Source organism: Chiloscyllium punctatum, chromosome 3 (genome assembly GCF_047496795.1).
Source record: "Chiloscyllium punctatum isolate Juve2018m chromosome 3, sChiPun1.3, whole genome shotgun sequence".
Taxonomy (NCBI): domain Eukaryota; kingdom Metazoa; phylum Chordata; class Chondrichthyes; order Orectolobiformes; family Hemiscylliidae; genus Chiloscyllium; species Chiloscyllium punctatum.
This window is the reverse complement of record NC_092741.1, coordinates 64,284,543-64,428,721: the sequence shown is the minus strand read 5'-3', so window position 1 is coordinate 64,428,721 and position 144,179 is coordinate 64,284,543. Positions and strand designations below refer to the sequence as shown.

Below are 144,179 nucleotides of genomic sequence, written 5' to 3'. Positions count from 1 at the left end.
CCAGGACTGGTACATTGAATGCTTTGGCCAAAAGTGCGATCTGTGATGTCCCCACACGTGACATTACATAGCCATTCGCCAGGAGGGCATGTGCACCCAGGAACACTTTAGAAACCTATGTGAAAAATGATGTTGGATAGTTAATACAGACCTTGGGGTAGGCCAAATGTCATTCCAAAAAATAAAATATTTCCAAGCAGCTAAATTAATTACATGGGAGGACAGGAAATGTTGATTAATGTTTTCAACCACCAAATACTATACAAAATTTGAATCATACCACTTTTTTTTCTGTAATTTCAGATGTCACATACATTTTGAAGACAGGCGAAAACTGTGATAGGTGAGACAGCATTTTAAAACTTACTCCACTTAACTTGCTGTGACATTACACAGAACTTGTATTTGAAAGATAAGTCCCATCTTTGCTGATCTCACATTCTGATTCTGTCATTCTTTCCTAGTCTTCCACTGAGTGTGCTGCTTCCCTCCAACAATTTCAGCTATATTCTCTCCTGTTATATTTTATTCACACAATGACCTCATTTACACACTTGCTGCCACACCCCAGCCCAAGAGTTCTATTCTGTGTTTGTTTGTTTTCTTATTTTCGTTGAATGCACGAGATATTTATAATTCAAGGTCATGACTTGAAACATTAACTGTTTCCTGCACCACAAATGTTTCCAGAGCCAAGGTATTTCCAGCACTTCCAGCTTTTATTTAAGATTTCCAACATTTGAAATGTCTTGTTTTTAGATATATTTTTATGTACACCCCTCCTTCTGCATGTTTCACAGAATAACTTGTGTGCACTTTGTCACTGTTTCTCTCTGTACCTTTCACAATGATCAGAGTGTCAAAGCCAATCACAAAGTTCGAAACATCACACTGACACAGAAACAAAGATGCTTTTCTTTGGCTATAAAGTCCTGACCAACTGGGGCATTAGCTTAATTTTTAATACACTCTTACATAGAACTCAATCAGCAAAGCATTACTTTTGGCCCCAAAGGATATTCGTGAGCATCTAGTGATGGTAAGGAGGTAGTGCAACAGTGTTGTCTGGCAGGTGTCAATAATAATCTTTCACTGTCACTATCAGCAACCTTTCTAGTCAAAACCCAAACAATGTTATGAGCACTCAAAAGATCTAAAATGGATAGAATAAAAAGAAGTATTTTCTAGTCATACAGTTCCCCAAGACCTTGTGTCTCAATGAACAGAAAAAAGTTTGTTTTTCAAAAAAGGCAGGACATCCTAAGCAGAAAAAGTGATAACTTTTTAAAGTGATAAACAGAAAGACATTTAAGGATATTTACAAACACACCTCAGGTAGAATATAAGACACAGCACTAATCAGAATGTAAGTGCAGTGAATCCCGTTCCGCACTAATCTCCGGAGTGCCTCTCTTCCTTCCAGTTTAGGCCGGCTGTCTACGACTATCACCTTGAACTTCTTTGCCTTGTGTGCATCACAAAGGATAGAGGTCACTAAAGAAGAACTGAAAAAAGGTAATAAAATCAGAATACAATTTGAGGCATAAAGCTATGATTTACAATTCAGAGATAGCACAGAGCATGATGCACCAACACAATCCCTGTGATTTATCATTCGACAATCATTGTTTTCAAGAAAGTTTAACTAACTTTTAAGTCAAGGAATCTTATTTGATATTTCCAATTTGCAAATAACAACTTCCCTTCATGTCATTATGCTCACAGAATGACAGTTCATCTTCAAAAAAGTGCTAACGTATTCTCGAATAAACAGTGATATAGAATAAGATACACATCTAATTGGTGCACTGCACAGAAATGTGTGCAAATATCGAAAGACACGTGGGGTCTCCAATTTAAAATAAACAGAAACATTTAAATTTAGACATGTTCTTGCATGCAAACACTATCATTTCAGACAACAATTTTACTTTGTAGCTACTGCACCATAGTCCAAGATAATCTCACGGCACGGTGGCTCAGTGGTTAGCACTGCTGCCTCACAGCACCAGGGTCCCAGGTTTGATTCCAGCCTCGGGCTGTGTGGAGTTTGCACATTCTCCCTGTGGCTGCGTGGGTTTCCTCCAGGTGCTCTGGTTTCCTCCCACAGTCCAAGGATGTGCTGGTCAGGTGAACTGGCCATGCTAAATTGCCCAGTGTTAGGTGCATCATTCAGAAGGAAATGGGTCTGGGTGGGTTACTCTTCGGAGGGTCGGTGTGGACTGGTTGGACCAAAGGGCCTGTTTCCACACTGTAGGAAATCTATCTAATACTAACAAGGGACTAATGATTTAAACAACTCAACATTTCCAATATTACTTACCATCCATATACCAGAATTACATCATCATCATTAATTTTCTCCGATGCTGATCTTGATATGGCTTCAGCAGCCAGGTGAATCTTCTCATTTACATATTTATCTATACAATTTAATAGCATTTCTTTTGCCTGGAAGTAAAGCAAAAGATAAGATTACAGATATTTGTTTCTTCTTATTTTTAGATAGAGTAAGAAACAAAAGATCATGCACAAAGAAAGTCATTTGGGACTACATTAAAAGTTGGTCCCCTACTGTCGACAAAAAACATAAAGCAGGACATGTGCAGCACATCCAGAATGGATTTCAAAAATTCAGCAAAGCCAAAAAGATTTGAAGATTTTAAGCAATCCATCAATATATAAAGTAAAAGGAACAGGGCATCAAACCACCTCAGCAGGAAAAAAATGTCATACCACCAGGGAGTACAGAATGGAATCAAAATGGGGTCTGAACAATTGTTCCAAACTCAAGACTCGCCTCACATGAAAAGGGTTTTATAGCCAAAGAATAAATTATTAATCTTGGTTCAACCAGTTACAACAGGTTGGAACAATAATACGGAAATAGATGAATCTTTCGGAAATTTTTGCTGACTTAAATGTAGAAAATATATTTACTCGGAGTACAGGTCAGAGGCATGTCACCTAACTGAGTAATCTGGTGTCAGCAGGCCACAACACATCTTGTGGGGCAGTCAACCAAAGACATCAGTCATAAGCTGGACAAGGTAGTGATGAAGGCTTTCAGCATGCTCGCTTTCATCAGTCAGAACACTGAGTATAATAGTTGGGATGCCTTGATGCAGCTTACAAGATGTTGGTTAGGCCACATTTTGAAAACCTGCGCCCACACCTCCCCCCTCATCTCCATCCAAGGCCCCAAAAGAGCCTTCCACATCCAAAGTTTCACCTGCACATCCACCAATATCATTTATTGTATCCGTTGCTCCCAATGCGGTCTCCTCTACATTGGGGAGACTGGATGCCTCCTAGCAGAATGCTTTAGGGAACATCAACCCCACCGCACCGTGGTCAAACATTTCAACTCCCCCTCCCACTGTGCTGAGGACATGGAGGTCCTGGGCCGCCTCCACCACCGCTCCCCCACCACACTACACATGGAGGAAGAACGCCTCATCTTCCGCCTCGGAACACTTCAACCCCAGGGCATCAATGTGAACTTCGCCAGTTTCCTCATTTCCCCTCCCCCCCACCTTACCTCAGTTCCAACCTGCCAGCTCAGCACCATCCTCATGACCTGTCCTATCTGCCAATCTTCCTTCCCACCTACCTAATTTAATTGTGAAAACTGAGCAGCATGGACAAATCGGGTCAAAAGGGCCTGTTTCCATGCTGCAAACCTCTATACCTCAAAGTTAAAATCACTGATAAACTTAACACGCTGCATGGCTATCTCAGTCATTTGTTCTTTGTGACAGAAATTTCCCTGAACCTGCCAATGATTAAAGAGCTTAAATCTTATGTGACCATCTTAGGAAAATTAAGAATCAAATCTATTTTTCTCCATGATGTAACAGGCCACGAAACGGGAACTATTTTTTATCATAGATTGTGCTGTCAGGGTTTATTGATGTTGCAATATTATATCAGAACAGAACACTATAGATGTTATTACAATATATACAGCTCTAATACTCGAACAGGAAGAGAAGGCTAATTATAAACTTAAATTACACCTTTGCTGCTAAATTAATCGAAATATAATGATGGCATTTCTATAATCATAACATTTTTATTTGCTCCTTGACTAATTACTTTACTGATGAAGGGCTTTTGCTCGAAACGTTGATCTTCCTGCTCCTTGGATGCTGCCTGACCTACTGTGTTTTTTGAGCTCTAATCTTATCTGTAATCTCCAGCAACTGCAGTACCTACTTTCGCCGAATTACTTTAAACACTTATTGAACATAACACTTAGATTCCAAGGGCAAGTTACATTAACAATCAGTAAAACTTGCATGTGTTGGAGGGAATCCAGAACTCAAGCCTGTTGGGTAATAGAGATAGAAACCCTCATAACATTTAAGAAGCATTTAAAGTACACTTGCAATGCCAAGTCATACAAAACTATAGGACAAGTGCTAGAAAATAGAATTGGAACAGTCAGGTGGTTGGTTTTGAAGGCCTTTTTTCTGTGCTTTAGATCTCCGTGACTCTATAACTATAAATTGAAGTGCTGGAATAGGGTCATCCAATTATGCTAAAGCAAGCCCATGACCCAAACCATGGTTCTAAATTAAGTAAGTTTAAGTAAATTCAGCATCAGTATAAACCATTATTTTTCTGAAAGGTTTTAGCTTTTGTAGACTGCAGAGTTGAGTAAGATGTGGAACTGCTTTGACAATGATTATTTTCTTTCCTTGTCAGACTCCTTTCGTTCACAAGGGAGGCTGAGCCAAGTATGTTATAAATCTCCTTCCAAACAGTGAAACATTTTGGATCAGGTTATGATAAGGTATCCTCAGTACCCAAACAGTTTTAGCAAGGCCATTGAAAAGGAACATGATATCAGTGATGATTCAAGAGCAGGGTTGTAACTGAGCCTATATCTTTGCTTGATTGAATCAGCATTTAACAAAATGGATATAAAGTACATTCCTATTGAATTAAATTTTTCTTTTTCTTCCCCTTCTGAAATTAATCAGTCATTTTTATGACTTACACACAAAACAACATCTGTGGTAAATTTAGGGTTTCTTGAAAAGTAACTTTCGAAGAAGAAAAGTATCAAATTAAATTATAAGAACTGTTCTTACCTCATCCTCCTTTACGCTTGCAGAAATATTTGAGATTTCCTTCTTAACGAATTTGATAGCATTGCCCATACTCGTTGAGAGTGATCGGCACTGGTTCAGGAAACTGGAAGGCAGAAACAATACATCAACAAAATAAATCCTTCAAAGAACAGAACACATAGAATACTGTCCATTAACTGGAGTATCATTTTCAACCAAGATCACTGGAAGTGATAGTTGTGATGGTGCAGCCACTGGGAAGATACACTACTATCCAAAAATTATTGGGATAAGCATGGAAAGGCATTAAATGTTCATCATTATAAAGAATTGTTAAATTCCCAAAGGACCTGTGGACAAAGAAACACAAACTTGTTGAAGGCAAATTGTGTCACTTGCTGCAGCCCAAGTAACTCCCCCAAGGGCATGCTCCTGTCATAACAGCTCTTGCTATTTTATCACCCACACTGCATGGTGGGGAGGAATTACAAATATGAATTTTTTTGTTTTAAAATGAGGAGACGTGGGTGAATTACCCATTCCTAATTGCTCTTGAGGTGGTGTTGATCAGGTACCCTCTTGAATCATTTCAGCTTAGTTGATGAAGGTTTTATCCCAGGGCTTTTAGATAACAAAATCAGGATAATTCTCACAACACACAAAGAACATAAAATCTACTTTGTCAGCAATGACCAGGCGTTATGACACTCGCCTCCAGCCTTCATATTGTGTCACCATATTGGCTCTTCCTTCTTTGATTCATTACTGCTGGGTACATTCGAGCCTGAATTCTTCTGACTCATTGGACTTGGCTTTGGAGGTGAGTGAATGTGGAAATTTGAAATCCTCCAGGTCTGCGTTTAATAGAGATCTACAGTACAGCAAAAAGCCCTTCAGCCCATCAAGTCTGCGCTGATCGGAAACAACCACCCAACTATCCTAGACCCATTTTACAACACTTGGTCCATAGTCCTGTATGCCTGTGTATTGCAAGTGGGTTTCTGCCTCCACCACCCTTTCAGGCAGTCAGTTCACAATTCTTACCACCCTCTGGGTGAAACAAAACTTTCTCACATCCCTTCTAAACTTTCAGTCCCTTGTGTGAAATCTATGCACTCTGGTAATTGATCAGACCAGCAAAGGGAAATGTTCCCTCCTGTCTACTCTATGCCCCTCATAACTTTATACATCTCAATCGTGCCCCATCCTCAGTCTCCTCTGCTCCAAGAGAAACAACTCCAGTCTATCCAATTTCTTTTCATAACTAAAACTGTCCTGCCCAGGCAATCTCCTCTGCACCCTCTCCAGAGCAATTACATCCACATCTTTTATATGGCTTCCAAACTGAACACAATACTCTAGTCATGGCCCAATCAAGGTTTGGCACAGTTCCAGTATATCTTCCCGGTTCTTAAAACTCCATACCTCGGATAATAAAACATCCCACGTGCCTTCTTAGTCACTTTAGCTAACTTAAGGGACCTTATATACCACAAACAGCTAAACTGATCCAACACTGATCCCAATGGAACACCTCCAATCACAGGCTTTCACTCACAAAAATACCTCTCAACCATCACCCGCTGCTTCCTGCCACTTAGCCAATTCTGGATCCAATTAGCCAAATTTCCTGAGGTCCCATGGGCTCTTACCTTTGCAATCAATCTCCCATGTGGACCTTTTTAAAAGTATTACTGTAAGTCCACATAGACTCACATGGCCACATCTTCAAAAAGTTCAGTCAAGTTGGTTTGACATGACCTTGCTATCCAAAACAATGCTGACTGTTCTTGATTAATGTTGAAAATGTGTTGCTGGAAAAGCGCAGCAGGTCAGGCAGCATCCAAGGAGCAGGAGAATCGATGTTTCGGGCATGAGCCCTTCTTCAGGGCTCATGCCCGAAACGTCGATTCTCCTGCTCCTTGGATGCTGCCTGACCTGCTGCGCTTTTCCAGCAACACATTTTCAGCTCTGATCTCCAGCATCTGCAGTCCTCACTTTCTCCTTTGTTCTTGATTAATCCCTGCTTCTGCAAATGTTGATTAACTTTGTCCTTCAGAATTGTTTCCAGTAGTTTCTCCACCTCAAGGTTAGACTGACTGGATTGTAGATTCCTGGTTTATTCGTTGGTCCCTTCATGAATACTGGTACCACATTGCTGTCTTCCGGTTTGCAGGCACCTCTCCTGCGACCAGAGAGGAATTGAAAATCTCTGACGTGTTCCCACTCAATGGGCTATTCTCAAAAGCAGAGACCAAGTAGCAGTGCTGGGAGCCAATTAAGATATTTAAAAGACAATGATCTACTATTCTGATAACCTAATGAAATTTTAGTGATAGCACACAGCACCCCTGACATTACCCCTTGCTGAGCTGGAGACGGACAACATATCAATAAGGATCTCGTAGTTGAAGACTAGAGTATCAACCTATGAGTTTTTAAGATTCAAGTACATAGTATAATTAAGCAATGCACTCACAGGGAGACCCCTGCACACTGATGCAAAAAGCTCTGTTCACTATTCAAATAATTCCATCTGAACCTTCAAACGAGTGAATCTAACTTGTAGCGCCATTTCATTCCGCAGAGGGACTGACAGCTGTCCGTCCCTTAAGCTCTTGCAAATGTCCCCCATAACTATCTGTCAACTGCTGTCCCCAGATGGACAGCCATAATGGAAGTAGTCTGTTTACTTGTTGCCTCCCATGAGATCACATTGTAAGGTATACCTATGACACAAGGTGTGGGAGTGAGTGGGGTCAGGATCTCAAGATTATCCCAGCTCCATAAAATTTTAATTCTGTCTTTCAACTTCTCTCTTATTCTTAGTGTAGGCAAGCGAATGATAATAAAGCTTCGAAACCTTTTTTGAGTGCTTTAGGAGCTTTTGTACATGCAACACTTAATCTTAAGTGACTGTGTCCTTTTAGGTTTCTCCAGCATAACAATTTTGCAGTGTCCCCTATTAAGGCACTTCCTGAACAAATCAAAAACAGCATTGGTGACTGTATATACTTATGGAAGGGGCTGTCACAAGAAAATTATGCAGGCAGAACACTATACTCTATAGTCAGCTTTACTTAAAACATTTACAATGTAGAAGAAGAATATCTACTATTAATTACTGTTTCCATACTATAAAATATGGAAACATATATTTTTTATGCCTTCATAAATACACACTCATATGGACGGACACACACACACACACACACAAACAAACAAACAAAATGGATATCAAACCAGTTACATTTTAGGGTCAGGTCATAAATGAAAAACTTTAAACTAAGTAGAAACACCAAAATTAAAACCATGTCATAGAGAAAACATTTGTTCTTGCTATATCTAGCACTAAGTTACTGAAAGCCTTCTGACTGAAAATTGAGAAATACCTGATGTCTGGTTTCAGTTTGTTGACCAAGTCTCTTGACAACTCTTCATTAGGCGGAGTTGAGTAGTCACGAATGACCTGAAGCAGAGCAGGAACTAACAGTTACATTTGCTTTAAGAGAGTGGCATTCGAAATAAATATGAGATTATCCATATTTGGCATCACACATTCTAAGATCTGTCACATTTTAATAGCTATAACAGATAAAAACCTTTTCAAGTGATACCTGTTGTTGTCAGATATTGTGGTAGAAACAAGGGTATGTAAAAGCGATCTGGACATTTTTCCAGTATTGACACTTATTGTCCCTAATGGCACCAAAGACAAAGTGATACTTTTCACTTTGTTTGTGCAAATAGTTGAAAAACCTGATTATAACTTCACTTAAGAGGGTGACCGCAGTTTGCCATTAACAAGAATTGACAGGATATTACAGGACAGTCCCACCTCACCTCAAAGAAGCTGCCAATTTTTTAATGTTACATGTTTATAGATTTTTGCCTGCAGATCAAATTTCAAGAGCAAATGATTCACCAGAACAGTTCCAGTACTAACATTAAGCACAGAAATAATATACTGCTTTGGCAAGGGTCAAGTTTTTTTCTAATTGTATCCCAATTAAACATTGGCCAAATCCAAAGGCATTTTATTTAATGATTTTTGTTTAAGCTGTGCACACCTTTCATACAATCATACAAATTCCCTTTGGTCCAAATCCAAATCTGACAAGTGGGATTGAAAGTCAAGTGAATGACCTGGTGGGTAAAGCTACTGTTGTGTGTGGCAATGAACAAGATAAATAAGAAGGTCTTAAGTTCACCTCCTGGCCAATGCTAAGTTGGTTAAACTGGACCAATAGTTGAGATACTGCTATGAAATCCATGAAAGGTAAAAAAATGAATCAGCCAGGTTCTCTGTCTTGATTGCTACTAAATAACTCATTTATAAAGTGCAAATGAGATAGTTTTCAGCACAGAATATGAACAATTCCAATTGGGATGCTTTCTACTTCCAAACAGTCCTTGACATGGAAATTTGTTTATATTTCTCTATTATTGGTATGTCTTATTGCTTTAATATGTTAAGGCTTCTGACCATTAAAACCTGAGATGGGACCTAACGTCTTTTATGAACACCTTAAATCGGCCCTCTTCTCTTTTTAAGTTCAAAGAAAATATCTGCCAACCTCTTGAAAAAGTTTTTTTTTAAGATATCGTCCTATTCATCTTTATTGAAATCCTTCCTCCTTGTCTTTGATCGGGTACTTAGCTAGACCCAAAATGAAACCATAAATTGCTGATAAAAGTCAGCAGGTCGACAGCATCAATGTTACTCTTTCCAGAGTTAATTTATCAAGTTTACTATTATTCTTCTTCAGAACCAGGGACAGATGGAAATACGATGGGTTTTATGCTGTTGAGAAAGGAGAGAAGGGCAAAATGTACAAAAAGGCAAAACTTTGCTGTGTTTTATCTCAGGTCTCCAGCAACTACACTATTTTGATTTCATTTGTTAGTCCCTGTCTTGCAACTATGTCTCTTAAATTGGGATAATGAATCAAAGGTGGAAGATATGAAATAGAAAGGCTGGTACAAATTGGATAAGCTGACCATTCTGGACGAAGTCCAATTTAGACTGCGGAGGGGAAAAAAGGGTGGAAACTGAGGAGGTGCTCAGAACAAGTATCAGACCTCCTCAGATATAGGGCTGGTTCCAGGGAACCGAAGATTTGCAAATATTACAGCCTGTTCCAAAATAAAAGGACAAGGGCAAACCTGGCATTTACCAAACATTTGAATCTAGGTGCTAGACAAGTTTATGGAAACAATAATCCCAAAGAACATGAACATCCACTTGGACAAATACAAACTAAGAAAGCAGAGCAAGCATTAATTTGATCAAGAAACTTGTTGTTTTTTGATGAGGTAAAGGAGAGGGTGAATGAGGGCAGCATCGATGACTCTGATTATGACTTCCAAAAGTCAGTTGCTTCATTAGGATCACATATTAAGCTTGTTGGCAAATTTGAAGCAGCAGAGACACAAAGGCTGAAGGATAGTAAAGTTGCAGCAAAAGGCACAACCAAAGGGGGCATGTACAGGGGTGGTCCCCATGGGACAGCTTTTGATGGACATTGTAACTAGAACATGGGGGAGTGGATGCAGTGCACAACTCAGAAATCTGCAAATGACATGAAATTTGCAAGGTAAAAACAAGGTAGAAGAGGGGGTGGAATTGGACTGATTTATTTTCAAAAGAAATAGTGTGGACTCAAAGGACTGAATGGACCTCCCCCTATGCAGGACGATTCATTGATTCCACTAACTCAGAACGTTGCTTTGATAACTCTACTTTTCGCAAAAAGCTTTTGCAAAGTCTTTTTTTTCTCCCCTCCCCTGGGAAGAAGTCCCTTTTAATGCAAATAACAGCATATTCCTCCCCCCACATCCGTCCTATTTTAACGCCTCTTATTTTTCATTTGGAAGAAAGAACATCTGATCTGCTCCATTCACAGATGGTGACTGATCTGCTGTCATCTTCCAGCATTTCCAGCTTCGGATTTTTTATTATCTATTATTTGTTTTTTTGTTCAGATTTTATTTAAAAAGAATGAGTGATGGGCCACTAAAAAGTGACCAAAAGTTTAACCTGTAAAGTAAAAATACAATTTCCAGCTTGAAGTAAAAAGCATCCACAGATCTAAAAGAGTACCACTGCCAAAAACAACAAGATTCATCCAACAGCCCAAAGGATAAAATGCCAGAAGAGTAATTGTTTCTATCTAGGTATGCCATCAGAATGTCATAAGTAAATGACTTTTGCATTAAATCCATGCAACACAAAAGTCAACTTGGCACTACAGGGAACAATTAAGCTAGCTTAAATTGTTCTGCTCGTCAACACACAGGAAGAAACAATAACTCTCCATTTTGGGATGACTTCCAATGGCCTCACCTCAGAAAGCCAATAATAGGGGCAAAAAGAAAAATAATTACCTTATGAAGGCTAAATTATATTTTTGATAGGCTATTTCAATAATACTATATGTCTTATCAGGGCATAGATTAATGTAGCCCATACCTGTTTAAAAGCATGTAGTAATGCTATGCATCGTGCATTAGATCCTACAATAATTCCCTGAGAATACTGTAATCCTAGACGTACAATAGCAGGGTGAAGCACAGTCGATGGGATGCTGCAAAGAATCAAAAGAATAGCAGCATAAATGTCAATTACACTTGTGAACAGTGTTTTAATTAGGTTAAGGCCAGTATCTAAAATAAAGCTTGCTACACCAGTAAAGGTAATTGCTGAACATAACTAGCATGGTAAAAACCACGATAATAGAATTAATATGCTGTTGATGTAAACATAAACTTTGACAGTCAATTTACTATTTAGATATCTAAAACCAGCAATTAAGCCACTGAACAGTATTCAAACTGCGTTGAAACTCAATAACTGTAGACATCATTAGATTGCCACACAGAACAAGCGATTAAAGTTTTGTATCTGATGCTTGAGGATCTTCAAATCTTATAAGTATGAGCTTGATGACAATCAAGTCAAGCTGTAACATGTCAAAAGCGAAAACCCAACTCCAAAAATCAAAGAAAAACAGAGGTGCCCTCTTTCAACATCAAACTTCACTTTGTGTTGTGCCACCGAAGGAAGTTGAGTAATGCTCAGCAAAAGATACATTTTGACAAAGCTTTTGATCTTTCACTCTTCCAGACAGGAAGACAAATTCAAAGGAAAACCAACACTGATACGGCACAAAACAAAAGTGCTGATGGGTTGGGAATAGAACTCAATTTAGTAGAGACATTGCCATGGAGAATGCACCCGCTAATGCTGATTGATAATTAACAATGAGACTTCGTTTACATTTTAAAGCAAAACAGCTGCGGCTCTGGGACGCAGTGGCGTGAAACTGCCTCTGAGCCAGGGCCTGGTTCAAGCTTGATTCAGGTGTTGCCTACTCCAGAGATGCATCCTAACATGTCTGAACAGGTTGATTCAAAAAAATTATAATCCAAAATTGGCTGTCAGAGTAATTCTTTGCACGCTGAGGATTATCCAAACAGTGTTGTCCAATTTCAGAATCACATGTAATATTGTACATTATATCATCAGCTATGCAAGGATGAACTGTTTGGTATGAACAATATCTTTCTTGTTCCGAATAGCTGACTTATGCTGTTTGATACAATCTGCCAGTCTTTGGGATGTACAGACTACAAACCCAGCATCACACCGGCACTGACATTCATACACCACATTACTCACTTGTGTGATTGGCAGAATATCTTTTTGGTTTGACAGTAGCATCCTGTTAGTGGCAAACACCATTCTTACTGCTACCACTTAGTCAGAGCTGACAACAAATTTAGGATTGTCAATCAGGCTTGCATTGTCGTGCACTTGTGCGTCTTGGAACTTACGTATATTCATACAGACTGTATTCTTTGCAAACTGAAGGAACATGTACATGCACCACACCCATGTAAATTCAACAAAACAGATGACAGCCATTTGCTGGTTCACTTCTGAACATAATGCCCTGACCAAAGACACCTTCCTAATTTGTAATTTAAACAAAGCTTGACTGTCAAACAGCATTAATGGATAATTGCTCTGTAGCAATGCTTTTACCAATTAGAGAACATTTGCCACCAAATCAGGACACCAAATCATGCACTATAAATGTTGGCTTCCCTCTTGTAAAAATGTCCTGATGAATGTAAGACATAGAGCTTTTTTTGAACGCAAGATTAAAACTGTGTACTACAAAACAACTATACAGAAAAACAAATCTAAAGAACTGCAGATGCTGGAAACAGAAATTGCTGGAAAATCTCAGCAAGTCAGGCAGATTGGTGGAGAGAAAGCAAAGTTTGCACTTTAGGTCCAGTGACCCTTCTTCAGAACCAATAAAGAAAATTCTGAGCAAAGTCGGGGAACAGGGACGAGTGGTGATCCCTTGTTTGGTTTTCCTGTATTCTTGCAATCTACTTCACAGCTATATTGGCAATGTTAAGTCATTTCATTTTTCAGATGTAATAGTCATTGGTAGAGGTATTTGCAGAAATGGGGTTAAATAATCAAAAGGAAGCTTTAAATACTGCAGGACCCGTTTGGCTTGTGGAAATTCCCATGTTTATATTCCAGAAATTACACTAAAAAATGTTCAATGAAAATAACAAAGCTTAAATTAGGGTTCCAACTAGAAATAAATGACTTATCGGGCTTCTTCAATACCAACAAGACAGACTAAAGCAGCTTTGTGATTGTAAATAACCTCTCAACAAATTTACAAATGGTGGTCCAAAACATTTGCAATTCAGGACAGAAAGCATCAACAACACTGCACTTGTAGGCAAGTTGTTCATGTCTCCAACTTAACTAGAATGTTACTACATTCAATAACAAAACAACTATTAAAACATGCCTACTTACGTCAGCTGCTGCGTCAATGGCATTTTACGGCTGTATTGGTGCAAATGTGAAAAGAGAATGACTTTGCTGCCATAATCTTGCCTAAGTGGAACCTAGAATAAATCAAAATATTTTAAGAACTTGTTTAAAATAAAATGAATGTTTTTATGTATCAAACTAAAACGAAATTGACACATCGATATTACCAATACTTCAAGGAAAATTACGGATATTCTTTGGTGACACATCAAATTTTGTATTTGTATTAATGTTTTTGTGTCCCTGAGGTACAAACAACTTTCATTACTTCACTGTAGCTGAAACTTGCAAGAATATTATGGTTATGTGGATAGAATTCTTCAGTTTTATTTCTGTACCCAAGTGGCACTGTACAGTCCTTCTGTACAAGCAAGGATATTCCTAACTTCAAAACTGAAATTTAATTATCCTCAAAAGAGGTGCATTGTGGTAAAATCCAATTAACACTCAAATGGATTGGTGACCTTAGCACTATTTTTGGATTCCATTCATATTGCATGTTAAAAGAAAATCAACAACTTCTTTTGAAGCTAATTAATCTATTTAGTCCTTCCTAAAGCTTCTACTCTCCGGAAATACTATGAATTGGATCAAGATCAACAAATTGTTAAATACGTACTACTGTTAATCAACACAAACGGAGGATCTATTAAAATGAGAATAGAACAATAGACTGCATAAGCATAACGAATGTTGTTCTCAGAGTTGTGGAAAGATTTACTTCCATAATTTTGTACTTAAAGTGCAGTGTCCTCTATATTTGAGAGATCAAACATACTGTGACTCCACACTTCCATTAGCTTGCAAGGGTGGTCTCGAGCTTCCAGTTGCTTGTCCACCCTACTTTCAATTGCATATTTTTGTTCTCTACCTCCTATACTATTCCAATAAGACACAATAGAAGCTCACAGATTAGCACATCTTCACTGAGTCATCGAGCCAAAGGTACAGAAGGTGGTCATTCAGGTCATCAATTTCACACCAATGGTCTATACAGCAATCCAGTCTGCCCCCATTGTTTATTTCCCTTGAGTGATAAATATAATTTCCTTATAAAATATTGCATTGTCTCTGCTTCTAGAACCCTCATTCGTTAAGAGTTCAATGTTATTACATGCTGCATTAAAAGCTGTTCCTCACAATCACCCTAAATCTCTTGTCCAAAACCTTTAATTATATACCCTTGTCCTTATAATCATATACGCGAGCTCCAATCAGATCTTTGGAACAGCTAGTCTTTGTATGTTTTATTCAAGCCCATCACATCCTTGTCATCTCCATAAAGTCTTTTATACATCTTTGTTCCAAAGAAAACAGCCCTGTTTCCTCCCAACCTAAAGTCCCTAAATCTCAGAAAAATTCTAATTAATCTCCCAGGCACTTCATTGAGCATCCTATCACAAATAACGTCCTCAATTTCGCAGCAGAGAGCGGCGGAAGTTCAGGCGGAGCGCAAAACCAGTCGGGAAGGTAAGTGATTGCTATTAGAGTGGGTGTGTTCTAAACCCCAGGCCCTACAAAGTAGGGTCTCCCTCCCTCCCTCCTCCTCTAACCTAAATTAAGAGTCCACAGACTTGCCACAAAAAGATGGTCTAAGGAAGATTGGATCGAAGAGTGAGGCTTCAGCTCAGGAGTCTTTGACAAGGAGGTTGAGTGAAGTGATTACACCACATTTGAAGAGGGTGAAGACATGACTGCTCAGCTGGTTCAGTGTGCTACGTGCTTGATGTGGGAGGTCAGCGACTCTGGTGTGTCTGGCTCATATATGTGTGGAAAGTGTGAGCACATTCAGCTACTGACCAAGCATATTGCAGCACTGATGAAAGAACTCGAGGACCTGAGGCTCATCTGAGAGAACGAGATCTTTCTGGACAAGACCTTCAGCGAGGTTATTACACCGACCATACCAGAAGAGAGCAGACGATGAGGAAGGCAGAGAGGAGACAGGTGCAAGCAACCCCGGGAGAAGTACCTGTCAGGAACAAGTTGAAGCTTTTGGAAACAGTAGAGACTGATGACACTGTCAGGTTCGCAAGGTGGCCAGGTCTGTCAATCAAAAGTTGGCGCAGAGGCAGAGCGGAAGAGTTGGACATCGCACAGAGCCGTGGTAATAGGGGACTCCATCGTGAGAGGAACTGACCGGATTTTTGTGGCAGCAGATGGGATTTAAGGATGGTGTGTTGCCTTCCTGGCGCCAGAATGAAAGACATCGCGGACAGAGTGCAGGAAATCCTCAAGGACGAGGGTGAAGAGCCAGAGGTGGTGGTATGTGTCAGCACAAATGATGTCGGGAAGAAGAGGAGGAACATACTAGAGCAGGACTTCGGAGAACTAGGAAGAATGCTGAAAAGCAGGACGTCCAAGGTGGTTATCTCCGGTTTGCTTCCAGTTCCTTGGGCTGGTGTGGCCAGAAACAGGGAGATAATGGACTTGAACGTGTGGCTGGGGAACTGGTGCAGGAAGCAAGGATTTAAATTCTTGGATCACTGGGGTATGTTTTGTGGTAAGCATAAATTCTACAAGAGAGACGGTTTGCACCTTAATGGGTTAGGGACCAGCATTCTGGCAGGCAGGTTTTCTGCAACACTGCTACATTTAAACTAAGTAGTGGGGGGGAGGGGACAAACTGGATGTTTAAACAGGAAATTGAAGGGAAAGTTAGAACAAGAGAAGTTATCAATGAGGCAGAAAACTCGGAAAGGGATCATGCTGTAAGGTTGAGTGAAATAGGGGTTGATGGGAAGGGTGAGAACAGCAACCAATTAAAAATACTATACATGAATGCACGAAGCATTAGACATAAGATGGATGAGCTTGAGGCTCTTTTGGAAATTGGCAGATACGATATTGTGGGGATAACAGACGTGGCTTCAAGTGGACAGGGCCTGGGAAATGAATATTCAAGGCTACACGTGCTATCGTAAGGACAGACTGACGGGCAGAGGGTGTGGGGTGGCCTTGTTGGTAAGGGAGGATATTCAGTCCCTTGCGCGGGGGCACCTAGAGTCAGGGGATGTAGAGTCAGTGTGGATAGAGCTGCGAAATACTAAGGGTAAAAAGATACTCTTGGGAGTCATCTACAGACCCCCAAACAGTAGTCTGGATGTCGGATGTAAGTTGAATCAGGAGCGGAAATTGGCCTGTCGCAAAGATGTTACTACAGTTGTAATGGGGGATTTTAACATGCAGGTAGGCTGGGAGAATCAGGATGGTATTGGACCTCAAGAAAGAGACTTTGTGGAGTGCCTCAGAGATGGATTCTTAGAGCAGCTGGTGCTGGAACCGACCAGGGAGAAGACAATTCTGGATCTGGTATTGTGTAACGAACCAGAATTGGTCAGAGACCTCGAAGTGAAGGAGCCATTGGGAAGTAGTGACCATAATACATTAAGCTTCAATCTGCAATTTGAGAGGGAGAGGGTACAATCAGAAGTGACAATATTTCTGTTGAATAAAGGGAACTATGGAGCTATGAGGGAGGAGCTGGCCAAAGTTCAATGGTGCAATACCTTAGCAGGGATCACTGTGGAGGAACAATGGCGGATATTTCTGTGTATAATGCAGAAGTTGCAGGATCAGTTCATTCCTAAAAGGAAGAAAGATCCCAGGAGGAGGCATGGGTGGCGTGGCTGACGAAGGAAGTTAAGAAACATATAAAGTTAAAAGAGAAAAAGTATAACATAGCAAAGATAAGTGGGAAAACTGAGGACTGGGAAGCTTTTAAAGAGCAACAGAGGATTACTAAGAAGGAAATACGCAGAGGGAAAATGAGGTACAAAGGTAAACTGGCTAATAATATAAAGGAGGATAGTAAAAGCTTTTTTAGGTATGTGCGAGGCAAAAAAATGGTTAGGACTAAAACTGGGCCCTTGAAGACAGAAACAGGGGAATATATTACGGGGAACAAAGAAATGGCAGAAAAATTATTTGGGTTCTTCAGATCTGTGTTCACTGGGGAAGACACAAGCAATCTCCCTGAGGTAACAGTGGCTGAAGGACCTGAACTTAAGGGAATTTATATTTGCCAGGATTTGGTGTTGGAGAGACTGTTAGGTCTGAAGGTTGATAAGTCCCCGGGGCCTGATGGTCTACATCCCAGAGTACTGAAGGTGGTGGCTCGGGAAATCGTGGATGCGTTGGTGACTATTTTCCAGAGTTCGATAGATTCGGGGTCGGTTCCTGAGGATTGGAGGGTGGCTAATGTTATACCACTTTTTAAGAAAGGTGGAAGAGAGAAAGCAGGAAATTATAGACCAGTTAGTCTGACCTCAGTGGTGGGAAAGATGCTGCAGTCTATTATAAAGGATGTTAATGATATAGAAGATGGTATCAGCAATAACATTAGCAAATTTGCTGATGATACAAAGCTGGGTGGCAGGGTGAAATGTGATGAGGATGTTAGGAGATTACAGGGTGACCTGGACAAGTTAGGTGAGTGGGCAGATGCATGGCAGATGCAGTTTAATGTGGATAAATGTATGGTTATCCACTTTGGTGGCAAGAACAGGAAGGCAGATTACTACCTCAATGGAATCAATTTAGGTAAAGGAGCAGTACAGAGAGATCTGGGTGTTCTTGTACACCAGTCAATGAAGGCAAGCATGCAGGTACAGCAGGTGGTGAAGAAGGCTAATAGCATGCTGGCCTTCATAACAAGAGGGATTGAGTATAGAAGCAAAGAGGTGCTTCTGCAACTGTACAGGGCCCTGGTGAGACCACACCTGGAGTACTGTGTGCAGTTCTGGTCTTGAGGGAGTGCAGCGTAGGTTCACGAGGTCAATTCCTGGAATGGTGGGATTACCTTACACTGAAAGACTGAAGCGACTGGGCTTTTATATCCTTGAGTTTAGAAGACTGAGAGGGGATCTGATTGAGACATATAAGATTATTAAAGGAATTGGACACTCTGGCAGCAGGAAACATGTTTCCGCTGATGGGCGAGTGCCGACCCAGAGGACACAGCTTAAAAATACGGGGTAGACCATTTAGGACAGAGATGAGGAGAAACTTCTTCACCCAGAGAGTGGTGGCTGTGTGGAATGCTCTGCCCCAGAGGACAGTGGAGGCCCAGTCTCTGGATTCATTTAAGAAAGAGTTGGATAGAGCTCTCAAACATAGTGGAATCAAGGGTTATGGAGATAAGGCAGGAAGAGGATACTGGTTAGGAATGATCAGCCATGATCATATTGAATGGCGGTGCAGGCTCGAAGGGCTGAATGACCTACTCCTGCACCTATTGTCTATTGTCTAATTTTTAAAAAATCATTATAAGATCACTTTGAAGCTATTGTCATTAAAATTCCTGGCACAATTTTCATTCCCAGATAGGACACATTTAGCACAGAGGGCTGTCAAGATTGGGTCTTTAAGTACAGTCAAGGCCAAGAAGACAGATTTTTAACCAGTAAGGGTTATGAGGAATGGAGCTGAGGATTATCAAATCAGTTATGATCTCAGTGAATGGCAGGGTTGATTGGACGGGCTAAGTGATCTATGTATGCTCCTTTTCCTCCCCTATCCAGAAGTGCTCTTACACACAACTGAACAGCTTTTCCCACTACCATTATGCCTACTTCTGCTTATGGTATATTGCATTTAGCTAACAGCAATTTTGAATCATAAGAATCAGGTAGCAGTGATCAAATATGAGAATGGACAAACAGACCAAAGAAAAGTGAGACAAGGCTTCAATCTCTCATCAGACTGTTTCTCAGTGGACTTAAAGAAATGCATGGTATAAAAGGTAGGAGAAAAAGTCACCAGCTACAACTGCTCAGCCAATGATATCACACACCAGCAAATGAAGACAATGAAGTGGCAGATTGAGTTCAATTTAGTTAAAAGTGAGGTACTGCATTTTGGGAAAGCAATCTGAGCAGGACTTATACACTTAATGGTAAGGTCCTAGGGAGTGTTGCTGAACAAAGAGACCTTGGAGTGCAGGTTCATAGCTCCCTGAAAGTGGAGTCACAGATAGATAGGATAGTGAAGAAGGCGTTTGGTATGCTTTCCTTTATTGGTCAGAGTACTGAGTAAGAAGTTGGGAGGTCATGCTGCAACTGTACAGGACATTGGTTAGGCCACTGTTGGAATATTGCATGCAATTCTGGTCTCCTTCCTATCGGAAAGATGTTCTGAAACTTGAAAGGGCTTGGAAAAGATTTACAAGCATGTTGCCAGGGTTGGTGGATTTGAGTTACAGGGAGGAGGTTGAATAGGCTGGGGCTGTTTTCTCTGTAGCATTGGAGGTTGAGGAATGACCTTATAGATGTTTATAAAACTATGAGGGGCATGGACAGGATAAATAAGTAAAGTCTCTTCCCTGGGGTGAGGAAGTCCAGAACTAGAGGGCATAGGTTTAGGGTGAGAGGGAAAAGATATAAAAGAGACCTAAGGGGCAACTTTTTCATGCAGACAGTGGTACATGTATGGAATGAGCTGCCAGAAAAAGTGGTGGAGGCTGGTACAATTGCAACATTTAAAAGGCATCTGGATAGGTATATGAATAGGAAGGGTTTGGAGGGATATGGACCGGGTTCTGGCAGGTGGGGATAACTGGTTGGCATGGATGAGTTGGACCATGCTGTACACCTCTCTGACTCTGATGTGCAAAGATCAATGAATCCCAGGCAAAAAGATACGGCCTACACTTAGCTGTTTGAAAACACACATAATAGTGATAACATAAAAAGGACATGCCAGTATGCAAAATTGTTGTCAATGGAATGATGTTAGAACATGTCAATCAATTCAACTATCAAAGAAGCACAGCAACATCAACTGTTAAAGGCAGTAATGAAATCTGTTACACGAATAGAGCAGCCAAACGATGTTTTAAATTAAGCAACATTATAAAGAGCATCAGTTAGAGTCTGGAAGCAAGAATCCCAATCCTACGAGATTATGTCTGGCCATTAATGAGTTATTGACATGAAGCTCGCAGCTTCAGAAAAGAGGAAGAAAGGAAAACAACAACTTGACAGTGTTGTGCTGAAGGAGAAACAGAAAGCTGACGTAGTGATTGTACTGAGGTCAGCCAACTGGACCTCACAGAATGAGTTCCCTGATTGGGTGTTGCTAATGTAAAAGATTGGCTGCCATAAAGAGGCAAGTGTCAGAGATCTTGACACGCTGGTAGCTGACTGAATGAGACAGCACTAAAGTCAAGGACTCTTCATGTGTAAATAAAAGGGTGACTTGGTGACAGATAACAGCCTCAGTGGGGTTATGTCAGGTAAACTGGGTGGAGAAAAGGTCCAACAAAGTAGTAATGAATTAGACCAGAAGATCAAGAGAACTCTGAAATAATATCATAGAAGACAAATGGGAGTCTTTCGAACATGCTATCTATGTGAAAGGTTGGAATGTCTAATCATCACTGGAAGGATGAATGAAAGAAAACCAAGTGGTCAGAGGCGATGCAAGTAACAAAGCAACATTAAAGATCAACTTAACTAGAACTCCAACAAGTCACACTGACTGGAAAAGTTTCCAAACCCCACTATGTCACCAATGCCATCAGTATGGCATTTAGCCAATGATAAAGCAACATTTTGCTGACCAAAGCATAATTACCAAACAAAATATTTTGTGGCAGACTAAATATTTTAAGTTGCCTTAAAGAAAACTAAAGTTCTTAGGTGAGAAACAATGACTGAGATCACAAGAGTAAATAATGAATAGACAAATGCACTAAAAGAAGAAATGCTACCAGCGAAATGAGAGATAACTAGTATGAACACATATTCCTGATGAAGGGCTTTTGCCCGAAACGTCGATTTCGAAGCTATTTGGATTCTGCCTGAACTGCTGTGCTCTTCCAGCACTACTAATCCAGAATCTGGTTTCCAGCATCTGCAGTCATTGTTTTTACCTAGAATGAACACAGTCAAACTGAGGACATGGGACATTAAAATAACAACAATAGATTTTGATTTCTGGAAATCTGAAAACGAACAAAAAGTGCTGTACATACTCAGCAGGGTGAGCAACATCTGTGGACAGAGAAACAGTTCGGAGTTAGAAACATGATGTGTTCATTGCAAATGAAAGGGAGGAGAGGAACAGTAAAAAGGAAGGTCAGTGATAGGGTGGACGGGGAGAGGTTAAATGTCAAAGATGTGAAGGAACTAAAACCAAACGGTGCAATGTAATAATTTTACAAAACATTTAGGAGCAAAACATATAAAACAAGATTAAGACATGTCAAGGAGAACAGAATCAGAACGGAGGTTATGGTCAATGTTGAGTCTAGAAGCCCACAACTGTCTAATAAAATGCCAAATGAAGTTGTTAAGGCGCTTTTCCTTGAGTGTGAATTGAGTTTCATTGAAACACTGCAGCAAGTAGTGACAAGAAATGAGACAGAGAGCAAGGTGCAGAATTAACATTGTAGGAAACAGGAAGCCCGAGGTCATGCTTGCAAACTGAGTGGAGGTGTTCTGCAAACCAGCTGCCCTGCCTGCATTTGGTCTCCCTGAAGTGGGGAAAACCACATTGGCAGCAGTAAATACAGTACACTAAGTTCACCTGCTTCACCTCCAAGTTGCATTAATTTAGCCTGCAAGAAGCTTGATTCTAGTTTGAGCTGGTCAGAATTGGTTATGTGCATATAATAAAAGATTTTACTTTTCGATAATGCAAACTGAATAATACTCCTCTGAACCATGCAGTTATGCTGTGAACTTGTACAATTACCAATTAAAATCTTAATCACAAAGCAAGGAAACAAACAATTAGCACACAGTTCAAACCTTAAACTTGGAAACCTTTTTAATGCAATCAGCTGAATCAGTCTGTAAGAGACATTCACAATAAGTACACCACCATATGGACATGAACCAGTTTGATCAGTTTTAGCACCAAACTAAATTAAATGTAAACCCATGCATCATTCCGGACAAAAATATTAATAGATTAGTCATCAAAGCCAACAAAGTAAGCAATGGACCTCAAGACATGGCTCATGGTTTTGTTCTAAAATAGGTTAAAACATACAACAAGGCAAGGGCACCAAAAAACAATCACATATAGGTTTGCAGCTTCTTCTGTTAGACAAGGTCTTGAGCTTCCTGAATTGTCAATAAAATCAACAATTCCTTAATGGATGTAAAATACAGCTAGCCACTGCACATTGGTTTACGATCTGAATGTATAGATTCAGGGACAGCCATGACACGTCATTCTAATGTGATAGATTCATGAAGGAGTAAGGAGAAAAAAAAATGTGAAAACATGGTAGGTTTCAAAAATTCTACAAACTCAAGTTTAGATCTCCAGTTCCTGTTCAAAATATCCCATAGGCTGCCTCAAATATTGACAGCAAAGGTTCTAGAAAAATATGTGTGGCAGTAAAATTGAACACTGAGTAGACATTGAGGGACAAGGGCACAAACTTGATATTCTGTGTTCCACAAAGCCTTTCCTTAATTTACAAGGCATAACTCAAGATGATTTGCCAGGGTGAGTACAGCTCTATAAACCTAGAAGCTGAGCTTTATCATGACAAAGCAGCCTGTTTTATCAGCACTTCATTCACATTCAGCATTCACTCCCTTCGTCAAAGATATAATATGAACACAATATGCAACATCTACAAGATAAACTGCAGCAATTCATCAAAAGCTTTCCAGACAGCATTTCCAAATCCATGTCATCTATCACTTTCAAACAGCAAGCGTTTGGGAACACAATCACCTCTGAGTTTCCACTAATTTCACAAATTCCTGACTTGAGAATATATTATTCTTCTTTCACTGATACTGAAACAAATTCCTGGAACTCTGTTCCTAACACGTTACTGTGAAATATCTTCACCATATGAACTTCTAGATTGCTAAGACACATCATCACTGCCATGTGAGGAGTATTTAGGAATAGCTAACAATATCAACAGAAATGCCCACGTGCTGCAAGTTAATAAGAATGATTTTGGAAACCTGTTTTGACAAAACATTACTGGAATTGAAGTAATACAAAATAGAAAAAATGATTGCAATGAAGGCCACTGCAGAGACAGGTAAGTGTTTCAACATGCTGCATTCCAAGACATGTACATTAGAATCTAAATCTAATCTAAAATCTAACAATGATCAGGGTCATGCCTGTTATTCTCCAACATTCAGTCAGAAGCTGGAACATCTCTAGGTTAAAAATTGTAAGGTAACTCAACTCTTGTTATCTTTATTCCATTATTCTGACAGATAATAAGACTACACCAGAGGAAATCTGACTGAAATATATACAAGTTAGAAAATAGAATTTAAAAAGGTGAATCAAAAACATTTACTTTGTTGTTTCAACCAGAAAATTTTAATAATAAAATGCTACCTGTTGCCGCTCCAGTTTTTTGGCCAGTTTTTTGAGAGCTGCTGGGTCATCCGCCTGAACATGATCTGGGAGTCGCTTTACTGTGGAAAAGGTGTTGAGAAGATGTACTCATTACTCAGGAGAATGCAAGGAAATAAAAACACACTTATTAAATCCTCAATTTCTTTAAAATCTTTCTTTAGAACTTCAAAGCGGTCTTTTTTTTAGATTAGATTAGATTACTTACAGTGTGGAAACAGGCCCTTCGGCCCAACAAGTCCACACCGCCCCGCCGAAGCGTACCCACCCATACCCCTACCCCTACATCTACATCTACATCGACCCCTTACCTAACACTACGGGCAATTTAGCATGGCCAATTCACCTGACCTGCACATCTTTGGACTGTGGGAGGAAACCCACGCAGACACGGGGAGAATGTGCAAACTCCACACAGTCAGTCGCTTGAGGCGGGAATTGAACCCGGGTCTCCGGCGCTGTGAGGCAGCAGTGCTAACCACTGTGCCACCGTGCCGCCCAAAGAAGGTGCATTCCTTCTTGGAAGTCAAGTAACATTCATAAATGGCAAGCAACAATGTTAACAAAACACCAGAACATTATATGAAACACTGGTGACAGTAGGTAGAGTGTCAATTTTATTTCAGATTTGGGGAAAAACTTACAAATCATTTAAGCCAAATCCCTTCTGTAAGTGGGGGTTCAAATCAGTAAGAGATTAGGTTAGCCAGTTCAAACTGATCAGACTCCTCTATCAGACTGCATGCACAACATCTTTCCCTTGCAACTGAACTACAATTTTCACAAAAATATAAACTTTTTACTTACTAATTTAATAACTGTGAATGCAAAGGGAATAGCTATCCAAAAATGGATTATTTAAAAACATTTAAGTAGAAATTTTTGAAAAGTACATTACACAAAATTGCTTATTTACTTGTTTAGGTATACAAAACATGCTGATATGAGAACAGTTTTCAACTATTTCAACTCCATAAATTTCAATGTCAGCAATCAGTTTTGAATGACTTGCTGCTTCTTCCTTTTCCTCTGTTGCACTCAACCACCCATTACAGTATACTAATTATGTTTCTTTTTACCTTGCTGAGGCTCACTGGCTACAACTTTTGGCTTCAATAAAGCAGCAGACTGGCTCTGGTCAGATCTCTTGGACTGTTTTGAACGGTCTTCTTGCTTTGCTTTCCTTTCTACTCGAAGTTCAGCTTTGCTTTTCCCAGCTGAAACTTTATCACTATTGACAAACGTTTCATTTAATGCTGTATTTGCTACTTGAAGTCAACATAAAGGAGAACAAGGGTGAAAGTTAATAAGGATTTACTAATATTTGATTCACTTCAGTTTTTCAACAGTATTCAGTGAAAAGTAAATGACATGAGTAGCTTGTAACAATCCCTCCTCCCACCCAAGATCCAACCTAAGTAAATATCAGTGAACAAAATTATCTTGAGAGAAAATATTGAATTTGCTAAGTACTTGCACATTAGTAAAACTGAAATTAAATTATAAAAGAAACATGGAATGTTCACATCACTCACTCAAACTGTCATGTCTGGTTCTATATAAGGGCAACTCAACAAGTCATAACTTCCTGGCTTTTTCCTGCACTGTTACAATCTTTCTCACCTCATATCATGATCCTACTATTTAAACCAACAAATCCTTCAAGATGAAGATGATTATGATCATCAATATCTTTATGAAAATCTCTATTGCATCTGCTTCCCTCAGACCCTCGGGCAGGACATGGGCGATCCTACACTCAGTATGTAAAAATGTTTTTCTTTATGTTGCTTTTGGTTCTACTCAGTCATTTCAAATCCATGTCCGTGAGCACTCAACCCTCCTGCCAATGAGAACAGTTTGTTCTATTTACTCTATGCAGAATTTTGAACTGCTTGAATACAAACCGAACATTCAACACTACAGTAACAGAATTCCAATATGCTTATATCACCATAAAATTTCAACTTTTATTCATGTATATTTAACTACAAATGCTTTTGCTGCATGACTGGAAGTCATTCTAAATCCAGGCCTTTAGCAACAGTCTGATCATTCGAAGGAATGGCAACTATAAATTACTGCTCCTCTCCAATTTTGTCTTGCAGCAACAGAGCTACACGTTTCTGGCCAGGAGTCGCAAGCCTGTCCTCTTCAGAAATTAAAGCATAATTCGGAGTCCTTCTTCATGGAGTTGATCAACATATTCCATCATATCCACATTTGTATCTGTCCTTCATGCACCTCCTCCCCTTTTGATAGAGCTGTACACTGAAAAGCTTTAGAATATTTAAGCTGCTTTTCAAGTATCACATATACTCGAGTAATAGTCAAACTTTTTTGATGACTTTTTAAAATTAAATTTATGGGGTCAACTATTACATGGATACTATTTTTGAGAGGCTGACACTCATGCCTGTCAAAATTCAGACCATATCATCAGCAGAAGCCCAACTGATCACTAAACGTCTGAAGGGAGAATACAGAAAGGCAGAAATTTTAAAATAGGTCCTCAAGGGTAGTAAATGTCTGGATTATCCAGGTGCTGCGAGCAAATGAGAGTAGGATTAGGAGGACAGAGCAGATGAATGCATGGCTGAGGAGCTGCTGCAGGGGAGAAGGCTTCACATTTTTGGATCATTGGAATCTCTTCTGGAGTCGAAGTGACCTGCACAAGAAGGACAGATTGCACCTGAATTGGAAGGAGACTAATATACTGGCAGGGAGATTTGCTACAGCTACTCAGGATGATTTAAGCTATTAAGGTGGGGAGTGGGATCCAGACAGATAGTGAAGAAAGAGATCAATCTGAGACTGGTACAGTTGAAAAAAAGGAGCAAGTCAAACAATCAGGGCAGGCAGGGACGAAGTAGAGAAACAAGGGAGGACTGATAAACTAAACTGCATTTATTTCAATGCAAGAGGCCTAACAGGAAAGGCAGATGAACTCAGGGCATAGTTAGGAACATGGGACTGGGATATCATAGCAATTACAGAAATGTGGCTCAGGGATGGACAGCACTGGCAGCTGAATGTTCCAGGATACAAAAATGATATAGGAAGGATAGAAAGGAGGGCAAGAGAGGAGAGGCAGTAGCATTTTTGACAAGGGGTAGCTGTACTGGCGAGGATATTCCTGGGAATGCATCCAAGGAAGTTATTTGGGTGGAACTGAGAAATAAGAAAGGGATGATCACCTTACTGGGACCGTATTATAGATCCCCTTAATAGCCAGCGGGAAACTGAGAAGCAAATTTGTCAGGAGATGTCAGTCATCTGTAAGAATAATAGGGTGGTTATGCTAGGGGATTTTACGTTTCCAAACATAGACTGGGACTGCCATAGTGTTAAGGTATTAGATGGAGAGGAATTTGTTAAGCGTGTACAAGAACATTTTCTGATTCAGTATGTAGATGTACCTACTAGAGAAGGTGGAAACCTTGACCTACTCTTGGAAAACAAGGCAGAGCAGGTGAGTGAGGTGTCAGTTGGGGAGCATTTTCGGGCCAGCAACCATAATTCTACTAGTTTTAAAATAGTGATGGAAAAGGATAGACCAGATCTAAAAGTTGAAGCTCTAAATTGGAGAAAGGCCAATTTTGATGGTATTAGGCAAGAACTTTCAAAAGCTGAATGGGGGCAGATGTTTGCACGTAAAGGGATGGCTGGAAAATGGGGAGCCTTCAGAAATGAGGTAATGAGAGTCCAGAAAATGTATATTCCTGTTAGGGTGAAAGGAAAGGCTGGCAGGAATAGGGAATACTGGATGACTAGAGAAATTGGGGTTTGGTTAACAAAAAGAAGCATATGTCAGGTATAGACTGGAGAGATCGAGTGAATCCTCAAAACAGGATAAAAGCAGTACGAGTATACTTACAAAGGAAATCAGGATGGCAAAAAGGGAACATCAAATAGCATTAAGGAGAATCCAAAGAGTTTTTACAAATACATTAAGGACAAAAGGGTAACTAGGGAGAGAATAGGGTCCCTCAAAGATCAGCAAGGCAGCATTTGTGTAGAGCGCAGGAGATGGGGGAGATACTAAACAAGTATTTTGCATCAGTATTTACTGTGGAGAAGGACACGGAAGGTGTAGATTGTAGGGAAATAGATGGTGACATCTTGAAAAATGTCAACATTATATAGGTGGTGGTGCTGGATCTTTTGAAACGCATAAAAGTGAATAACTCCCCAGGACCTAATCAGATGTACCCTAGATCTCTGTGGGAAGCTGGAGAAGTGATTGCTGGACCTCTTGCTGAGATACTTGTATCATCGATAGTCACAGTTGAGGTGCCTGAAGGCTGAAGATTGGCTAATGTGGTGCCACTGTTTAAGAAAGGTGGTAAGGACAAGCCAGGGAACGATAGACCGGTGAACTTGACATCAGTGGTGGGCAAGTTATTGGAAGGAATCCTGAGGGACAGGATTTACATGTATTTGAAAAGGCAGGAATTGATTCGGAATAGTCAACATGGCTTCGTGCATGGGAAATCATGTCTCACAAACTTGATTGAGTTTTTTGAAGAAGTAACAAAGAGGATTGATGAGGGCAGAGCTGTGGACTTGATCTATATGGACTTCATTGTAAGGCGTTCAACAAGGTTGCCCATGGGAGACTGGTTAGCAAGATTAGATCTCATGAAATACAAGGAGAACAAGCCATTTAGATGTAGAACTGGCTCAAAGGTTGAAGACAGAGGGTGGTGGTGGGGGGTTGCTTTTCAGACTGGAGGCCTGTGACCAGTGGAGTGTCACAAGGATTGGTGCTGGGTCCGCTCCTTTTTGTCTTTTATATGAATGATATGGATGTCAGCATAAGAGGCATAGTTAGTAAGTTTGTCGATGACACCAAAATTGATGGTGCAGTGGACAGCAAAGGCGGCTACCTCAGATGACAATGGGATCTTGATTAGATGAGCCAATGGGCTGAGAAGTGGCAGATGGAGTTTAATTCAGATAAATGTGAGGAACTGCATTTTGGAAAAGCAAATCTTAGCAGGACATATAGACTAAATGGTAAAGTCCTAGGGAGTGTTGCTGAACAAAGGTTAGGTGAATTGGCCTGGCTAAATTGCCCGTAGTGTTAGGTGTAGGGGAATGAGTCTGGGTGGATTGTGCTTCAGCGGGTCGGTGTGGACTTGTTGGGCCGAAGGGCCTGTTTCCACACTGTAAGTAATCTAATCTAAACAGACCTTAGAATGCAGGTTCATAGCTCCTTGAAAGTGGAGTCACAGGTAGATAGGATAGTGAAGGCAGCGTTTGGTATGCTTTCCTTTATTGGTCAGAGTATTGAGTACAGGAGTTGGGAGGTCAGGTTGCAGCTGTACAGGACATTGGTTAGGCTACTTTTGGAATATTGCGTGCAATCCTAGTCTCCTTCCTGTCGGAAAGATGTTGTGAAACTTGAAAGGGTCCAGAAAAGATTTACAAGGATGTTGCCAGGGTTGGAAGATTTGAGCTATAGGGAGAGGATGAATAGGCTAGGGCTGATTGGAGGCTGAGGGGTGACCTTATACAGGTTTATAAAATCATGAGGGTCATGGAGAGGAAAATTGGCAAAGCCTATTCCCTGGGGTGAGGAAGCCCAGAACTAGAGGGCATAGGTTTAGAGTGAGAGGGGAAAGATATAAAAGGGACCTAAGGGGCAAGTTTTTCATACAAAGAGTGGTGCATATATGGAATGAGCTGTCAGGGCAAGTGGTGGAGGCTGGTACAATATTAAAAGACATCTGGATGTGTATATGAATAGGAAGGGTTTAAAGGGATACAGTCCATGTGCTGGCAAATGGGATAGATTAGGGTTGGATATCTGGTCAGCATGGACGAGTTGGACTGAAGGGTCTGTTTCCATGCTGTACATCTCTACAACTCTATGAATAAAAGAAAAAAAAACTGAATTATAGTAATTCTGAAAACCTGAAGCAGAATACAACAGCTAGCGGACTGGAGGACCAGGAGCGAAGCAGAACAACCAGCAGATTGGAAAGCTGGAGCAGAACGTGATGACCAGCACACTGGCTCACAAACGTTGCTCTGTTATCTGTGAAGATCTAGGGTCTCCTTTTACATGAGATATATGGAAACTTCCAGGCTATTTGGCCAAAAAATAGGGGGTCAAGTTTTACAAGAGATCAACTATTACTCGAGTAGAAATGGTATTTAAGTAAATAAGGGTGGGAAGAGTTGGTAGGGTGGAATGGATGCAGCAGATCAGGTGCACTAGGGCATCACATGGTCAGTTCACAGAAAGGGAATTAAGTGCTTGGGAAAGTCAGAAGGCCGAGGGGGAGCAAGTCAGGGGTGTGGAAAGAATTTATGTGGGAGTTGGAATGTCAAATTACCAGGGAAAAGCTAGGAGAAGCAAAATGTCAGTTGTATAGTTACTTAAGTGTCATTCGTGGATTCAAACTGTCCAGCATTTCTTGAATCGCTCCTCAGCTCAGTATGTTGGATAGAATCTCTGATTCTAATTCCATGGGTTTTTCTTTAAAAGAGAGTCCTGGGAAGTAGGATAATTACCTATCAGGAATTCAAACTTCCTGGGCAAATCTCATGGAGTCAGTGCATTCGGACTTAGAAGGGCTCCACACTCGTAAATTGGATGCTATGTCCAGTCTAAACTAAATCAAGATCAGAAACCTGGACAAGAATAGGAATAGCAAATCACAACTTTCATTATTCTTCCTCAAAATTGTGCAGACGTTCATTTACCAAGTGCCAAATTGTGTGTATTCACATTGATCCTGACAAACTGTGACAACTTTAGTCACTCATTAGATCTTAAAAACAATGTACTAAATAGGCTTTAATCTGTTCAAACTCTTTGACAAAGTAGGACTTTACAAATTATTGACATGGAAATACAATTTGTGGACAGGTATCAATACATGTATTTTAAAGACTCATCCAGCCTTTTTTGTAAGTTTTACAAATCTCAATTTTAGAAACCTTCAGTAAATCTTCTTATAATGGTAGAAAAGATACCCACACTAGTCTTTTCAGCCCCACTTTGACCAATGGGACTCCTTCCTATTGGAAAGATGCTGTGAAACGTGAAAGGGTTCAGAAAAGATTTGCAAGGATGTTGCCAGGGGTGGAGGATTTGAGCTACAGGGAGAGGCTGAACAGGCTGGGCTGTTTTCCATGGAGCGTCGGAGGCTGACGGGTGTCCTTATAGAGGTCTACAAAATTATGAGGTGCATGGATAGGATAAATAGGCAAAGTATTTTCCCTGGGGTCAGAGAGTCCAGAACTAGAGGATATAGGTTTAGGGTGAGAGGGGAAAGATATAAAAGAGACCTAAGGGGCAACTTTTTCACGCAGAGGGTGGTACGTATATGGAATGAGCTGCCAGAGGAAGTGGTGGAGGCTGGTACAATTGCAACATTTAAGAGGCATTTGGATGGGTACATTAATAGGAAGGGTTTGGAGGGATACAGGTGGGACTAGATTGGGTTCGGATATCTGGTCGGGTTGGACCGAAGGGTCTGTTTCCATGCTGTACATCTCTATGACTCTATTGCTAGAAGAGCTGTTCTCTTCCTGACACTGCTAACCTGAGACTGCATGCAAAAATAAATTAGCCACGAGAGAGAAATAGTGTGTAGTTTACTTTTCTGCTGTTGCTGCTGTTTATTTGGGTCATCTGTCGAAAAAGAATTACCACCATCTGTGGTCTTTTCTTGCTTCCTGTTTTTCTTCTGCTGTTTCTTCTCCTTCCTCAATCGCTGCTTTTCTTCCTTGGACAACTCTTGCCCTTCTAACTATCAAAGAAAATAAACAAAGAACAGCTTTTATGCCATTGGATTTGTTGAGGAAGAGAGAGGCCATTTTACATTATACAGGAAAATCGTTTAACAGAATATGACATCTGACCTGGGGAAATCCAAATCTTTTCTGTGAAATGGGAACAAGTCTTGATTAATAGTGTACTTAGAGGGGGAAAAAAAACTTCAAAGAATGGTAAATAACTGCTGTTGCTATCCAATGTTCCTTAAAACTGTTATGCTCAAACTATTCGAAGGTATCAGGCACAATTTCCCCACTATGAAGCCATACTTAACAAAGTCTCTACTTGATAATATTACCAATGTCTAGATGCTCTGCTTTTGCATCCTCTATAACAGGCTTTAACATTTTCCCATTAACAGACATTAAGCTAATTGGTCTATAGTTTTTAATGATGCTACCATATTTAATAAAAATAATTATCTCCTTACCTGAAGAAAAGGGAAATTAATCACCATAGCCCAAATTCAAATTGAAAATAATTAGAGAGAGGACATACTCTCAAGTCACACTCTCACAAACCAAGAATATCAACTAACTATTTCTTGACAATAATAGAAACAGACACAGACATTCTGGTTTCTGGATTGTTGGAGAGCGAACATACCCTGAGAGATTCACATGAAGATCTCTCAATAGTCCTAACATCTGGGACCTTTCAAGAAAGTCACTAACTCTGAAATCTGAGACTTCAGAAACTTCCAGCTTGTGTAAACAGTTACCGAGGAAATGCTAAAGGGATTAAAACCTGGTTAACCGTATAACCAATCTGCTAATCACTTATACCAACCAAACCTACCACACACCAGACAAGGCTCAACACATCCAACACCCACAGAATGATTCTACCTCAACCACACCCACCAAGGACATCTTACTGACCACCACTTCCAGTGAGACCTGGCCAGCCTCCTCCCCACAACAAACCCCTGACTAACTTCCCCCAAATCCTGCAGACACCTGACAACCCTGGCCATGACAGGCACCCAACTGACCAGGTATCATACTCCCAGCCCCTCATCAAACTTGGATACTTAAATACAACCCATGCCCACACACATGACCTTGCCTATGCTGTCACCCACATATCTGTCATCTGTATCCCTCACCCACTTGGCACCATACACACATGTACCTGCCACTTGCATGCCCTCACCAACTTGATACCTGTAGTCCTCAGTCCAACAAGTCCACACTGACCCGCCAAGGAACATCCCATCCAGAACCATTCCCCTACTCTATTACTATACAGTTCCCCTGACTAATGCACCTAACCTACACATGCATGAACACTTTGGACAATTTAGCAAGGCCAATCCATCTAACCTGCACATCTTTGGACTGTGGGAGGAAACCACACAGACACGGGGAGAATGTGCCAACTCCATACAGACAGTTGTCTGAGGATGGAATCGAACTTGGGTCCCTGGCGCTGTGAGACAGAAGTGCTAACCACTGAGCCACCGTGCAAATCGGGCTCAAAACTATAACCTGGTTTCTCTCTCCGTAGATGCTACCAGATTTGCTTTAAGTTGCTTCACACTTGCTGTGTTTAATTCAGATTTCCAGCATCCATAGCATTTTACTTGTACAGAGGAACCTTGATTATCTGAATACCAATTATCTGAAAATCAGATTATCCGAAGGAGATCTCGAAGTCCCCATGGAAACATTACATCAAAGACATGTTTCCAATAGTGATCGTGTCTTTTGTTTACAGTGATTAAACAGGCACTCTCTCTAAATGACTGATGCCCTCTCTCTCTCCACACACACTTTCCCTGGAGTTCTACACAGGGGTGTACCTTAAACCCCCATCCCCAGATAATCTCTCCAACATTGTCCTGTATAGGGCAAAGATGAAACCTGTCAAAAAGTTGCAGTAACAAGTTGTGTGTGTGCGCGTGCATGCACTTTTTGGAAACTTATTCCACAAAGGCAGCTGCAGTCTTACTGTTAGTGTCCAGTTCAGCTGCCGATGTGTACACAGTTGTGGGTGTGTGTGCAGGGGTGGTGATGTTGGGAGCAGTGGAGATGGTGGGCAGTGTTGGATGAGTTTGGGGGCGAGGGTGGTGTTGGGGTCGAGAGGGGGCAGTGTTGGACAAGGTTGAGGCGGGGGGCGGTGTTGCACAGGGTTAGGGGTTAGGGGTGGTGAGGTTTTGGTGGCAGGGAGCGGCGTTGGACGGGGTTGGGGGGTGGGGTGTGGGGGGGGCAGTGTTGGACAGGGTTGGTGGCGGTGGGGTTTTGGTGGCGGGGGGGATGGGGCTGGGGGCAGCGTTGGGGGCATGGGGCAGTTTTGGGGCAGGGGGGCAGTGTTGGACGAGGTTGGGGACAGGGTGCGAGGCTGGACGGGTTTGGGGCCAGGGGGGCGGTGTTGGATGGGTTTGAGGGCGGGGGCAGTGTTGGACGAGGTTGGGGGCAGTGTTAGAGGCAGGAGGCAGGTTTGGATGGTTTCGGGTGGGTGTGAGGCGCGGTGGGCAGTGTTTTGACAAGGTTGGGGGCGGGAGGTGGTGTTCGGGGCGGGGGCAGTGTTGGACGGGGTTGGGGGTAGAGGGGGCGGTGTTGGGGGCTGGGGGACGGTGTTGGACAGGGTTGGGGGCTGGAGGTGGGGACAGTGTTGGACAGGGTTGGGGGCTGTGTTGGATGGTGTTGGGGGCGGGGTTGGACAGGGTTGGGGCTGGGGGCAGTGTTGGACAGAATTGGGGGCTGGGGAGCGGTGTTGGGGGTTGGGTTGGACGGGGTTAGGGGCTGGGGGTAGAGTTGGACAGAGTTGGGGGCGGGGTTGGACGAGGTTGGGGGCAGTGTTGGACAGGGTTGGGGGCGGGGGCGAGGTTGGACAAGGTTAGGCGCTGGGGCAGTGTTGGACAGGGTTGAGGGACTGGGGGGCGGTGTTGGACAGGGTTGGGGGCTGGCGGTAGGGGTGGGGTTGGACGGTGTTGGGGGCTGGGGGTAGAGTTGGACAGAGTTGGGGGCGGGGTTGGACGAGGTTGGGGGCAGTGTTGGACAGGGTTGGGGGCGGGGGCGAGGTTGGACAGGGTTAGGCGCTGGGGCAGTGTTGGACAGGGTTGAGGGACTGGGGGGCGGTGTTGGACAGGGTTGGGGGCTGGCGTTAGGGGTGGGGTTGGACGGTGTTGGGGGCTGGGGGTAGAGTTGGACAGAGTTGGGGGCGGGGTTGGACGAGGTTGGGGGCAGTGGCGGGGTTGGACAGGGTTGGGCGCTGGGGCAGTGTTGGACAGGGTTGAGGGACTGGGGGGCGGTGTTGGACAGGGTTGGGGGCTGGCGTTAGGGGTGGGGTTGGACGGTGTTGGGGGCTGGGGGCAGTGTTGGACAGGGTTAGGGGCTGGGGGCAATGTTGGACAGGGTTGGGGGTGGGGTGGCATTGTTGGGGGCTGGGGTCAGTGTTGGGGGGCAGTGTTGGACGGGGTTGAGGGGGCAGTGTTGGACGGGGTTGAGGGGGCAGTGTTGGACATGATTGGGGGTGGGGGGCGGTGTTGGATGGGGTTGGGGGCGGGGGCAGTGTTGGACAGGGTTGGGGCTGGGGGCAGTGTTGGACAGGGTTGGGGGCTGGGGGGCAGTGTTGGGGGCGGGGGTGGTGTTGGACAGTGTTGGACGCTGGGGGGGGCAGTGTTGGAAGAGGTTGGGGGCTGGGGGCAGTGTTGGATGGGGTTGGGGGCTGGGGTCAGTGTTGGGGGGCAGCGTTGGACGGGGTTGGGGGCTGGGGGCAGTGCAGGGGGGGCAGTGTTGGAAGGGGTTGAGGGTTGGGGGCCAGTATTAGATAAGGTTGGGGGCTAGGGGCAGTGTTGGATGGGGTTGGGGGCTGGGTGGCAGTGGGCGGTGTTGGACGGGGTTTTGAGGGCTGGAGCAGTGTTGGACAGAGTTGGGGGCTGGGGGAGCGGCATTGGACGGGGTTCGGCGCTGGGGCAGTGTTGGGGGCTGGGGCAGTGTTGGGCGGGGTTGGGGCAGGGTTGGACAGAGTTGGGGGCTGGGGGGCCGGTGGATGGTGTTGGACAGGGTTGGACGCTGGGGGCAGGGTTGGGGGCGAGGGCACAGGGTTGGGAGTGGGGGGCAGTGTTGGACTGTGTTGGGGGCTGGGGGTAGAGTTGGACAGAGTTGGGGGCGGGGTTGGACGAGGTTGGGGGCAGTGTTGGACAGGGTTGGGGGCGGGGGCGAGGTTGGACAGGGTTAGGCGCTGGGGCAGTGTTGGACAGGGTTGAGGGACTGGGGGGCGGTGTTGGACAGGGTTGGGGGCTGGCGTTAGGGGTGGGGTTGGACGGTGTTGGGGGCTGGGGGTAGAGTTGGACAGAGTTGGGGGCTGGGGGGCCGGTGGATGGTGTTGGACAGGGTTGGACGCTGGGGGCAGGGTTGGGGGCGAGGGCACAGGGTTGGGAGTGGGGGGCAGTGTTGGACGGTGTTGGGGGCTGGGGGTAGAGTTGGACAGAGTTGGGGGCGGGGTTGGACGAGGTTGGGGGCAGTGTTGGACAGGGTTGGGGGCGGGGGCGAGGTTGGACAGGGTTAGGCGCTGGGGCAGTGTTGGACAGGGTTGAGGGACTGGGGGGCGGTGTTGGACAGGGTTGGGGGCTGGCGTTAGGGGTGGGGTTGGACGGTGTTGGGGGCTGGGGGTAGAGTTGGACAGAGTTGGGGGCGGGGTTGGACGAGGTTGGGGGCAGTGGCGGGGTTGGACAGGGTTGGGCGCTGGGGCAGTGTTGGACAGGGTTGAGGGACTGGGGGGCGGTGTTGGACAGGGTTGGGGGCTGGCGTTAGGGGTGGGGTTGGACGGTGTTGGGGGCTGGGGGCAGTGTTGGACAGGGTTAGGGGCTGGGGGCAATGTTGGACAGGGTTGGGGGTGGGGTGGCATTGTTGGGGGCTGGGGTCAGTGTTGGGGGGCAGTGTTGGACGGGGTTGAGGGGGCAGTGTTGGACGGGGTTGAGGGGGCAGTGTTGGACATGATTGGGGGTGGGGGGCGGTGTTGGATGGGGTTGGGGGCGGGGGCAGTGTTGGACAGGGTTGGGGCTGGGGGCAGTGTTGGACAGGGTTGGGGGCTGGGGGGCAGTGTTGGGGGCGGGGGTGGTGTTGGACAGTGTTGGACGCTGGGGGGGGGCAGTGTTGGAAGAGGTTGGGGGCTGGGGGCAGTGTTGGATGGGGTTGGGGGCTGGGGTCAGTGTTGGGGGGCAGCGTTGGACGGGGTTGGGGGCTGGGGGCAGTGCAGGGGGGGCAGTGTTGGAAGGGGTTGAGGGTTGGGGGCCAGTATTAGATAAGGTTGGGGGCTAGGGGCAGTGTTGGATGGGGTTGGGGGCTGGGTGGCAGTGGGCGGTGTTGGACGGGGTTTTGAGGGCTGGAGCAGTGTTGGACAGAGTTGGGGGCTGGGGGAGCGGCATTGGACGGGGTTCGGCGCTGGGGCAGTGTTGGGCAGGGTTGGGGGCTGGGGCAGTGTTGGGCGGGGTTGGGGCAGGGTTGGACAGAGTTGGGGGCTGGGGGGCCGGTGGATGGTGTTGGACAGGGTTGGACGCTGGGGGCAGGGTTGGGGGCGAGGGCACAGGGTTGGGAGTGGGGGGCAGTGTTGGACTGTGTTGGGGGCAGGGGACAGTGTTGGACAGGGTTGGAAGCAGGGGGCCGTGTTGGGGCGGGGAGCACTGGATGGGGTTGGGGTGAGGTGGCGGTGTTGGGGGCGGGGGGAGGTGTTGGGCGGGGTGGGGGGCAGAGAAGGGTGTTGGACAGGGTTGGGGGAAGGGATATTGTTGGACAGGGTTGGGGGCAGTGTTGTACAGGGTTGGAGGCAAGGGGGACAGAGTGTTGGGGCAGGGGGACGGGATTGGGGGCTCGGGGGGGCAGTGCTGGACGGTGTTGGAGACGGGGGGTGGTGATGGACAGGGTTGGGGCAGGGGGTGGTGGGAGGTGTTGCATGGGGTTGGGGGTAGTGTTGGGTGGGTGGTGTTGAGGGGGCGGGGGCAGTGTTAGACAGAGTTGGGGGCGGGGAGGCGGTGTTGGGGGTGGGGCTGGATGGGGTTAGGGCTGGGGGCAGAGTTGGGGGCTGGGGAGCGGTTTTGCGGGTGGGGTTGGACAGGGTTGGGGGCTGGAGGCTGGGTTGGACGAGGTTGGGGGCTGGGGGCAGAGTCGGACAGAGTTGGGGCGGGGTTGGATGAGGTTGGGGGCAATGTTGGACAGGGTTGGGGCGGGGTTGGACAGGGTTGGGGGCTGTTGTTAGGGGGTGGGGTTGGACGGTGTTGGGGGCTGGGGGCAGTGTTGGACAGGGTTGGGGGCAGGGAGGCGGTGTTGTACGAGGTTAGGGGCTGGGGGCAATGTTGGAGAGGGTTGGGGGTGGGATGGCATTGTTGGGGGCTGGGGTGGATGGGGTTGGGGCTGGGGTCAGTGTTCGGGGGCAGTATTGGACACGTTTGGGGGTGGTGTTGGAGGCGGGGGCAGTGTTGGACAGGGTTGGGAGCTGGGGGGCAGTGTTGGGAGCGGGGGAGCGGTGTTGGACAGGGTTGGGTCTGGGGGGCAGTGTTGGACAGGGTTGGTGGCTTGGGGCAGTGTTGGACAGAGTTAGGGGCTGGGGAGCGGTTTTAGGGGTGGGGTTGGACAGGGTTGGGGGCTGGAAGCTGGGTTGGACGAGGTTGGGGGCTGGGGGCAGATTTGGACGAGGTTGGGGGCAATGTTGGACAGGGTTGGGGGCAGGGGCAGTGTTGGATAGGGGTTGGGGGACTGGGGGGCTGGTGTTGGACAGGGGTTGGGGGCTGGTGTTAGGGGTGGGGTTGGACGGTGTTGGGGGCTGGGGGCAGTGTTGGGCAGGATTGGTGGGTTGGGGCAGTGTTGGACAGAGTTAGGGGCTGGGGAGCGGTTTTAGGGGTGGGGTTGGACAGGGTTGGGGGCTGGAAGCTGGGTTGGACGAGGTTGGGGGCTGGGGGCAGAGTTGGACAGAGTTGGACAGAGTTGGGGGCGAGGTTGGACGAGGTTGGGGGCTGGAAGCTGGGTTGGACGATGTTGGGGACAGGGGGCAGAGTTGGACAGAGTTGGGGGCGGGGTTGGACGAGGTTGGGGGCAATGTTGGACAGGGTTGGGGGCAATGTTGGACAGGGTTGGGGGCAGAGACATTGTTGGATAGGGTTGGGGGACTGGAGGGCTGGTGTTGGACAAGGGTTGGGGGCTGGTGTTAGGGGTGGGGTTGGACGGTGTTGGGGGCTGGGGGCAGTGTTGGGCAGGGTTGGGGGCAGGGAGGCGGTGTTAGACGAGGTTAGGGGCTGGGGGCAATGTTGGGGAGGGTTGGGGGTGGGGTGGCATTGTTGGGGGCTGGGGTGGATGGGGTTGGGGGCTGAGGTCAGTGTTGGGGGTCAGTGTTGGACGGGGTTGGGGTGCAGTATTGGACAGGATTGGGGGTTTGGGGGCGGTGTTGGGGGCGGGGGCATTGTTGGACAGGATTGGGAGCTGGGGGGCAGTGTTGGACAGGGTTGGGGGCTGGGGGGCAGTGTTGGACAGGGTTGGGGGCAGTGTTGGACAGGGTTGGAGGCCGGGGGCAGTGCTGGGGGTCAGTGTTGGAAGGGGTTGAGGGCTGGGGTGCAGTGTTAGACGGGGTTGGGGGCAGTGTTGGATGGGGTTGGGGCCTGGGGTCAGTGTTGGACAGGGTTGGGGGGCAGTGTCGGACAGGGCTGGGTGCTGGGGGAAGTGCTGGGGGTCAGGATTGAAAGGGGTTGAGGGCTGGGGGGCAGTGTTAGACGGGGTTGGGGGCTGGGGGCAGTGTTGGACGGGCTTGGGGGCTGGGGGCAGTGTTGGACGGGGTTGGGGGGCAGTGTCGGACAGGGTTGGGTGCTGGGGGCAGTGTTGGATGAGGGTTGGGGGCTGGAGCAGTGTTGGACGGAGTTGGGCGCTGGGGGCTGTGTTGGGGGCTGGGCAGGATTGGACAGAGTTGGGGGCTGGGGGGCGGTGGACGGTGTTGGGCGCTGGGGGCAGTGTTGGACAGAGTTGGGAGCGAGGGCACAGGGTTGGGGGCAGGGGGCAGTGTTGGACAGGGTTGGAGGTGGGGGGGCGGTTTTGGGGGCAGGGGAAGGTGTTGGACGCACAGAGGGTGTTGGACAGGGTTGGGGGCGGGCAGCAGTGTTGGACAGGGTTGGGGACGGTGTTGGACAGGGTTGGGGGCGAGGGGGACGGAATTGGGGGCTCGGGGACGGGCAGGGGGGCAGTTTTGGACGATGTTGGGGGCGGGGGGACGGGGTTGGGGCGGTGTTCCGGGCGGGGAGGCAGTGTTGGGGACAGGGGGGCGGTGTTGGACAGGGTTGGTGCGGGGGGTGGTGGGAGGTGTTGCATGGGGTTGGGTGGTGTTGAGGGGGCAGGGGCAGTGTTAGATGGAGTTGGGGGCGGGGAGGCGGTGTTGGGACGGGGAGGCAGTGTCTGACGGCGTGGGGGTCATTGTTGGGGCGGGGGTTCACGCGCTGTGTGCTGCTGCAGTCTCCTGAACAGGGAGCAGACTTTTAAAACGTCGAGCCCCAGAGGAAAAGCACTCAATCGATTATCCGAACGAAATAGTGCCCGCCCATCACGTTCAGATAATCGAGGTTCCCCTGTAAACAGGGAATAAAGGAGCTATTGTGATGTAGGACGGAATGGTTTCTGCAAAAATTCACTGCAATGCCACATGCTTGACTTGCTGGACTGCTTCTGTTATGCAGGATTTTGTCTTAGAAGTCTATTCAGAAAGCTCCCAGATAGCTAAGTGAGTGAAGGTTTGTCTGATCTGGGTTAGAAACAGAGATTCCAACACAAATCAACAAACCTGAGCCCTAATTTTAAATAATAAATGTTCAGTTCCTCATTTATATAAACAAGTATTCAAGTCAGAAAGTCCATAATAAAAATGCAGAATTTCAATAAAAGATCAGCCGTATTTATTACTGCCAGCAATCACACTTTTCTACAAAGCTGACAGCACATCACTATTTGGCATACTGCAAGGAAAATACAGCTTATGGCTTGTCATAGGCCTAGTCCAAAAACACACATTTCAAGGATTCAATGTTTTGTCTGATCATGCCTTGTTTTCTTGGAAGTCTCAAACAACAATGTTTAATCAGCTTCACTCATCCAATACGATCTTCAAACTACGGATATAATTTATAAGACATGTCCTTAACACATCTCTCTTTGGCAAAGTAGTCATACATTGCTCCCCAAATGATTATACTAAGCATCTTTCCAATTATGGATTTCAAACAAATGGGTCTGTCTTATTTCTTTTTTACAGAAAATTGAAATAAATCATCTTTTACATTCATTAAGCTACTGAAAATACAATACAAGCTAACAGCTCGGCCAACATACTTCCCATCGTGTTCAGTATTCACTGGAAGAAGAATGCCTGGGTGATACATTATTGATCTACTGTGAGTTATGTTACAAAGATACATCTGATTATTATTTCACAAAACTGTGTTACACATATAATCAAATTCTGAGTAGGGTGCGAGTTTCCTAAATCTCAAGACTTGATTTTGCAGAAAGGCGATTAATTTGGGCCAGTGCCATTTACAGTCTGAACATAAAGAGTCAAAACAAAATTTAACATTATTAACAGTTTAGAACAAATGTATGTGTCAGCAAGGAAATTAGTCAGCAATATTACAGAGTTTACTCCAGACACTAGCCATTCATTATATGTTTACTTTAGTTCGCCTTGTTATGGAAAAATACCGATCCAGATTACTTGCGTATACAAATTGGGTGGTAATGTTGCAGCTGCACAGGACATAGGTTAAGCCACTTTTGGAATACTGCGTGCAATTCTGGTCTCCCTCCAATAGGAAAGATGTTGGGAAACTTGGAAGTGATCAGAAAAGATTCACAAGGATGTTGCTGGGCTTGGAAGGCTTGAGCTATAGGGAGAGGCTGAATAGACTAGGGCTATTTTCCCTGGAGCATCAGAGGCTGAGGGGTGACCTTATAGAAGCTAATAAAATCATGAGGGGTATGGATATGGTAAATAGACAAGGTCTTTTTCCTGGGGTGGAGGAGCCCAAAGCTAGAGGCCATAGGCTTAAGGTGACAGGAGAAAGATTTAAACTGTTTCACACAGAGGTTTGTGCATGAATGGAATGAGGTGCCAGAGGAAATACTGGAGGCTGGTACAATTAGTATATTTAGAAGACATCTGGATAGGTAAATGAATAGGAAGGGTTTCGAGGTCTATGGGCCAAATGCTGGGAAATGGGACTATATTAATGTACGACATTTGTCAACATCGAGCGAAGGGTCTGTTTCCATGTTGTATATCTCTATGACTTGCATCAATTTATGATTTTATTTTTGAATGCAACGCCATTAAATCACAATATACTAATTAGTTCTATGGCAGTTACTGCACTGGCAATTCTACAGTCTAGCTGAATCAAAGGCAGTACGTGATCCAACACACTTGTCAGTTACTTTGTTAGGTGATAGTTTCATCCCTTTACCATGACTGCAAGTCAACCAGTATCCCAAAAGATTCTGAGGAAGGGCCACCAGACCAGAAACGTTAATTTTGATTTCTCTTCACAGATACTGCCAGACCTGCTGAGATTTTACAGCAACCTCGGTTTTTGTTCCCAAAAGGTATGTTGACAGGCTTCAATTACATTGTGTTTTAATATTCTCTGTACAAAACATGTTCATAGTAGGCATGTCAAGAGTTACCCTGCTGTGAATGTGTCAGACTTTCACACAACATTTTGCTTCAATCACTTCACTTAGCTGTTATATGGCAATTATGAACTTAAAGAATGGCATGTCTATATTTATGTCTACGGTAATTGTTTCACTGGCAGCCATTTCAACTGTAGTGTTGAAGACCTCCACTGTCTCTTTCGACTATTTCAGTTCAGCTATAACACTGAGTAGTATAAAGCTGCCTCGTTATGTCGTATCTGCAAAATGGCCAGACAAATCCAATATGGCCAAATACCGTTCCAATTAATTTACATTCAATTAGCAATAGGTTGGTGGAAGGTGTCATGACAATTAAATCTCAACATCAACTCTTCAATAGCTTGCTCCATATGCTCATTTTAGATGCCAATAAAGTCATTCAGTTCCAGACTTCAAAACATGGACAAAAGAGCTGAATTTCCAAAGTGTAGTGGGAAAGATTGCTCTCAACAAGATGTCCATTCAAGGAGATAATGAAGATCAGGGGAAATCTCCTTTCACGCACTTCCAAGTATAGTTTTCTCTAATATGATGAAGATTACTGCCTCTATCATCATTTCATGCAGCAACTTGTTGATACCCTCAATCAGCTGGGTGGGAGAATTTCTCCTTGACATCCTTCCCATGTTTGTCAATTACTTTAAATCTAACCCTAGTTATTGACCACTTAGTTAAGGAAAATAGGTCTTCCCTATCCATTTATCACCTTCTTCTTCACTTCTCTACCCAAAGGAAACTTAGACCACTGGCAGGGCAAGGAGGCAAACCCCTAATCCACCCTAAGCAATGAGAACCCCACAGTTTGACACCAATCTGATCCACATCTGAACTAACCTGACCTCATTGGGTCAGAGCTGCTGTGACAACATACATATTTATATACATGTAGTCTGCAGCTACAAATCGTGATGGCAGAAGCTAGAATTTTCTTTACATTGACCAAGACCTCTCATACAGCACCTTCTAAACCCTCCTTCCCCAGCCTTATCCCATGTTCAGCCCCACTCCTCCTCCTCACCTCTCCGATCTATTCTAACTTGTCCATTTTCCTAGTCACCTATCCACTCCACCCTTCCCACTGACCAATTACAACAACTTCCTACTTAAATTCACCTATCCCCATCCCACCTACCTTTCACCCAGCCCAACCCCACTCCCTCTACATACTTTTGTGCTCCCTCCCCAGTCCTGACAAAGGGTTTTGGCCAGAAATGTTGACTTTGCTGCTCTTCAAATACTGTCTGACCTGCTGTGCTTTACCAGCTTCACACCTATTAACTCTGACTTTCAGCATCTGCAGTCCTTACTATCTCCTAGTTAAGTAAGCAAATTTGTTTTGATTTTCAGTCTGTCTGTTGGTTTTCTTTTTTCGCTAAGCAAGCAAAGGGTTCAAAAGAACTGATGGCAAGGCAGAGTTGGGTGCCCACAATGAACAAGCTAAAACATTGTACTTTACAAGGAGCAGCACATACACAGGATATAGGCAGGGGCCAAGGATTGATGTTTGTGGGACACCAGGGATAACTGTGTGGAAGTGGAAAGTGGAAAGGAGGTTAAATGCATCAAAAACTGCAGACGGGTCAAAAACGATAAGCAAGAATTGTATCCCTTGTACAGACAAAGCGGACATTTTTTGTAAAGTTTTGGTAGCGTTTGGCTGGAGCCTGATGGGAGTGCATCAATAATGGAATTTTGGGTAAAAATGGCAGGGATTCAGAAGACAGCAGAATGTTCAGGGATCAGACAGCATAATTAGGATGAGGTGATAATTAGCAAGGAAGATGCAGTCAACTTTTTATAAAAGAGAAGATTTTTTAAAAATACAGGAGGGAGGGGCAGAGGGGGTTGCGGAGGGACAGAGAGAGAAAGAGATATATGACAGCTAGAAAGAGGAGCAGACACACACACACACACACACACACAGAAAGACAGAGTGTGAGACAGAGAGACAAACAGTGAGGCAGACAAACATACAATACCAAACGAGAGAGAGCAATTCACAATTTGGATAACATGGGGATCAAAAAGGAAGTTCGACAGTTCGTTGTTTAATGGGATTACGATGAAGGGAGCACAATGAGTCTTATGGACCAGGTGAACACAGAAAGTACATGACAGGAGGTAGGAAATAAGTGTGAAAGAGAAGTGATTTTGGACAAGGGCAATTTATTAGATGGTCTTGATCAGAGTGACAAAGTCCATGAACTCTTCACATTTACTGCCGCAGGCTAGAATCCAGCTTGGGTACATTGTGACCCAGTTTTTCTGACCATAACATAATAGGTCACTTCAAGTTACTTTCTAAAAAATCTTCACAACAGTAATAACTATATCTTTAAATGCTGATATAAATCTATTTTCATGCTGTATAACAACCTGCAAGAGGTGGTGATGGATGTGGGTTCAATTACAAACTTTAAAAGTCATCTAAATGGATATACCAATAATAAGAGTTGAGGGGGATATGGGCCAAATGCTTGCAACCAGAACTTGATCAGTTTAGGATCTCTGGACGATGCAGGCAAATTGGACTAAAAGGTCTGTTTCCCTGCTGCATAACTCTATGACCCTCCTACTATGATTCTATTTTATGTAAAAGATGTTTATTATTGTTCTATTTTCACCTAGCAACACTGTAGCACATCCAATGGAATTACTTCCTTTTCTTTAATACAGTTTCCATAGGATTAAAGTGGGGAAACAAAAATGTTAATATAATGGTGCTTAGTTCATTTTTTTCCATTATATTATTTCACTGTTTGCAGAGAAAGTTACAAATCACGTGACCATTAACACAAACTACAGGCTTGCTGGAATTCAACAGATATGGGAGGTTTACTTTATCTGATCCACTCAAATCAAACAAGTACCAACTGCTTTGTAAATTACTCAAAGCTTAAGTGTGTCCATTCGTAAGTTTTGAGAAGATTTGAGGTTCAGGTTGAGGTTGTGGATTTGCTCGCTGAGCTGGAAGGTTCAGTTTCAGACATTTCATCACCATACAAGGTAACATCTTCAGTGGGCCTCCGGAAGAAGCACTGCTGATGATTCCTGCTTTTTATTTATATGTTTGGGTTCCTTTGGGTTGGTGATGTCATTTCCTGTTCTTTTTCTCGGGGGGTGGGGGGGGGGGGGGGGGGAGGTGGTGATAAACCCGAGTCCAAGTCAATTTGTTGATAGAGTTCCGGTAGGACTGCCATGCTGCTAGAAATTCTTGTGACTGTCTCTGGTTTATCCGAGGATGGATGTGCTGTCCCAGTCGAGGTAGTGTCCTTCCTCATCTGTATCTAAGGATACTAGTGAGAGAGGGTCATGTCATTTTGTGGCTAGTTGATGTTCATATATCCTGGTGCCTAGTTTTCTGCCTGTTTGTCCAATGTAGTGTTTGTTACAGTCCTTGTGCGGTATTTTGTAAATGACATTAGTTTTGCTTATAGTCTGTATAGGGTCTTTCAAGTTCATTAGCTGCAGTTTTAATGTGTTGGTGGATTTGTGGGCTACCATGATGCCAAGGGGTCTGAGTAGTCTGGCAGTCATTTCAGAGATGTCCTTGATGCAGGGAGAATGGCTAGGGTTTCTGGTCGTGTTTTGTCAGCTTGATTGGGTTTGTTGCTGAGAAATCTGCGGACTTGTTCATTGGGTTCTTTTTGAATACACTGTATAGGTGATTGTCCTCTGCAGCTTTGTCTGTGGATGTTGGGATGATCAAAGCTGCATCAGAACATTATTCCAACGAGCAACCACATACTGCAGCACAGACGAACTATTCAGACAAGAGGCCACAAGCAGTATTTTGTGGGGAAAACTGTACAAGATTAGAGAGAATATAGAACTCAAGGAAAAATCCAGGGACTGTTTTCATTTGAAGCTGATTGACAGTGGAGAGGAGCCAAAGTCACACTTGTGAATAAGTCCTGGAGTGATGTTTTGATGTGTATAGGGTACAGGAGTCCCAGGAAAGGAGGGTGATTCACTAGAGCAGAAGCTGTAATTGAGGTAGTCTATGACCAAGCAGTTTTTGTGAGGACATTCCAAAAACCAGAGGAGTACAAGCGAAGAACTGTGAAGCCTCGTGAAGTTTATTGGATTTGATGATCCACAGTGTCATTATCATCCAATGCAGGGGAATTGCTGAGAAACCGATGGCATCAATCTTCATCATGCTTTCTATTTCACGTGTGCTGTGTGGTGCTGAATCAGTCTACTACCCATAATTACTATGTCACTTTTAAGTGTAGGAAAGAAGAATACATATATATTGTAGATCAGTACTTCCCACACGTTTTCCCACTGTGAGCCCACTTCAAGGCTTGAAAATTGCTGTAAGTACCTTGCTGAAAACATAAAAGTGGAGAAAAATCAATGAAAGCACAGATGCGGAAAGAGGTGCTCCACAGCAGTCATTGCTGCCTTGAAACCCCAATTCAGCTTCTGATCCACATTTTGCAGAATGTACGACTATTGCAATATTGTCTAGTAAAGTTCATTGTTGCTTTTCAAAACCATGGAATCTTGTGGATTTATTCCCTAACTAGGTCCACTGGATCTGACACTTCAAGCATAAAAAAGTTCCTGATCCCTAGCCAGATCTTTCCATAAAGTTTGGCAATATGGACCAGGATTATAACAACCATGACAACAAAAAAAAGACAGCACTTACCTTTTGTGTGTTGATTTTCTTATCCTCGATATCTAAAATATGCAAACACAATGCAGCAACAAGATTACAATGAAGTTTAATACATTTTTCATAGACAAGACAACAATATAAGTCATTTCTACTGACTTTTAGGACCTTGCGTGGTTTAGTCTCATTACTTTGCTCTATTTCTTGGAAATTCTTGGAAGAAATGTTGAAGCCAAGGAATATGATGTTAGATTTTATTGATATAATGAATCTCATATGATGGCTGTTTCTAATTTCAGGTACATGAATTATAACACTTGAGGGTTTACAATGCCATAAACTGGATTTCTGTACACAGGATTTACACAAAAACAGGCAATTCAGCCCAACTCGTCCATGCCAGTATTATACTTTCTCATATTTATAAAACAACAAATTGTTTCAAGGTTGAGAACATATTCAGCAATAGCCCCACATATTTATTAAACACTGGGGTGGGGGAATCCAGAACACGAGGGCATAGGTTTAGGGTGAGAGGGGAAAGATATAAATGAGACTTAAGAGGCAAAGTTTTCACACAGAGGGTGGTGGGTGTGTGGAATGCACTGCCAGAGGAAGTGTGGAGGCTAGTACAATTGCAACATTTAAAAGTCATCTGGATGTGTATATGAACAGGTAGGGTTTAAAGGGATATGGGCCAGGTGCTGACAGGTGGGACATCTGGTCAGCATGGACGACATGGACCGAAGGGTCTGTTTCTACGGTGTCATCTCTATAACTCTATGACTCTATGTGACTGTTTTCCAAATGTCACACCTTTAAAACAGATGCGATTGAATATTCATAATTTTAAATAAAATCATGAGGTAAAACAAAAGACCTTGAACGTGAAACTTGGTTCAGGCAATTAACTCCTGATTTAACTTTTGTCCAAAGTTAACATTCTTAACTCCCAAGTTAACAGAAGACATACTGATGGGATCCTCATCTAGGATGATGTCTGCACCCCAACTGTGTTCAACTTTCTCCAAAAGTCCCAGACCAATGAAACTTGCTGCACTTTGTTTTTTTTTTCATACTTACCCTCAATATATTGTTCTGCTTTAATGATTCATATGGTCCTTGGGCCTGACACATCTTTCATTCTCAATATGCTTCCTTTTGTCTTACAAGGATGTCAGTCAAACACCACCTGTTCTGGCTAATCACCTTACAGGGCATTCTTGAACTTGTTCTGTACAGAAATAGGTAGTCCAACTGCAATACTTTCAGTTCCCAGATTACCAAATATTAACTTTATTGACACATACATACTACCTGACTAGCTGAGATTTTCCTACATTCTTCTTTCTGTATTTGTCCTTTTTTATGCATATTGCATTGTACAAATTGTCCTACTCACCAAAAAAGGCAGAATACATTCACAAACACAAAGAGAAATTGCTGGAAAAACACAGCAGATCCTACAGCATCTGTGGAGACAAAGCAGAGTTAATTATTCGGGTTCTGATGAAAGGTAACTGAACCTGAAACGTTAACTCTGCTTTCTCTCCACAGATGCTGCGTTTTTCCAGCAATTTCTTGTTTTTGTTTCTGATATCCAGCATTCCTAGTGGAAAAGATATGAAAATCACGTGTCAATCCCAAGCTTCTGCTACAGGAATTTACTGAATTAAATGGCAAGGCTCAAAGATGAATAACAGTCCTTCAAAACAAAATGGGGATGCATTACGGGGCTCTTCCCAGTCGAAAATTGAAACAAATGTCTTGGAATGGGCAAAACCAGGAGCCTCAGGAAAGCAACATATTCTCCGTCGCGGGAATTGCATCAACTTCCGGTGATACATTTACACGAGGCCGCCCAACAGTCCTTTCTTTTTATGAATAAAAGATCAAGACTTTCTTTTAGTTGTAATCTATCCCTTCTGTTGAATTACTGGAGAGAGCTATTGGAAGCTTACCCGGTGCAGAGCCTGTGCTCGCGCTGCTGCCCGGAACTCCAGGACTCCTTCCATCTCCTTCAGACATTCTATGCACTATGCGCTACTGCGCCTGCGCGCCCCTCCTCCCCAGCTTTCCCTTCCCACAACAGAGCGATAAGGCGAATGTCTGTACGTGGTACCACTTGCTCTGTCTCCAGGGATGCTACCTAACCTGCTGTGATCTCCAGCATTTGTGATTTGGAGATGCCCAAAGTTAAAAATCACACAACACCAGGTTATTATCCAACAGGTTTATTTGGAAGCACTAGCTTTCGGAGCGCTGCTCCTTCATCAGGTGGTTGTGGAGGGCTCCAAAAGCTAGTGCTTCTGAATAAACCTATTGGACTGTAACCTGTGTTGTGTGATTTTTAACTTGGTCCAGCATCCGCAGTACTTTGCTCCCATACACCACTATCACTTGGTACAAAAAAATTCAGAGTTGCAATATCTAAATAGTAAAAAAAAACTGTTATATCACAAAATGACTTTTATTTAACCAAATGTTTTTAACGTTTGATGTTATTTTCTGTTGATTATCCATCATAAGATATCAATACAATTTATGCAGGTGATAGTTGAACTGCGAACACAAGAGAAATAATTTTGCCTGAATGTAGAGTTGAATTGAATTGAATTTATTGTCACATGTACCGAGGCACAGTGAAAATCTTTGTCTTGCAAGCAATACAGGCAGATCACATAGTTAAGTAGCACAGATAAGTAAATAATAGGTAAACAGCAGCAAAAACAAAAACACAATACAGGCGAATTTTAAGAGTTTGTGAGTCCATTCAGTATTCTAACAACAGAAGGGTAGAAACTGTTGCGAAAACGGTTGGTGCGTGTGTTCAGACTTCTGTACCTTCTCCCCAGTGGTAAAGGTTGTAGAATAACATTGTCAGAGTGGTATGGATCTTTAAGAATGCTGGGTGGCCTTTCCTTGACAGCAGGCTTGGTAGATGGATTCTATTGATAGGAGGTTGGCCTTTGTGATTGTCCGGGCTGAGTTCACCAGTCTCTGTAACCGTCTCCGATCTTGAATGGTATAGTTGCCATACAATGTAGTAATATATCCAGACAGAATGCTCTTGATGGCACACCTATAAAAGTTGGCAAGGGTATTCTCTGTCATGCCAAATTTCCTCAGCTGCATTAGGAAGAAGAGATGTTGTTGGGCCTTTGTAGCCAGTGCGTCCACTTGAAGAGTCCAAGTGGATGATCACTCCCAGGAGCTTGACACTCTCCATTCATTCCACCTCAGTGCTATTAATGTGTAGGGAGGCATGAGTAACATCCTGCCAAAAGTCAATAATGAGTTTCTTGGTTTTGCCGGCATTGAGAGCTAGGTTGTTCTCAGTGCATCATTTTTCCAGGTCTTCCACCTGTACTCTGTAGTCTGTTTCATCACCATCTGAGATTCGAATGACTATGGCTGTGTCATCAGTGAACTTGTAAATGGCGTTAGTCTGGTATTTGGCGACACAGTCATGGGTATACAGTGAGTACAGTATGGGACTGAGTGTGCACCCCTGGGGGCTCCAGTGTTGAGTGTTCGTGAGGATGATATATTGTCCAAATCTTCACTGATTGTGGCCTTTGGGTCAGGGAATTGAGGATCCAGTTGCAGAGAGTGCGGCTTAGTTCAAGATCACTAAGTTTCGTAATCAGTCTTGAGCGGATAATAGTGTTAAAGGCTGAACTGTAGTCAATGAGTAGGATTCTTACGTAGCTGTTCTTGGTGTCAAGAGTGAAGGGCAAGTGATATGGCATCTGACGTGGATCTGTTTGTCTGGTAGGCAAATTGGAGTGAGTCAAGAGCATTGGGGAGGCTGGAATTGATTAATGCCATGATCAGCCTTTCAAAGCACTTCATGACCACCAAAGTTAAAGCCATTGGGCAGTAATCATTGAGACATGCTGCGTGAGCCTTCTTAGGTACGGGGATGATGTTGGCCCTCTTGAAACAGGCAGGGACTGCAGGGAGAAGTTGAAGATGTCTGAGAAGACCTCTGCCAGTTGATCTGCGCATGCTCTGAGTGCAAGGCCTGGTACTCCGTCTCGTCCCATTGCTTTCTTTGGATTCACACAAAGGAAAACTGATCTGCTCTCTGATGCAGTGACTGTTGGAATGGGTTCATCAGGAATAGTCAGAACAGGTGTTACGTCTCCACTGAAATTCTGCTCAAAGCGAGCATACAAGGCATTGAGATGACCTGGGAGGGATATGTCATCATCTCCTATCTTGCACTGTCTCTTTTTTTGGACCTCTGATGTCATTCAGTCCTTGCCATAGTTGCCAGGTGTCTGTCTGCGGCTCTAGTTTGGATCAGTATTGGTCCTTGACTATCTTAATGGCTCTGCGAAGGTCATACTTGGATTCCTTATATTTGAGTGGGTCTCCTGATCTAAAGGCCTCAAGCCTGTTTTTAGAGTTTACTGACATAAAAAAAACCAGAAAATGCTGAGAGGATTCAGGTCTAGCAGCATTTGTGGTGAGAAAATTGAATCTTATGCTGTTGACCTTCCATTGACGTTTCATGTTAAAAAAAAGAACAATACAGCACAGGAACAGGCCCTACAAGCCTCGGCAATACATTTTGCCCTTCCATACTAAAATTATCTTCATTTACAGGATCCATATCCCTCTATTCCCTTCCTATTCACGTATTCATCCAGGTATTTCTTGAATGCTGCTATTGTGGGGAGGTGCCAGTGTTGGACTGGGGTGGTCAAGGTCAGAAGTCAGACGACACCAGGTTATCATCCAACAGGTTGCATACTTCCACCACCTCCCCTAGCAGCTTGTTCCAGGCACACATCACCCTCTGGGTGAAAAACTTACTTCGCAGATATCTTTTAAACTCCCCCCTCCTAGCACCCCTACAAAATTTGAATCTGTGTCGCCTGGTGACCCTTCCACTCAGTGAAAAAACCTCATACTTTCCACTCTTATCCATGCCATTCACAATCTGATAAACTTTCTATCAGGTCGCACTTCAACCTCCTGTGTTCCACTAAAAACAAACCCAGTCTGTCCAAGCTATCTTCAAATCTAAAATCCCCTATACTAGGTAATATCCTGGTAAACCTTTTCTGTACCCTCTCCAAAGCATCCACGTCCTCTGGTAGTGTGGCGACCAGAACTGCATGCAATATTCCAAGTGTAGCCTAACTAAAGCTGCAACATGACTTACCTATCCTTATGCTTAATGCCCCTTCCACTGAAGGCAAGCATGCCATAGGCCTTTTTTACTAAGTTATCTACCGGTGCTGCTACCTTCAGTTATCCATGGACCTGCACATCTAGATTCCACTGCAAATCAATACTCCCAACAGTTCTGTCATCCACCTATAATTGACCTTCCAAAATGCATCACATCACATTTGTCCAGATTGAACTCTATCTGCCATTTTTCTGCCTATGCCTCCAACTTGTTTATATCCTGCTTTATCCTCTGGCAATCCTCCTCACTATCTGCAACTCCATCAATCTTTCTATCATCCGCAAACTTACTAATTGGACCATCTACAGTTTCCTTCAAATCATTTGCTTAGGCCACAAACAGCAAAGATCCCAGCATTGATCCCTATCCAACACCACTAGTCACAACCCTCCATTCCAAAAGGCATCCTTCCAATGCTCTCCTTTGTCTCTTATGACAGAGCCATTCTGAGCCCATCTTGCCAGCTCACCTCTGATACCTTGTGACTTCACCTTGATGGGCCGAATGGCCTTACTTCCATCCCTATGTCTTATGGTCTTATAGTCTTATGGAGCAGTCCGCCATGAGGGACCTTGCCAAAGGCTTTACTGAAGTCCATGCAGACAGCATCAACCGCTTTTCCCTCATCAATCATCTTTGTCATCGCCACAAAAAGCTTGAGCAAGTTAGTAAGGCACAGCCTCCCCTCCTGTATAGCTAATATGTCCTTTTGTTTCCAAATTCATACAGATCTTGTCCCTGAGAATCTTTTCCAATAAATTTCGCACTATCACCACCTGAATGTAGTCTCTTTCTCTCCATGAGTGGTGCTAGCACGAGTATTTCCAGCACTTATTCGTTTTCCGATTCTGAAAATCTACAGTACTTTGCTTTCATATTTAATCTATATGACTGATTGGATATCGGGAAAGTTGGAATATTTCCAAACCAGTTGATGATAAAACTAAATGAGAATGTTGTAAGATAGGTGCATGTAGGGTTGAAATCTACTTGGATAACCTAAGTGTACAGCAAGCACATGGCAAATGGAATATGAATGTGTGTGAAGTTATTCACTTTAATAAAAAATCATAAAGACAACATTTCACATGTACGGAGAGGCTGATAAGTATTGGGTATCCAAAGGAGCCTGGGCATCCTTATTTACAGGAGAAAGTGAAGACTGCAGATGCTGGAGATCAGAGCTGAAAATGTGTTGCTGGAAAAGCGCAGAGAGTCAGGCAGCCTCCAAGGAACAGGAGAATCGACGTTTCGGGCATAAGCCCTTCTTCAGGAATGGTTATGCCCGAAACGTCGAATCTCCTGTTCCTTGGATGCTGCCTGACCTGCTGCGCTTTTCCAGCAACACATTTTCGGCATCCTTATTTACAAGTCACCAAACGTTAGCATGGAGCAATAATCAATAAGAAAGGCAAATTGCATTGTGGTCTTCATTTTGAAGGTACTGGAGTACAGAAATTTTATAGCAATTGTGTAGAGACTTGGTGAGACCACAATTAGAGTATTGTGTATAGTGTGGGTCTACTTATCTCAGGAAAGGCATACATGCCAGAGATAGTGCAAAACACTGCTTACGATACTGTCTCTTATTTTATCATGAACAAAACTGGCTATGTGGCTTTCTATGATTCATTATTATGAAATACCCTTTTTCTTAGGTGGTCTGTCAAAAGCAAGGATGATTTTCTATTATTCCAGATGGCCAAAGGTTGTGTTGGCACACTGGAGTTTGAATTTTATTGTTGATATTTGTCCTCACTGAAAAGCTGCTTCCAAGGTATGAGAATTGATCGATCCAGTGGCTAACCACAGATGTTGATAATTAGAGGACAGCATTTCATGACAGGAGTCAAAAAGTGTGGCACTGGTAAAGCACAGACAGTCAGACAGCATCTGAGGAGCAGGAGAGTCAATGTTTCAAGCATAAGCTGTTCAACAGGAATGTGCTTATGCGCGAAATGTTGACTCTCCTGTTCCTCGGATACTGCCTGACTGGCTGTGCTTTTCCAGCGCCACATTGATCTCCAGCATCTGCAGTCCTCACTTTCTCATTTCATGGCAAACGCAGATTGGTAGAAAACAATCACTGAGCAACCTGTTAAGAGATATTATGACATACTTCTGGAGCAGATAAGACTTGAATCCAGGTTTTGTCATTCTTCCAGATGTTTAACCTATCACCTGTTCCTCTAGTATACTTCTTTGAATGCCTGGATTGGAGCTCAGTCACTGAGTATATGCATATGCAGGCACATCTGCATACTTCAGCTCAACAACAGATATTGGGATGGTCTTGGTTCTGGACTAGAAGTAAAATCAGTTGAATAGTACAGAAGTTCCATTCCACTCTCAATAGAATTTAGAAGAATGAAAGTGAAAATCATTGAAACTTATAAGATACGGAGAGGCCTCGATACAGTGGATATGGAGAAGATGTTTTCACAAGCAGTAAAGGCTAGGACCTGAAGCACAGCTTCAGAGTGAACAGATGACTCTTTAGAACTGAGATAAGGGAAGAATTTCTTCAGCCAGAGGGTGGTGAATCTGTTGAACTCATTTTCTCAGAAGGATGTGGAGGCCAAATGATTGAAATGCATTTAAGACATATAGATAGTTAGTGAGTTTTGAGAAACTTTGTAGCTCAGGATGGAGTTCTGGATGCAGGTTTGCTTGCGGAGCTAGAAGGTTCATTTTCAGCCTCGGAGGCTCACTAATGATGTTACCTAGTATGGGAACGAAACGTCTGAAAATGAACCTTCTAGCTCAGCAAGCAAAGCTACATCCACATATAGATAGTTCTCACTGGAAAGGAGATCAAGGGTTACAAATAGAAGGCAGTGAATGGGCTTGAGAAATGTCGACTCTCCTGCTCCTTGACATTTCGCGCATGTATCAGCGATGACTCGATGGGCTGAATGGCCTAATTCTGCTCCTATATCTTATGGTCTTCTACGATGATTCATGGATATGGGGTTTCAGCAAGGAAGATGGAGAAGAGCAGTTCTTGTGAATGACAGCCTTCCTTGATTCCAGTTTGCACACATATTAGCTCTGCGATCGTTCTGTTTGTGAAGGTCAGGATCATGTCATGTGGGAGAATGATGACAAATTACTTTAAATGACCAAACTTTCATGAGGATCAATTTGTATTTATTTTGTTTTGTATTACAACCACTTCCAAATATCTCAATTCCATAACTATTAATGCCCATGCCTAACAACAATTAATCAATCAATCACAATGCTAGGGACCCAGGTTCGAGTCCAGTCCCGGTGACTACCTGTGTGGAGTCTACATGGGTTTCTGTTGCGTGCCCTGGTTTCCTCCCACAAACCAAAATTGTGCAGGTTAGGTGGATTGGCCATGCTAAATTGTCCGTAGTTTATAGAGCTAGCTGGCGAGGTGGATTAGCCACGGTAAATGTGGGATTGCAAGAATATGGGGATATGGTAGGGGCCTGGGATCCAAATGGGATGCTCTTTGAAGGGTAAGTTCAGACTTGATGGGTTGCTATACTGTAGGGATTCTATGAGGATGCTCTCTAGTATCTGTGGTTTGATGGAATCAAAGGCTACTGTGAAGTCTTTGAAGGCCATATATGAATGCTTCTGCTGCTCTCTGTCCTTTTTTTTGGACTTGGCTTCTGTGAACAGCACGTCCACTGTGCCTCATGATAGACAGATTTAAATACAATCAGTACTTCAGCCCCAACCATACACGGTGTGCTTGTCTATTGTGAGGACAATATAGAATTTCAAAAAAGACAGATAGATGGCCTAGATGAACAGGTGGCAGACACATTTTGATGTGAAAGTGTGAGGTGATATACTTTGGTGCAAAGAATATGGAGAGAAAATATATAGTAAAGGTACCATTCTAAATGGTGTGCAAGAGCAGTAAGGCATGAATGTAAATGTGAATAAGTCATTAAAGGAGGTAGGTAAGTAGAGTAGGTTAGGTAAAAACAATGACTGCAGATGCTGGAAACCAGATTCTGGATTAGTGGTGCTGGAAGAGCACAGCAGTTCAGGCAGCATCCGAGGAGCAGTAAAATCGACGTTTCGGGCAAAAGCCCTTCATCAGGAATGTAGAGTAAGTTGTTCATTAAGCATAAAGAAATCTAGGCTTAATTAATTGTGTATAAGAGTAGAGAACCTATATAAAGATTTTTCCATGACCATGTATTTTTTCCATCACCAGTAACTGGTTAGACCTTAGCTTGAATATTGTATAAAATTCTGTGCACCCTATGTTAGGAAGGATGTGAACGTGTTGCAGAGAACACTTAAGAAGTTTATGAGAATGGTTCCAGAGAGGAGGAGGATTGTTTGAAAACATTGGAGAGAAGAATGATGGGAGATTTAACAAAAGCTTCAAAATTATGAGGGGTGTGGACACAGTAGAAAGGAAGAAACTCGTAAAAGGATCAAAATCAAAGGACACAATTTTTAAGTGTTTTGCAAAAGTGACAAATACACAGTGATGGAAAGATCTTTCACTGATCAGGGTTTGAAATGAATTGCCTCAAAGCATGGTGGAGGCATATCGAAGCAAGGCATCCAAGAGGGCACTAGGTAATTAGTTAAATAGAAACGATGTGCAGGGTTATGGGAAACAGACAGAGTTGTCACCAAGTCAAAACATTCAGAGTTGGTGTAGACATGACAGCCTCTTTATGCATTGTGGGAAAAAGTGAGGACTGCAGATGCTGGAGGTCAGAGTCAAAACATGCACTGCAGCACAGCACAGCACAGCAGGTCAGGCAGCATCCAAGGAGCATTCTTGATGAAGGGCTTATGCCCAAAATGTCATTTATCCTGCTCCTTAGATGCTTCCTGACCTGCTGTGCTTTTCCAGTGCTTTTTGACTCTTTATGGATTGTAACAATTGTGTGTGTGGTGGAGGAGTACCTTTGTTTACAATCCTTCATAGAATGTGGAGGATGGCCAGTTAGTCAATGAGAGGGTAGTTAAGAATGAACCACATTGCTGTGGGACTGGAATCACATGTCAGCCTGATCAGGCAACAAAGCAGATTTTCTTCATGAAAGGTCATTAGTGAACCAGATGTTTTGTTATGATAATTGACAGCGGTTTTATGGTAAAAACAAAGACTGCAGATGCTGGAAACCAGATTCTGGATTAGTGGTGCTGGAAGAGCACAGCAGTTCAGGCAGCATCTGAGGAGCAGTAAAACCGACGTTTCAGCTCCTCGGATGCTGCCTGAACTGCTGTGCTCTTCAAGCACCACTAATCCAGCGGTTTTATGGTTGTCATTCTGTGATAATTTTATTGAATACAAATACCAGTATCCGCCATGGATGGACTTGAACATGTGTCCCAGAACATTAGCCTGACTTTTTTTTTGATTCGTAGTCCAGTGATATTGCCATTTCAGGAGGTGAGAAGCATCTTTGTGTAGTCAAGGGTGATTTTCTAACAGCAGAGGTTTCTATGTACATCCAGGAGCAAAGTCTGTCTGTGAGTGTACAGAAGAAATAAGAGCAGGATTCATTCTCTCACCAAGCTCCTGCTCTGCCATTCAATACAAGATCAGGAAGCATCAGGAAGCCTCAACTGACTGCCCCACCTCCATATCCCCTTAAAAATGTCAACACCCTCAAAATTCAAAACTTTTATCTCAGCCGTGCAGATGTTCAAAGGCTCACTAAAAACCAAAAAAAAAAATGCTAGAGTTTCAACTCCAGCCTCGGACAAGTGTCTGTGTGGAGTTTGCACGTCCTCCCCGTGTCTGCGTGGGTTTCCTCTGGGTGCTCCAGTTTCCTCCCACAGTCCAAAGATGTGCAGGTCAGGTGAATTGGCCATGCTAAATTGCCCATAGTGTTAGGTGCATGATGAGTCAGAGGGAAATGGGTCTGGGTGGGTTACTCTTCGGAGGGTCGGTGTGGACATGTTGGGCCGAAGGCCCTGTTTCCACACTGTAGGGGAATCAGATCACAGCGGGTCAGGCAGCATCCATGGAGAGAGAAGGATGACTCTTTGTCGGAGCTGAACTTGACAACTGGAAAGGTTAGCTTGATTTCTCTCCTGAGTCGCTGTGATCTCCAGCACTTGTTGTTTTTCAGTTCAGATTCCAGCATCTGCAGGTTTGTGCGCTTTTGGTGTTGAAAGCTGCAACAGCAGCCGCAGCAGTTGTCACCCGGCAGCGCGCAGTTCCACAGCCTGTGCCAGGAGGCCCGGCTTGGCCCTGCACTGTGGCCATCACCGCCTGACGCCAAAGCCGGACACTCACCCAATCATACCTTCGGCCAACTGGAGCCGCCATTGTGTGTGCGGTGGGAGGGAGGGTGAGGAAGGTCAGCATCAAACCGAAATCATGAAATAAACCCGTACCGAAACACATATCGGGCGGCCAAGCTACTGACGGTTCGTAACTTGGACACGATCGTTTCATTTTACCGTGAGTGCTGGAGGAATTTGTGACCGTCCTTCCCCACCCCAGAATTGATACCACCCAGTCCTTGGCGAAATCGCACTGAGTTGGGCCGGACCACTGTGTAAAAAAGGGGGAGGGGGGGAGGGGGGTGACGTTGTCGTTGTGCCGATGCTACGTGCCGGAGTTTGGGAACTCGGTGCGCCGCAGAAAGGGCCCCTCCCCCCCCCCCCCACCCCAGTTTGGTGGCTCGCGCGGACAAGATGGCGGGCGTCGGTTGCTGACTGAGCTGTTTGTGGCGGGTGCCGTTGCTTGCTGGAAGTTTCCAGGTCGGGAGGAGACACCTCGGTCTGGGCGCCGCTCTGCGGATACGATGCATTTTTCCATCCCGGAGACCGAGGTGCTGAGCGCCGATAACGGATCCACTTATGTGGTGAGTAGACGGAGCGGCCACCAGTTTCTCGCCCGGAGGTTGGTGATTAGAGTGTTGAGGGGTGTGTGTGTAAGAGAGGGTGAGGAGGGGGTTCTTTGCCAGAACAGGATCCCTTTTCACCAGAAACCGTGAGCTGGAGATTGGCAGTTAAGGGGATGTTGGTTGTAATTCGTCGATGATCTCTTTTTCCCAGTCCACCGACGCGAACGTGTAAGATTGTTTGGTGAAATGAGCATTTGCTGACACCTCTGGGCACTGGTGAGGTGGGAAGGAAAGACGTTACAAAACTAATGCAAACACCGGTAAACTCTTCCAACTCTTTTCCCCCCCTCCCCCCTCCTTAACTTGGCCAAGAGTTTGTGCCCTTCTGAAACACTCAATCCACTGTTTTGTTTCACTGAAGCTGAATGCTCTTGTCGAAAATGCTGTCAAATTCACCGATTTAAGCTTGAGGCAATCGTATTAAAGCTGGATATCGCTTTAGTTACAAGTAGAAATTGCCGGAGAAACACACTCCGCACGGTGGAAGTGATGATCCATATTGGTTATTGAAATTCGAAGGGAACATTTGTAAGAAAGCTCAACAGGCTGATTTCCCCCAGAGTCTGGATCTTTAAAAGTTAGTACGGTAAGAGGTGGACTTGACTCTTTCAGATAAACCCTTTGAAGGGTACACATAAGTAAAAGGCTACATTTGGGTGAATATCTAGAAATGCGTTTTAGCAAGGAATCAATATCTAAAATTCTTCAAAGTGCTCTTGGATGCTGTGATCGTGAGCACGTATGTTCGGAGAGAAGTATAACTCAGACGATGCTGCTGAAATAACAATCAAATGAATGTTTCTTCGTTTTTTCTTAGTAGAAAGTGAGGACTGCATATGCTGGAGATCAGAGTCGAGAGGGCTTATGCCCGAAAGATCGATTTTCCTGCTCCTTGGATGCTGTCTGACCTGTGCTTTTCCAGCACCACACTCTCGACTTTATTTTTTTCTGATTCAATTTAACTCTGCATACTCCTAGGCAAGCGTGTGAAGCAATAGCATTTGTGAATTTTAAGTTGCTTTAATACTTCAAAGAGTGGACTGTTTAAACGCTAATCTAAATAATGGGGAAGTTCTTTAACCATTTGCACTCAAATAGTGCTTTTCAGGCCCTCATGACATTTCAAAGCACTTTGTAGCAATTGAATTAGCTAGTAGTCATTGACGATCCTGCAAACAGTAAATAAAGTCATAGTCATACAGCATGGAAATGGACTGTTGAGTTCAACCAGTCCATACTGAACGTTATCCCAAACTAAATTAGTCCCACCTGCCTGCTCCTGACCCTTATCCCTCCCAACCTTTTCTGTTCATGTATCTATCCAATGAGGTAAATTGGTAGATAATGGTGATGTTGATTGAGGAACAAATGTTAGTTGGTTCATCCAGTGAACTTCCTCACTGAATAGTGCTATGGGATAGTTCCAATTCTAGCGGAGTTGAAACTTGATTTAATGTCTGATTTGAAAGATTTGTTTGAGTACAGAATTGCTCATTGTTCTGATTCAGAAGAGCTAGACTCTGAGGTTGTTTTTAACTCCCTGTAATACAGGGACATGAACTCAGGATAAAGGGTCAATTGTAAACAACTGAGATGGGAATGCAAATCAGAGTTTTATGCATCTTTAAAATTGCAGAAGTCTCATTACACTTCCGACAGAAATTCACTTTCTGTCCCTTGTAGCATTCATCCAAATCCTGTTCCTTATAGCTTTACACCAACTTTCATTGGCTCCTTGGCAGACATGACTAGATTTTAAAATTATCGTCCTCTCTTTCAAATCTCTCCATGCAATTCCTTTCTTTGTAATCTCTTACACCCTACAAGCCTCTGAAACATCAGATCTTCTCCATCTTGATTGCCTTAAGCATCCCTGATTTTATACACTCTGTAATTCATGATCATGCTTTCCGTTGTCTCCACCTTAAGCTCTGAATCACACCTGTCAGCCTCTGTCTTGCTTGTTTTCTTCTTTGACGACGCTTTAAAACTTCTCTTCAACAAAGGTTTTTTGGTAGTATTGTTATTTGATTCGGTCTCTATTCTTCATTTTATATTTTTCCTATGAAGTACTTTGGAATTTTGTTAAAGGTGTTGCATGAATATCACACATCTATTTTAATATTGTGTTGTAGGGTATCAACAGGTAGTGGAGCATGTGGGAAAGTAGAGTTAAGGCATTAAGTCAATCATGATCAGATTGTACCGAATGGCCTAATTCATGATTGGCCTCCATTCATTGTTGTGTTAATGTAGAGTATTTGCCTAAGTCTTTGGAGTGGGAATTGAATCCATACCGGCTGATTAGAGATTGCCTCCATCACTGAGCCAAGGTTTGTACTGTATTCTAGTGATGTCCGTTTAGTTGATTGAATCCTATTGAGTAATTAGCTGACTTGGTGTGCAAGCTGCTTCAAATAATAGTCATAGTTTCAAGCTTTACCTGCTATACGTTTATGGTTTGAAATGTCTGTGATCTGGAGAATAAGTGATCATAGCAATGGCTGTTGTATACATGCTGATTTGAATTCAGTTCTTATTTCACTGCATAGACGCCTTTTTCATGAGCCTTATTTGGAAACAGAGCAAATATTTCTCAAAGCAATTCAAGATGGGCTTCTGTAATTGCTTGTGTTTTGTTTGACAGATTAATAACTTTTGCTCGATACTGTGGGTAGTGGTGCATGGCTGTTCTTAGTTGGTGAAGTGATTTTTGTCCTGTCAATTCCAGTAATGAACAAGACTCCCACATGCTAAATGGTTAGAATCGTGTGGAAGAGGCCATTTGGCCCATTAAATCTGCACTGAGCATCCCACCTAGGCATAATCTCTCCCTTGTAATAACAAATAATAAGTATTTAACTTGCATCCATTCTTCCTAATGTCTTTTTGGCAGTGGCTTTATTGTTTCCCACTAGTTTGAAAGCCTGGACTATGAAGTCTCTTCTGCTTTACATATAGAGTGTTAAGAATATATTTTCTTAAAGTTTCACTATAAATTTGTCCTTTGGTGATGCAAGTGCAGTCAGTTCTGCTATAGCATGGTAGTTCTGTTCTTGTGCAGACATGTTAAGAAAATCTCATAATAAAACCATTTAAGTTAATGAGGCCAGAATCATGTTATAACCATTACACATTTTAAAACTTCATAGTTAGAAACAGTGTCTCCAAGAATGCAGACTTCATATGACATATAAGGTGGTCACAGCTCAGATGACCAATCAGCTTCTTAATGGTCCTTCCTTCCCTTCAAGTCAGTACCAAATCTCTGGAGAGCAATCCAGTCCAATAGCTTAGGAAGTCAGCAGGGGAGGCAATTTGTCTAATTTAACCTCTGATCACATTATGTTGAACAACCAGCCAGCCCCATTCTGCTACTCTGTCCCTTTTAATTGCATTGAATTATTTTGAGTTCATAAGATTTCCTTTTGAAATCACAAATTGTCTCCACTTCACTGCTCTAGTAATGAATTCTAGACTAATACCACCGCCTGTGTGTTGAGGAAAGTTCTTCACAGCCCTTTCACCCCACTTTCCTGGAAACATAACTGTATGTTCCCTGATCTTTAAGCCATAAGGGAATCGAAACAGCATTTCTTTGTGTACCTTTGGCTAAGCCTACAATAATTTTCTACTTTTGTTTCTAAAAAGAATCCTCTCTCTCATCACATCCCTTTCAAAGAGAGCAGTCCCTGTTTTTTTTAAATTTTGCAGTTGTAATACTTCCTCAAAATCAATTTAGTAAATTTTCTCCTTTTAATTTTTAAAGTAGCTCCTATACTTCCTGGCTAAGTATGGTCACTCTAACCATTCATGCTCCTAGTTATGATTAACTAAAGCTTTAGGTATGAGATTCCACATAATTTCCCATTTTTATTCTAAGTTATTTTGTTATGGAGCCCATAATTGAGCCTGTTCCACCACTCAATATACTGGTTTGACCTCTATTTCAATGCCACATTTCTGTCTTCTATGTATCTCGCTTTGTCTTTAGTATCTGAAAAATTAATCTTTCTTGATGTACTTGCTGACTCAACCCTTCAAGCCTTCTGTGTTAGCAATTTCCACTGGTTGGCCACCCTCGGTGAAGAAATAGTCCCTAACCTTTTCCTCCTTTCCCAAACTTAAATAGCCTACCCTGTATCTTGAGACTGACCCTGGTTCTGGACTCGCCAACCAGGAAAACGTCCTCTCTATATTTAGTCTGTTTGGAATTTTATATTTCCCTCTCATCTATGTAAAGTTCTGGTGAATGCAGGTCATTCGTGCCAATCTTTTCTTATAAGACAGTCCTGTCATCCCTGATATCAATCCAGTGAACCTTTGCTGTACTTCCTCGATGGTAACTATATCCCCCTTTAATGAAGAGAGACCAAAACCCCACACAAGCCTAGGCGCAGTCTCACAAAAGCCCGGTATAATTGCAGTAAGACATCACTAATTCTGAACTCCTTCCTCTTGCAGCAAAGGCCAGAGGCCGTTTTGCTTTTCTGATTGCTTGCGGCACCTGCCTGTATACTTTAATTGAGTAGTGTATAAGAACAGCCAGATCCCTTTTGTATATCCAGATTTCCCAATATATTGCCATTTAAGTAATACTCTGCCTTTCACACCAAATTATATACCTTCACAATTATCCACATTGCACTGCATCTTTCATGTGCTTATTCCCATGGTCGACTTGCTTAGGTCATCCTGAAACATCCTTGCATTTTCCTGACAACACTCAATCCAACCTAGTATTGGGAGTTTTGGGATAGTTTTATGTTGCCAGCAACTTGGGAATCTTGTTTCCCTCGTCCAAATATTTTAAATTTCGTGAATGGCTGTGTTTCAAGCCCTGCTCTATTTCACTAGCCCACTACCTAACAAATACAGGAAAAAAAGACCCCTTTCTTCTCACTTTATTTCTGGCCTGTCAACCAATTTTCAATCTATGCCAGTATATTACCCACAATCCCATGTGCTTTAATTTTTGGTCACTAATCTCTTCTGTGTATCAAAAACTTTCTTGAAATCCAAATACATCACATCTACTGATTCTATCTTCATATATTCTTCTACTTATATCCTCAAAAAAAATCTTCAGTGGACTGGTTAAGCCTGGCTTTCCTTTCTTAAACTCTTGCTGACTTTGTATCATCCCATAAATGCTTTAAACATTCTGTTTATCATACCTTTTACAATAGTGTGCAGCATATTCCCCACTACTAATTTAAGATGTTCTGTTATTCTGCTTTTCACTTGTTTATTTTTTAAAATAATAGGGTTACATTTGCCATTCTCAAGTCTGTGCGATCTGCTCCAGAGCGTATAGAATTTTGGAACATGACCACCAATACGTCCAATATTTCCTGATCCATTTCCTTTAGTTCATATATCAAACCCTTCAAATTTGTCAGCCTTTAACTTTCCCCTAATTTTATCTGTCATCCTTTTTTAACCCCATACTGATTTTCTTCATTTTTTTCCCCTATGAGATCCTTCATTTCCTAATATTTAAGAAATTTTGGCCTAATTTGAAAAAGGAACCAAAAGGTGTGTTCACTACTTCTATCATTTCTTTGCTCCCCATTATAATTTGCGGTTGCTGTCTGTGTAAGAGACTTAGATTTGTCTTTGCTAATCTATTGTTTTTCACAGTTTTAGAACCTTTCACAGTTCAGTCTCGCTGCAAGTTTGCTGTCGTTCTATTTTCCCTCACCTGATTAATCTTGTCATTTTTTGCTGAGTTCTAAACTGTCCCAGTCCTCGGGCTTGCTGCTTTATCTGGCAATTTGATATGTCCCCTCTTTAGGGGGAGTACAGGGGTATTAGATCTAATTTATTTTATAACCCATGGTTGAGCCACTTTACCTGATTTATTTTTGCACCAGATCAGAATGAATAATTGTTGCAATTCATGCATATATTCCTTAAATATTAGCTGTTATTAGATATTAATCACTGCTAACTCTTCCCTTTTTTGTAAGGTTTTCCAATCCATTGTTGCCAAATTACATCTTCCACTGCTGTTCTTTTTATTCAGATTCACGGCCCTTGATTCAGTTTCTTCCTCCTTCATTTTAATGAACAATTCTATCCTTTTGTGGTCACTCTTCCCCAATGAACCCTGCCCAGCAAGATTATTAATTAATCCTTTCTCATTGCACACTAGCCAATCTAGGATCTCATGATCTCTAGTTGATTCCTCAACATACTGGTCCAAAATATATTGTATAGATTCCAGGAAATCCTCCTCCGCAGTATTGCTAGTTTGGTTTGTCCAGTTTGTATGTGAAGTCTGCCATGGTTATAGTTGCATGCTATTGCATGGATTTGCAGTTTAATGTCTTTCCTTATTATATCTCTGCCACTTTTTGGGGTCTATAGACAACTCTCAATGATTTCTGTCCTTAGTGTTTCTTATCTCCACTTGCACAGATTTCCCCACCATGATGTTCTGAGTATATATATCCTTCTTCACTATTGCATTGGGCTCATTTACTAACAATTTATATTACATTTGCCTATTTCTCTGACCTTCCTCAAGTTTTAATACCCCAGAAGTTCAATCTCTATCTCTGATCACCCTGCAGCCATCTCTAACTGCAGCTATATCATAACCATGTCTAATTGTGTTGTTAATTCATCTACCTTACTGTGAATATTCCTCACTTTTTTTTTCTGTATCCCTCCCGATCAGGCTCCTTACCTTCACCATTCAAATTTAAATTCTCCATGATGGCACGACCAGGCACCCCCACCCCTGCCACCATCGATGCATCTGGATAGGACTCTGACCAAATATGTGTTCATACTGGTGGCATCTGCCTCTGAACTGATCCATTGTCCCAGCAATCTGAGGATCTCTTGTGATTTCATTGCTTGTTAGCACATAGCACTGGTAATAATCCTGAATCACAATTCTCGATGCCCTATTTTTAAATTTAGATCCGAACTCCCTGTACTCAGTTTGTCAGGCCTCATCCTTTTTCAAACGTATTTCTCTAGTATTGATGGTAAGTGCCACAACTCTGAACATAGGAAATATGGTTAATAAGTTTGGAGGTGATGTGGACAGCAAAGAACTTTACCTCAGTGTACACTAGAATCTTGGTCACTAGAATCTAGAAGAGCCAGTGGGCCAAAGAGTGGCAGGTGGAGTTTAATTTAAATAAATTTGAGGTGCTGCATTTTGGAAAGGCAAATCTGGACAGGACTTATACACAAAATGGTATGGTCCTGGGGAGTGTTGCTGAACAAAGAGACCTTGGAGTGCAGTTTCATAGTTCTTCAAAGTAGAGTCACAGGTAGATAATATAGTGAAGGCAGCTTTTGGTATGCTTTTCTTTATTGGTCAGAGCACTGAATATAGGAGTTGGGAAGTCATGTGGCTGTACAGGACTTTGTTTAGGCCACTTTTGAAATACTGCGTGCAATTCTGGTCTCTTATCAGAGTTATGTTGTGAAACTTGAAAGGATTTGGAAAAGATTTACAAGGATGTTCCCATGTTTGAAGGGTTAGAGTTATTGGGAGAGCCTAAATAAGCTGGGGCTGTTTTCCCTGGAGCATTGGAGGCTGAAGGGTGACCTTATAGAAGTTTATAAAATCATGAGGGACATGGATAAGGTAAATAGGCAAGGTATTTTCCCTGGGGTGGGGGAGTCCAGAACTAGAAGGCATAGGTTTAGGGTGGGAGGGGAAAAATTTAAAAGGGACCTAAGGGGCAACCTGCTCATGCAGAGGGTTGTGAGTGTATGGAATGAGCTGCCAGAGGAAGTGGTGGAGCTTGAAACAGTTACAATATTTAAGGCATCTGGATGAGTATATGAACACAAAGGGTTTAGAGAGATATGGGCCAAGTGCTGGTAAATGGGACTATATTAACTTAGGTTATTTGGTCAGCATGGATGAGTTGGACCAAAAGGTCTATTTTCGTGCTGTATGTCTCAATGACTGACCGTTGATCTTCCTCTTCAAAAAATGTTGAAGAATGGAAGACAGCAAACCGTCAATTAAATTAAGGTTCGTATGTTTTATTAAGGAGCAATAGAGCATTTTTGTCATAACCCTGCCTGTTTTAAAGAAAATTAGGTTAATAATTTATCTCATAACTAGGGTCACTGGCATTCTAAATAATGATCTTAATTAAGGGATCAAGTTTCTATTTTAAAGTGATTAGATTTTTAACAGTCTTGCTTTTATCCATCCAATGGTTGACTTGATCTGGAAAATTCTTGCAAGACCTTTATGATGAAGGTTTACTGATGCAAGAATGCAAAATAACTTGGGCAACAGTTCCTAAGCAAAGATACATTTCAAAATTGTCTATCATGAAAGAGCAGTTATGAAAGCATTTGTAAGTAGGAATAAAGAGAGTGTTAAGTTTAATTCTGTTCTATAAATTTTAACATAGTTTAATATCGCAGACTCAGTCCTAGATAGATGGTACTAGATTGCTGGGACTCTGTCCTTAGACACAGTATATCATGATCTGGTCACAAAATGTGGCATTCGACTTGCATACTAAACAGGTTCTCATTGCCTATGGTACAATGAATTTGCATTCTATCATTCTTTGCTTGAAGCTTAAAAAAATAGATTTTCCAGAACAAATTACTGTAGGTGCTAGAATCTGTGCTGAATACGACAAATGCTAGACATCATAGTGTGTCAGATAGTATCCGTACAAGACAGCAAGCTAACGTTTCGACTGTAGATGATGCTTCCTCAGAGCTGGAGTGTGGGACAGCATTTATGCTATAGTTTGGTGGGCGTGGGGAGAGCGCGGTGAGGTGAAGGGTGTTGGTGAAGAAAAGATGCTGAAAGTTCAGCTTAAGTGATCAGAGTGTGAGCATGGCTGAACAAGGTATGTCTCCAGACAGGCTTGATAGTAGGTGGACTGGAGTGAGAGGAAGCCTTCGCATATACATGCACTGATCAAGAAGACACAATAATGCCTCTTCCTCAGGCGGCTCAGTAAATTCTGGCATGTCCATAAGGACCCTCATCAACTTCTACAGATGCACAGTTGAAAGTCTACTGTCCAGGTGCATAACAGCCAGGTATGGCAACTGCTCTGTCCATAATCATAGGAAACCATACAAGTGTGCACAGCCCAGGTCATCACAGGAGCCACCTTTCCAACCATGGATTCCACTTACATGGTTCACTGCTGCAGAAAGGCTGCCAACATCATCAAAGACTCTTCATGCGCTGGTAATGTTCTCTTACCTTCTACCTGACTGAACAGATTGTACAGAAGTCTCAACACACACGCCAGTAGGTTCAGGGACAGCTCCCCAGTTGTTAGACTATTGAATGGATTCTCTAGCCTTAAATAAGGCTGATCTTGATCTCTCTTGTATGCCTCTGTCTAAATCTTTTGTTCTGTACATCCTTGCTTATTGTGATCTGCTTGTAAACAAAATGTCTCTGTACGTCGGTACGATAAATCAATCAAACATGACAAGCTAAAGGGAAGAAAAGTTCACATTTTAAAGGTGTTGAACTCCATATTAAGTCCAGAATACTGTAAAGTGCCCAGTGTGAAGATGAGGTGTTGGTCCTACGGTTTGGGCTGATATTCACTGGAACAGTGCAGCATGCCAAGGACAGACATGTAGACATTCGAGCAGGATGCTGTGTTAACATGGCCAGCTACGAGGAGGTCAGGGTCCTGCTTGCATACAGACCAGAGGTATCCTGCAAAGCATTCACCCAGTTTGCATTTGTTTCTCCAATGTAAAGGAGGGCAATTAGGTGCAGCAAATACAAGTTTGGAGGAGATACAGGTGAAATGCTGCTTCACCTTGAAAGACTATTTAGGCCCTTGGATGGTGAGCAGGGAAAAGATGAAGGGGCTGATATTGTGGTGTTGGGGGTAGTGGAATGGACTGTGGTCTGGAAGGAACAATCCCTGTGAAATGCAGACATTAGGCAATGAGGGGAAGAAAATTTGGCCGAAGGAAGTATAACCTATACCTAGAATGTAACATCTGTTATTTGTTAGTTTAGGTGTTTGCATCTTACCAAGGGCTACCTGAGTATGAATGAAGTGGTGCTTTGAATTTTACTGGTTATGAAAACAAAGCTTCACTAGCTTAACTTGTGTATTTGGGGGGGAAAAAAATCCACTCGAAGAGCCAGAATGTAGACATAACGTTAGTCTTATCTGGTTAACATTCACCAACATTTGATGTTGAAATGCAGCACACTGATATATTTGGCAGGGGCATGTCAAATGTAAAATGTTCTTTTCAAATATTAATTTGTCCAAAGTTGAAACATGATTTTGGATGGAATAAAGCTCTGGTGCACCTTAAAGATGAGAAGGTTAAATTACAGTAAGACTCGGCAACCACTTTCAACATTTCTCAGTATAACTGTGAGTGGTCATCACTCGGAACAGACTGAGAATTTGTTTTGCTGGTCGAATGATTTAATCGATGTCAAGACTGATATGGAGACTCTGCAGGAGGAGGAGTCTTGGCCTTTGCAATTATCCCAACAGCTTCCTAGTTCCTGTATGGATGAAAAAATGCAGAACGAATGAGCAAACTAACCATAGCTTTGTGGTACAGGAAGCAAAGGGAGTGAATAGAAATGTAGTGCTATTTGGGGGCTCTGTAGTTAGGGACTATGTGTGATTATCTTCACCCAAGAACAAGAATGCAAACAACTGTTGCAAGCTTAATATCTGCTTTTATGACCTCCATTCTGGACAGGAATAGATCTTGCAGTGGGAGAGGTAGAACCCAGTGGTTGTGGTCCGCGTAGGTACGAACAGCTAATATTAAAAGGCTTTGCTGAGGAAATGAGAGTGCTAGGAACTATATTTTAAAAATCAGAATCTCAAAGTTAACCCAGAGATGATTATCTTTAGACAGGACCAAACAAGTCAAATAGGTTAATAGATGGTGAATGTGTTGCTTAAAGCTAGGTATGGGAGAAATGGGTTTCATTCTTGGGGCACTGGCATCAGCATTGGGGAAACTGAGGTGTACTGTTGTATCTGCTGAGACAAGTGTTCTGGCGAATTGTGTAACTAGGGTAGTCAAGTCGATTTTAAACTAAATAGTGGGAGGGATCAACTGAAGGGGCAACAACAAAGTAAGAGCAAAGTAGGTAATTATTAAAATGTGATAGGGACAGAACATAAAAATCTAAGAGTCCTGACAGCAACAGCTAAGGTCGGAAGTTGCAAAAATAGCTTGAAAAAGCATTTCAAACACTGTCTGAAAGCACATGCCTTTGCTAGTGAAAAGAGAGGAATTGTTAGCACAGGTAGAGATAAGTATGTTTCACTTGATTGGAAGATGACCGATTAAAGGCACTTGTGTTGCAGCAGTATTGTCCATACTTCAGAGCTAAGAGGCCTGGGTTAAACTCCCACCTCCTCTACATGTGTGTAATATAATCTCTATACAGATTGATTCAGGAAAATATCTGGAGGATGACCAAGACTGGGACTGTGGTGAACCAAAGAGATTCATTGCCACAGAAGGGTGTGGAGCCAAGTCAGTCTCTTTAAGACAGCAAATAGAATAGGCACTTGATTAGTAAGAGGAGCCAAGGAGAAGACAGGAGAAACATCTCAACAATAATTGAATGGCAGAGCAGACTTGATGGGCCAAATTCTACTCCTATAACTTATGGACCTGGAATGTTGAAGGGAATTTAAACTAAAATGATAAGCTGGTTAGCTCAGTTCAGAATGAAGTTAGTTCAGTACTGAGAGATGGCCAGCTTGAAAACCTAAGATTTTATATCCATTTTGGTGACAGATAGATACTAAAGGTACAAGATCTCTTGTGGGAGCAGTTATATGCCCCTAGCAGTAGCTATAGAGAACTGATCATACAGGAAGAAACATAATGCAATAATTGAGTGACTTCTGTCTACATTTAAATCTGATTGGTAAAGGTCACCAGATAAGTGAGTTTGTAGTGTGCATTGGGACAGTTTCTTTGAGCAGTACATTCCAGAACTGTTTGGGGAGGAGGCTATCCTAGCCCTGGCAATAAAACAGAACTAATCAATAATGTTTTGGGACGATCTCGCTGTTGTGATCAGAGTAGGTTACAGTGAACTAGTTGTACAACAGATCTGCAGTTACAGGGGCAGATTTTTAAGGAGATATTTTAATAAGTCTAAGTAATGATTTATCCAAGTAAGAAAGAAGACCTCTGAGATGGATGAGTCATGACGACAAAAGAAAGTTAAGGTTAGTAATAAATTGAAAAAAATCTGGAAAAGTAAGTGTCAAGTCAGAGAATTAGACTGACTTTGTGAACCAACAAAGGATGAGTGAAAAGATAGTTCTGCAGAAAGCTGAGAATAAGAAAAAAGTTGGCTCATGATTGAAAAATTGGTAAGAAGCGTTTCTACAAATATTTAAAAAGAGAAGAGCAAGTTAAGTTGTTGTCAATTTGTGAGCAAGTGCCAGGAGTATCTGGGAAGTATTTTAAAGAAAAACAAGGAAATTTTGGAAACTTTTGAATCAGTGTTTTAAATTTGCATTCATGGCAGAAGGCTTGGGAAAACTTCCCAAATATAATTGAAACCTAATTGGGAGAGTTTTTTTTGGGAAAAGTCAGTCTTGCAGGGAAGGGGTGCTAAGTAAACTATTGGACGGCACGGTGGCACAGTGGTTAGCACTGCTGCCTCACAGCGCCAGAGACCTGGGTTCAATTCCCGCCTCAGGTGACTCTCTGTGTGGAGTTTGTACATTCTGTCCGTGTCTGCGTGGGTTTCCTCCTACAATCCAAAAATGTGCAGGTTAGGTGAATTGGTCATGCTAAATTGCCCATAGTGTTAGGTGAAGGGGTAAATGTAGGGGAATGGGTCTGGGTGGGTTGCGCTTCGGTGGGTCGGTGTGGACTTGTTGGGCCGAAGGGCCTGTTTCCACACTGTAAGTAATCTATTCACCGAGGCCCTGTTTGATTCTAGTTCTTGGATGTAGAGGTTGACATGTACTCAGGCTTGATCTGAGGCTCTTTAAGAAATGGTAATTTAGAAAAGATTATTTAGTTATAATCTTCCAAAAATCCTTAAATTCTATAAAGGTACTATTTGTTTGCAAAAAAGCACTTGCTTAAGAAAGCTAGGCAAAAAAGAAACTATAGACCAGTTTAACATGTGGAAAGTAGAAGAATCCCTTGGTAAGGTTGGCATAGCAGGATTACTTTTTAAGAAAAAGTTGTCATTGGCCCAGCATGGCCTTGTGAAAGTGAAATTGTGCTTAATGTGTTTTTTTTTGACTAAATTAATATTCATGGTGGACAGAGGGGAACTAGTGCTTATGGTGTACTTGGATTTCCAAAAGGCCTTTGACAGGGAGCCACATCAAAGGTTGCTGTACAAAATAATAGCACATTTGGTAAAGAGCAACCTATTCATATGGATAAAGGATTGGTTAGCTTGTTAGAGGGTTTTTTAAAGTTGGCAAGTTGTAACTAATGGAATGCCACAGGGATCAGTGCTGGATTCTCATCTCTTTATAATTGATGATGCTGCTGAATTTGTGAATGACAGCAAGATTAGTGTGAAAAGAGTGTTGTCTAGAAGAAACAGAGTCTGCCTAAAGATATGGATAGTTTCAGTGAGTAGCAAGAATTTGGCAAATGGGGTATCATGAAATAAATGTGAACAATTCCATTCTTGCAAGAATAATTGAAAAGCAATTTACTATTTAAATGAAGAGCACTTGCAGAACTCATGGTTAAGATGTATTTGGGTGTTCTGGAGAATGAATCACATAAAGTTAGTTTTCTGTTAAGGCAAGTGATAAGGAAATAAAATCTGAAGCAATTAGGTAGTGGATTGTTTTAGGCTGTCATTGTGCAATGATAAAGGGTTAATTAGTCTTTGTTAAAGAGTGCCCAGTATGATATAATTTTATATTCACTTTTAAAATCTACTTCAATCAATATTACTGTCTTCAGTCTAAAAAAAAAAGAAACTCCAGTGGTATAAGGGGCAAGGTAGCTCTTGAAGATAAGGGGGCTATATGAAAAGGCAAGCTGGTAGATAAGTAGTTAAGGATTGAAACATGGTTATGATAAACCTACGTTAGTTTTGAGAATAATCACTAGAATAATAAATCAACTGTGGCTAACAGGGAAGTTAAAGATTTAGATGAAAGAAGGTTTATGAAGTTAATAAATAATTATAAACTTGAAGATTCAGGGCAACTTATAGCTCAACAAAGGAGACCAAAGTAACTGAAACAAATGGAAAACAAAATATGAACATAAATTAACAAGAATTATGAAAAGGAACTGTAGGAGGTTCTAGATGTATGGGATAAAATAAAACGTTAGCAAAAACAAGCATGGGCTCATGGCAGACAAGGGAATTTATAACTAGGAGTAAGAACATGGCTGACAGTAATCATTACTTCATCCCTGTCTTCACAGAGAAATATGTTTTAAACAAAAACTCAGAATTTCAAAGAGCTAAGGAATGAGGAACTGAATGAAATTATTTCTCCAGTAATACATGTTTACTGAAACGTGAGATACAAGAAGGTCAATCCCTGTGATCTACAGCCCAGCATGTTGGAAGAAGTAGCTAGAGATAAGGAATGCAATATTGATCATGTTTGAAAAATTTTTGCAGTTGGATATAGTGCTTGGAAATTGGAAGGTAGCAAGTAATACTCAATCACTTGGGGCTGGGGTAATTGATATTTTTGAGCAAATGTGTCTCCATGGCAGGAGGGACTTGAACTTGCACCTGGCCTAGATGTAGGGACACTATCACTGTATCATAAACTGGGATAACATATCGACACAATTGAGTGTTGGCTAATGGATCAAAAACATCAACTGAATGGGTTATTCCCAGATTGGAAAGTTCTGATAAGTGGAATATCACAGGGGTCAGTGATTGAGACTCCAGCCATACTTGTGTGCTGATGACACCAAATAAGGTGGGAATGTGTATTGTGAGGGTAATGCAAAACGGTCTCAAGGTGATTTAGGTTAAACGAGTAAAAAATATGGCAGATGGAATATAATGTGAAAAAATTGATAAATTATCCACTTTGGAGGAACAGAAGTGCAGCATATTTATTAAACAGTAAGAAATTGGGAAGTGATGATATCCAAAGGGATATTGGTGTCCTGTTTGAGTCCCTGAAAGATAACCTGAAGGTACAACAAACAATTAAGAATCAGATAATAGGTAGGCCTTTATCACAAGAGGATTAGAGTACAATAGTAAAGAGGTCTTGGTGAAATTATATTGAGCTTTACTGAAACTGCACTTGATATTGTCTAGTTTTCGTCTCCTGATCTAAGGAAGGGTATACCTGCCACTAAAGGAGTGCTGCAGAAATTGACTAGACTGGTAGGATGTCGAGAGCATGGTGAAGGGCTTATGCCCAGAACATCAATTCTCCTGCTGTTCGGATGCTGCCTGACCTGCTATGCTTTTCCAGCACCACACTCTTGACTCTGATTTCCAGCACCTGCAATCCTCACTTTCTCCTAAACTGGTAGGATGGTGAATTCCTCTTCAAAGGAGAGATTGAGGAGACCACACCTCTCTTCAGAGTTTAGAAGAGTATGATTTGACCTCAAAATAGTTTTTAGAAATTTTTAAAGGGCTTCAACATGTTGATTGTCGAAAAAAAATGTTTCCTCTGGTTGTGGGGTATAATATTAGGAGGCATATTTTTGGAATAAGGGGTTAGCCATTTAGGGCTCACTAAGAATTTCTTCATGTTGGGATGGAGAACTCTAATGATTCATCAACCTGTAAGAGCTGTGGAAGCCCTGGCATTGAATATGTTCAAGATTGAGATGGAGAGATTCCTAGATGTGAAGTTAAAGTTCAGCCATTTTCTAGTTGAATGGTGAAACATGATTAAGCTATTGAATGGCCTTTTTTTTTTCACTCACTCTATTTCCTACATTCCTGTCACTAAGGTTTAAAGCCACCACAGTGACGCATTTAACTGTTGAATCATTTGGGCCACTGCTGCATCATTCAGATTAAACTATTCAGGTACTGTCATCCTCAATGGTGGAAGAGCCGAGCACCTCAGTGCAAAAAGTAAGGATGTAGCATTTGCAATAATATTCGGCCAAAAATGTTGAGTGGGTGATGCAACTTAGTTACCTTCATAAGCATCCAGAATCACTAATGCCAATCTTAAGCCAATTCAATTTACTTAATGTGATATCAAGAACAACTGAAGACACTGGATGCTGTAAAGTTTATGGGCCTTGACAGCATTGGACAGTAGTGCTGAAGACTGATTCTTCAGAAGTTATTGTGCTTTAGCCAAACTATACCAGTATAGTTAAAACACTGGCATCCACCATATAATGTGGAAGATTGTCCAAGTCTGTCATGTTCATAAAAAGCAGGACAAATCTAACCTGGGCAATTACCATCCCATGACACTATTCTTAAACTCTAGTAAAATGATGGGAGATGTCATCAACTGTGCTGTCAAGCAGTATTTGCTTCACAGTAGTCTGCTTGCTGACACTCGGTTTTGGTTCCACCAGTGTCAGAAAGTTTCTGACCCCGCTATAGTCATGGACAAAAGATTTGAACTCCAGAGGGTAAGTGAGAGTAACTGCCACATTTAACATTGTATGGCATTCAGGAAACTAGCACAAGCACAGTTGATGCAAATTGGGGAAATTCTTGTAGATGGAGTCAAATCTAGCACAAAGGAAGATGGTGGTAGTTGTTGGAGGCCAGTCAGCTCAGCTCTAGAGTGTGAATGTAGGAGTTCCTGATGGTAGTGTTCCAGGCTGTTGCATCTTCTGGACTTAATTAGTGGCCTTCTCCTCACAAGGTCAGAAATGGAATATTTGCCAATGTTCAACAACATTTGTGCCTCCACAGGTACTGAAGCAACTTGTGTTAATATGCAGCAAGACATGCACACTATCCAGCCTTGAATTTATAATTAGCGAGTAACAATTGTGCCAGGTAATGACCATCTCTAAGAAGTGAGAATTTAGCTATCGCCCCATAACATTTGATGACATTACCTATGCTGAATTGCCTACTATAAATATTGATCAAGATTTGAACTGGATTAGCCATATAAGCAAAAAACTGCATATGTTGGAAATTTGCTTGGCAACATCTGTGAAGAGAGAGAAAAGCGTTTTGAGTCAAGTATGACTCCTCTTCAGAACCGAAGCGATTCGAAAATTACTCCTTCAGAACTGAAAGAAGTTGGAAAATCATGGGTTTTTGCTGTTATCAGAATGGGAAGAAAATCTTGTTCCTCCTTCCCCTCATTTAGCAGCATAAAAAAGCACCAGTTTCCAGCTCCTTTTTAGTTCTTCAGGGGTGTCTTGCTAGACTCAATGGAAACTATTACTCTCTCCACAGATCCTAGCCATACAAATATGGTTACAAGAACAGGTCAGAAGGTAGGAATTCTGCAGTGCGTAACTGTCTCCACCTGACTCCCTAAAGACTGCCCATCATCTTAAAAAGGATAAGTCAAGACTGTTATGGAATACCTCCACTTGTCAAGATGTGTGTACACCTCCCAGTCGTACTCCAGAAGGTTGAAACCCTTCATAACAAAGCAGCCAACTTGATTGTTATCTCATTCAATTCCCATGTTGTTCTGACCCCCCCAAACAGTAGTATCTGCGAGATGCAAAGATGCAGTGCCAAAATTCACCAAGGATTGTTAGACAGCACCTTCCAAACCTGTTACCACTACTGTAAGAGAATACAGTTCACAGATACCTCCATAGCAGCATTGTGGGTGTACCTGCACCAAATGGACTGTAGTAGTCCAAGAAGGCAACTCACCAACATCTTTGCAAGGACAATTAGGGACGGGCGCTAAATGCTGACCTTGTCAGCAAAGCCCATGATGAATGTAATAAAATCTTATACTGCATTGATAGAGAACATCATGGCTAAATGCGTTTTAAAAAAAAATATTAAAAGCTTAAATTGTGGAGTTTGTACCCAAAGATCATTGCAATTTTGAGGTCCGGTGCTCTATTGAGTCATTAAGCTTTTTTGGCTCCTTGACACTTTCTTCTGATTTAGTAAGGCAATGAAATTAACTGAACTCACATATGGTTTAAATTCTGAGTACTTTGTTTCTCTAATAATTTCTTCTGCTGTTAAACAGTTTGTCTGCCATTTGCAATTGGCAAAGTGGAAATTCTTCAGCCACTTAAACTCCCTGGCTGTGAAAATATCTTAATTGGTGTGTACACATGAAGCAGCTTTTGATAATCCTTGAAGCCCAGGGAGTTTGAAACATTTCAATTTGTAGAATAGTGCAGCAGAGGCTATTTGGTGTCACATGTCTGTTCTAGCTCTTTGACATAGAGCTGTCAAATTAACTATCTTACCTTTGTAAATATTACGTCTTTTTAAGTATCTATCTAGTTTTTCATCTGTGGATTGTAAATTAATCTACTTCCACCACCATTTTAGGCAGTGCATTCCTGTTATGCAGCATGTATTTGAAAATTCTCCTTACCTCTAGTTATTTTGCAAACTACAAAACATCTGCATCCCTTGGGTATTTTTTCCTAGAACTGGAAACATATTTTACTTAGTCTATTGGAAGCTTTTTGATTTTTTTTTGGAATGCCACCTGTAATATCCGGGAGATAAATGAAAGCTTCTACAAGATTTCACCGTTTCTGGTTCCATTCTAATAAGTCTCTTCAAAGCTTTTGGCATACTTCTTGACATACAGTACCCAGAATGGAGCACAATCCTCCACCTAGGGCATAGAACCAGTGAGACATAAAAATTTAACCTGGCTTTTATACCTCTAATAATGCAAAAGGTTCCATATATGTTAAGAGCCTTCTGAAGTTGATCTGCCTCTTGCAGAGGTTTGAAAAGAACCATTTCAAGCCATGAAAATTGAAGACACGAATTCTGAACTGTTGAAAGAAATCATTGCAAATTGCAATTGTGTTCAACCAATTTAAGTACCCGACTCTGTCTGCGTGCAGCAACTTAAGGAAACAATTATAGAAGAATGGAATTTGTAGCTCGTGGAGAGGCATTCAACCTTTTTTTAAGCATTTGTTTTCTAGACTAGAGATTTTACTGTTAACCTTTTGTGGTGTTGCTTGATTTTTGTTTTTTGGGTTTTTTTTAAGGGTGTATGTGATAATTTCCATGTAGATTTCAATTTTGAAAGATTTGCAATGGTTTGAAAGTCTTCTGATGTGAAAATGTTATTGTGCATTAATTACTATAAATAATATCGAACTACTCTTGTATCTCTGCATTGGTCAGTGTTTTTTTATTAGTTCATGGAAAATGCGTTTTGCTGCCTAAGCCAGAGGGCAATTAAGAGTCAACCACATTGCTGTGGAGCCATATGTAAGCCAGAAGAGAGAGGGATATCAGATTTTCTGTCCCCAAGAACATTAGTGAACCAGATGGCTTTCTACAACAGTCAACAGTAGTTACTTTTTCTTAAGAGGGAGATATTAGAACATGAATAAAAATCAAATACAAAACCAGGTGCAGGTTTCTATGAATGTGTTATAAGGAAGAGGGTAGCAAATGTTGCTTGATGAGAATTAAGGTTTTTGACAAAATCTATTTTTCCTGCAATATGCAAGTTCCTCCAAGGAAATACTCAAAATCATAATGTAATCAGACATAGTCGATATATTTTGTGAAGGAGAGTGTGTCAGTAGGTCTGAAACCATGGGGCAACATCAGTGGATTAGTAGTAAGCTGTTTGGGTCTGAGAAGAGAACTTCTTTCACTCACTGGATGATTAATCTTTTACCCCAGAATATTGTAGAGGCACATATGTACTGAAGACCTCACGAGGTATGGGAATAGTACTGGAATGTGGCATTATGGGAGAAGATCAGCCAAGATCCTGTTGAATGGCAAAGGAAGCTCAAGGGGTTGAATGCCTACTCTACCTTTTCCCTAAACTAAACGTTTAACCAATCTCTTCACATTATTTGACATACTTTTGTGATGGGGGTATTTGAACCTGGATCTTCTGGCAGAGAGGTTGGGATGCTACTACTTTGCCACACAAATTTTCATCTACATATTTCTGATGTTGACAAATCTATTAGATTTCATTGAACGTGTAGCAAGTAACATGGAGGAAGGGCAGCCAGTGGATTTAGTATATTTGGATTTTAAAAAAAATTCAGAAGGTGCCACACAAGAACACTGTACAAGTTAAAGATACGCTTGTGTTATTCTGTGTTACATATTAGCATCACCAGGAATTGGCTAGTTTATAGGAACATAGTCTGAATCAATGTGTTATTTTCAAGTTGGCAGACGGTAACTAATGAGTTCGACGGGAATTGGTGCTTGGCTGTCAGCTACTCAGAAATTTATCTTAATGCCTTGGTTGAAGAGACTGTGTGTAGTCAAATTTACTGATGAGATAGACAGGTAGCAAAGCATGTTTTGGGGACGATCCAATCGATAAAGTGATATAATAAGACAAAAATTTAATAGAATATGATGTTGGAAATGTGTTTACATATACATATTAGCAGGAAGAATAGAAAATCAAAATTACTTAAAGAAACTGCAGAATGCTATCCTTATAGATATTTTCTATTCAAACTGTTCAGAGTTGTTCACCGATAGAACAGGTGGGACTTGCACTGCTGTCTTGGCCACCCTTGTGCCTACAGCTGAATTGCAGGTGTGCTGTGTAATTAGGAAATCAAATGGAATGTCAGCTTTTATTGTAAAAAGGGTGGAGTTTGAAAATACCAAGTCTTGCTCCAATTGTAGAGAGCAATGGTGAGTCCCACACCTGTTCAGATTTGTTCTTCTTCTGTCTTAAGCATGCGTATATTTTCATTGGAAAGAGTTCAGATGATATTTATAAGGCTGCTTCCTGAGGTGATTGGATTACTTTTTCACGTTGGGCGTATTGCTTGAAAATTAGAAAAATGAGATGGTCTTTTTAAAAAGTGATTCAGAGGGAATTTGGGAAAAATTAGCTCGGAAGATATTTCCTCTTGGGATCAGGTTAAGAGTAGAGTGGAAATCTAGAGTAGGGAGGACAGTGTAAAAATAACTTCTTGTTTCCATTTTGAATTTCCTTTCCCACAAGATTCAGTCTGTGGAATTCTCTTCATGGCAAATAGTGGCGTCTCGGTCATTGAATATGTTCCAGTGTGAGTTAGATATTTGAATGAAATGGCAGTTGTGTGTTATGGGGATAGGATGGAAAATAAAGTCAAAGCATAAACAAGATCAATTCTGTGTTCTTATTGAATGATGGAGCAGGCTTGATTTGCTCCTCTTTGATCTTATTGGCTGCCGCTAGATTTGGTAGAACCAAGAACAATTTATACAAGAAATAGTTCAATTTTCTGTAACAAGCAATCCATCTGTAGTACTTTAAACTCTTCATGGTTACTATTTCATTGATTTAAGTTGTGAATATTATTTAAAGCAATCTCCACCACCATTAGTATTTCCCTCAGAGGATGACATTTCACTTTCCAAGTGCTGTCCTGCACAAAATTGATTGCTAGAGGTGACCAAGTTACTTAATCACTGACTTGCATTTATGTCAAGCATTTATTTAAGATAAAACTCTGAAAGAGTCGTTGTTCAAAATTTCTGAAGCATAAGATCTGGAATCCCTTCTGTAATTTCAGTGACATATAACAAAATACAATTCTTGGATGTGATTGAGCCATTTTGGATTAAAATAGACTATTGAAAGTTATTGTTGAGCACAATGATAAACAATGTAGCCAGGAGAGCAAAAGTGGCTTTACTATGCAAACAAGGAGGAAGATCCTAGATTTTGATTTTGCTAATAACATTGTTCTTTACAGTGACTCAGAAAATAGATGAAACAAGGAAGAATTCGAAGGAGCATAAGTTGGTCCCCCAAAGAATACAGAGAAAATCAAATAACTGATGCCCCAAGTATCAACAAAGCAAGAGAATTAAGAGTTATCCAAAATTAAGTATAAGAGCTCAGGGACTTGAAATACTTAAGATTATGGATTAAAACAACAATAGACGAGAGAGATTATGTTTAGGTACATGCGAACATAACAAATTAGGAGCTGCAGTAAGGTGCTTGATCCAGAGCCTTCTACATCATTTACTGAGATCATGGCTGATTTGGTTATTCCATATTCTTCTTTACTCATGATAACCTTTCACCAAGAATCAACTCTGCCTTAAAATATTCAAGGACTTTTTTTTTCATCACCTGCTGAGGAAAAAGGTTTCAAAGATAACTCTTAGGAAGAAAATCACCTGTATATCTATCTTAAGTTTATTTTGAAACAGTTATCCCTAGTTCTAGATCCTCTATAAAATAAATTAAAAATCATACGACACCAGGTTATAGTCCAACAGGTTTAATTGGAAGCACACGAGCTGTCGCTTCAAAAGCTAGTGTACTTCCAATTAAACTTATTGGACTATAACCTGGTGTTTTGTGATTTTTAACTTTGTACACCCCAGTACAACACCGGCATCTCCAAATCACTCCACAAAATAAACATTCTTTTCCTCTTGCACCCTATCAAGACTCCTTAGGATGATGTGTTTCAATGAAGTGGTCTCTGACTTTTCTTAACTCCAGTGGCTACAAGTTCAAGCAGATGTCAACCTTTGAAGAGACATTGTGAGAAGATTTGCCAAATCAGGATGTCCCAGTAGACCAAAAACAATAGTCAGTGTAGTGAAGCTGCAGTGTGCTGTGACCATTGTGCCCTTTACTTTATTCTTTGCTTTCTGAGGCAATTGGTGAAATGTACACCACAGAAGTAGCAATTAAATCAGGCAATGGAAGGGTGGGAGGAACATTAAAATCACCAGAGAAATGGAACTGACAAATGGAGCAATGTGCTGACAGGTGTCTGGGCGCTGATATATTTCATCCCAGGGTGTTAATTTGTGACAATTGATGCATAATGTGAGATTTGTACTTTTGACAGGGCAAATACAGGAGTTGAATGTCAGTTAAATTAAGAAAGAGAGTGCAGAATGCTTCAGCACAAGGATCTGAAAATCATTGTACATAAATCACAATCAGATTTAGCAGGTAATTGGAAATGCCATTGGAATGTTCACGGAATCTCTACATTGCAAAAGCAATGACCATCTCCAACAAGAGTGAATCCAGTGATCGCTCCTTAATGTGACCATCACTGAATTCTCCACAATCATTAACCAAAAACTCAACTGGACTAGTCATATAATTACTGTGGCTACAGGCACAGGTCAGGAGTTATGAATCCTGTAGCAAGTAATTTTCCACCTAATTGCCCTGTTCACTACTTTCAAGGCACAAGTCAGGAGTGTAATAGCTACTGCAAGGAGCAGGCCACTCCCAACAGAACTCAAGGAGTTTGACACCATTCAAGACAAAGCAGCACACTTGACTGGCAATATATCTACAAATATTCATTCATAGAATTATAGAATTTTACAGTACAGAAAAATTCATTCGATTGCTTAGTAGCAGCAAGTGCCATTTGCAAGTTGCACTGCAGAAATTCACCCAAGACTCCTGAGACAGCACCTTCTAAACTCACTGCCACCAGCATCAGAATATAAGAGCAGCAGATCCATGGGAATGCCACCATGTGCAAGTTTCCTTCCAATGCATTCATCTTGACTTGAAAGAATGTCACTGCTCCTTCATTGTTGCTGGGTCAAAAGTGTGGGACTCCCTCCTGAACAGCAATCTGGCTTGCAGCAGTTCAAGACGATAACTCACTGTCACCAGCTCCAGAGCAGCTAGGAATGGGCAATAAATGCTGGTCAGGCCAGCAACACTAATATCAAATTAATGTTTTGTTATAAGTGTAGCACAATATCTACAAAGTTTTCCATAATCCTGCTGGTGATAGCATTCTGAAGAAGCGGTCTAGTATTTTGTGCATTTGATACGTTGATATTACAATACGTTAATTTTGATAGTGAAGGAGTAGCTGATAGACACAGACACAGAAACCCTATTGAATATTTTGGAGAGTTCATTGGAAATTGATGTATGTTATAAAGATCCATCAATGGTTTGATGCTTGAGTGCAGGATGGCAGTTAGTGAAAGGAGGAGATAAATTTAGTTGTTTCCAGATATGTTAACCGAGTTTGAATATTGCAAGGGATCACAAATTTACAAACGTCCACTGAGTGCAATCCCATATGAGGGTTTAATTTTAAAATCTGACCAACTAACATTTTCTTCACTCAAGAACAATTTGAGGACTGCCTCCATCGATCTTGTCACAACAGATAGTTTCCTCTGGCAATAATTGTTCTTTCCTTTTTTTTTAATATTTGTGATTCGGGGGGAGCAAAATTGCTGAGTTCACTCTGCTGTTTTTGACTGTCACTGCCATGGTTTGAACCCAAGTGCCAACAGAGTCGGAAACCCATGGACATTTAACTAAGTAGCATTATATTGGGCTATCACATACAGGATATAAGAGATTTGAATTTGGAAATTGCACACTAAAAGCAATGAGAGTATAATGCCACTGTAAAGTAAGGTGTTTAGCAAGAACATTAACAAAGTTGTTGGTCAATTGGAAATATGTGAACAAAACATTATCACTTTGAAGTTAAGTTTGTATCATTTTTGCTCCATAAGAAATACATAGTTAACTCTAATTTCTCCTCTTCAGGCTTACAACATTCATGTGAATGGAGTGTTGCACTGTCGAGTCCGATACAGTCAACTCTATGGATTGCATGAGCAGGTGATTACGTTTTTCTAGTCGCAAGGCATGATATTTTTTCCTTCCCAAACTGCTATTTGCCGTCAAATTATTTCCTGATGATGTTTCTCCTGGACAGGAATTAATCATTCTCTTGGCTATGACTTAGTTACTTTGAAGTTAGTTTCTTTTAAGAGGAGGTTCCTTAACTTGAAAGCACTGAGTTTGGTTCAAAAGGCGTAATGGATTTTCACTACAAAATAATATGAATAACTTTGAAAAGGTATTTAGTAAACTAGCAAAACAAATGTATATACCTTATTCACGCCTCAACTAGGCACAACTTTGTCTTTTTTATATGCTGTACCCGTGAACAATTTGTTTACTTTTGCATCATGAGAGAATCTGCCTATACTCTCTCTTAGAAGTTCCTTTTGTTTCACCTGCTCCCTTCTCCTGGCTTAAAACCTTTACAACTCTATCCATCTGCAGTTTTGAAAAAAGATTATTAACCTAAAATCATTAAGTCTGTCCACAAATGCAGCCTGACTTAAGTATTTTCAATATTTTTGGTTATACTTTGCTTCTGAGCAGCTTCAATGTTATGTTTTGTTTTGAATGTACATAGCAAAATGTTTAAAGTTATACCATTGATGGTCTTCGCTGCTTTGCCCTAAGCTCTGGAATTCCTTCCTTGAAATTCTCTAGTTTACTACATTTCTCATTGAAGATGATTTATAAGATCTACTTCTTAGCCAGTCTTGGTATTTAACTTGATGTTTCCTTAGATGGCATGTGCCTAACACAACTAAACAAATTTGGGCTGCTTTTAACTTGTTCACCAATAACTGTTTTGGTGAAGGCAATTAATGAAGTGGCAAAACTTCTCCCAAGATGATCGAACAAATACATGTCATGGTATTAGCAAGATGCCAGTTTGCAGGAGTTTTTGTTCAAGAAACATGTGTTTAGAATTTGTCGTGCATTTTGTGTATGATCGTGTATTTTCTTTCAGCTGAGAAAAGAATATGGTGCCAATGTACTTCCTCACTTTCCACCTAAAAAGATTTTCACGTTAACGACTGCAGAAGTAGAACAGCGGCGAGAGCAATTAGAAAAGTACATTCAGAGCGGTAAGAGCATGATAAGCATTTCCTTTTTAACCTGTAATTCAAATCAAAATTAGCAGTTTTTGCTCTGACGTTTGGGCTTGTGCACAGCAGTTGCTAAAGTAATTTAAATTAGTATGGATTCTGAAAGTTGATAATTTCACTCAGTCCACTTCAAGCCTGAATTAGAGGCTTAGTTAACATTACTTTGCCTCTGTGAAGCCCTATAGAGGAAGGCGGTTTCCTTCCTCCTTTTAGCCTATTCTCTTCAGTTACATTATATTTTGAAAATAATATTTTTTTGAGTATTCAAGTTCCTGTTTAGATCCACTTCTTCTTTTTGGTTTTAATTAATTTTCATTTCATTCCCCTCCCCTTTGCCAAATGTATATGGATAAATTTAATTAGTAGGTGATACGAAGTTTTTCATGTTTGTATGTACTTTTTGCTTGACCTGATGGTTGGAGTTATCATTTGTTCAATCCTGAAGCTTGATGTTAGGCAGGAAACCCTCTAAATAATATTTGTGCATATGTATTCTACAAAGACAGATTAAACTAAAAATACTTGAACTTTACCATATCAATAAACCCAAGAGTTAGGAACAGGAGCAATGAAACAATTTTACTCAATATTTGCTTCTGCATGGCAACTACTGATCAGTTATTTTACCAAGGTTTATGTAGTTCTCTTACTTGACCTCACTTCACAAAGTTTCCACCTGATTGTCGGTTGTTCTTTGCCCTTTTCTCCTTTCAGGTCCTCCCCTCCAACTAAAGTATTATAATTAAGATATTTCAATGCTTTTACTGCCCGTTTAGTTATTGACACAGATGCAGCAGAGTTCTCAGATGGGACAGTTGGGAAAATTAAAACTTCAATGTTTCATTGCAGTTGGATAGAACTTATCATTGTTTGAATCATAACAATACTGTAACCCAGTTTTCTGGGCCAATTGCTCGGTCAGTCTCATTGGTAAGCTTAATAGCATTCACGTAATGCTTGAATTTTATTTTTGTACCCTTTTGCAACTTCTGCATGTCTTATAAAATGTAGTAGTGTTTGGCTCAACTAGTCATTGGAACATCTTAAAGGTGAGAATCCATGCATTAATGTATTACTTGGGAGTGATTTTCCTATAGTCCATCTGAGAGGAAAGAAATAATTTTGTTAAAACTAATTCTTGTTTCACTTTAGTACGCCAAGATTCCTTGCTTGGTGGCAGTGAGGCATTCAACAGCTTTCTGAGAAAAGCGCAACAGGTATGTTAGTGTTCATGACCAAGAATATGTCAAAAGGAATGTTTGGAAAAAGTAGTGTATACTTCCCTTTTGATAGCCACACTAAAGAATTATTGTGATGTGGCCTAATGTTTGATCTGTAACTTTCTTTCTATTTCCCATTGATATGACCTCTACTTACTTGGTAGCACTCACGGCTGCTAATTCATCCCAAGCCTCAGGGTGTAACGATATACTGTAGGCTGGCATTCCAGTATACTATTAATGCAGTGTTATCCTTACGATGTGACTATAAGATGAGCTCATGTCAGCTGTTCAAATGAATTTTAAAAATATTGTTGGACTATTTTGGACATGAGCAAAAATCTTCCTTTGGGTAATGTAATGTCTCCTACTCTGCCTGCAAGTCCAGAAATTTTCTGAAACTTTTCTAATATATAAACTTATGAAGCCATGTTCTATTATGCCACAATGACAAACTCAAAAAGAGATGCCGGAGAGTGGCAGATAGGTCTGTTCTTGTCATCGTAGTTGTTTGTCAGCATTAAAGTCAAAGACTGAGAAAAAGGTGAGGCAGACTGTGTGGTTTTACTTATCTTTGTGGATGGTAACTTCTCATCTGTCATTAGGCAAAGTCTGTTTAGTTGACTTTGCAATCCTGTTTAGAAAAAGTTTGCATAACATTGACTAATGTTTTTAAATCTGCTAAATAGTCCTGCCAATAATGAAAGTGTAATATTCACAAAAAGAAACTGTAATACTTTGATTAATTTTCAGCAGAAGTGCTGAGAACATTTTTATGCAATTAAGTGCTTGCAATGAAGCCAAGTCCAATATAGCACCCCACTACAAGTTAACATAACATGTTCAAACTTGATTGTTCCATAAAATGTTTAGCTTAACATTTGCTGTCAATGACGTAAGTATGTGTAATTAATTATATGTTGGTTTGGTAGCATCACCTCTCTGTTTCTGTTTGTGTAGAGATGTCTCAATTGTTAATTAATCCAAGTTAATCGATAGAAATTCCAGTTGATCCAGTTTTTTTAAATTATGTTCTTACTTTTGGGATATTTAGGAAACTCAGCAGATTCCAACACAAGAGGTACAGCTTGATGTCTACCTATCCAATGGACAGAAAGTAACAGTTAATATTTTCAGTTCAGACCAGACAGAAGATGTGCTAGAGGTAAAAAAAAAACCTGTTATGAATGAAACCCTTGAATCATATTAGCAAATAAACTTGGATCCTATCTGGTAATAACCTGTGTAGAAATATTCGGTTTGATTCCAAAGAAACATTTGGTTCTGCTCAGTGGGAGTTTAATAGTTCTTAAGTTTGTTTCTTGGAACTTCAACTTCATAATTCTGGAGCTAAATAACTTCCTTAGTAAACAACTGAATATTTAAAAATTGTTTATTTTATTTAAGATTGGAGCATTCTTGTATGACAAATCTTAAAACATTTAAATGGAGAATTGACTTTTGAAAGATGTTGGATAAAATGAAACTTCCATTCTTTTGGTCCAACATTGTTGTGTTCATAGCTTCAGACTTCATTTTGTATTGGACCTGCTACTTAATACCATTTATGAAAGAAGGAAAATAAAATTGGTGAATGTTATAAACCAGAACTAGTGGTTCAAGATGGCAGCTCACTACTTCTCCAAAATAATGAAGGTTGACCTAACCAGTCCACATTCCAAGAGTAAATAATTTTTTTAAAATGCTTTGTAAGATGCCTTGCAATGTGTAAATAGAGTTGTAAATCATTGGAAGTACTTTGTAAAGTATTCCATTCTGTTTTTTTGTGTATAGAAATGTTTTCTTAGAATATTGGTCCCCCAGCATATTATATGCCTTGAAAAATACAGACTAATTCATGTCTGTGATCATGGAATTTTTGCAGAAGGACTGCAAGTGCCCAATTGTGGCTCATCCATCCGGAAAGACTTTTCTTGTTCCTTTGATTGCCTTCCTCTCAAATGATTTAAGGGCTAGGTTTGCACCTCCACAATGCAACCTTTTGCTTTTCCTTGATTCCTTTTTCCTTTCTCTAACTGCTGCCATCAATTTGCTGAACTTTGAGAAAAAGTTAATAGGATGGTAACTAGGCAGAGTGAATTTATCTTGCTTTTGGTGGATAGGATATAATGAGCCACTTTTCCACATTGTCAGACAAATGTTACCATATTGTTGCATAAAAAGTGTGGTCATATGACTGGCTAGTTCTGGTGTGCGGCTTTTGTAAGCATTTGGTCAGAATAATATGATAGCCTTAAGGGCTTTTGGGACACAACAAATGAGATCATTTAAACAGTTATTATACCTATGCTAATGAGAAATTCAGGAGAATGGTGCACTAGGACTGATGTAAGGCCAAATTTTGACAATCCGATTGCTGAGAACAAAATTAAATAGTACGTGCCTGTGTGTTCTTTTTCGTGTGGGGGGACAAATATATTTTAAACTTTTTTAAGAATGAGCTGACTGTTCAGTTCATGTGATCAAGTCTTCTGGGTGATAAGCAATAGATATCAGAATTAACCAAAGATTAGTTATAGAAGCAAGTAGATTTTTAGTATACCTCTGACCTAGAGTAGGGTTTTGTTTTACAGCAAGCTTGCTGCAGGAAATACCTCTTTCAAGCAGAATTCATTTGAACATTTGTGTGTGCGCCAAAGAGTTTAAAACTCCAATGAACTTCTAGGGTAGCTGAGCTGAAAAGAGAAAGATGCAAGGCTCCTGCAAAATAATGCTAAGAACTTAGGATACAAATGATGCCTGTGTTGACCAAAGCATCTGCAACTTTGGGATATTTGAAGGGACAATTGACTCAAAAATCTCAATCTCATGAATCTTTTAAACAGTATATCAGTTTCTGGTACTTAACTGTCTTAACTAATTGTGATGCAAGACAAATGGGGAATGAAATAGGGTTGGAATACAAAGTTCAAATTAAAATCCAAGTTCATTGTACTTCTAATATTTTAACTGACTACTGGAGTGATCATAGGGATTATTTAATTTGATTTTGGTCAAGTAAAGTTATTTATAAACCATAATCCATGCAGCCTATGCCAGCCCAGTCTATTGACTGTGTTAATGAGCAGGTATGAGCCATTCCAATTCATGACTGATCATCTAACTGTGCATTCCCATGTTATCCAGATATCCTTTGATTGATTTGTAATTACTAATGACCTTAATCCCTGTCATGAATTTCATTGCAAAGTTAGGTTCCAAGCTCTCTGGGTACAGATTTCCAAAGATTTACCACCCTCTGACTGCAGAAGTTCTTCCTCTTCCTAAGTAAGTCACTTGTTGCTCATATGGTTATACAGCACAGAAACAGATCTTTTGGTCTGATTCGCCTGTGCTGATCAAGTTTCCCAAACTAAAATAGTCCCATTTGACTGCATTTGGCCCATAATCCTCTAAACATTTCCTGTTCATGTATCTGGTCCAAATGGCTTTTAAATGTTAGTTCATGCCACATACGAACCACCCCAATGTGAAAACGTTGCCCTCTGATCCCTTTTAAATCTTTCTCCTCTCACCTTTAAAATATACTCTCTCTAGTTTTGAATTCCCGTACCTTAAGGAAATGACCTTACTATTCACACTCTATCAATGCCGTTCATGTTTTTATAAATCTCTATAAGGTCAGCCTTCAGCCTCCAGTGCTCCAATGAAAAATGTCCCAGCCTTCCCTGTAACTCAAAGCCTCCAGTCCCAACAGGTGGGTGGAGCAGTGGCAACCTAGAAAGTGAGCTAATGTACTTTGGGAGTGCTAATACGGTAAGGGATGACACTGTGTGTAAGATAAGACCCTGGAAAGTTTGGAGAATCAGAGGGACCATCCACTCATCCCAAAGGTAGTAAAACAACTAGATAAGGTGGTTATGAAGGCATCTAGGATACTTGTCTTTATTAGCTGAAACATAGAATACAAGAGCAAGGAGGTTATGCTGGAATTGTAAAATACTGATTAGGCCACAACAGGAATGCTACATATAGTTCTGGTTCCCGCATCGCAGGAGGGATACAAGGACACTTACTGGGGTACGACCTAGGGCTGGAGGGTCTGAGCCATGTTGAAAGATCGGATAAGCTGGGACTGTTTTCCTTCGAGCAACTAAGGTCGAAAGTGAACTTGATAGAAATCTAAAAATATAGGGGAATGGAAAGGCACTTTTTTTTTGTCAATAATCAAAGGGACGATTGAGTCAGAAACTCAAAAGAATTCAAGTTTCAGATATTCACTTGCATTCCCATGGCATCCAGGGCTGTGGCCAAAAACTGGAGAAAGCAGTTAATGTAGAAAGATGTTTGTTGACTGATACAGTGGGCCACGTGGTCTCTCTTTGTAAATGTCTGAACACATCTACTATCTTCCCATTAGCCAGTCAATTTTCTACCCATGCCACTGTACTACTGCCTTCATGAGCTTTTCTACAATAACATTTGATTTGACACCTTAATTTCCAGAAGGCATTTGATAAGTACAGTACATTCACCGATTCCTATTTACCCACAGCACATTAATTGTAAAATCTCCTTTCTTTAAAAAAAATTAAACATTAAAAATTATCTCTTTCTCAAAACATTGGGTCTGCTGTTAATCTTGAACTTATCTAAATGTCCTGTAGAAATATCTTCAAACATTTTCACTATTATGCTATTATTTCACTACTAAGCTTTCTATCTCCCTCCCTTTTCAGGTGGAACCGTACCCAAATCAAGGGAGTTTCAGTTAATTAAATCCAATCCAACAACAACTAGGATGTCTTGCAGCAAGACCACAGAACAGCACACAACCCCTATGACTTATCTCATGATTGTGATTTGCCCAAGTTTCTCCCTCCATTCCATTTTCGGATTTATCACTGCCTCTGGAATTATTTTTCTATAGCAAAAACTGATACAAGATAATTGATTAGTATGTCTGCCATTTCCTTACTTTCCAATAATCCTTCTCAAATTTGACTTTCTACAGAATCAACACACATCTTGTTTATTCTCTAAATAAAAATATAAGTAAATCCCAACTATCCATTTCAATATTTTGGGTTATTAATTATACAGTAATTTCCCCTTCTATTAATTTTTTTATTTTTGGATATTCTGTCCAATCTTTTGACCTCTCTTTGCATAATTTTTTTTTTAAGTTTAATCTATCTTCAGCATATCTAGCCAATCTCAGATGGTGGACCTATCCTTGGAATAATTCTTGCCAATTGGAATGTTATATGTTCCGCATATTCTAAAATATCTCCTTGAATGTTTTTCACTACATCTGTATTGACCTATCCTTTAACCTAATTTACCATATCCCTTGAATCTACTCTGTTTTCATGTTTTCAATAATTGTCCTTATCTACATTTTTTAAAAAAGTTGAGGAGCAGCCCCCAGATGGTTGCAAGCGTGATTTTTGCAAGATCACCAGGACTAAGATACTTTATTTCAGTCTGATTTGACTTTTGGGAGTGTTTTATTTCTGACCTGTGTCGCATTTACTAGGTCACTTCAGAAGAGATTTGAAACGAACCATGTATTGTGGAACATTTCATGTATTGGCAAGTTTCCATTCTCAGAATAATAATAGTAAACCAGCATGAATTTTGAGAGGTATTTTGTATGGTGCTGACTTACCAATTAGCAGATTTAATTAATTGCTTGTCACATTGATTTAGAGTTTTCCCATTGTGATCTCATTTTTATTGCTCTGTGGATTCAAAGTAGAGGGCAGTTGTTTAATCCACGGACTGTCTTTTAAAATAAAGAGCATGTGTCTTGTTGCCTCAAACATGTCCACTCTTATTGCCGTGTTGCACTGTGCCCACTACTTGAAACAAAATTGGCGAGGACTTAGAAAGGGGCAACTGCTATCAGGACTCGATTGGAGCTTTGGAGCTCCTGACTCCAACATTTTGGCTGGTGACCCCACAGTTTGGGGAAATCATTACCACAGTTTGGGAAACGCTGCTAGGCCTGCCAAGTCACATTTAACTTACATATGTAGGCTTTAAGTGTATGTATTTATCCTAAAATCATATCCTTTCAAATTTCGGTGTCTAGGTTTTCCATTGAAGAATAGTCACTGGCATTGATAGTGGTTTTGACTGATCAAGGAGCTTGATAGTTCAGAGGCTAAGTGCTGGATTATCAAGTAATAGGACTATTGATTTTGGGAAAAAGTGTGTATGACTTCAATATGGAATCATAGATCAGAAGAGCAAATGAAAAACCTTAAAAGAATTGAAAGGTGATTTTACTCAGTTAATGATTTAAATGAAAGGTAAATATGAGAAAAGTGTGCAAAAAGAAATTCTTAATGATTTAAATACTGCAATTCAGAGTCATCTGTCACTAATGCTACCTTCCTTGGGGTTACTTTTTTCATGTCTGAAGCAAAAAGTAGAATTCAACTTCTAGCCAAATGTCCTGAGAAATCTTTTTGCCTCCCCTAATTCTTCTTTCTTGACAAGTACAATAGTTAATATGCTGCTGATTATAATTGTGAAGGATGGAAACAGTCATAACATTCCAAAGGGAGTGTATCTGTAGACGATTTTACATGGCTGCATGGCTACATAAGGCAAAGATAAGGAACCAACCCTTGGAATCATACATGGGTAGAGAACACATTTTAAAAGTAAAGTTTTCATGACAGTGTAAATTTTGAAGAAATGTAACACAAGTCAAAAAGAGAGATCATTACCATGAAAATGATTAAATGTTGGTCAGTTTGACTACTTAAAATACATGCTAGCTTTTGTTAAATATAGCCTGTAGAAAGAAGTCATCAAACTCCTAAACTACCAACAGAGCAATCACTTGGATTTTTTGACCAAGTTTATTGTGAGCCAAATTATCCTCCAGTACCTACACCGTAACAGACACAACAATATAGATTGCTGGAAAAGCACTGCAAGTTTGACAGCATCTGTGGAAGAGAAATTAGTTAATGTTTCAAGCTGAGTGACCCTTCCTCAGAACAAAACATCAATTCTGATTTCTCTCTCCTGATGCTCCCAGACATGCTTAGCTTTTCCAGCTATTTTTATTTTTGTCTCTAAGTTACAGCATCTGCAGTTCTTTCATTTTTTTTTGTCGTACCTACACCATAACGTTTATTGAATGTCAGTTCCCAACTGGGAAACAAAAGATCAAACTGGTGCGTAAAGACTAACTAACTAATGTTGAATTTAAAAAGTGCAGTTTAACAATTACTGTCCTTCCCTCCTTGGCTGTCTGCATAACTCTCCTTTGCTTCCCACTCTGAAAACACATGTAAAATCTCACAAGTATAAGAATGACTTAAGGAGAGAAAAAACAGTTGATGTTTCAAATTCTGTGTGACTACTATAGAACAGGGAGAGGACCTGCCATTTGTAATGGTATCAAACTTGCAGGCTTAACCTTTTAGACATCCTTAGCTGTGTTTTATGTTAAGGAGGGAAAGAGTCTCCAGGAGAAAATTGTCCAGGAGCATGAGCAGGCTTTTTAAAAAGAAGTGGTTTTAAAAAATAATTTTCGTCCTACAGAAAGTGAGCCAGAGAATTAATAATGGAAAATAAGGCGGCAGATGAATTGAACTGGTATTTTGCATCAGTCTTCACTAAAAGGATTAGCATAATATGCTATAAAAAGCTGTAACTCTGGAAAAGGAAGGGCCAAAGACACTAGCAAATTGCATGAGGGAAATGGTGCTGAGAAAATTGTTGGAACTGCGGATTGACAAGTCCCCAGTTGTACTGTTGTACTTCATTCGTTGATCTTGAAAGAATTTCCTAGTGAGGTAGAATATGAACTCTTAATTTTCTGAAACTCCTTTAGATTTGGGCAGGTTCCTTCGGACCCCTTTATTCAGAAGGGGGGGAAATGATACTAGGTAGCTTGCCTTAACATCTATCATAGGGAAAATGTTCATAGCTGTTAAAGAAATTTAATGCAGGGCTCTTTGAAAAGTTCAACGTAATAAGGTAGAATCAACATGGTTTTTTTTGAAAAGGAAGTAAAGCTTAATCAATTTAATAGACTCCCTATAGTGCAGAAAGGAGCCATTCAGCCCATCGAGTCTACACCGACCCTCTGAAGAACATCCTACTCAGATATAGCCTTCTACCCTGTCCTCATAGCCCTACATTTATAATGGTCAATCCACCTAACCTCCCCAACTCTGGACTGATGAAGGAAACTAGAGCACCCGGAGGAAACCCACGCAGACATTGGGACAGTGTCTGCTTGAAGTTTGAACAGTCACCCAAGGCCAGAATCGAACCTAGATCACTGGTGTTGTGAGGTTGCAGTGCTAACCACTGAGCCAATGTGCCAATGATTTATCAGAATTTTTTGAGGAAGTAGCATGAGCTATGGATTTCGGGAAATGTATCTGGATTTCTTGAATTATTTGGATTTCTAAGAGACCATTACTGATGTGCCACATCCAGAGTTATTTCAGCAAGTAAAAGCTCATGGTGTGTGGCAGCATAAATGCATGGATCAAAAGTAGACTAGCTAGTGGGAAGCAGTTGGCAGAAATGGGTTACTTCCTGTTTGCGAAGATACAATAAGTGATGTCCCACAGGGATCTGCACTAGGTCCTAGGTCTTTTATAAGTAAATGACGTGACTTGAGTGAAGGGACCAAAAGTATTGTTGCTAAATTTGCTCATAACATAAAGACAGGAGGAGAGAAGGTTGTGAAGCAGATATGAAAAAACTACAAATGGATATAGATTGAGTTGACAAAGACTTGGCAAATGAAGTATAATGAGAGAAAATGTGAAACTGTTCATTTTAGCTGGAAGAATAAATTCAAGACTTGTGTGAAGATTTGTAGCTCAGGTGCCGGTTGTCATGGTTGTTCTCCAAGTTGGGAAGTTAATTTGCAGGTGTTTCATCCCCTGCCTAGGTGACATCTTCAGTGCTTTGGAGCCTCCTGTGTACTGTCTCTTCTGAAGTTTATTTGGTTCCATTTCTGGTACATCCAGTTGCTGGTTCCAGTTTTGTTGTGGTCAGTATATTGGGTCTAGGTCTGTGTTTGTTGATTGGTGTCTGTGGCTGAATGCCATGCTTCTAGAAATTCTCTGGCTTTTCTCTGTTTAGCTTGTTCTATGATTGTTGTGTTGTCCCAGTCAAATGTGTGGTCCTTGTCATCTGTGTGTATGACTACAAGGGACAGCTGGCCGTGGCAATTAGTGGCTAGTTGGTGTCCATGGATGTGGATTGCTGGTTGTCTGCCTGCTTGCCCTGTGCAGAAAAACCTCGATTATCTGAACGAGATGGGCGGGCACTATTTCGTTCGGATAATCGATTATTCGGTTAATTGATTTCCTCTGGGGCTAGGAGTTTTCTGAGATGTCTGCTCCCTGTTCGGGAGACTAGGCAAAGCATACTGTGCACGAGACCCTGTCCCCCCCCCCCCCCCCCCCCCCCCAAAATCCTGTCCGACCCACCCTGCCCCCATTCCGTCTGCTCCCACCCTATCTGCCGACAACCCCCCAAACCCCACCCACCAAACACCATCTGCCCCACCCCGGTCCTCCAATCCCATCTGCTCCCAGCCCGCTCCCCCAATCACATGCACCCCACAGGCCCCCCCCCCGACACATGCCCCATACGGACAGTTTTTTAACTCAACATTTTGAAAGGTTCCACCTTTGCCCAGTACAGGACAATGTTGGAGAGATTGTTTGGCAAAGTGGGGGTTCAGTGTACACCCCTATGTAGAACTCCAGTGAAAGAGGGCGGGAGGTCAGTAATTTGGAGATGGTGCCTGGACTGTCCAAGACTGTTCTCGGAAGCAGTGAGCCAAGTTTGTTTTTAATCAGGGTTGAAACCGCTCTTTGACGTAATGTTTCTATCGGGACCTCTGGTAATAATCCGATTATTCAGATAATTGAGGTTCCTCTGTATAGTGTTTCCTGCAGTCTTTGCATGGAATCGTGTAAATGACATTAGTCTTGCACTTAATGAGTATAGGGTCTTTTGTTATGATGAGTTATTGTCTGAGCGTAGCTGTCGATTTATAGGCTGTCCTGAATCCCAGTGGTCAGGGAAGACTGGGTGTCAGTTCGAGGCATTTTTTTATGTAAGGTAGCGTGGCTAGTGAGTTAGGTCGTGGCATGTCTTTGTCACGTTGTGTCTGTTAGCCATCTGCAGATGGAGTTGTGGGGAAATCTGTTCTTTGCGAATACACAAGAGATGTTCGTCTTCCCTTCATGGGTTGGGAGCACTGCAGTGTGTTGTAGCCTCTTTGAAAAAAGTCCTAATGCAGCTTCTCTTGCTTGTGTTTAGGTGGTTGCTGTGTAATTCAGGACCTGGTTGGTGTGTATGTGTGGCTTTCTTGTACACTTCTGTTGTGCATTCACCATTCTGTGTTCTTTGTACCATCACATCCGATCTGGGACAATACAACAATCATAGGACAAGCTAAAGATAGGAGAGCCAGAGAATTTCTAGAAACATGGAACTCACCCATGGACTCCATCAACAAGAATCTGGATTAGTGGTGCTGGAAGAGCACAGCAGTTCAGGCAGCATCCAAGTAGCTTCGAAATCGACGTTTCGGGCAAAAGCCCTCCTGATGAAGGGCTTTTGCTCGAAACGTCGATTTCGAAGCTACTTGGATGCTGCCTGAACTGCTGTGCTCTTCCAGCACCACTAATCCAGAATCTGGTTTCCAGCATCTGCAGTCATTGTTTTTACCTCCATCAACAAGAATAGTGGCCGATATATGGTCAATACAACAATCAACCAGAAGCAGCAGAAACGAAACCAAATAAATCCTAGAAGAGACAGTACAGCAGCCCTTCACAGGAGGTTCTGAAGCGCTGAAAATGTCACCTAAATGGGACAAAATGTCTGCAAGTCAACTTCCCAGCTTGACAAACTTATCCACAATCATGGAAGAATAAATGTTGAGAGGTTGCAGAGCTCTGATATACAGAGGCATTTGACTATCCTAGTGCATGAGATACAAAATGCTATTAGCTACAGCAATTAATTAAGAAAGCTAATAGTGTTCTTGTTTATTGAGAGTGGAATTGAATAGAAAAGTAGGAAGATTATGGTGGCACAGTGGTTCACACTGCTGCCTCACAGTGCCAGAGACCTGGGTTCAATTCCCGCCTCAGGCGACTGTGCAAACTCCACACAGACATTCTCCCAGTGTCTGCGTGGGTTTCCTTCGGGTGCTCCGGTTTCCTCCCACAGTTCAAAAATGTGCAGGTTAGGTGAGTTGGCCATGCTAAATTGCCCGTAGTGTTAGGTGTAGGTGTAGGTGTAGGGGTATGGGTCTAGGTGGTATGCGGGTCGGTGTGGACTTGTTGGGCCGAAGGGCCGATATATGGTCAACATTCTTGTTAGAGTCCATGGGTGAGTTCCATGCTTCTAGAAATTCTCTGGCTCTCCTATGTTTAGGAGAATAATCTAATCTAATCTAAATTATGCTTTAATTATACGGAACATTGGTGAGATCACATATGGTGAACTTGCACTGATAGGAAGGATGTGATTGCATGAACAAGCCGAAAGGCAAAGTCTGGATAATGGGTTTGAAATAAATTTTTGATGGCCAGTATGGACACAAAGGAGTTTAGGGCTTTTCTCTGTGCTGTAAAAACTGATTCTGTGACTCAGGTCTCCATTAAGGAAGGATGTTAATGCATTAGAATCAGATCAGAGAAGGTTCGCTCAGCAGATACAGGTTCAAAGTGTGAAGAAAGCTAGGCTAGGTTTGTATCTACTTGAGTGGGGGTGACTCAATTGATCCTGAAGACTTCAGAAGGATGTGACAATACTTTGGCCTTTAACTGGTACATTGTGTTTTTTTTATATAAAGCAAGGTTGAGACAGAGGTACTGAGCCATCTGCTCCAAACCAATAAAGTAAACAGCTTTTGAGTTCTTGAGGTTTGTTTTTAAAGTTGGAACAATAGGAGCAGCATGAATGGGTGGAGTCAGGCTCTCAGATAACCAGAGTTTTCGTTTAGCCTTCAGTTGGGGTTTTGAAACTGCTATAGTAGATTGAAATTCTCTATAGTATGGAAACAGGCCCTTTGGCCCAAAAAGTCCACACCGACCCTCCAAAGAGTAACCCAACCAGACCCGTTCCCCTACCCTACAGTCATCCCTGACTAATGCACCTAACATTATGGACAATTTAGCATGGCCAGTTCACCTGACTTGCACATCTTTGGAGTGTGGGAGGAAACTGGAGCGCCTGGAGGAAACCCACGCAGACACTGGGAGAATATGTAAACTCCACATGTAGTCGCCGAGGCGGGAATTGAACCTGGGTCCCTGATGCTGTGAGGCAGCAGTGCTAACCACTGAGCCACGGTGCCGCCCCCATATGTCTCTCCCTGCTACAGCAAAATGCTAGAGTTTTCTATCTCTCTGCCAGAATTTTGTCTTGTTCTTTCCTCCTAAACTGGAGAAACGTCGTATGTGAGACAATCTGTTTTGCTGAATTTGCCTTTGCCAAGGCTGTGTTTATGGAATGTTAGTATATTGGAACAGTTGCTTTACTAGTTAAATATTCAATTATTCTGTTGAGCCAGTTCTTTGTCAGACTCTGGATTGAGAATAAAGTGTGTTTTGTTACATCACACAGCTTTAAACAAGTAGTTACATCTGGAACATTAGCGCCTTCCATTTGCCTTTCAATAAGATAAAAGGTGTCTAGGCCATCTGGATATGTTTAAATGGAGTTTGGTATGGTGTATAACAGGGTGAATGCAGAGGTGGTGTTTTTTCTTCTGGGAGAATTTAGAACTTGGGGGTCACTCATTGTTTCTAAACAGGACAACACTAGAAACATGAATCTTCTATCAGATTGTCATGTTTGGAGCTCTTCGTCAAAACGTGGTAGAGCAGAATCTTTATTTTTAGGATAGTGAAAAATTCATAAGAGGATGATGGATTATGGAAAGGCAGAAATGTGGAGTGATCTAATCAGCTGTTGTCATATTGAATGTTACAGTAGAATGAAGAGGCTGGCCTATCTGATACTTCTGATTTGTATGCTGGTTTCTCTGGAATTTATCTTGAATTAATTTTAAAATTTATTTCCAGAGGTATTTTGACACTTTTTGTTTTTAAAGGCAGTTGCAGCAAAACTGGACCTTCCTGATGATCTGGTTGGATACTTCAGTCTTTTCCTTATCCGGGAAGGAAGTGACGATAGTTGTTCTTGTAAGTTTATGGATTAAGTTCCCACATTTCTCCCTTTTAATTAAATATTTTACAATGTTAAACTATCAATATAGACTTGCATCCATATATTTAATTGGGAAATCTTAGTTTGTCCTGATTGACTATCCATTTCTGTTCAAATTTAAAATGAATTAGAGCAACAACCTGCTAATTTTTGGGTAAAGAACTTCTCTGATTTCAATGGTTCCTATTTTTTAGTTCTATTTCTTTCGTTTTGTGGCCGTACTGCAGAAATTGATACTTTTGACATAAATATTCAGCCATCTTGGAAATTGTTAAAGTGTATGCCAAATGATTCTTTGTAAGAAATGACATCCTAGGTTACATGTGCATTTTGTGATTGGGTTTTGAAGGCTCAGAAGTGATTGCGAGTTTTAAGATTTGCATCTCAGGTTGAGGTTCTGGATGCAAGTTTGCTCACTGAACTGGAAGGTTCATTTTCAGATGTTACCTAGTATGGTGATGAAACATCATCAGTGAGCGTCCGATGAAGCACTTAATGACCCACTTTGTATTTGTGTGTTTAGGTTTCCTTGGGTTAGTGATGTCAGTCCCTGTTCTTTTTCTGAGAAAATAACAAAACTGACCTCACCACAGGAAATGACATCACCAACCCAAGGAAACCTAAACACCAAATAGAAAGTGCGTCACCAGAGGCTCATTAAAGTTACCTAGTGTGTTGATGAAACATCTAAAATTGAACCACCCAGCTCAGAGGTAGGTTGGCATGTTTTCTTGACTTTGTCATGTGAGTGGTGAGCTCAAGAAAACATAAGCAAAATAACTCTTGGAAGAATGTCCTGCCTGCCCATAATCCTGCCAGAAAATTAACTAGTCTTATATCATTCCAAAATAAAGAGGAATAGTTGTACTCACCACAATAAGTTAAATGGGTTGACTAAGACCGTGATCAGCATTCTAGCATTTCAGCTCTTTATAGCTTACATTGCAGCTCAGACTGATTGTATCCTTTTCCTGTCAGTTCTACAGGACCATCATGACATGATTTTGAAATGTTCTTTTTTTTCGTGCAGGTGCTCAGTATCTAATTTTTTTAAAGCCCAGATGGGATAGTTGAATGTCAGCAATGCTGCAAAAATCTGCACCAAATAGGAAATAGCCATAGAGTAATAAAGCATAGAAACAGACCCTTCAACCAAACTCATCTCTGCTGATGAGGTTTCCTAAGCTGAGCTAGTCCCATTTGCCTGTGTTTGGCCCATTATTACTCTAAAACTCTCCTGTCTGTATATGTATACAACTGTCTTCTAAACTGTTGTAATTGTCCTTGCCTCCATGATGTCCTCTGGTGGTCCATTCCATATTCACAACATCATCTCTGTGGAAAACGTTGCCCCTCAGATGCTTTTTTAAATCTTATCCCTCTCACCTTAAGCTTAAAACTAGAGGGCATAGGTTTCCCTACCCTGGGGAAAAGACCTTAGCTATTCATCCATCTATGGCCTTCATGATTTTCAAAACCAGTATGAGATCACCGCTCAGCCCCCTATGGTCCAGGGAAATATTCTCTCAGAAGCATTGGGCAAATGTTCTTAAAGTCAAGAGGATCAAAGCTTGAACAACTTGTGTGGAAAAAGTGTTCCAACTTTATCATGTATTTTGAGTGCCAAAATATTCGGGTTGGACCGAAGGGTCTATTTCCGTGACTCTAAGTACATAAAGCATAAGAAATAGGAATAGGTGTAGGCCATTTGATCTCTCAACTGTCTTACAATTAAGTAACATCGTCACCTGATCTAATCCAGGCCTCGAGTCCTCTTTCGTCATAGCTGTCACATCTCAAATATTTCAAGAATTTACCCGTCTCTAACATAGAAATGACGAACAAAAGACCACTCGGCCCTGTGAGAGCTCGCTTTGCCATTCAGTAAGATCGTGGCTGACCTGATTTTAAACTCGCCTCTGCAATCCCCAATAATCTGTCATCCCATTGGTAATAAAGAATCTACCTACTTTGCCGTTTAAAATATTTAATTATTTTACATCCACTGCCGTTTAAAGGAGGGAGTTCCAAAGACAGTTAACCTTCAGAAAAGGAAGTTTCTTCAATTTTGTTTTAAATGGATGGCCCCTTAGTTTTAAACAATGGCCCCTACTTCTATATCCTTTCACAAATCCTTTCAGCATCTACGTTGTCAAGTCCCTTCAGGATCTTGTGTTTGAATTAAGTCACATCTGACTTCTTCTAAACTCCAGAGATAAAGGACTAGTCCATTTAATCTTTTCTCATCAGTCAGACTTCTCTAAATGTTTTGTGATCTAGCTTCCACCCACCTCTGGGATTAAGAATCACTGTCACGTGGAGAAGAAATTTGTTTGCATCTCAATTTTAAATTAGTGTCACCTTGTTTGACTTTGCCTAATTCAAGATTTTCCCCACTAGTGGAAAGCTTTTCTCAATATCTGTCTGATAAACCCCCTCCAGAATCTTGTATAGTTCAGTAAGATCACTAATCATTCTTCTAAACTAATGAATTAAAGGTCAAACCTGTTTATCTGTTCTTGATAAGTCAGCCCTTCACTTCAAGAAGCCACCTACTGAATCTCTTCTGAATTCCTCCAAGGCCAGTACATCCTTTCTCCAATATAAGAACCAAAACTGTACACAGTACTTCAAATGTGTCCTCACCAACTCCCCATACAGCTGTAATAAGACTTTGCTATTTTAAACTCCAAACTCTGAGCGCTAGAGGACAAAATCCAAATTGTCACCTTAATTACTTGCTGCATCTGCATGCTAACTTTGTACTTCATGCACAGTAACATCTTGTCCCTCCTTGCTGCAAATTGTATTGCAATCTCCCTCTTTTTAAATAACAGTCTGCCTTTTGATCCTTCCTGACAAGTCGGTATACTTCAATACATTAAACTTCATCTCTCAAGTTTTTGCCCAATCACTCAACCAGTCTATAAAACCTTGCAGATTCCTTTTGTCCTCATTATTTTATGCTCTCCCACGTTTAATTTTATATCATCAAACTTTGGATGCATTACACGCTGCCCCTCCCCTCAATTATTTATATAGACGCAAGATAATAGACTGATCCTTGTAGCACTCCTCTAGTCATGTCTTTCCAACCTAAAGTTGATCCATTATTGCAGACTGTCATCTGTTTTTTTCCAATCTTCAATCCATATACCGATATTACCCTAATACATTGACCTCTTATCTTATGAAATAATCCTTTGTAACACCTCATTAAATGCCTTCTGGAAATTGAACTCCACTACTGGTTTCCTTTTATCAACTCACCATACCTTTAATGAACTGTCAAATTTGGTAGACATGATTTCCCTTTCACACAACCATATTGACTCTTTGATTTGTGGTTAGCTTTTCTAAATGCTATTTCTTCCTTATTAATCATTTCCAGCATTTTCCCAACAACAGATGTTAGGCTAACTAGCCAAGGGTTTCCTGCTATCTATCTCCCTTCATCCCCTCTCTCCCTTAAAAAGGGATGTCACGTTAATGGTTTTCTAACCCACTAAAACCTTTCTAGAAACCGGTGACTTCTGGAATATTATAACTAATGGCTCCATTTTATTTGCAACCAATTCCTTTTAAAACCTTTGCTGTTTATTAGGTCTTAGGGGCTTATCTGACTTTAATCCCATTAGTTTGTCAGATACTTTGTCCCTCTTGATAAAGGTTGTGTTTTCCCAATAGCAATGTACTTATCTGTTGTTTTTGGGACACTCATAGTGACCTCCACTGTTAAGATTGATACAAAATTTTGGTTTAAATTGTTTACTATTTTCATTTCCTGTTGTTAATTTCTTAGTTTCATCCTCCAAGGGTCGCACACATAGTTTAGCTATTGACTCTTTCTATATACCATAGAAGCTCTTGGTGTTTTTTTTTGTACTTGTCAATCTATTTTCATAATCAATTTTTTTTTTTTTTAGCTTTCTAGTTATCCACTCTCTTGATTTGTAACCAAAAAACCTAACCCTCTAGCTTACTATTAGTTTTGTCACTTTGTATGCCTTCGTTTTTGATTGATCTGAATGAGTAAGCAGTATCTGATTCAGCATGATCAAGGGCATAATGCAACTCAAATAGCAAGTTGATTCTAGATGTGAGTCTTTCATGCTTTGCTTCGGTTCAGTCTACCTCGTGACTGCTTTCCTGCTCCCATCTCTCCTTTCTTTTTCTATCCCTTTATTTCTTCCCTCTGGCCCTACCTTGCCTTTTCTCATTCACGTTCTATTTAACTGGTGCACGGTGAGATTAAGTGCTGACTCAGGCAACTCAAGACAAGTGTAATTGAAAGAAATACTCCATGATGTTTATTTTCAGTATTGTTAAAGATTTTCAACACTTACCAATATCAGTTTTGTGAATCATTGCTCTTCAGTTGTACGCAAGCTTCAGGAGTTTGAACTGCCATATATTTCGGTCACAAGTTTGAAAAACACAGAATATAGAATTGTGTTGCGAAAGAGGTAATTAACATAATTTTGTATTTTAAATCATTTCTTAAAGATGTTTTTTGTAAATTACTGCTTTCTGTTGCAATAGTGCATTTTGTTCTGATTTGAATTTAGAACATTACTGCAGTGAGAGTTTGGTTAAACTGAGCACTGATCGTACTTACCTTTTAATTATCTGATAAAAAGGAAACTACCAAATCAGATTAAGAATTCTGTAACCCTTAATCAGTAGTTTAAGATATTATTTGAACTAACAGCTATTAAGCACACTGCTGATGTTACCCTATAGATTGTTTCAGATATTTAATGTTAATTCTTTTAGATTTCCTGGTGGAATAATAAATTATTACTTTTATAAACAATATCTTGTTTTGTTATTTAAGCCCTTCAGATGAATCTTTTTATCATGCCTTTTTTAAATTGATTATTGTATTAATAATTTTAAGTATAGGAAGAGTTTATATTGAGATGGTCAATATCTGTAGTTTGCTGAGCAATTTCTTGTTTCTCTTCCCAAACATAATTTCTAAGTAGGAAAGGGAGAATTGTCAGTGAGTTGGGCATCACCATTCAATATCAGTGAGAGTAATCCATAGCCATTCTTGTGATTAAACATAGTTTAAAGTTGTGCCCATTGACCACCTTACACAGTGAGTCAATTCATATTGTGCTCTGCTTCATCAAGTTATCTTTCAAATCTGTTCATTTTTTAAAAAATTAAGTCTTTTTGCTTAAAATCTATTCTGCCGTATACAAGCATGTGTGAATGATTAGTTGAGGGTTTTACTTTTCCCGGGAATATATTGTAATGGATCTTGCACTTTGGGTGTTACTTTAAATGATTAACTAACTGGCTTGTTTTTAAAAATTGACACGGAAGTGTTTGTAGATGATCCATACTTCTGACACTGTGCATCAGTGAAGGGGGTATTTGTTAAAGTGGGCTGCTTTGTTCTGGCTGATATCACGGTACTTGAGTGGAGCTGCCCTCATCCAGGCAAGTGGAAAGTATTCCTGACTTGTGCCTTGTAGATGATGGACACGCATCAAGGAGACAGGAGATGAGTTACTCATTGCAGGGTTCCTAGTTTCTGCCTTGCTCTTGTAGCCACAATATTTGCATGGCAATCCAGTTCAGTCTTTGGTCAGTGGGAACCCTCAGGATGTTAAGAGATTTAGTAACGGTAATGCCATTGAACACCAAAGAATAATGGTTAGATTCTCACTTATTGAAGATGACATGTATGTGACATGTTTTACTTGCAATTTATTATAATACCCAAGACTGGATATTGTGCAGGTTTTGTACTGTATGAACGCTGGTTGTTTTTGTATCTGAAGGTTAACAATGATATCGCACATTACGCAACCATCAACAAACCTCTCCACTTTTGATCTAATGATGGAGGGAATGCCAAACCTCTCCACTTTTGATCTAATGATGGAGGGAATGCCATTGAAGTAGCTGAGGATGTTTGGGCCTAGGAAACTAACCTGAGGAACACTTTCAGTGATTCTTGGGACTTAAATGATTGACCTCTAATAACCACCAAGTTCCTTTGTGCTTTGTTATTGAGGGCTGTTAAGGGGTCTGCAGCAGAAAGATTCTTTTGGAACTCAACTGAATAACATGAGCAGGTAATTGCTGACCAAATGCCGCTGAAGATCTATCAGCAACTGCTTCCATCACTTTAATCAGCAATGAACTGAGAAAGTGTTGATTGACCAGGTTGGATTTGTCCTGTTCTTTGTGTAGATGCCAGTGTTTGTAGCTACAATGGAACAGCTTTGCTAGAGGCATTGCTAGTTCAGTAGTACATCTTCTTCAGTGCTACTGCTATGCTGCCAGAGCCCATAGGCTTTGCAGTGTCCAGTGCCATCAGTTGTTTCTTAATATCACGTGAATAAAATTGGCTAAAGATGGTATCTGTGATGTTGGGGATCTTCGAGGCTGAGATGAATTCATCCACTTAGCACATCTGTCTAATGCTGGATGCAACACTTCGTTTGGCTCTTGCATTGCTGAGGCTGAGAATATTTGTAGAACCACTTCCTGTTAATTCAACTGTCAACCACCATCCATGGCTGGCGGCACCAAGATTACAGAGCTTTGATCTGATCTGTTGGTTATGAAATTAATTTGGCCTTGTCCCTTGCATTGGAAACAGCAGAAGCAGAATGTATAGTCCTACAAAGTTTCACCAGGTTGACATTTCTAGGTATGCTTGATGCTGCTCCTGGCCCTTCTGCATTCTTCTTTGAACTAAGATTTTTCCCCATATCTTGGTGGTAGTAGTAGAGTCGGATGAATAACCCCAAGCTGTGAGGTTAGTATTGTACTGCTACTGATCACCCACAGCACCTCATCAATTCCCAGTTTTGAATTGCTATTTGAAACTACTCCAGTGCTAAAGCCGCACAATATGATAGAGGGTATCCTCAACCTAAGGGTAATTTGTCTTAAAAGGACTGTTTCATGGACAGGCACATCTGCAACAGTAGATGGAGAGAACCAGGTTAAGCAAGTTTTTCTATTTTGTTTTCCCTCAACACCTTCAAAACACCTGGCCTAGCAGTTAGTACTTAAGGACTCTTGTTTGCTCAGACATTTAGTGGTGCTATGAAGCTACTGTCTGTTGTAGATATTGAAGTACCCCCACCCGCCCATCCCATGTGTACCCTGTGCCTTTGTCTCTCAATATTTCTCTAAATAATGTTCAACATGGAGATGTACTGATTCAGCTGAAGTAGGAACCAATAGGTGATAAGCCGTAAGTTTCCTTGTCTGTATTTGACCTGATGCCAAGAAACTTCTTGGAGTCCAGAGTCAGTGTTGTATTCCCAACTTCCTGAGAATTGAATGTCACTGCACCACCACATCCAATGGTTCTCATTTGCTCGTGGACCAGGATGTGCACAGGCATGGTGGTGATGGTGTCTGTGACACAACGAAATATGATGATAACATATAATGTCAAGCTGTTGCTTGACCATTTGTGGGACAGCTCTCCTCATTTTGGTAGAAACCTGCAGATGTTGAGAGGTAGGATTGTACAGTGTCAACACGCTGGTTTTGCCTGTACTTTCCAGTGGCTAGGTCAATGTTAGTTGCTCCATCCAGTCTCGTTCCTTTCTTCAGACTTTGTAATGGTTTGATTCAACAACACATTAAAGAGACAACTTTATAGTGAGTCTGGCGCGTGTGTGAACCAGACATGCATGTTTCCTTTCCCAAAGAGCACTAATAAAATGACACCCAACACTCTTCTTAGGAGCACCATTAAAGTTGCTTTTAATTCCAATTTAAATTTTAATTCCAATTTATTAATTTCATGTTTCACATCGCCACAATGTAATTTGAACCCAAGTCTTCAGCAGCAGCCTGGGTCTCTGTTACTATTCCAGTGGCATTACCACCATTGTTAAAGCTTTTTATACTCGTTCAGAGATGATCTTATTGATGTCTGAACTCTAGGAATTGAGTGCCTTCCTTGAGTGACTCAATTGCACTCCGGTTTCTTATTGACTGAATTTCATGATGGTGATGGAATATGGATTTCTTTTGTTTTTAATTCTCTTGTCTGTATTGAATACCTGGGACTTGCATCAACTAAAATAATTTTTGAAAAGGGACAGAAGCACTTGTTAAATTGCTTCAGCAATGACTTGGCAACCCAAGTTGATCATGTTTCACTCAATCAACGTGAAGTAAACAAAGATGGTCTGAAGCAAAATTAACATTTCAGCAAAAGTCACAAAAAGTCAGTTGTAACAAGGCCTTTGCCGCCTCTTTTTATTAACAATTATGTATGGGTTTTCATGTTTTGGATAAGAAGCTTTACCTGCAGTTCGTAGGATGCAATGAACTCCGATACCAAAATACATAAGTTTATATTTCATGTAGCAGTTTGTGACAATAAAAGGAGCTGAATTTTGGATTGCAGAAGATTGATAGAAAAAGCTTGACTTCCTGTCTCTTGAGGCAAAAGCATCTGGTGATGAGACTGATTTGAAAAGAAACATCAGAACACTACGAACTCAAAGGGCAAAGGGAGTATACATTACTGATGATTCAAGAAGCTGTGGTCTCAGATTAAACGCATTTCATGCATAAGGACACTCTAAGGACTTTAAGCTGTATGTTCCTTTCTTTTGTACTGGATAATATCCCCTTAAGTCTGTACCCGTTATGCTTGATGTTGCTCATTTTGGATGTTGGCCAATGAGAAAATAGTTTGTTCTCACAAAAAATTATTGTAACAGCTCATTGTTGCTCCAATAGGAATTGGTTAACTGCATTTTAATTGAATAGAGGTAAACTATTTTTTGCTTAAAAAGGACAAATCTTTGTTGTGACTACCAGAAAAAAAGGCAGGGCCAATTCATTCCCTCATTTGGTTGGAACACTGGAGAAGCAACAATGTGGCTCACGTACTGGATAGGATAGCTTCATATCAGCTGTAAAATTTGGCTAGGTGGTTTTTCGGAGGAAGAGATTTTTATTTTGGCGATTACAAATGTCTTCACTTCTCTACAATAGTGTTCCTTTATATACAATGCCAAGCAACTTAGTGCATGTTTATGGAATATAAATTAAGTGCTGATATACTCAGGGCTGGTGGCAACTGTTGAATATTTCTATTTTATAACCCTCTGACATACATGCTTCGGAATTTAAAAACATTGCAGGTCCTCTAATAGGTCACAGACCTGAAATATTAACTCTGTTTCTCTCTGTTGCCTGACCTTAGTCAGCCTTTTCCACATGTAATTCAGAATTGCAGAATCACAGTATTTTGCTTTTCTTGGGGAAGCCCAGTCTCGTGGTATTATCACTGTTAATCTAGAAACCCAAGTAATATTGTGGGGGAGGTAGATAGTGGAATTCAAGTTCAATAAAAATCTGGAATTGAGAGTCTAACAGTGACTTTGAATCAATTGTCAATTGTCTGAAAAACCCATCTGGTTCACTAATGTCCTTGAGGATGAAACTATTATCCTTACCTGGTCTGGCCTACCTGTGACTCCCGACCCACAGCAGTGTGGTTGACTCGTAGCTTCCCTCTGGGTAATTAGGCATAGGCAGTAAATGCTGATCTAACCAGCAATGCTCACATTCCATGCATGAACAAAAGAAAAATTGTGCAACTGTAATTTTTTTGACTGTGGTCTGAGTATCTTAAAATCCAACAGTACACATTCATTCAGCACATTGTGCCTAATCCCGTTTGCATTTAATTCAAACTTATCAAAAAAACCCAGTTTGAGGTGGTGCACGTGCAAATTATTACCGTGTACTGATAACCATGTTTTGTTTACAGCTATTGGGATACTGCTTATGACAATGATGTTATGGAAAATCGGGTTGGATTGAACCTTTTATATGCTCAGGTAAGAGGAGTCATAGTTGCCAAGTATTTGATCCAACTCTAGCATTGTGATCAGGTGGAAGTTTTTTTCAACATTCATTTGCCCTTCAGTATGTTTTAAACTAGTATATCAAAGTGAATGACTGCAAGACTCATAAGATTGTTTTTCCTTTCTCTTGCCTTTTTTATTTGAAATGTTCTATCATTCGTCCTATATTGCTTTCTTCACTTTTTATAAATCCTATATTCATACCTCACCTCGTGTTTTACTTGATGTATTTTGTGTTTATTAGAAAAAATAATCGTAAATATGTTTTCTTAATCTAAGCAATTTTGAACATCCTTCCTTCCTGACCATTTACTCTAGCACCAAATGATAGAGAAGTTCAATTTTTAAAATAGAAGAAGCAGAAGACTGGGCTATGGAGTAGTCTGAATAGTTCACTACATGTACTTAAACACCATTATAGGGTTTCCTCCGACAAGGTTTTATGTTCATTACATTATCTTTTAAAATGAAGTATGATTAGATTACCTACAGTGTGGAAACAGGCCCTTTGGCCCAACAAGTCCACACCGACCCTCCAAAGAGAAACCTACCCCCCTAAATTTACCCCTGACTAATCCACCTAACACTACGGGCAATTTAGCATGGCCAATTCACCTAACTGCACATCTTTGGACTGTGGGAGGAAACCGGAGCACCCGGAGGAAACCCATGCAGACACTGGGAGAATGTGCAAACTCTATGCAGACAGTTGCCTGAGGCGGGAATTGAACCCAGGTCCCTGGCGCTGTGAGGCAGCAGTGCTAACCCCTGAACCATTTGCAGTGCATACAAAGACCTAATGGAGGTTTTAAATGGCTGCTTTGCATCAAAGACAAGGTAGGTAAAGATAAACTGTTTCCACTGGTGATTGTAAAAGTAGGGGACACTGCCTGTGAATTGGGGCCAGACCACTCAGAGATTCGGAAACAGTAGTACACAAAGGATAGCAGATATTTGGAACTCTTCAGCAAACAGCAGTGGATACTTGATCAGTTGGTAATTTTAAGTCTGAGGTCAATAAATGTTTGTTCAGCAGAAGTATTAAGGGATAGGGGCGAAAGGCAGGTATACAGAATGAGGTCACAGATCAGTCATGATCTCATTGGTGGAACACGCTCAAGGGCTGAATGGCCTACTTGTGTTCCTCCTTTCGGTGCATTATGAAATAATGGCAGAAAGACTAAAACAAATCTTGCATGTATGATGCAAAACATCATAACCTGGAGATTTATCTCCATGATGTTTGTGTGATCTTGTGCTCAAACAAGCTACTGTATTTTCTCTACATTATTATAGAGATTGCACTTTCAAAGAATTTTGGTTGTGAAACGCTTTGGGATGCCTTGTGATAAATTCTCTCTTCTTTTTCCATTGTTCAGAATTACCTGTTATTTTGTGCCATGTTACTCTGAAAAATCCACTTTTATAAACGGACGCACAATACATTCAGTTGAGCTTTCCTGTTCAAGTGATTAGCATTTTTAGAGTACAAATGTGAATCCCACATTTTTATGGGATGAGAAGTGAAGTGAAATAAATGGCAATCTGATTCAAAATTTCTCATGCCACATGTATACAATTGCCTACCTTCATGATCCTTCCTCAGTGAAGGCTCATGCAAACAGCATGCATCCGTGTTGTTATTATTATCTTGATCATGCATTTCAGCTACACTTTTAAAAGCTAGTTCTCCCTAACTAAAATAATTCTTCTTGTCACAGACTGTGGCTGATATTGAACGAGGGTGGATCCTGGTCAATAAGGAGCAACACCGACAACTGAAATCACTTCAAGAAAAGGGCTCCAAAAAAGAGGTGAGGACTCTGGTGTGAAGAGTAAATCCTACAAAGGAAAGCTTTTTTAGTGCTAAAAATACAGCCTTTTGTGAAAGCAGAATCATTTACACTCAACTTCTTGTTTTCTTCATGCCATTTAACAACTTTTTGATGCATAATTTCATTTTGGAGGTGTATGGAGGATGCTGTTGAAATATTTTAGCTCCACAGTGAAAAATAGAAATGTGAAATTATGCCACTTAATTGTAGCTTTGAAATGAACTTAACAAAATTTTTTAAAAAATCTCATTGTGACGTACTGTAGCATTGAGCAAATCACAGAAGTAATGTGTTTATTAAGTATTTCATGTAAATTGACTAACTGCAAAATAGCTTTTTACAAATTTGCCAAATACATGTGGAAATCAGTTCTACTTATTGGGCAGTGTTCCATCCTATATTCAAGCCTCCAATTCAGTTATTTAATAAATACTATTTCTTCTTGTTCTCATTTGTCTGCACTAGCTCCCTGTTTTCCGCTGCACAGTTTAAATTACTCATCAAAATGCTCAAAACTAAAGCTTTGAGTTGCCTAATTCTCTCACAGATAATCTCTTTTGAAATCTTTCTGCCTGTTTTTTTTCCCTCCATTTGAAACCTTTTTGGTCAACCTTTTTTATTAAAAATTTTACTTTGACTTGGTACTTGTTCCTTTTTAAACATTCCCTTCCTTCCACGTGTCAGTTATTTCTAACCCTTTCACTAAGTTCATGGGATAGTTTTTAATCTGTTGGAGTGAAGTTACTGCAATTTATAATTGACTTAGTGTCTGAGCAATTAGATTATTATGAACTAATCTATATATTGACATTGATTTCTATGGGGAAGGTCATGTCAAACTATTCTAGTTCAATTGTTTTGAGTAAACTAAAATTGGAGATCAGCGAAGATCTGTGGATGTTATCTGTATTGACATCTGGAAGGGTGAACAGTGGGCTTTTGTACTTTACACAAGACCTACAATTAAATTGCAGTTGACTTGGGATGATGGGTGTTTATTGGCTCATTAATTAACCTTATACCAGTTCCTACCATCCAAAAGCTTGATTCGGAGAGGCTTGTTCCACTGCCAGGAACTTGATAGTTTGTGGTTGGGTCCACTTTAATTTAACAATGTTGCCCATTTGCAGTGGACTGCATTAATCCAGCCTGAGAGTCCTGAATGCACCCCCTATGGAGCAAGGGGGCCACTTGTCAGCATGATGTAGCTTAGAAGAATTGGTGGAGTGGGGCAAGAAGTATATACAGGTGAAGAAGGGTTCCCCATATAGATGGTGCACTTCCATTAGGTTTCAATGTTATTTTTGAAACATTTCACAGGCTGCTCTGATCTTTCTAGCTTGTGAGCTAGGAGTAGAAGAACACACCCTAAGATAAATGTTTGGAGTTCTGATACATTAGTCTGTATATGTCTTCTGTCATGCATTGGCTCACTCAAATTGTCCAAATCACACTGGAGCATCTCTGCATCCTCTTCACTGTTCACCCTCCTAGCCAGCTTTTAGTCATAAGCTATCCCAAGAATAGTTTTTTAAAAAAATAGCGTTATTCTTCAGTTTTGTAGAGCCATGGTTAGATTCTGTACAGTTTACTGCTTTCAGTTTTGGGCACCACACCTTTGGATGTGGCCATTAATATAGTGCAGTTTCACAAAGATATTCCTAAATCTGACACTTTTTTTTAGGTTCTACTGTTATCTTAAAAAAAGTGACTAAACAATTAATTGGAAGAGTTCATGTTCTGAACAAAAAAATTTACTTCACAACAGTTGGGCATTGCAATTTCTAACTTGAAATGTTTTGGAAACGTATTAAGCCCAATAATCTCAACGCAACTCCTTTTTAAGTAAAATACTTCCTATACTAGAAATCTGGGACAAAAACCTGAAAATACTAGAAAAACTCAACCAGTCTAGTGGTATCTGTGGAGATGGATGCAGATAATATATTGAGTCTGATGTAGCTCCTCTTCGGCACTTGCTGTTTTTATTTCAATGTAACTTTGCAATGTAACACTTGCATTTCGACACAAGCTCTCGATATAGAACATAGAACAGTACAAAGTTTGTGAGAAGATTTGTAGCTCGGGTGCTCGTTGTTGTGGTTCTGTTCGCCGAGCTGGGAATTTATGTTGCAGACGTTTCGTCCCATATCTAGTGACATCCTCCGTGCTTGGGAGCCTTCCTTGAAGCGCTTCTGTTATGTTTCCTCCGGCTTATATAGTGGCTTGTCTCTGCCGCTTCTGGTTGTCAGTTCCAGCTGTCCGCTGCAGTGGCTGGTATATTGGGTCCAGGTCGATGTGCTTATTGATTGAATCTGTCAGTTCAATCAATAAGCACATCGACCTGGACCCAATATACTGGCCACTGCAATGGACAGCTGGAACTGACAACCGGAAGCAGCAGATACAAATCACTATAAATGCTGGAGGAAACATCACAGAAGCGCTTCACAGGAGGCCCCCAAGCACTGAGGATGTCACCTAGACAGGGGACGAAATGTCTGTAACACAAATTCCCAGCTCGGCAAACAGTACAGCACAGGACAGGTCCTTCAGCCTTCAATGTCGTGCCAACCTTTTATCCTACCCTAAGATCAAACTAACCTACATACCTTTTCATTTTATTATCATGCATCTAAGAGTTGCTTAAATGTCCCTAATGTATCTGACTCTGCTACCACTGCTGGCAGTGCATTCCACACACCCACCACTCCCTGTGTAAAGAAACTACCTCTGACATTTTCCCTAAACCTTTCTCCAATCACTTTAAAATTATGCCCCCTTGTGATAGCTGTTTCCACCCTGGGAAAATGTCTCTTGCTATCCACTTTATCCATACCTTACATCTTGTACACCTCTATCAAGTTACCTTTCATCCTCCTTCTGTCCAGTGAGAAAAGCCCTAGCGCTCTCAACATTTCTTAAGATTTGCCTTTCAGTCCAGTCAGCATCCTCATAAATCTTCCCTTGCACCCTCTCTAAAGCGTCCACATGCTTCCTATAATGATGCGACCAGAACCAAACGCAATATTCTAAGTGTGGTCTAACCAGGACTCTATAGAACTGCAGTATGACATCGTGGCACTTCAGCTCAGTCCCCCTGCTGATGAAAGCCAATACACCGTACACCGCCTTGACAACACTATCAACTTGGGTGGTAACTTCGAGGGATCTATGGACATGGACTCCCAAGATCCGTCTGTTCCTCCACACTGCCAAGGATCCTGCCTTTAACCCTGTATTCTGCATTCAAATTCAACCTTTCAAAATTAATCTATTCGCACTTTTACAGATTGGACTCCATTTGCAACTTCTCAGCTCAGCTCTGCAACCTGTCAAAAGTCTTGTTGCAACCTGCAACAGCCCTCCACACTATTCACAACTCCACCAACCTTCGTGTCATTGGTAAACTTAACTAGTCATTTATAAAATTCACATAACGGGTCCAAGAAGAGATCCCTGTGGGGCACCTTACTTTCTGAATGAGCCTACCATGGGGAACCTTATCAGATGCCTTGCCAAAATCCATATACACCACATCATCTCCTCTACCTTTGTCAATGCATTTTGTCACATCCTAAAGGCATTCAATAAGGCTTGTGAGGCATGACTCACCCCTTAGAAAGCCGTGCTGCCTATCTCCAATCAAACCATACTTCTCCAAATAATTATAAATCTTGTCTCTCAGAATCCTCTTCACCAATTTGCTTACCATCGACATAAGATTGACTGGTCTGTAATTCCCACTATTATCCCTATTCCCTTTCTTGAACAATTGAATAACATTTGCCACCCTCCAATCATCTGGTACTACTCCAGTGGTCAGTGAGGATGCAAAGACCATCACCAAAGGTGCAACAATCTCTTCCTTCCCTTTCCATAGTAACCTTAGGTATATCGTGTCTGGGCCAGGGGACTTATCTTTCCTCTTGTTTTTTTAAAAGTTTCTAGCACATCCTTAAAATCAACCTGTTCAAGCATATCATTAACAGGATTTTGAGGATTCCTTAATTTATAGCTCTAAACAAGGGCTGCCATATCTCTCATAAATTACGTCGATTCTTCTCTATATTGAAACTATTCTTAGCCGTATACAAAACTTTATGGTTCTTATGGCCAAGCAAAAATTCCAGCTCCTTTCCAGCCTAGAAAGGTGATTTCCCCAACATGGCAAGTATAGATGTCACTGTCCTCTGACATTTATGTCCAAGGTAAAGCAGTTTCTGTGCAAAAAGTGCACAAGGAACCCAAACCAAAAAACAAAATCACCCAACAATCTATCCCCATGGCAGTGTGCCTCATGTAGGCTGTCCCAGATAGATAGTAAAACTAACTAACTTCAAAACATCCCTCCAGTTTTGGGACCCAAATGAATAACTTGTATTTCTAACAGCTGCGATTTTACCAGACTCGGTCTCCATTGTGAAGCCAAGGTTGGATCATCTGGTTTTTTTTTCTTTTTCCTCACCTTTAACTTTAAGCCCTTGAAGTAAACATGGACCATCTTTTTGGATTGTTGTTATTTTAAAGATATTGCCAATATTTTCAGCCAATGTGTATCATTTTGTTTTTATAATTAAACATTTAATTCCTAAAAATGAAGTTGCACTCAAACGCAAATAGTAAAATGAGGTACTTGTAACAATCCATAGTAATTACTTCCTCTGGTGGATTTGCACAATGTTTTTGAGCTAGGCTATTGAAGTCTGAAATTTTATTTGTGACTGTTTTAGATTTGTGACCCTGAGTTCTGGTCTTATCCACAAGTGGAGTCTATTTTTCTAATAGCATCAAGACTTTTCTTTAATCTTAAAAGGCCTCCACTTGGCCTTCCTTCATGTTTCTTTCTTCAGTTTTGTAGAAAGAGAAGTCTGTTCAATTATTGCTGATGGGGATGACCTCTCCAATTTTAATGTAATAATCATAGGTTTCTATTGCAGCTTTGCCAGTATCTTTAACGTTAATATGGAGATGGGAACTGCGTAGAACTAGTGTGACCCAACCAAATTTTTAAAGGTGTTTTTCGTAGCCTTTCTGCTTTTCAGTTCTGTTTTGAAGTGAACTCCCATGCTTTGATTGCGACTTCAATTACTTTGTTAACCCGTGTCACAACTTTGATTTATGTATGTGTACTTTTGGAATTACCTGCTCCTCACTCCATATAGACTATTTCGAGTACATAGCCTCTGAATCGAAACCAAAATGTTCTAGCTTGTTGAGTTGTCTGTTATTTATCGGTTGCCCATTCTGCAAGTTTTGTTAATTTATTCCTCTCGTTTTCACAGTTGTCTACACCTGACACCTGTTGTTACCTACAGGTTTTGACATTCTATCCCTGAGGTCATCTCATTTATGCAGATATTGGACAGCAGTGCTCCAGTTACTGATCTATTAGCACCATTTCCTACCTCGCCACTGATCTGAATCTGTCTTTAACTCCATGGCTTGAAGGCAGCCTGTCACTGTTCTGCTTAATACATTATGTAAAAAGTCCTCAGCCACTTTTTCCCCAACGTTTTATAATATGTAAGGATACTATCAATTTGGACAGCAGGTTTTATCCTGTTAGCTTGAGCCATTCATACCTCAGCTTTTCGGTCGTAACATTTTTATTTCTTTGATCTCTTTAATGTCTCGTCTCGTCTCGTCTCATCTCATCATATTCCTTGTCTTGGTATCTTGGGGGGAAAAATGTATTTTTATCATTTCGTATGAGTTTGTGTGCATTCCTTATCCTGATTTTCCTTTTATCAGTAAATAAAAACTGAAAGAATTGCAGGTGCTGTAAATCAGAAACAAATACGGAAGTTGCTGGAAAAGCTCAGCAAGTCTGGCAGCATCTGTGAAGGGAAATCAAAATTAACATTTTGGAACTGGTTACCCTTCCTCAGAACTTAGTTTCCAGCAAATTTCTGTTTCTGTTCCTTTTATTGGCGTCTGTTGGATACTTTACTATTTCCCTTCCTCTTCCTGTTTCTGCATTAAATGCATTAAAACTTTGATACAAGGTAACCTTACTCTGTTCTTTCCTATTTCATGGTATATTTGCTCAATCATGAAGATATAATAGTTTAGAAATTGATAGACTCCTTGTGATGGAACAGAATTAAAGCCTAATGAAAATAGACTATGCATAACAATCTTGTCTGTCATTTGAATGCCATATCATGATGCATCTTGGATTATCTACTTATAAACTTTTCAAGCACATGTTTCAAATTAATTTAGGTGTTATCAATATTCCCTTTTATTTTGGTATAATGAACATCAGTCACCAGCTACTTTTTTGTAAGTGCTAAAATCTACACTCAGTCATTTGAAAATTGAACATATGAACTTAAAAGTCAATCTTTCTACAGTGAAGCTAATGAAAGAATGAAGCAACAAATGACAATGGGCTCTTAGTGATAGCAGTTCTAGAAAATCACATTTGTTAGACAGTAATGACATTTGTGATAGACCCAGCATGTTTTTTGGGTTTTATATTAAATGTGTTCTTTTTGCCCCTTCTCGCTAGTTTTGATGTCTGTCACCTTGCACTTGTGATTCATATTGCTGCTGCCCCGAAAGTCCTCATTCCAGCTATTACTTAATTCATCTCAAACAATCAACATGTCAGTATCTTAACCAAGGCCATTGTTGTACACATGTATCCCTTACTGAAGAAGCTGACGTGGTATTTTAGTTTCACCTTTCTAAGGAGGAAGAAGTTCAATCCCCGCCCTGCCCACCCCACCTTCTCCCAGATCCAACCTTCCAACTCGGTGTCTCCCTCATGACCTGTCCATCTTCCTTCCCACTTATCCGCTCCACCCTCCTCTCTGACCTATCACAATTATTCTCACTTTCATCTACGTATCGCACTCACAGCTACCTTCCCCACCCCCCTCTCATTTATGTCCCCACCCCTTTGGCTCACAAGCCTTATTCCTGATGAAGGGCTTTTGCCCAAAATGTCGATTCTCTCCTGCTCCTCTGATGCTGCCTTACCTGTGCTTTTCCAGCACTATACCCTCGACTCTAATCTCTAGCATCTGCAGTCCTCACTTTCTCCCAGCTTCCATGACAGTCTGGGATAGATAATCCCAAAAGCTCTAATGTCTGAGTAAGGCATTCTTCCTCATCTCCAGTCTTATTAGCGTGTTCTTTTTTTTTGAAACTAGCCTGTGGTTCTAAGCCCTCAGACACAAGTGGCATCATTTTCCATCTACTGTTTCTAGCCCTTTAAGATTTCTGTGCAATTCTGCAAGAGCCCTTCCTTGTTCTTAAACTCTAGAAAATCCGGGCAAAGTTTGTCAATTTCTCATAGGACAGTCCTACCATCCATGGAACTTGTCCAGTGATCCACTCCTCTATGGCAAGTATATCCTCCCTTCTATAAAAGGACCAAAACTGCACATGACATTCCAGGTACAGTTTAGTCTTAGCTCTGTACAATTTCAACAAGACATTTTTCCTTACGTACTTCAATCCTCTTGCAGTAAAGGTAAATGCACCATTTTATCTTTCCAATTACTTATTGCACATGTTAATGTTTTGGTGATTTATGAACAAAAATTCCTGGGTCCCTTCGGACGTGAATACTTCCAATCTGATTCCAATTAAGAAATACTGTTCACCTCTATTCCTCCCCAAGTGGTTAACCTCTCATTTCACCACATTATATTGTATCTGCTGTGTGAGTGTTTAGTTGAAACTAAACTGTGTGTGTGTTTAGTCGAGTGTTTGCTCGAAACTTGGAGCCACTCTGCATCATTCCCACAGCAAATATTCCATATCAATCCACAAACTTAGAATATTGGATTTGGCTGCCATATCAGAGTCATTGTCACGGACTGAGAAAAGTGAGATCCTTGCAATATCCCACTAGTCAGAGCCTGCCAACCTGTGAATAACCGACTTACTCCTAAGCTCTTTTCTTTCCATTAAACAATTCTCAATCCATGTCTGAGTATCTTCCAAATTAACTCATTATTCCTGGATGGTTTTGAATATCACCAATAACCAAGGTTTTTTCCTGTTATCAATGTTACTTAATTGCATCCCTCTTCCTTAGCCAGTCCTCCATTTCAGCCAAGGGGCATGGACATTATCACAAAGATAAGCACCATCTATTCATCTGTTTCATTTTTTTTAAACTCACTCATTGGATGTGGGTATTGCTGGTCAGGCCAGCATTTATCACCCATCCCTCATTGCCCTTGAAAATGGTAGAGAGCTGCCGCCTTGAACTGCTGCAGTCCATTTGGTGTAGCTACACTCAATGCTGTCACAGAAGGTTTACCAGGATTTTGACGTGGCAAAGTTAAAGGAATAACAGGATGGTGAGTGGCTTGGAGGGAACTTGCTGGTGATGCTGAAACATAGAAACGTAGAAGATAGGAAGAGGAGAAGGCCATTTGGCCCTTCAAGCCTGTTCCTGCATTCATCATGATCATGGCTAATCATCCAACTCAGTTGCCTAATCCTGCTTTCTCTCCATAGCATTTCATCCCCCTATTTGACCCCAAGTGTTGTATCTAGCCACCTCTTGAATGCATTCAGTGTTTTGGTATCAACTACTTCCTGTGGTAATGAATTCCACAGGCCACCGTTCTTTGGGTGAAGAAATGTCTCGTCATTTCCATCCTAAAGTGGTCTACCTTGAATTTTCAGACTGTGACTCTTGGTTCTGGACGTGCTCACCATTGAGACATCCTCCCTGCAGCTACCCTGTCTTGTCTTGTTAGAATTTTATAAATCTGATATACCCGCCTGATTCATCTGAACTCCAGCAAATCTAATCCTAACCTAGTCAATCTCACCTCTTATGTCAATCCTGCCATCCCTGAAATCAGCCTGGTAAACCTTCACTGTACTCCTTTGACAGCAGGAGCATCCTTCCTCAGAAAAAAAGATCAAAACTGCACACAGTATTCTAGGTCTGGTTTCACCAAGGTCCTGAATAGCTGCAATAGCAATTCCCTGCTCCTGTGCTCACAACCACTCGCAATGAAGGCCAAAATACCATTTGTCGTCTTTACCGTCTGCTGCACCTGCATGCTTACCTTCAGCACCTGGTGCACACTCCCCTCGCCCAGTTTATTAGCCATTCAGATCGTAATCTGTCTCCTTGTTTTTGCTTACAAAGTGAGTAACCTCACAATTATCCAAATTATACTGCATCTGCCATTGATTTGTCCACTCACGCAACCTTTCCAGATCATGCTCAAGAATCTCTGCATCTTTCCCACCCAACTTGGTATCCTCTGCAAACTTTGAGATGTTACATTTTGTTCCCTCAACCAAATCATTATTATGTATTGTGAATAGCTGGAGTCCCAGCACCAATCCCTGTGGTATCTCACTAGTTACTACCTGCCAATTTGAAAAGGACACATTCATTCCTACTCTTTGTTTTCCCCTCTGCCAACTAATTTCCTATCCATCTCAATGCATCACCCAATTCCATGTGCTTAATCTTGAATAATAATCTCCTATGTGGGACTTTGTCAAATGCTTTCTGAAAATTCAAATATAACACACCAACTGGCTCCCCTTTGTCAACTCTACTAGTTACACCTGCATAAAATTCCAACAGATTTGTCAAGCATGATTTCCCCTTCACAAATCCATCTGGTGCCCTTGTCGTTTTTAGATGGTAGTATATTTTGTAGATGGTGCACACTGCTGCTGAGCATTGGAGGTGGATGAACTGAATGCTTGTAACTAGTCCCAATTAAACAAGTTGCTTTTTCCTGGATGATAAGCTGCTTGAGTTTTGGAACTGCACTCATCCAGGCAAGTGGGGAATATTTCATCACACTTTTGACTTGTACTTTACAAAAGGCTGCCAGGGTTTGGGGAAATCTGACCACGTCAGTTCAGTTTCTGGACAATGGTAGGCCCAAGGATGTTGATAGTCGGGAATTATATGGTTGTGATACTATTGAATGTCAAGGCGTAATGGTTAGATTCTCTGTTCATGGTCATTGCCAGGCATTAGTGTGGTGTGAATGTTATTTGCCATTTGTCAATACAAACCTGGCTATTGTCCTGATGTTGCATTTGAATTATTTGAGTTGCGAATGTGCAGTCATCAGTGAATGTCCCCATTTCTGATCCTGTGATGCAGGGAAGGTCATTGAAGCAGCTGAAAATGTTTGAGTCAAGGATACTATCCTGAGGGACATCTGCAGAGATGTCCTGGAGCTGAGATGGCTGACTTCCAAATATTGCAATCATCATCCTTTTGTGCCAGGAAGGTTTCCTCAACTAGCAGAGAATTTTCCCCTGATTCCGATTCCAGATGCCATACTCAGTCTATTGCAGCTTTGATAGCAAGGGCAGTCACATCTCCCCTCTGGAATTTGGCTTTTTTGGGCATATTTGCATCAAGGCTGTAATGAGGTCAAACGCTCAGTGGCCTTGGCAGCACTGAGCTGAGATTCACTGAGCAGATTATTGCTAAGCAAGTGCTGTTTGAAGCAGTGTTGATGACATTTTCCATCACTTTACTGACTGAGAGGAGGCTGATGGGTGGTAAGTGGGTGGGTTGGATTTGTCCAGCTTTTTGAGTACAGGATGTATATTGGCAATCCTCCACCTGATCAGGTAGATGTCAGTGTTCTACTAGAATAGCCTGTTCTTCAGTATTGCTGTCTAGACCGATAACCTTTTGTGGTATCCAGTGGCTCCAGAAGTTTATTGATGCCTTGTGGAGTGAATAGAAGTGGCTGGAGTCAAGCACTTATTATTGTAGTTGACCACCTGAAGAAGGACAAGATAGATCATCAATTCGGCACTTCTGGCTGAAAATTGTTGCTAATGCTTGAGCTATACCTTTTGAACTGATGTTGTGGACTCCATTATTGAGGATAGGGATTTTTGAGGAGATGCCTCCTCCAGTGAATTGTTTAATTGACCATTACTGTTCATGACTGGATGTGGCAGGACTGCAGAGCTTAGATCTGACTCATTGGTTGTGAAATCACTTGACTCTGTCATTTGCTGTTTATCATGCAAATAGTTATGTTTTGTAGATTCAGCTGGACACCTCATTTTTATACGCATGCTGCTGCTCCAAGCATGCACTCTGCACTCTTTGTTGAACCCGTGTTGATCCCCTGTCTTGATGGTAATGAGAGAGTGGGGGTTTTGTTGGACTATGAGTTTGAAGATTAAGTTGGAGTACAATGCTGCTGTCATGCAGTCAAATCATGGATGATCTCTCTGCATCACAAACTTTTATCAGTTGCCTTTCATCCATATCCCAATCCATAGTTTACATTTTCTGAATAACCGATCTTCAAATTGAGTGTTATAGTGTTCCACTACCAGTTTTGTAAAATAATTCTCCTGAATGTTTCCTTGATATATGTTCCCTCTAATTTTCTCAACTGCTTTGTTGACCTCCCAAGGTGTTTTTGGCAATGGCTGTTTAAACTACAAATGGATATAGCAGTACAGCAGTATGCATAGATCCTGTGGTTGCATGGCCACACAGCTTACAGGGACTGCTGGCCTTGATCAGTCTCATTCTAATTTTAAGTTTATGCTCCACACTTCTGCACATCCACCCAAAGAAAATATTTTCTTTCGAGCTATCCTATTAAATGCTTTGTTCATGTGGACATCTTATTTAGATCACTCCATAGTATTTTGTACTCAGAATAATAGAAGTGAGCCTGTGCCCCTGTCTTAGTGATTTTAATAGTTTGATATTACTGTGATTCTGGTGAGTCTCTGCTGCACGTCCTCCAAAACCAGTGAACATGTCCGAAGTGTATAAACACTTTCAAAGTGTAATAGCTAGCACTGAATTATGTATTGCAGAGACGTTGCAACCAGAGATTTATACAGTTGCAGCATAATTTGCAAACACTTTGTAATCTAGTCCCCCTTAAGATGAGGGTTAATTTTTTTTGAGCTTCTTATAAACCTGTTCTCTCCCCAATGACTAAGATAGGGTTTATCTCTTAATCTGCACTTAACAAAATAATCCACTTGTTTATGTAATTGCTGTTTGTGAGCCTTGCTTTACATGCATTGCTTGTAAATTCTACATTAGCACAGTGAATACATTTCAAAAGTGCTTAATTGGCCACAATATGTTTTGGAAAATCCTGAGGGAATATAAGGCATAATGGAAGCCTTTTTTTTCATTTGTGGTATGTAAAAATTAATGGGTCACCATGCTATCGACTCCTGCTTTCCTGATGGAAGAAAGCATTTTTAGTTTGTTTTTGGTATGCATAATTTTATTTTTCCATATTAACAAAGAATTTTATCACCCCTTAAAGATACCAACTCTAAAGATGTAAATATCTCTGTTTTTGTGCAGTTTATCAGCCTGGCTCAAACGCTGAAGTATTATGGATATATCAAGTTTGACCCTTGCATCACTGATTTTCCAGAGAAAGAATGTCACGTAATAGTCAGTGCTGGTAACAATGAACTGAATTTTCATGTCAAGTTACCCAGTGACCAAATCAAAGAAGGTAGTTTCAAGGTCACACGCATGAGATGCTGGCGTGTCACGTCCTCAGTAAGTATTATGGAAGGTTTTTAAACACCTTACTGTCCCTTTATTTCTGGCAAGCTCTCCATAGAAAATTCTTAACTTTTTTAAAGATTAAAATTATGTTAAATTCTTCACTCATTTTTTGATTTAAATAACTCAAAATTTATTGTCTTTTGTGGTTTTAGGGAGAGGCTGAAAAGGCTGGGGCTGTTTTACCTGGAGCATCGGAGGCTGAGGGGTGATCTTATAGGGGTTTATAAAATCATGAGGGGGATTAGATTAGATTAGATTACTTACAGTGTGGAAACAGGCCCTTCGGCCCAACAAGTCCACACCGCCCCGCCGAAGCGTAACCCACCCATACCCTTACATCTACATTTACCCCTTACCTAACACAATGGGCAATTTAGCATGGCCAATTCACCTGGCCTGCACATCTTTGGACTGTGGGAGGAAACCGGAGCACCCGGAGGAAACCCACGCAGACACAGGGAGAACGTGCAAACTCCACACAGTCAGTCGCCTGAGGCGGGAATTGAACCCGGGTCTCAGGCGCTGTGAGGCAGCAGTGCTAACCACTGTGCCACCGTGCTGCCCATGATATGGATAGGATAAATATACAAAGTGTTTTCCCTGGGGTCGGGGAGTCCAGAACGAGAGGGCATAGGTTTAGGGTGAGAGGGGAAGGATATAAAAGACCTATGGGGCAACTTTTTCACGCAGAGGGTGGTACATGTATGGAATGAGCTGCCAGAGGAAGTGGTGGAGACTGGTACAATTGCAACATTTAACAGGCATTTGGATGGGTATATGAATAAGAATGTTTTGGAGGGATATGGGCCGGGTGCTGGCAGATGGGACTAGATTGGATTGGGATATCGTGTCAGCATGGACGGGTTGGACCGAAGGGTCTGTTTCCATGCTGTACAATCTCTATGACTCTCTATTTACAGATCCTGTGTAACCCAAGGAGTATTACAGTACTGACTGACATTACACGTTCTCAGCCTAGCCCCTTGCCTGAAGACTTGTGATTTTCAGGTTAAATCATCACCAGTCTTCCCTCTCTAATGAAAAAGGAGCCCTATAGTCCCTCTGGGCCAATGGCAACTTTACTGTACAGTTTCACATTGTCTCAAGACTGTACTGATTTTGACAAGTAATCTTTTCAAAGTGATACACAACAGCTTTAACACAACAATAGTAGCCCCAATCTCTTTCGTTTTGTCAGAAAATTAAATATTCAAGTCAAGGTTGGTTTTGAACACATAGTAGAAATGCTGCTGTCTCACTGCGCCAGGGACCAGGGTTTGATTCCAGCCTTGGCCAACTAGCTGTGTGGAATTTGTACATTCTCCCAGTGTGTCTGCGTGGGGTTCCTCCAGATTCCTCCCACAATCCAAAGATGTGCAGGTCAGGTGAATTGGCCATGCAAAATTGCCCATTAGTCAGGGGTAAATATAGGGTAGGGGAATGGGTCTGGGTGGGTTGCTCTTCAGAGGTTTGGCGTGGACTTGTTGGGCCAAAGGGCCTGTTTCCATACTGTAGGGAATCTAATCTAATCTAAAAAATGCATAGTTAGGTCTGGTACTGAGTAAGTCCAGCATAGTTTGATGTGTAAGCCTTTGATTGAAATGTTAAGCTTGTGCTCCATCACTCTACTCGGGTGGATGTGATAATTGCACTATATGCTTTTGCACAGCTCAAACAAGTACGCTTGGTATCCTGGCCAACATGCATCCTTTCACTAAATCAGTAACATGAATTGTCCCAGCTTCCAATGATGTGCCAGCTCTTTAAGATTTAATTATTAGGTATAATTAGTATAGTGATTATGGTACTAGATTAGCAATCAAAGTTGAGTTGGAGTCCTTGCAATATTGTCTACATCAAGAATGAATTTTTGTGGTATTTGTTTAGTCATGCTTTTAATTCCTTTGCCTGGAATAATGAGTAGTATTAAACTAATCCTAGCATCTGAGGCCTATTTTCAGTGCATTGTTGGTGCTGTTGTATATTTCTCTGACAGTAGATCATTGAATTACAAGAATGATAGTGGGTTCTTTTTTATGTAGCTATAGTCATCCCCATATTTGTGATTACTTAACTTTTGAGGTCCTTCTTAGGAGCAAGAAGAAACCACTGAAACAGCCTAAAATATCAAATTCATTTCTCCATTTGTTATTGTTCTCTAAGTTATGAATTTTCAAATGTATGACCGTTCTAATATTTTATAGTTGGTGTTATCAATATTTACTTATTAGTTATCAATATTTATTAGTTTGAAAGCTTCCTCCTCCTCTTTTCTCTCTAGTATAAGTAACCATTTCCTTTTAATGTGGGTTTTTCTTTAGATGCTCTTTGACATAATCTTGATGTTATCAGCTATGTTTCTAGGACTTAAACCCATAAACCAACTTTATTCAGAAAATAGTATTAAGCAGTTGTCCTTTTTTTTAAAGTCTTGATTTTGAATGATAGTTGCTTGTATTAAATTTAAGATTACTGTGATTTAAATAGCTGCAGAAGCCATGAATTCAGTTTCTTGATAATCCAAAGGTTGAACCAAATTGAGATTTGCTTTAACCTGCTTGTATATTTAATTGTATTATTTTTACTGTTCTTAAATGCTAGCAAGTTCCACTAACAAATGGCAGTGCAAACAGCCCAGGAAAGACAGAGACCAAATTGGAATTGGCTTTTGAGTATTTGATGAGCAAAGACAGACTCCAGTGGGTGACCATTTCTAGCCCCCAGGTGAGGCACATGCTTGATTTTAACCATTAAAATATTTTACTTATAGTGGCCTAGTAATAAAGTAAGTGAGATATTCACTTTGACACTGTTAGGTTGACTGACCCACAGAGCTCCTGTAATGAATATCCACTTTTACTTCACAGGGTTTGCAAGTTTGACTTTATTTCTATGAATCTCTCCGTCACATTAAAAATAATGATGGTTGAATTTGGATCTGTTTTAAGTGCAGCGGGTTTCAGTGGTGGCAAAGCATCAATATGGTTTTTTACAAAAAAATTATTTTAATCCAAACATATACAGAACAACCTCGGTTATCAATTATCCGAATTGGACTATCCAAACAAGATCTCAGGGTCCCGGTGTGGCTTCCTTTGTTTACGATTAGATCAGTTATCCGAACAAAATACTCCCTGCCCATCTCTTTCAGATAATTGAGGTTGTTCTGTAAATTAGGAGCAGAAGTAGGCCATTTGGCCCCTCTGCCATTCAACAGGGTCAGGGCTGATGTGATTGTTGTCTGAACTAAGTTGGAGCATGTGAGAAAATTTCTAGAAATGTAAAGCAGTTGGAAGAGTTTCTATAGATATTTAAAAGAAGCTAATCAAATGAAATTGGACGTATGGGGGGGGGGGGGAGAAATGAGGTAGCAGATAGGGAATTGAGCTATTTTGCATCAGATCCATTATATTAAGTACAAATGACATCCCAGAAATACTGAAGATAATGGGAGAAATTAACTCAAGAAAATCGCAATCACCAAGAAGTAGAACTGAACAAACGTGTGGAATAGCAGGCTGACAACTTGTTAAGTCCTCATCACCTTCATTCGCAGATCTTAAATGGTTAGTGAAATAATTAAGTTCAGTTTTAAATTTTTGGAACACTGGGTCGGGAAGGTTTCTTTTGTTTCGAAAATATCGCATGAAACTCATCCCTTCAACAAAAGGAGACCGAAGGGAAATTACAGGCAGTATCTATAGAGAGAAACAGTTAACATTTCAAGTTGCTACTGATGAAGGATAATTGCATTTGATAAGTTAACACCACTCATTTCTCTGTAGATTAATCTGTTGTTGGTTCAGATACCCAGAAACATAATTGTATTTCTAAATTCCATGAATTTGAATTTGATGTTTGGACTTTTTTTTTCCCCAAATTCAGCACCACCTTAAAGACACTATTTTCATGCAGGCCTCAGCTAATACTGATGTGCAGTTTTATGTAGTGTCCAGGGCTACTCTGAGCTTTTGTTCTCTAAAGTTTTCTCCTTTTTGGCTCCTGCTGGGTACCATCAGTGTAGATAGGCAGGAGGCTGGAGGAACGCAGCAAGCCATGCAGCATCAGGGTGGAGAAGTCAACGTTTCGGGTGTAAACCCTTTTTCAGGACTGGGGGTGAGCATGGGGGGAGCTGCAGATAAAAAGGGTGGTTGGGGCAGGATGGTGAAGTGGGGATAGGTAAAGACAGGTAGAGGGTACGACCTGGTTGGTCAATGGGAGGAATGAATCCGGTTGGTGGGAGGGAGTAGTGGAAGGGATGGTGTGGGGCTGGGAATGGAGTCTGGAATGGGAAGGGAGGTTATTTGAAATTGAGAGCTCACCATTGAGACCTCCAGGCTGTGCGGTGCTTAGGCAGAAAATGAAGTGTTGTTTCTCCAATTTGCGCAGTGGTTCATTGTGATAGGAGTGGAGGCCAAGGATGGTCATATCAGAAAGGGAGTGGTTAGAGGAATTGAAATGGGCAGTGAGTAGGAGGTCCAGTTGGCCCCTTTGGTCCTGGCTGTGATGCTTGATGATGCAGGTGAGACAGAGGTTCACCTGCCTCTCTTCCAACCTAGTTGACTACATCAGATGCTCCCAATGTGGTCTTCTGTACATGGTTGTGTCCGAATATAAACTTAGTGAACGGCTGACTGAGCATCATGGCGGGGCCCGCAGGAGCCGACTGGACCTCCCAGTCACCGCTCCTTTCAATTCCCCCAACCACTCCCTTTCTGACATGACCATCCTTGACCCCCTCCATTACCACAACGAACCACACCACAAATTGGAGAAACAACACCTCCTCTTCTGCCTCATAGCCTGTAGCCCAGAGGACTCAATGTTGAGCTTTCCAATTTCAAATAACTTCCCTTCCCATCCCCTGACTTCCTACCCAGCCCCTTCCATTCCTTCCACTGCTCCTTGCCATTACCTGGATTCATTTCTCCCATTGACCAACCAGGTCGTATCCTCTACCTGTCTTTACCTATCCCCACTTCACCGCCCTGCCCCCACATCCACTCCAATCCTGAAGAAGGGTTACACCCGAAATCTCGACTTCCTGTGTTATTCCGGTTTCCTGCCTGCCTGTTTTGGATTTCAGCATCTGCAGTTTTTGTCTCTAACCGGGTACAATCAGCAGTCTGCACTTAGAGACATAATGTTATTTAACTTTAAACTTAATGGCAGTACTGTGGAACTCTGTGACGCAACACCATGATGCTACAGTGTATGGTGCAGTCTTAAACATATATATGAACAGTATAAACATACAATAGTACATGCATTGGCTTAATATGTTGCCGAGAGCTGAAATTTGTCTTTTTTTTTGATATTTTTATTAGGCAATAATGATGAGTATTTCTTTGCAAGCAATGGTGGATGAACTAATGGTGAAGAAATCAGGTGGCAACATAAAGAAGGTGAATTAATATTTATATTTAAGTTTCTTAGGTCATATAGGTATATAAATTTTAAGCAAAAGTCTATCCTACAACCCTGGTGTAGGATGTCATGTTCCATGCTTATTGGGAAATGTGCAGCATGTCCATTTGTTTTGCATAGTGTGAGCATGAACCTGCCTCAGTACCAATAACTTGCACTAAGATATTTTTAACATGGCATAACAACTTTAAGGCGTTTGACAGGAACATTGTCAGATGGAAAAGTGATCCTAGTTCTAAACGTAAATGTTAAAAGCCTACATGCTGTGCTGATTCATCAAAGTTCACTTAACTGTTTGAGGGAATTTTTTTCAAAAATTAATCCCTGAAAAATGGGTGTTCTTGCCAATTTATTACTCATCTCCTAGATGCCTCCTGAGGAGATGGTGGCACAATAAATGAAGCCACAACTATATGTTCAGTGAAGATGCTTCTACAATGCTTTTTTTTTCCATTCATGGAGTGTGGGCATTGCTGGCTAGTCAACATTTACTTCCCATCCCTAGTTGCCCTTCAGAAGATGGTGGTGAGCTGTCTCCTTTAACTACTGCAGTCTGCATGCTGTAGGTTGACCAACAATGCCATTAGGGAGGGAATTCCAAACTTTTGACCCAGCAACTGTAAAGGAATGAAAATATTTCAAGTCAGGATGATGAGTGGCTTGGAGAAGAACTTGCAGGTGGTGTTCCCATGCATCTGCTGCCCTTGTCCTTCTACATGGAAGTGGTTGTGGGTTTGAAAGGTGCTGTCTTTAGTGAATTTCTGCAGTGCATCATGGAGATAGTAGCAAACTGCTACTGAGTGTCTGTGGTGGAGGGAGTGGATTCTTGTAGATGTGGTGCCAATCAAGTGGGCTGATTTGTGATGGTGTCAATGAGAAAGGAATAATATGTCCAAGTCAATATGATGTGTGACCTGAATAATGATATTTCAATACACTTGCTGCACTTTGCCTCCTACAGGTGGAGGTTGTATTTGGAAGGCAGTACTGAAAAGGTGATGATGACTCAAATAGCATATCCGTTACATAATACAGCAGTGGGAGGCAAAGTCCATAAGTAAGCTGGTATATCAGAAAATGGTTACAGATCAGGAGGAGCCACTTGCCCATGCCTGTGCCAGGTTCTTAAATGAGCAGATGACCTAATGCCACACTGTTATGTTCTTCCTCTTAAGACCATATTCCAATTTCCTTTTGAATACTTTGGTTGAATCTGCCTCCACTGCTCTGAGTGAAAAAGCTTTCCTCTTGTCATCATTTCTGTTTTTGCCAATTACCATAAATTTGTGCGTGCTTATTCTCAGTCCTTCCATCAGTGTGAGCAGTTTTTCTACTTTGTCCAGCTCCTCATGCTTCTGAAAATTTATCATCTGATCTCCTCCCAGCTCTCTCTGCTTCACGGAAAGTAGTTTCATTTTCTCCATTCTATCTACGTAATTCAAGTTCCTCATCCCTGGAACTATGCTAGTGAATCTCATCTGCATATATTCCTTTCCCAATCATCTTAAAGTATAGTGCCCAGAATTGGGTTTAATGCAGCAATTGAGGCTAAACTGATGTCTCCAGGTTTAACATAACTTACTTGGTTTTGTACTTTCCGTCACCATTGATGGTGCATGTTTATGATGCACACTCTCAATCTGTCTCGCTACCTTAAATAATTAATGCACGTAACAGCCAGTTTCATTGCTCCTGCACCCTCCCTTGAATTGTACCATTTACTTCACATTGTTTCTCTACCTTCTTCCTATCAAGTTGAATCACTTATACTCCTTTGCAAAAAATTCATCTGCCACTTTTTGCTCATTCCACCAATGTGTTCTTTTGAAGTTCTACATTGACCTGGTCACCAACACACGCAACTTGCAGTTTTATATTATCTATAAATTTTGAAATTGTCCTATGTGCTAAGGTGTAGGTCATTAATATACATCAGAAAGAGCACGAGTCTTCATGTCAACCCCAGGAAGCACCACTATAAAGTTTTCTCTAATCCACAAATGTCGATTATTGCTTCCTTGGGATTGTCAATCAAATCCTTGGTTTGCTCCAGATATAGACAAGTGAAGTGTGTTCAGTCAGAATGAACCATACTTAAATCTGAAATGTTTTCTTCAAATTTTAGATGCTAAAGAAGCGCATGAATGGTGCGTTACGTCGGTCAGACAGCCAGCAAGCTGTGAAATCTCCTCCACTCCTGGTTAGAAAATTTTAATTTGCAATTTTGTTTTCTACTAAGTTCCGTAAAAGGAAATAGCTTTTTGTTGCCATGTTCACCATAAACTTAACTCCCTTGTCTATCTTGGGATCTACCATTTATAGTGCAAAAAGCTGATGATGAAACTGGGGCTTGGTATTGTGATCATTTCGTGACTCTCATGCTATGTCATGAACATACAAAACTGCATCATAGCCATTCAAAGCAGTTCTGTTAAATCCAAAAAATGAAAAAACTGTGGATGCTGGAAATCGGAAACTGCTGGAAAAAAAAATGCAGCAGGTCTGGCAGCAGCTGTAGAGAGAAAGTAGAATGAATGCTTTGAATCCAGTGATATTTCAGAACTGTTGCTAGGTGAAGGTTGGTATATATGCTCAAGAAGGGGCAGGGGAGGAGGAATGAGTAAATGATAGGTGGAGATCAAGCCCAAAGAGAAAAACAATTAGGCAAATGAATAAATAAATTTCATTTGGGAAAATGATGATAAGTAGGTGTGATTTAATTGCTGTTATGGAGACTTCGCCACAGAGTGACTAAGTGGAACAGAATATCCAAGGATATTTGAAGTTTAGAAGGAATAGGAAAAAAGAGAAAGAAGGTGGTTCAGCATTCTTAATGTACTGATCTCTCTTATTTTCATTTGTAAGAAAGAATTTTGTATTGAAATCCATTTGAGTGAAGCAAAGATACTTAGATGGCTTGACAGGGTAGATAGGGAGAGTTCATTTCCACTTGTGGGAGAACCTTGAACCAATCTCAAATAAAGGATCACCCATTTAAGGGGCAAATGAGGAAGTTCTTGTGAGGGTAGTAAATTTGTAGAATTTTTTCGCATAGAGGCATGGTTATTAAGTATATTCAAGGCTGAGAGACATGGATTTGTAATCATTAAGGATTCGAGGATTATGAGGATAAAGCAAGAAAAGTGGGGTTAAGGATTATCAGATCAAGCATGATCTAATTGAATGGTAGAGCAGACTCAAAAGGCAGAATGTCCTATTTTTGTCTTTGTCTTTATTGAATACAGCTATTCAAGAAGGGGCTAACCACCACCTTTGCAAGCAGTTGTGGATGAGCAATAAATACAGCCTTTGGTAGCAATATTTGTGCCCAGGAATGGAAACGACAAAGAAAAATGTATATGACCAGGACTAAGCAATATAACTTGTGATCTAGCTTAGAGTAACAAGTAACTGCATAACTATGGGATTTCATATTAGTCTTACAATTTGATTTTTGACCTAACTGATGTAAACCATCTCACCCCAAATACAACTTACACCATCAATACAATCAATGTATTTCATTTACTGACCTTGCAAAATAAATTGCTACAGTAATAACTGATCCTTTTTCAATGTTTTCTAGATTTTTGTTGGTATTTCCTTGAAGTAAATGGTGAAATTAATTGTTTCGAAGTTAAATCAATGAGTGTAGCACTTTTCTAGGATTGTTTGTTGCCATTCCTTTAACTTTTTTTTAATTCTCTAGGATTCTCCTGATTCAAACAGAGAACCTATTGTCAAGCTCTCAGTGAGTAAAATTATTCAAGCTGGCTTGAAATTAGACTTTTACTTTGCAGACTAAATGTTGGTCTGCTACTCTTTTAGGTGATTAGCTGATGTCTAAACAGTGTTCTTTCAACTTAACATGAGAGGTTTAGGTAACCATCAATACGGCTGTTGCTGCTTGTACACAATAAACATGAACTATCTTGAGAGTGTGCTACTTTTCCATGTAATTTGACTGTGATGCAGAAATCACATATTAGGTTTTTAAAAAAAATTGAAATATGGTGAATTACATGTTAAATTTTAGATTGTTGTTACTCTACTTATCAAAAGAATTGTTCTGTATTTTCCAGAGTATACCATCTATTTAGAATATTTAGACAACGGGAAAAGTTAGCTCAATGGATATTTTTCTGCATCAATAGGCAGTATTGATGAAAGTTGGTGGTGTAGTGGGCAGTGAAGAAAGTTATCTGAGTACGAAGAAATAAAGATCAGGTGGGCCAAGGTATGGCAGATGAAGTTTAATTGAGATAAATGTGAAGTGTTGCACTTTTGGTAAGGCGAGTCAGGGCAGGACTTATACAGTTAATGGTAGGGTCCTAGGAAGTGTTGGCAAAGACAGAGTTAGGGGTGCAGGTGCATAGCTCCTTGAAAGAAAAGTGGCAGGTAGACCAGGCAGGGAAGAAAGATTTGGCATGCTTGCTTGCCTTCATTGTTCAGTGCATTAAATAAAGGTGTTGGGGCATTATGTTGTGGCCAGGACATTGTTGAGGCTACTTTTGGAATACTGCATTTAATTCTGGTCTCCTTGCTTTCAGAATGATGTGAAACTTGAAATGGTTCAGAAAAGATTTACAAAGATGTTGCTGGAACTGGAAGGTCTGAACTAAAGAGATAGACTGAAAAGTTTGTGGCTGTTTTCCCTAGAGCATCGGAGACTGGGCATTTAGCTCTCAGGTTTATAAAACCATGAAGGGCATGGGTAGGGTGAATAGTCATGGTCTTTTTCCCAGGGCAGGACTCTAAAATCTCGAGGCATAAGTTTATTGTGAGAGGGGAAACATTTTAAAAGGGTCACAAGGGGTAACTTTCTCATGCAGACGGTGATGTGTGTGTGTGTGGAACAAATTGCTGGAGGCAGGTACAATTACAATATTTAAAAGTTTAAAAATTACACACCAGGTTATAGTCCAATAGGTTTATTTGGAAGTACAAGTTTTCGAGAGCTCTGCTGTTTCCCAGATAGCTATTGGGGCAGGATTGTAGGGCACAGAATTTTGTTTAATACATCGCATTGGTTGTATGACACTTTGATCTTTTATGATAGATTTTGTGTCCTATGATCCTGCCCCATTAGCTGCTTAATGAAGGAGCAGTGCTTGGAAAGCTTGAACTTCCATATAAACCTGATGGACTATAAGCTGGTGCTGTGATTTCTTTAACTTCGTCCACCCTAGTCCACAACATTTAAAAGATATCTAGATGACTAAATAAATAGGTAGGGTTTAAAGGGTTATGGGCCAAATGCTTGAAAATGGGACTTGATCAAATTGGGATATCTGGTCGTCATGGACTGGGAGTCTGTTTCTATTTTGACTATAAAAAAATTAAGGCACAATTGTCAAAGGAAAAGTTTATTTTTACTTGGAAAGTATAAGTTCAAGAACTGTTAGCACAGAGCTTTAAAGGTTATTTGTATCTGATCAACCTGATTAAATTCTTTGAGTCAGCAAGGACAGAGAAAGGTACTATGTAAATGTTGTACATATATGCTTTGAAAACAAACATAATTACCACCCAGCTTCCTTGTGTGAATAAATAGAAGTAGGTAGAATTAAAGGGAGGTGGTAACTTGGGTACTTGATTGTAAAGGTACCTATTCCTTTACAATGCAGGATGTAACTGAATGATTTCCTGACAGGTGGTAATATGAAATAGGAGTTTCCAGGTCACTGTTAGGGCAATTGCTGTCACATTTAACTTTGGCCTAAATATGATATTAAGAATATAACTTTACCAAATTTCCATACAAAATCTTCAATGTAGGAAATAATAAGCAGGTTAACAGCAGGCAAAGTGAATAGACACCTGGCAATTGCAGGTTAAGTGTGAAGTGATACTGTTAGAAGAATATGGAGCAACAATATAATTTGAATCATACAATTTTGAGTGACATAGAAGCATGAATATTTTGAGGTATAGACGAGGCAAGTTAAAAGGCAGTTAGGTCAGTGTGTGTCATACTTGGCTTTGTGAACTGAGGTACTAGATACAAAAGCATGCAAAGAGCCCTTCAAGTCTTTGTCCTACATGTGGCAAAGTTTGCAGATTGTGCAATGGACTTATCAACTATTTCTGAACCCATTGAACTAGTGTGAGTGGATAGCTTTCTCGTTTCTGATGAACTGTGTAATTCTGGGTGCAATAGTTTTGGAAAATTGTCAATCCTTAAGCGGCAGAAGGGGGTGTTACTGGAATGAAGATTATGTGAAAGAGATTTGGGAAGCTGAGATTCTTCTCAGAACGCAAAATTATAAGGATACCTGACAGAGGTGTTCAAAATTCAAGGTGAAACTGTTTGATATGCAAGTGTGTCCATTAGTAGAAATCAAGCCTTAATGTATTTGGCGAATGGGAATTTTTTTCACAAAGAAGTTGAATTCACGAATGCACTTAACAAATGTTAAAATTGTATTCCATAGGAACTTGTCTCTCAGCACTTATTTGCAGGTTGATAGAAAATATTGGGTGTACAACTAAATTCAAAGTCTAAGAGGGGTGAGCCCTAATTTTGTTGCATTCACCATAGTAGTGTCTCAGCCAATCAGAACTAGATTTGGCCACCAATCAGGACCCCTCTTCTCCTGTGATAAAGTTTTGACTGAAGTTTGGCATTCTTGCATGCATCCTGATGGCTGCATAATGAAAAGCTTTGGCATCATGTCACTCATTAGCAGTCTTAAGTTCTGACTTACGAAGATGAGACGATACTGTGCTGATCCATTCAATGCCCATTTTGCTAGTTATCCACTTAATTCAGTTTATTAAATTCTGAATACGTGCTAACCTCTTCAGGTATAAAATATTTTAGTTTTAAATATTTTAACTTTGTTTCTTTTCAACTGAAGGATTTTATTCACTGAATTTTTATCTTTTACTTCATCTATCATCTTGTAGAGTAAGCTGTCTTCTGTTAGCATCCGGGGAATCGGAACTTCCTCCAATGACATCAGTGCTAATGACTTCCATGGTAACTATGCCTTTGAGGGAATTGGTGATGATGATTTGTGAAGTTTTGCTAGGTGAACCATTCACTGCCTGGTGAAAACAGAAATCTTGCACTTGCATCTGATCAGTTTGCACAGAATCTACCGAAGGATTGAACCATGATTGTTGTTTGGAAGATGTCAGCATGGATCATGATATGTCAAGAAGCAACAAAGTTAAACGGTCATGATCTTTTATTTATGATCATGATTAACACCAAATTATCGTTTACTAAAGTATTTTGCACAATGATTCAAATTTTTTTGAAAATTCATAAGATTCGCTTATGTTTACACAAAATATTAATGCAAGTTAACAGTATTTCTCAATGATTCCTGAAAACTGTCGTTGCAGACTGAAGTTAGTTGAAATGTCTTCTACTTTTTAAAAAAAAATGAACGGTGACACTAAGTTGTTTACGGAATTGTAGCAGTGGTTTTGTTGCCAAGCCAGAGCACCCAGCTAGTATAGAAACTAAAGATTTCATTTAGATATAAAGCACCAGATTGACTGCTAAAATGTAATCCAGGTTGCAGAGAAAAGTGTAGCCTGTTTTCCATTGGTGATCACTGTGGCAAAATTACTGTACATTCTGAATGCCATCTTATTATTTCAATACAAGATCAAAATGTCTTTGTATCCTCTTCTTTGCAGTAACTGTACATTATGCTGGTGTCAATCATATTTCCATCTGTATAAACTCATTAAATGTTTATTTGCACAATAATACATTTAATTCCACTTAGTGACCCGATATTATACTTGCACAAAGGCAAATTGTTCACTTACTTTGATTTAAATTTGGTCCACAGTCTTGGTTTCAACTGCAGAAAATTGGAGGCTGTATCTAGATAACCCTCTTATTCAATGAGTAGGTCATAAAAAGCTGATCCTAATTTTTAAGAATGGTTTAATTATTTTAGCCCTCTAATTGACACACTAAAATATCAATGTTTTCCCTATCCATCTTGCAAATTTAATCCTGTTTGAACAATATAGAACAAGGCATGTGGAAAACCAAACAATTCAGCGTAAAATTGCAATTGAATTGCTAACAACTTAATGCAGACCAAATCTTAATTTTAGAGAATACTGCAGCAGGCAGGATTGAGAGATTCTGCTGAAGCCTTCAGCATTGCATTGTTGATGAGTGCCAAACCTACAGACGTTCCAATCTTTTTTTACTCCTTTCTGAAATGTTGTTTGAAACCTTAGTACCAAACTGAGCAGAGTGAGATTTTTGCATATTTCCATTTTAATTATTTGATCTATGCTTACTAAAGTTATTTATGTAAGTCAGCTGTGAAGCATTCAAGTCTTCTAGAAATGAAAATCGCTATTGTATTCTAATGAGTACATCCATCCTCTTCAAAATCTTCTGAGTTCTCTTCAGACAGGATGCATGTAGAAGTACTCTACTGTTAAGTGATTTAAGCAATAACATGGGTATGCAGCGATACTAGAAGATTGCTTCTTGGTTGACTTATATTAACTACGTAGCACATGTGCAAGTATGATATAGATTAAGATAGTAAAGAGTCCATTCATTTTGTTGTTCCTAAAAATGGTACGTTTCTCCTTTTACCAAGGTGTAACATCTATTTTAGATGTTTTCAATAATTCAACTGTTGACCTCTTACAACCACTAGCCATCTACCAGTCTGAGCAAAAATAAATGCAAATGCTTTAAAAGCTTTGAAGTCCTCTGTTAGTTAAACAGCTTTTAATTGCTGTCTCATTCTCTTATACTAGCATTCTGGTAATGGTACTGTACTTCACTGGTAGCTATTGTCTTTAGTTAATATTAAACCAAGCCCTTCCCTACCCCATAAACTAGTTAGCAAAGACGTGATGTTGGTGCCAAAAGTTTTTGATGCCTTTTGTTTTACTTATAACTCTTTGTTAGGATCAGAAGCCATTTTAAGTAGCCCAAAGAAAAATAATTCAAGCCTATACGACCATATTCTGAAACCTTGTGTTGCCTTGATTCCAGTCATTGATTGCTTAGCTGGCTAAATTTTGGCAGAGAACTTTCAACATAGTGTTGCAAAAACCTGGTGCTGTTTAATTGTAAAGCTATCTCTGTAAATACAGTGGTAGCAGTATTCTCCATGAATTCAGTAACGAGCAGGTAAAGAGGTAACTGTGAGTTGTACATCAATAGAAGAAGAAACAAAGATAAACTGTTGGAAGAGTATTGAATTCAAAACTTGTTATCACAAAACTGAAAGATAAAATGAATGAACAGAAATAAAATTTGAAGTAGTGTGAGGGTAACTCATTGGGACAAAATTGTAAATGTCAAATCATACATGCACAAACTTTGCCCAGGTTTGTTTTTCAAGGAGCTTTACTAAAATGGAAGTTTTGACAATTTTGGGGCATTATATTTCCAAAAAGACAATGTAGACATACCAGAAGTGTCTAATTATAATTGTGCATTTGGTTAGCCAAGAACATTGAGGACGCATCATGGTCAGAATTGGATTTAATAATTTGTTTGGAAAATTGGCTTAATTTCACGTAATGTTTTCTACTGTAAGTTGCTATTCTCAAATAGCAGCAAGGTATTTGTACCTGTTTGTCTATACAGTAGGACATATATTTCTGAATAAGAATGTCATGAGTTAGATCCTCTTTCTAGTGAAGAGTTATAGCTTATATATTCATTTCCTATTACATCTTTTAGCAGTTGGCACTCTGCAAAGCAAAACGTAAAATAAAATTGAAATGTTAGTTCATATGTGGAAGACATTTATCAAGGGCTTTCGATCTTTCAATCTGATTATACAAAAGGATACTGTAATAAAATAATTAAGACATTGAAAGTATATTACATGTTGAGAGGAAGACTTTAATATTTAATTTTCATTGTCAAGATGTACAGTTCAGAACCTTGCTTTAAGCTATCTCTATTTTTTAATGTCACCTTTGTTTTTATCTGACTCTACCTGAAATGGTGATGCTGATCCAACATCCATATTCAGTGGGCTGCCTACCTAGTGAGTAGATTTGTAGGAATATTTAAGATGCGTGCTCTAATAATATTTGGGTCCTCATTCTTTATAAAGTTTGGAAAAATAATTAAACTTGGAAGTATCAAAAGAATAAAAGTGAAGTCTGTCTTAACTAGATGGAGCAATTCATATTTAATAAACACAATGCTGGAGAAACTCAACAGGTCTCATTATCTATAGATAGAGAAATAGAAGAAATGTTTCAAGTCTGTATGATTTCTTTAGTTTCTAAATCATACTGAACTCTGTTAGCTCTGTTTTTCTCTCCAAATGCTGCAAGACCTGCTGAATTGCTTCACTATTCTGTTTCAGGTTTTCTATTAGCTGCAGTATTTTACCTTAACACTAGTGTGTTGCTTTCAACTTTCATCAAAACTTAAGGTGCACTAGAAGTATTAGAGTTTGTATATCATCTTAAGTATGACTACTGTAGTATTCCTCTTTCACTGCATCTCCTGGCCATGATAATTACATAAAATTATTTACATAAATAAGGAAATTGTTCTTAGTGTGCAAACACAGTTTAGATAAATTGGTCCTGCAACACACGGGACTACTGCATATGTAGTTTTCACATTACCAAATATGCTGTTTTTGGCTTCTCCATAGCAGTTGTTTAATTAAATTTCAATGAGGTCACAGGCTCCATATTCAGTCACAATATTTTAATTGTGCTTTCTGGTCACTACTACACCAAGTATGTGGTACAAATGGAGTCATGCTTTGATTTTATCTGAATGGAGTTGCTTTTCATCTTTAAATGTCCTTAATTTTAACCAACATTTTGTATTGCTTGATATATGTACAGTGACTACCAAAACTCTTACTTAACAAGTTATTCCTCAGATGCATGGCTAGTGTTTTAAAGCTCAAATCTTAATCCATCTTTCCATATTTTTGGCTTATGGACCTGGGACAGGAAAATTCTGATACAAAATATAAAGTTTTCTGGCTTATTTGACTTTTATGATATATACTGGTAAATATCACTTGGCATACTAGTTAAAATTTCTAATTCCAAAGAAGACAACTGAAAAAACAATCCATTTTAGAAACTCCTGATCGTAAAGTGTGTGATACTTTTTCCCTTAAATGTTTCCAAAAATCAAAATGCTAATTTGTCATGCTGTAGTATTTTCCATTTCTCCCTACCATTATTAGTACAAAAATGCAAGATTGATAATAGCAAACTTGTCTTTAAATTCCTTGATGGGTTAATAATATGAATATCATTTGAATAGATGGAATGCAAAGAGCAATGAAGTGTAACTGTTCACACTCATTCAGAATATTTCTAAGGAACTAGTGCTGTCTTGTGTTATTCCCCCATCTGTTCAGAAAATGGATGGAGTTGAATTTGCTTGGAGTCCCTGATTTTCATTAGAGAAGAGCTGTGATGCCACTGGAGGGAAACAAAAGCATGTCACTTTTTATTTCTATGGCTTTTCGAAGTCACAGTGGACAAATGGGAGAAATTTTTCGGAATGCCATATGTAGTATGTTACTTGCTCACTCCTGATGTAGGAAATGCACAGGTGAACTTTACGGCATTTGTGAACTTAATAAGTATGTACATTTTTATGGGTTGTATGCCGTCTCTAACCTTCTAAAAAACAGAACCTGATACAATTCTATCAAAATTGAGAGAATTCATTGTTACTTGTTGATTCGAAATATTTTTTCTGAAAATGGCAGTTGTGGCCAAGTAGCCAATGAAGCTGTCTGTTTCCACTTTTTGAAAACTGGCGAGTTGGTTGTTTAGGCAACCAGTTATGGATTGTATTGGTTTGTCTTCCTTATCACAATTATTATTCTTATTAATCTCTTATTTTAAAAATTTAGCAGAAGTAATGCCTTATATAACCTGCTGATCCTTTTTTTGTTTTTAAAATTTGTCACTGCTTTATATAGGATTCCTACATGACAGTCCCAGGAAGTTGGATGCTGTGTTTTTAACAGTAATCTGCAGGGACTAAATTCTAGGTGATAAGTCATAACCTGATTGTATGAATGCGCCATAAAGGTGCGAGTAAGCATTCCAGTTTATTTAGGAGATTTAATTTGTTTGCTGTATAAATTTTTTTCTCTATATGGTTATTCTCTACATATATGCGGCCAGCATATGCAATCAGACTGTGCTTTGTCCTTAAATGTAGACTTATATTTTTGCTTATGGTCGAGAAAATCTTATTCAGCTTTTTCAAAATAAGACTTTTAATGTGTGCAGACTTGTATTTCCTCTATTCATCTGGACAAGATACTTATAAATATCAAGCATAATCAGAAGTGCATTCATAGACTTCCGATGGGCCTTGCAGCAAAGTGCATGGTTGCTCTGAGGTACTTTGGAATCTCCTTTTATTAATATTTCTGCTTATTGAAGCATATGTTTTATATTGTGGCCCATAACATAAGCTAACTATTTTTGTTTTGTAAAATTTATAATATCTTTAGAAGTTTTCAATTTCCAAAAATGCAACAAGAGTTTGACAATACAAACTCTACATTATTATCAGAAATGCAGGCCACAGAATGCTGTCTTAAGTCAGTGTAGTTGCCTATGATGCCTGATCTGCAGCAGCTTCATCTGCACTGTTGCCCCACCATTTGGATAATCTATTTTGTTTTCCATTTAATTGTTTGGAGGGAAAGTTTTTAATTTCAAAATTCTTATTTCAAATGACAAAATTGACTAAGTTTGTTAACATGAATGACTATAGAAGGCATCCTTTATCAGAGCAATGAATAAATATGAAGCTAGTTATTTCTGACCCTTTCATTAAAAAGCATCTGAATTTGTTTGCTAATTGCTTCATAACTTAAGACTGTAATGGAACTTGAATCTCAATATGTTCTGTAACATTTTTGGTGTCTGTGTGCCGTGCTACACACTCGTTCGAAATTCACTTCAGCAAAAGACAATGGAACGGAACTTAGAATTTTTAAGAGTCAGAATTTAATGCTGCTTCAGTTTCTAAATCCAGGAAATGTGGTTCAGAAAGCAACTACCCTGTAATAAGTCATGCTATAAACCAAATTAATTTTGTTAACAAGGAGCTGCTTGGTTATGGTTCTGTAGTAGACATTGTTCATACAGGGTATTTTCATAACAGTGGAAACATTTCTTGGAAGAGCATTTTTGACAGTTTTTTTCTGATCTAACCCCTGGTTGGCATTTTGATAGCAATCTTTTCCAAAATAAGCTTTCATTTTTAAATTGTGGAAAATTTGTAGCAATTGCTTTAATTTCAAAATCTGCCATTATTTGAGCTTCTGTCATTGATATTTTGGTGTTCAGATGAGGCCAAGTATTCCGATCAAATAATTGTGGATTTAATGTGGATATATTGTCAGAATTTTGAAATACTTGGAGTTACTTTTGTAAAAAAAAGTTTAAAATATGTTGACATTGAAATTAAATTCTGAAACTTTTTTCACCAGAATGTTTGCACATATGTATGACCACATTTCTATTGTCAAGATGCATGTTCCTTTAAGTAAGGAGGGAGGAGTGTTAATGAAACTGAAAACTTATTCTAAGATGTATCCCGGAATCTGTGTACCATTCTCCTGTTGCAGATTTTAAAAATCCGTTTCAAATATAATCCTATTTCAACTTATTGTTTGGTGAGAGTAGGTGGTACAGGATGTTGACTCTTTTATTCTGATTTCACAAAACCAGATAGGTGCAGAGAAACCTCGGAGTGGAAACAAGATCAGATCCAAAGAGCGACAGATTTTAGATATATGGCAACTGTAACTAGTATCTTTTATAGAATGGCAATTGGGACAGATCCATCTTATAAAAAAAATTTCTTTACTTGCTCTAAATATTGGTATGACCATTTTGGGATTTGATCGATCTGAAGTAGACTTGATTTTTATAACAACTGATGTGAATTGAGGTATTTTTATTTCATCATTATTAATGCATAGTTTAAATATGGATTTCTACTCCATATTATTTTCAGCATGTTGAAGGTATAACAGGTTCCTTTTATGCTCGCCATTTCTATTCCTCATCGGAACACTTGTGAAAGATTGTTTATTCCAGATCATGTGTTGCAATAAATGGTATTGCACTACTTGCTTTCTAATATTCATGCTGTAAGAATTATCTTGTGGCATTAAAAAATGTTTATCTAATCCTCAGTATCCAATAAAGCTAATGCACCTTAATGTAACACTAATTGCCTAGTTTTGTATTATAGCTTGTTTTCTTGTATGTTCCTATACCAGCAGATGTCTCATGAATAAGCAGACTTAAATTTGTATAAAAAAGCTTGAATTGTGTAATATGCAAATAAAAATATTTTCATAACGTGATTTTACTCGGTATATTCTGTTGATCTACAAAGCAGAGCTGATAATGGGAGATTTGGTGATGGTCATACCATTGATTGTCAAGGGGTGGTGCTTAAATACTGTTTTTGTTGGAGATAGTCATTGCCTGGAACATGTATATTGACTGTTTCTTTCTGCTCACCAACCCAAGTCTGGATATGTATAGATCATGCTGCATTTTGATATGACCCTCAGATACTGAAGCAGTCCATGAATAGTACTGAATATTGTGCAATTAGCAGTGAGCATCCCCCACTTCTAACCTTATAATGGAGGCAAGGCCACTGAAGATTGTTGGACAAAGGACCGATTTTCTGCTTTCACATTGTTCCCACTCAGGTTTGTCCTTTAATCCAGTTCACTGCTCCCATTTAGACTTTCATTTTAATTGTCTTCCACTGCTCCCAATCAGGATGGCATCTTAATTTATTCATACTGTCACTACTCATGAACAGGCTTGTGCTT

At 40.7% G+C, this 144,179-nt stretch overlaps 2 protein-coding genes across 3 annotated transcripts in view; one reads left to right on the top strand and one right to left on the bottom strand.

Moving 5' to 3' along the window:
• eif2b4 (eukaryotic translation initiation factor 2B, subunit 4 delta) overlaps positions 1 to 49,433 on the bottom strand; it is a 51,430-nt gene extending 1,997 nt beyond the window's left edge. Inside the window, exons 1-12 of one of the 2 annotated variants that reach the window (XM_072554491.1) lie at positions 49,342 to 49,433; positions 47,414 to 47,445; positions 31,910 to 32,060; positions 25,374 to 25,562; positions 24,277 to 24,356; positions 13,930 to 14,021; positions 11,551 to 11,665; positions 8,471 to 8,547; positions 5,100 to 5,202; positions 2,324 to 2,451; positions 1,331 to 1,505; positions 1 to 115 (exon numbers count right to left, since the gene is read on the bottom strand). The exon at positions 1 to 115 is cut by the window's left edge and continues 66 nt beyond it. In XM_072554491.1, the coding sequence (XP_072410592.1) occupies positions 1 to 115; positions 1,331 to 1,505; positions 2,324 to 2,451; positions 5,100 to 5,202; positions 8,471 to 8,547; positions 11,551 to 11,665; positions 13,930 to 14,021; positions 24,277 to 24,356; positions 25,374 to 25,562; positions 31,910 to 32,060; positions 47,414 to 47,445; positions 49,342 to 49,408 (1,324 nt within the window). In that variant the 5' untranslated portion in view covers positions 49,409 to 49,433. The remainder of the gene's footprint in view (positions 116 to 1,330; positions 1,506 to 2,323; positions 2,452 to 5,099; positions 5,203 to 8,470; positions 8,548 to 11,550; positions 11,666 to 13,929; positions 14,022 to 24,276; positions 24,357 to 25,373; positions 25,563 to 31,909; positions 32,061 to 47,413; positions 47,446 to 49,341) is intronic. The other variant, XM_072554497.1, reaches the window with a different exon arrangement.
• Positions 49,434 to 59,232: 9,799 nt separating this feature from the next.
• Positions 59,233 to 143,696, top strand: snx17 (sorting nexin 17). The gene is made up of 15 exons (XM_072554480.1): positions 59,233 to 59,413; positions 84,073 to 84,147; positions 85,121 to 85,238; positions 86,412 to 86,476; positions 87,534 to 87,644; positions 99,570 to 99,660; positions 104,064 to 104,151; positions 109,461 to 109,530; positions 111,279 to 111,371; positions 123,715 to 123,918; positions 126,529 to 126,651; positions 129,255 to 129,332; positions 131,480 to 131,554; positions 133,064 to 133,105; positions 136,264 to 143,696. Exons 1-15 carry the CDS (start codon positions 59,354 to 59,356, stop codon positions 136,375 to 136,377), a joined length of 1,407 nt encoding a protein of 468 aa, XP_072410581.1. The 5' UTR covers positions 59,233 to 59,353; the 3' UTR covers positions 136,378 to 143,696.
• The last annotated feature ends 483 nt before the right edge of the window (positions 143,697 to 144,179 follow it).

Excerpts from the sequence above, each read along its gene's own strand:
- snx17 (XM_072554480.1), top strand. The coding sequence starts at position 59,354 with ATGCATTTTTCCATCCCGGAGACCGAGGTGCTGAGCGCCGATAACGGA. Across the intron at positions 104,152-109,460 it reads AGAATTGTGTTGCGAAAGAG|CTATTGGGATACTGCTTATG; the intron begins GTAATTAACATA and ends TTTTGTTTACAG. Across the intron at positions 126,652-129,254 it reads TGACCATTTCTAGCCCCCAG|GCAATAATGATGAGTATTTC; the intron begins GTGAGGCACATG and ends TATTTTTATTAG.